At 36.6% G+C, this 144,179-nt stretch overlaps 1 long non-coding RNA gene across 3 annotated transcripts; it reads left to right on the top strand.

Moving 5' to 3' along the window:
- The first annotated feature begins 35,823 nt into the window (after positions 1-35,823).
- Positions 35,824-131,450, top strand: LOC123619261 (uncharacterized). 3 transcript variants are annotated; one of them, XR_006727812.2, is made up of 7 exons: positions 35,824-36,081; positions 49,112-49,237; positions 99,422-99,576; positions 108,152-108,226; positions 114,349-114,521; positions 119,882-120,108; positions 126,842-131,450. It is a non-coding gene; the product is annotated as an uncharacterized LOC123619261 (long non-coding RNA). The 3 variants fall into 3 exon arrangements; XR_012511163.1 differs by lacking the exon at positions 49,112-49,237; XR_006727813.2 differs by lacking the exon at positions 99,422-99,576.
- Positions 131,451-144,179: the final 12,729 nt, after the last annotated feature.

The following is a 144,179-nucleotide window of genomic DNA, read 5'->3' as shown; positions in this document are numbered from 1 at the left end:
TCGTTCTCCAGCTATACCAACCTGCTGCATGCACGAGCAAAGCTGCCTTTCATTGTACCAGGGGAAAAAACATAGTCACAGAGAAACCGATGCTAGCAGGCAGTGCCCTGAAAAGGTTAAGTCCGATGAATATGGCAAAGGACTTACGGCATCTGATACACTGCGGTGCATGCTGTGCTCAAGAGCTGGGACTTTGTCCTATAGGTTGTAGGGAATGAGCGTTTGTTTTGGTTAAAGAAATTGATCACGGGTGTCTTTTATAAACTAATTTTGACAACAGCATGGAGGTTAAATCGTATTACGTGGAGAATGGAGCATGGTGGTCGAAGTTCAGGTGAAAGATAATGAGGGCTCGAACTATTACAGTAGGAAAGGGGAGCAGGACAGAGTGATGTTAGTGACAACTCTTTAGTTATGCCTGCAGACTTGGGAAGTCATTAGGTATGGGAACCCAGGGACATGGCACGCTCAAAAGGATGAGTAAGACGTGGTTAAATGGTCATCGAGTTTAACCGGTTAAGGAATTTGAGAGGGAAAAAACTGGTTAGAAATGCAGATTTTTAAGTATGGTTTGAGATGCATTGATTGACTTGGAAATTCCTGTGGAATATTCTAATAGACATGTTCAGTAGATAGTTAAGGAGTGGAAACGAGCTCAGAAGACAAGTAGGAGCTCCAGAAAGAAGAGCTATATAAAGTCCTGACGCTGTGTGAGTAAGGGTAGGCCCGCCTCTCCATCCTGACGTACTCGGAATCAGAGCTCTCCATGCTGGTTTCCAACCAATTAAAACTGATGCAGCAGAAAGAAAACAAGACCTGAAGTAGAGATCTGGATTCCAATCTAGGCTTTGTCTAGGAGACTTCAAAATGAAGACACTAGACTTTTTGAAAATGAAGGCCTGTGCTAGTAAGTTTCCTAGGAGAAGAAATATATATGACTGTATTTGTGCCACATTTTGGTAAAACAGGTAATATGGTTACATAAACAAACCAATACACAAAGCATTCCCTTGGCAAAGCTATTTGAGCAGGGAAAACAAAGTCTAAGTGTCAGGTGTGATGGCATGACTTTGCCTAAATTGTTTAAATTTCCAAATATAGACTGTGAAAATTAATGAAATGCCAAAGAACTTTTAACTTCAGCTTCAAAATTGGATGAACGTAGGTGATGTAAAGCGACACTCTGCCTTATGGTGCAGTGTACGTGCATTTTTGAGGGATATGGATTAGGTTTGTACGTTTTACTTCCAAAAGGAAATTTTCCCTAAGAAATGCAGAGATGGTTTGCAGGGATTTGACATAGATGGAGAGTCCTATACCCCGCAAATGAAAGAGTTCAGAGCTTTTAAATTGCACTACGTAAACCAAGGAGCCTGGTTAAGTAACAGATCCATCCTTCTTCTTTCCAAATAAATTGCGTACAAATAAAATGCTGACTTCATAAAACCGTTGAAAAAGCAGGTTTCCTGAAGAAACAGGAAATTTAATTATTATTATGTGAAACTTGCATAGAAAATGTGACTATTACTGTTTTACATGAGTGAGCAGGATGGCAGATTTGAGAGATAGTGTAAGTATTCAGAAATCCAAAAGTTGGCAGCAAGGCTGTGATGGTGACTTTCTGTTGGGACTATTTGTCTACGTCTATTTGACATGTAATATGACAGAAAGAGAAGCAGCACAAACTCATTTACAAGCGGTTGTCTTACAACCACAGACAAAGAATTTACTGCGGAAATGTATGCATTAAAAATGTGAGTTCAAAGATCCCTTTTTACATTAACTAGCATTCATCTCCTCTAAGATCCAATCTGCTCAACAGACTTCAACCACGTTCTTACATGGCAACAATAAAGGACTGCAATTAAAAACATTTTAAATTTGACTTTGCAAACTGTTTAAAGCTTTTCCAGAGGAAATAATGTGTGTCTTTTACAACAGTCCATTCTTCATTCTCTCCCAAATTAGCTGCATAATATGTGAGCAAATTTCCATGCCTAGTTAGAGCTCATTATTCAGTGAAGTCTCAGGGAATTAGGATTTTTTTAATCAATTTTTTTCCTTTGCCCTTTAAGCATCTTTCTAATTTAAACAGTCCCAAAGAACAATGATATCATTGTACCCATTAATTCCTAGTCATTTTTTTATGAAATGGCAAAGGAACATGGATTTTCACCTTGACTGTTTATGTGAGTACATATTTTTACACAGTTTTTCTGTAAAAAGTTTTCTTGTGAGAAAGATACATAGGTTGGCAATTGCAAACTTGCAAATATAATATGTAAAGTTTATGACTCAGAGAGAATTAAATGTAGAATAAATAGCCAAAAAGATAGAAAAGAAAAAAGTCTGGATAAAATGAAGTCTTAAATTGCCAATCTGTTACTTAAATATTTTAAGTTTCTTTCTCTGGGGTGATCATTTTCTAGATTTGATTTAAAGATGTATTCAGCATTGTTTGCAGCTGTTGCTTCGATGCTGTTTGCAAACCTCAATCCGCATCCGTGTCCAATCATAATGTGGTGCTGTCAAATTCATAAAGAGCAGCATTTTCTGTTGTTCATTTTTGTGTCCGGCACATCCAGATGCAACCCTGCCAATTAAGGAATCCATATGGAGCTTATCTGTTTGATCTAAATCTTAGTGTCTGCATATGATTTTGTGTTTCCTACTTGTTTGCAAGATGATTTGTAGCAAGTCAACAGCCAAAATTAATAAATTCTGTTTAAAGAAAAGCAATGGCTCTTTTAACCAGATCCAACTTGATAATGAGATTTTTTTTCCTAACAAGTAAACAATATATATATGTAGAGAGAGAGAAAGAGATCTAAAAAGCTGAAAAAATCTAGCATAGCTAAATAATAAAGAGCTGGTCCTAAAATGGTAAGACCAAATTGTTCTAAATATATATATATAAGAATAATCATTAATAGTAAATGCAGTGAGGAAAAGTTTTTGAGTTTAAGATTATGATTGGCTTAGAATAAAATTTGGGCTTTGGCATTTACCAATTTGTGGGATTTACTCTCTAAACCCTTCAGTTACATATTAGAAAAATGGTAATATTACCTAAGTCCCCAGAATTATGAAGGATTTAAAGTAATTATATATGAAAAGGAAGTGTTACTATATTTAATACCCCTCTCATACCAAGGGCTTCAACTGAGCTTTCAAATTAACTCATCATCTTGTTATATTGATAAATTACAAAAGGAAGTAAACTGAATAAAGCCTTTGAGGGTGCATTATCATATGAACATGTGACATTTGCTAATGTCAGTGTACCAATCTAGATTTTCAAATCCAACCTCTAATATATTTATTGACTTAAAAGAAATAAACTGATCATTGAGGTACACTGTAACCATATGACAATAGATATTTTAATATTATTATCAAAATGCTAGGATCTAGCTTTAAGATTATTATAATGGGTCTCTAATTCTATCACTTTTAAAATCATGAGATAGTAATGATGAGAAATCAAGGCAATGGGATTAAAAAAGGGTCAAAATATGTTCTGGCCAATATGCCTCTACATCTTGCTTCCCACCATCTAATTTCTCCGTCTGCTAACTAATTCAAGAAAGAAACTACCCATGGCCAGTTGTTTTTAACAACTGGGGGTTTGTTCAGGCTGTATTTCTTCTCTGAATTTTGAGAAGCATTGTTCCTCAAATTACCTTTTCTTTTCTGTCACTACGTTATTAGCAAGCAATGGTTGCCTTAGCAACTCTTTAATAGGCTGCAACTCTCCAAACCTGTCTTTTTTAGAGGGAGTCTTCAGACAGGCTTCCTCATGGAACCAATAGCATTTCCTAATAAATATACAAAAACATCATTTTTGATTGGAAAACTAATCATGTAGCTTCAATATTTAAAATTTTATATATTTAAGAGTTAGCTACATGTATTTATCAAAAAAATTAAGATACTGTTTTACAAAATAATAATAATTGATAATAACATCTATTTACTAAGTATTATGCCAATTATTTTTCAATAACCCTAAGAGGTATGCAGCATTACTTTATAAATTTATCAGATAAGAGACTAACATTTCTAGGACTTAGTTCAGTACCATGTTGGTAATAATTAACAACCAACATCCAGCCCTCTAAAACAAGTTTGTGAGTATGTGAGTATGTGTGTGTATGTGTGTGTATATATATTTATAAACACATGTATGTACACACCACTATACTATATATATAATTTTGTTATAATTATTACTAAAATAACTATATGTAGCACATAATTTTAAAATATTAATTACCTTTGTTTTTAATACAAGGTACTTCATTTTAAGTTTGTCATTTAATTTTTAGTAATATCTGTTTTTGGCAATTGACTTGCAAAGTTCTTGAAAATTAAGCAACTGGCTCTTGCAATCTAGTACTAGTCTTCAGCTTACCAGTAAGTTAGTTACTTGCTCAAGGTCAGACTGCTGCTAAGAACTGTAATATTTAGAGGCAACAGAGCTTCTTAAGGAGAAGATTCAAAGAAATATGGATACAGGGCTGCTTCCAAAGTCCAAAGAAAGAATTCCCTATCCAAGTTTTACTCAGACTTTTTTGGCATTTTTCTCTCTGCCGCTTATGTCCCTGGCAATGTACTCAGAACCGGCACTTGTTTGTGCTGTATTCCACTTCTGGCATAAATATATCTTTAACTTGTTCAGGGTCAATTCATGACCTAAACAGAGTTGGCCAGAAAGTTGCCTCTTCAGCTTTGACCTTTTCAACCACCTCTCTTTTGACCGGATTTCTGCTCAGCGTGCTATGTTCCCTGGACTGGTCTGTGCCATTTCTATCTCTGTCCCTTCCCTCACTTGCCAGCCTTCACAGATGCCTCCATCACAGAACGTGGGTGCCCTTTGAGGGCCCGTTGAAAAAAGGAAGTTAGAACACAGAACTCCTCAGACCCGAGGACTGGTGCTGATACGCTGGCAGCCCACTCAAGAAAGGCTCACCGGTCAGGGCTTGCTTCTGCTCAGCTGTCAAGAAAGTGAAGCTTCTCTTTGACACCTTTTTATTCCCTTTTCATGGCTCTTCCTTCATGTATTCTCAGTTGAGCTGTCTTCTCTTTTCCACTTAACTTCCTCAGGCTGGACTACCCTCCCCTATGACTGGCTCACATGAAAATATCCCGTAAAATTTCTCCTCTGTCCACCATCTCAATTAGTATCAATGGAGTATTTTTTTTCCCTTCACAAAATATTGCTTGTGCCTACATTAGAACCAATAGTAATCTGCTTCCAGGGAAGTTATGCAGTGACTCTTAGGTGCTGGGCTTAAAGATATGTGCTAGCAATGCAGAGATAAATATAACTGAAAAATACTCCTTGACTTAAAGGATACTTTTCAGAAATGCAAAGGCTGAGGACAGATTACAGTAATGTAAGTGCTACAATAGGGGAAAATATTTTGAAAGAAGAGTGAGTAAACTTGGTTTTTGTGACATTGATCCTCAAATGTCACAGCATGCATACCCACCTAGTCTGCTTCTACTTAGGAACAATCTGAACAGCCACAAAAATACAGCAGAACCTAATTCTACCACTAAAATACATTTTTTAAACGTGCTTTTTTTAGCCGTTATATTTCTGTCACTGATGTATCAGTGGTATCACTTCCAAGTGCTAAAAGCAGAGATGGGATAAGAGACTATTGGATGGAAAATATCCCAAAGGGAATCACATTTGGATTCAACAAACATTTATGGAGCATTTACTATGTGACAGGTACTAGGACAGGGATTTTAAAAATGGCATTTAATCCTTCCTACAACCTCCCATTTTACGGGTGAGAGAAGAAAGTTATCTTGTATTAATCCCATAGCTTCTAGGAGCCTAACCATGCCAACCAGGAAGCATAGCACCAATACCAGTGTCCTATTTATGAAAGAAGGACAGAATATAATGTTATGAATTCATTGATATCTTAGACAAATAGAGAAAGTCACATGTAGTCACCAATAATAACACAGTGTCCACGTAGAAGGAATCTTCCATGGCTGATTCTTTACACAGACACCGTGTGTTGTGTTGTTGTCATAGCGTTGCGTTCTACAAGAGATGATAAGCATTTTCCTTTCATTGTTGTTTTGTTCCTTTGGGTTTGTTGTTGTTGTTGTTGTTGTTTTTATAGAAAGAGAAGCGCTGTGGGCATGGGTTGATGCAGGTGAAGTCCAAATAATTGCCTTGAAGCTTGCGTGGCAGTCCAATTCAACTTTAAATGCCTGTGAAATTCAAAGCAGAGGCATCTAGCATGAGGCAATACTTAGGCTTTAGCCCTTTCTAGTTTTGTAATTGTTTGCTTTTCTTTGCTCTATGAATTCTTTATGACTCAGAATATCAAAAATGCACCAACAGTTGCAGTACATAAAAGATCCTCCACCACGTGCAGTCCATGGGGAGAACGCCATTGGAGACCAAGGGAGCCGTCTGACCTTTCCCGGCACATTCACTCCATGGAGGAAGGAAGGGTTTCACAGGACTGGATTCAGTCCCATCACAAAGCCCCACATCTCGGAAATAGCTGGCCCTCTCAAAGTAAGATTTATGATGTATTTATCAAGCATCCATCAGTCTAAGATATTTCTTTTTTTACTTTGTGTTAAGCTGTAATTTTTGATACTTATAAAATATGAAAATTAAAATCCAAGTAATTATATATTCTTTGACTTTGGCCCAGTTTATCAGAGGGAAAGAGCAGATCTATAATCTCACCAAGGTTTTATCATCTATATTCCTAAAAAACCTGGACATATAGTTTATACTTAGAGGAGTTTATACTTATATGTAATAAAATAAATCCAGTATTTATGAAATACCTTCATACACTCTTATGGTATACCATGAATATTGTAAAGGGTTTAAAGTAATCTTAACACCAATGAACCTATAAAACAAATTTCTATCATGTAGCTAGAGTGTCAAAACAAAAAAATATATCTAGAATTGCCCCTACCCAGAATAATCTTAAAGAGCTTTAAATTTTTAAAATTATATGTGAAGTCCTACCAGGGAATCATGAATTATAACTTATTTTGGATTTGTAACAAGAAATGAATACATAAATGTACAAACAGAGAAAAGTAAGTTATTTTCCTGGCATCTTAAGTCATCAGAAAGAGACAGGGCAGATTTTTAAAGACTCCTTCATATCTTGTTTTCTTTGATTTGATAGTGTTCTTTTAAAGAGATTGAAAAAGACTAGAATTCATTACAAGTCCTTAATTGCCAGTTTCTCCACAAAATAGATGTTTATGTGCAGGCTTCAGAATAGCTACCATTCATTTGAGGGAGATCTTGTACAGCCGAAGTTTAAATAAACAGCAATGTTTTACTAAGTTTGCAAAAGCATAATTAGTCCTAGAGGCACAATATTTTTAAAGCGTCAAACACTTGTTCTCCAGCTGTACTATTTGGATCTGTAGTTTCAGAAACAGCTTAGAGCCGTCTCAGTGAAGTCCAAGCCTCTCCCTGACTGACAAGTGCTTTCACTGTGTGTGTGCTCGCGGAAACAGAACAATGCTTTGCCACTATTTCTTTGATAAGGGCGTTTGCTAGCTTTTCTTCTTTTTCTTTTTAGTTCAGTAGTGCATATAAACACTTCAAAATGGATTCCACCGGGGCCCAGTAGCATTAATTTGTGTTTGTTCTGCCACGCAATTATATTAGAGAAATGAAAAAAACTGATTGGGAAATTCACAGGTGGGCCGAAATGGTAGTTTAAACGTATCTTTTCTACATTACTGTGCTAGAGTCCACAGGGGATCACAGTATTCATTTCTCTTTTTAAGAAACATACCCTAGTGGAAATCATTTTGAAGTACTCAAAGGTTTTTGTTTTTAAGTAGCAGATGTTTTTTCGTAAATGTCTTTCATGTATGTAATAAAAAACAAAGACAGCACTTACGAAGTATGTTCACTTTAAGAACCTTGTAAGTAGTGCAGCCTTCTGACTGCAGCTGGGTCAGCTGGCCCCTTCATGAGGTTGAGACCCAAGTCACTGGCCATGGCACGATGTGTTGGCCATGGCACATCTAAGCCAATGGATCATGTTCTGTACTTTGGAAAGTGTATGTACTTATAACTACATTCGCCGGAAGCCATACAAATTGTCATTACTCCCATAAAGAATTAAAATTTATACCAGATCACTTGGTTCAAATTCATCACTGCTACTTAAGGGAAAAAAAAAGAAAGCGGTTGTAGCTGGATGATAGACAAGTGACAGATGACGGAATCTCTGTATGTGGCTATCCCTTTCTTTGTTCTGGCGCTGGTGCTGCTTCCGCTTGGAATGCACTTCCTATTTCCACCACTGACATCTTATATGTATATTTAAGGATAAGCCAAATGCTACCTCCTTTCTTAAACCTTCCCCTTTTCACCTAAAACAAAGTAAATTTCTTCATCTCTTGACATTGAAATTTTGAGAATAAGGACCATGCATTTTTACCTTTAAGTTTCTTGTCACATGGTAGATGCTCAAACACTATGGGTACGAGAAATGATCTCATCTGCATCCTGCGCCAACAAAAACAAGACAGATGTTATAATGTCACGTGATCTTGAGTCATAAGTTCCTTATCATAGCTCTATTAAAACACTTTTCAAAATATGTTATAGGCTTCCGACTCTCAAGAACAGAATGATCTCCCTGGTTCATAATAATTTTTACAGTGATGTAAAGGAATATTGAAAATATGAATCCACAACAACAAAAAGAATGGCAAAGAAGACAAAAGTCGACAGAAATCCAGTGGAAGCTCAGTGACTGGTTAGGCAAAGTCAGAAAAGCTACAGCTGGAATACTGAAGCCTGACTGTGTGCAGTGGGAACTAGGGCCAAGGAGATGGTCATACTGTAAGAGTATAAATCTGTATGCCCAGAACAATGACAAGCTATGGAAAATTTTATGTTGGGAGGACTGACATAACCAGATCTACATTTTGTAAAGACAAATGAGACCTGGGGGAATATCTGGAATATATGTTAAAGACACAGATTTAACAAACCCACTATATTAAAAGTTCTTATAAATTTATTTAAAAAAATGAAAACACCAATTGAAAAATGAGCAAAAGATAGATAAACAGCCAATCCACATAAAGTAATTACAAATGTTCAGTAAACATAAAAATCAAATTTTGAGTGTCAATGAAACATTATTTTTTTATCTGTAAAATTTCATAATTAAAATTTGTTAATGGCCATGCACCGTACTCTGCAGCTTAGAAATTATATGGCTTAAGTATATATATTGACATAGAAAGATGTTAATGATTCATAATTAATAGAAAACATAGGTTTCAATTACAATGAGTTGCATAATTTTGTATTTTGTGATAGCTACGCATGCATTCACACACATGTGTATGTGTGCGCACACAGAATAAAAGGCAGGGGGAAATGACAGCATCACGTTATCTCTAGATGAGAAAATGACTTTTGAAATCAGAAAATTATAAAACTATTCTCATTTTTTTAAAAAAGTATGTATTATCATTTAAATGTTGGATATACTGAGCTCCATTTTCTGTACTTAGCACTGCACCAAATGGTGTGGGGTAAGCAGGGTTTGAAATGAGGTTTTTTTTTTTTTTTTTTTTTTTTGTCTTTTAAGAGCAGCCACTCTAGTTAAGAGACAAGAATAAATGTATCTGAAACTCCTAAACCAATGCAAACCATTCCTAATTAGAAGACAAGAAGTGCAAGTTATATATGCTACCTGGGTACATAGGAGAGATGACTGCTGACTTTCAGTTAACAATTCTCAGCCTTCACTTAACTCATTCCACTGAAAAATGCTGTTTTCAATTTCTGTCAGTTGTTGGTAAGTCCTAGAGTTGTGAAATGTAAAATAGATTTCCTGACCTCAAGGGTCTCAAAAGGAAGACAGATGGCTCTACAAAGAAGGACAGTACATCAAAATACACACAGTGATAGAAGTAAGCTGCAAAGTAGTGTATCTGACTGGGTGGACTGTGTAATGAGAATACTCAGCACAGCACTTCTCTTTAACTTCTTGGGAGCAAGACTGTTTGCAGCCTCACCACCAGACACCCCCCCCACACACACACACACAAAACACATCCCGCTACCACCACCACACTGAGAGGCAGTGACTGGTGCAATTCACTAGTTTCTCACAGTAGCCTATGTACCCTAATTTATATCAGTGATAAGAGTGATACTTTGTCCTATGTCAGTCTCATGCTTTGTCTTAATTCTCAGTTGGTTCAAATTTCTGGAAGGGAAAATGGAGATTATGGTGCCCATTCAAACAACAGCCCAACATTATTGAGAAAGAGATAAAACAATCTCAAAATGAGGGTAACATAAAGAACTGAGTACAGAGTATTTGGCCAAAGGAAACTGACTATTACCTGGAAGTCAATGGTATAGTTTTACAATAATAAATAATAGTGACTTGGCTACACTAGGAAATGAGCTAGGATCTTTCCTTGTATTGTTTAATATAATCTTCGAAACATCTGAAGTGAGTACTCCCTGACTTTACAGATGAGTAAACGAGCTCAGAGAGTTGAAATAAACCAACCAATACACAATAAGCATTCAGATTAAGGTTCAAACCCAGTTCTGTCTAGCATCAAAATGTATACTGTTTCTACTAAGCCACATTAAGTTTTCTAAAAGCTATTTTCACAAAATATCTTCTTTAACAAAATAAATATTTAGAAGTACTTAATAATACAATAAATTTAACTAGGTATTGTGAAGAGAGAGATAACTAAGTCAAAATCTTTAATAATCTCACTTTTGAACTAATTGCTTTCAATATACTCTGTTTTTTCTGTTTCTTAATGGTAAGATAATATAACCAAATAAATAAACAGGAACTATTTGTACAGAAGTGACTGAATAGATGTGGGCATTCTGAGTTCACCCAACAAAAGCACTCCATGAATTTAAGACGATGCAGTTATTATGAACTGATGCAAAAAGTTCCATGACTCATTTTGACATGTACTTTGACTTTACTTTTCAAATGTAATCTTCCATACTCCTATTTTGCTCACTTTTAAAATTTGTTCATTTTTTAAAGAGGAACTTAATACACAGATTGTCAGTTCACTTGTATTAAATTAGCATGAGATCACGCTTAAAGGGTGGTGAAACCTAGATCCAACTTCAAAAGGGCTTGCACATGGAGACAGAGCGGTTCAGTGCAGAGCTACCCAGTTGCAATTCTAGACATATTTTCGTTTTAGCAGGGGGTATACTCCCTCTTAAAAACACCGTGCTGAGGAGCAAGGAATCCATGTGAAGCAATTGTGATTTATTATATTACAATTTAATCTAAAATTTTTTTGCACTCTGGAAAAGTTTGTGAAAACCCCAGGTGGTAACAATGCACTTAAAGACAAAAACAAAGGCAAGCTGCTTTTTCTAAAATAATGTTTGTGTTTGCGCTTTATTAGCTCTTATCTGGAGAGAGAAAAGTATAGTCATTTTTCTTTTTATACACGAGAAATTTCCAAGCCTTTGTAAATTCCCCTGGTCTTCTCCATTTCACTGATGTCTGGTCATGTGTTCTAAACTTTCTTTAGATATTTTAATTTATATTTTACATGTATGTATTATGTTGATGTGATAAATTTTCAGTTCAGTTATAGTATAAACTTCGGAAAAATAGGAACTTTTACACTTTGGCCAAGGTCACCGAATTTGGAATTTTAAAATTGGGATCGGGTTAAAACACTAACACTTTTAGTACAGACTGATAAACAGAGGGAAGTGATGAAGAACAAAGCTGTCAGGTCAAATGGTTCCCCCAAAACGAAGGGACTTTAACCAAATGCAGAGAAAAGCAAAGGCAGGTAAAACCATTTGAGACCTAGGGTTAAACAGAAGAAAAGAAATACGAAGAAAGACCTAAAAGAGTATGCAATGGAAGTATCAGCCAAGAAACTCAATGTTCCTGCACTGGGAGAGAAAGCATTATTAGGAGAATAGCAAGATAAAGATGAAAGAAACCCAAATGCAATGAGGATAATAGCAAATAGAAAAGGGCAGAAGTGAATTGGATTTTGATTGAAAAAAAGAGAGATGGAGACAGAACTTGAGATGTTTAAATGGGCCAGATTTTTAAAAATTTGATTTAATCAAGGGTGTGTTGACATGTTGAGATTGACATTAATTTGGGGGTAGTATTCCAGAGAGTCTGGGTATAGTCAACATATTCGAATATTGAAGACTTCAGAGAGTCTTGTACCTTGGAAACTGCTTGAGTTCTGTTTAGCCCAGCATTTTCCCCAAACGTATATATACTCAATTCTTTGCCATTTATAAGTCAAATAGGTAAAACAACACCACTTTATAATAAACGATCTGATAAAATATGGGCACACCCAGGTGAGACATGCCAGGACCTTTGTTAGACTAAAACTCCCCAAAGGAAGTTATCAGGTCCTTTTGGTCACTGATATATGTTAGCATCACATACACACTTGGCATATTAAAAAAATGCCCAGTAAATTCTATTAATAAATGAATAAATGAAGGAATGAACACAGATTATTTTGAAAAAACTACCAATGACACAGGGAACTATATTCAGTATCTTGTAGTAACCTATAGTGAAAAAGAATATGAAAAGGAATATATGTATATATATACATGTGTGACTGAAACATTATTCTGTACACCAGAAATTGATGCAACATTGTAAACTGACTATACTTCAATAAAAATTAAAAAATAAATAAATAAATAGAAAAGAAGGCTGGAAAACTCATGTGGATTCGAGAGGGCATTAGTGTCCTGGTAAAATCCACCAGGAACTACATGTCTGATAATACGGCAGCCTTCCCACAAATCTCAATTTGAGAGTTGGGATCTGATTGTTAATGATGAGTCCAGTTTCAGTTAGAATTTTACTCAGTGGCTGGGAACTTACAGAATAGACAGAATTCAAAAGGAACAGCACTCCCAGCAGCATGGGGCTGTCCTTAAAGGTCCTAGAATTAGAGCCGGCTTTCCTGCCAAATCATCAGAGGAAGCACTAAAACACGTCTCTCCACAGGACCACACAGACCACCTTCCCGCTCAGCACTTTTGCTGTCGACTCTTACTCAGTCTGATGAGACAGTCCCTGGCCATCAACCACCTGGGGGTAACAGAGAAGGCTTACGTCTGTGTTGTCTTTCTATATATGTTTGTTGAAAAATCTGTTCAGCATCCAGGTCTGCTGAGTTATGGAAGAAGAGTATGTTTACCAGCAAAAGTAAAAATTGGCCCTCTGTATCATGAATTCAACTATATTTTTATATTAAAAAATATTTGGAAAAAAATTCCAGAAAGTTCCAAAACACAAAACTTGAATATACTGTGTGCCAAACACTATGAATCCATGTGAGTGATATAATATGTAGACACACCCTGCCTGTAGCCTCCTGCCATTCCGCAGACCCTCCGTCTCTCTCCAGTACTGTTATTTGAGCATTAACTTGGGACTAGTTCATTCGCTACTTGTGTGGTGTGAGCCCTTTGTTTCTGTGAAAAAATGGCTCCTAAAAAGCCATGAAGTGGTCAAAACAATCCCTCAAAGGCTAAGAGGAACCTTAAAGGGCTATGTCTCCCCAAGAAAATAAAAATCTTAGACCTTTTGGAAAGTGGCATGCCACGTAACCAAAGTAGGCTGTGAGGTCCAGGTTGGTAAGAATGCATCGAGCATTTGCACAAAACAGAAGAAGGAGGCTGAAATTCATGAAAGTGTTAGTGCTTCCCCTACAGTGGCAAAAATGGTCTCTCTGGTTCGTGATGAAGTGCTTGCAATGACTGAGAAAGCATTAAATGTGTGGCTAAAGGACATGTCACAGAACCATATCCCTGTTGATAGCAAAACTATGCGTGAAGAAGCACTTAGCTTCTCTGAGCACTACGGTGATGGGGTTGAGGAGAGCCAGAGGAAGGAGTCTAGGGCTGGTAAAGGATGGCTGGCTAGCTGTAAATCACAACAGACTCAAGAATTTAAAGATCACAGGAGAGTGGGCACTGACTGACGCTAAGGCATCAGTGTTCCTAGAAGAGCTCAAGAAACTCACAGAAGAGAAAGGCTACCTTGGAAAGCAAGTCTTCAGCTGTAATGAAACTGGCTTGTTCTGGAAGAAGATGCGTAACTGCACATTCACATGAGTGCCAAGCAGACCCCGGGGTCTAAGGCCCAGAAAGACTGCTTTGCCCTGGTGCTGTGTGTCAACACAGCAGGTCACATGCATCAAGCCAGGCCTCATCTACTGAGCAAGCAATTTCCAGACCCTTAAAGAACAAAGCCCAAAAGAGCCTGCCCATGTTCCAGCAGCATATCAAGAGGGCTTAGGTGATGGCCATCTTGTTCTTAGAAAGATTCTGCCGGTGCTTCGTCCCTAAAGTGAAGCAGTACCTCGAAGAAAAGAGACTTACGTTCAAGATTCTCCTCATAATTGGTAATGTGCTCAGTCATTCCCGATCTCTTGGCTTCAATCAAAGAGGATGTGGAAATGATGTTCCCGCCTCCTAGCATTAGGTCACTGCTGCAGCCACTTGATCCAGTCATCCTCCAGTGCATTAAGGCGACTTACACCGGCCTCGTGTTTGGCAGGATTCGTGCTGCCCTGGACGCTGACCTTGGCTGCAGCATCGTGGATTCACAGGTGCAGGTGCCATTGTGCTTATTGCATTGGCTGTAGATGTCCTAATGCCCAAGACCATCACTGCATGTTGGAAGCCTTACGGAGTGAGACAGTGACTGATTTAAGGAATTTCCCCACTATTGATGAGGAAGTCAGGAATATCTTGAAGGTTGCAAAGGCTGTTGCCGAAGAAGGCTTCTCTGACATGGCCAAGGATGATGTTGAGGAACACAGAAGAGCCCAGAGGAATCCTTACCAATAAGGATCGTGAAGATCTGCTGAAATCCTCTGCAAATGATGATGATGATGCAGGAGATTTAGAGATGGCAGAGCCATCAATTTGGACACTTGAAAAAATTGCAGGAGTTTTTCAGTAAGCACAAGAGTTAAAGGACACGATCCTCTAGTACAATCCTTCTATGGAAACAAGACTGTGTGTCAGCCAAAGGATAATCACCAGCCTCTGGTCACAGCAAAATGTGTTTGATGATGCAAAGAAAAGGAAGACATAGCTTTCTATAACAGTATTTCTAACTAATGAACTTGCGGTTGTGACGCCTTGACTTTCAGCACTTGAGGGTTCTCAGCCCTCACACAGATCCCCACGTTAATCTTGCTGATCAGTGTCTGCAGTCGAAACCCAGTTCTTCCAGCCGAGATGACCCCTCCGACATCCTGCCAGAGGTCCAGGTTAGCCTGGTGTCTCGCGCTTACCTTCAGTGCCATACGCCGCGCCACCTCCCCGTACTGTCACTGTAGGGACCATATAGCGACCATCATCATCATCGTCACCATTCGAGGGCTATCAGGAGAGAAGAACCAGGGTTGGTGAGTGTTAACAAGGACTGTGTGTGTATATGAGAGGGAGAGATAGTGAATTTATATTTTCTCTATTTATATTTTCTGTATGCACTTGTATTTTAAATATTTTGTGTTTTATTCTGTGTATTTCTCTTGCAGATCATTAAAGGAAAGCAGACTATAAATGAAAGAAAAAATGTTACATTTTGCTGACATGTACTATGTAGTTAGGCCTGCAAGGTTGTTGCATCTGAACTAAATACATATTGCCTTTTTTGGTCATTATTCCCCAAACAATGCTATTTACATAGCATTGACATTGTATTAGCTATTATAAGTAAACTAGAGATGATTTAAAGTATAAGGAAGGGTGTGCATAGATTATAGGTAAATGCTACACCATTTTCTATAAGGGACTTGAGTATCTGCAGGGGTCCTGGAACCAATCTCCGGGGGATACCGAGGGAGGATTAGGTGGCCTTTCAATATTGGTTTATTGTACTTATTTGAAAGCAAGCTTCCAATTTTAGTGACATGTTCTCATGGTTCTTAGATGTTATTGTTATGTTAAGGGCCTGCATTTTTGTTTTCCTAACTAGCTGCCTTTGTTTGCCACTCATTTTGGGCCAACATAATTGCTCAGAGATTATTGCTTCCTCTACCACGCTTCTCCAGGGTTAGAAGACAAAGGCATGCTGGGCGTCTCTTCCAGCGCTAGCCCTGCGAGTGCTATTCATCAGCAGTGGAGGAAATGAACATAGCTTCAGAGAATGTATTCACCATTTTTCAACTGTCCTAGCCTTGCTGGTTCTCAGTCCTCCAATTCATTGGAAATATCATGAACTGACTTTTATGGCACTTTTCTACTCTTTCCCACCATATTTTACTGTCCTCTCCATAGAGATGTGTATTTACCCTTGACATTATCTTTTGAAAACATCCTTTAAAAACTCATAGGCCCTGTTTTATGCCATGAAGAAAAATTGTCTTTTACACTTTCTTGTAAACATATTTTGATCAGTTTATGGGATATTTTCAGGGTGACTATTTTTACTTCAATCACATATGACGATGAAATGATAAGCTATTTCTGTTTGGCATAATTCTGTTGCTTTTTTGCTCACCAAATAGCAATGACAGACATGTTGATGTCCACAGACAACAGATACCATTTTTATTTCACAAATAATATGTGGAAATGGCTAGATAGATATGATAAAGCACATGTAAATAAGAAAATGATAAGCATTTATTTTCCAATGCTACATTAAATGATTCATAAACATAATAAATATATTCCTTCCAAACTGCTTTAGTCTAAAATATCTATCCATGACCCTAAAGTAAAAACAAGCAAACAAAAACTAGATCCACTTTGGTGAACATCTTTTACTTTTGCTACTTACATTAAAAATCTGATTTTGAATTACATGTTGCTCTCGTGATATCATAAACAAGTGACTCTAAATATAGATAGCACAATAACTAGAATTTAAAAGGCAAAATGCAGCAGGACAAATCAAATGGAGAGATATACTGCACCTCAGAGAGGTTGGTATGTTTCACTGGAACAGCATTATTTTTTAACAGCACTCTATTAACATTCATTCATAGAAAGATAAGTCAAAGATTGGGAAGAGATATCTGTAATATACAAAACTTGATAAAGTAGTGGTATCAATTATATATAAAGTACTCATAAAAATGATAAGTAATATAGTTAAAATAGAGAAAATGCCTAAATAGGTATTTAATATAAAAGGAAATATTAATAGATGATAAAAATCTTAAAAAGGACTTGACCTTGTGATAAACATGAAAATGAATGTTAAGACTGCAATGAGATACCTTTTACACTTAGCAGATTGACAAACAATTTTGACAAAATCACGTATCTATAAGACTAGAATCAGGGGAACACTGCTGGTAAGAGTATAATTTATTTAAACAACGTTTGAAAACATTTGGCATAATTTCTTACTGTGACATATGCTATAAGCAATAATCCCTTTTCTAACATATACTCTGGAGAAAATTTTGAATTTTGAATTAGTAGACAATCACTAGAATGTTTTTAATAGCGTTATTCAAAATAGCAAAATCCTAGAATCAATCCAAGTATCTCTGAAAAGGAAATTGAGTGAATAACTTGGGATTGATTCATACAATAAAATAGTCCTTGCAGATGAAGAATCAATGAACTCTAGGTTCATGAATCAACATGGATGAATTTTGGAGGGTGATAAGTTGGGTTCATAAAAAGCAACTTACAAAAGGCTTCAAGTATTGTAATATCATTTTGATGAAGTTCAAAAACTGCTAATATTGAAAAACATATTGATTAGTGATAACCTACATATGAGATTAAAATCTACAACCAAGCATATGGTAAATTAAAAATTCAGAAAAGAATTATCTCTGTGAAGGAGGGCAATGCATCAAAGGAGGTGTGTATAGGGAGCTAAAACAATATTGGTTTGACCTATTCCTTAAGTAGAAAGTTAGAACCATGTCTATTTGTTTTCATTATTTTTCTTCATAACTTACATATAAAGTTCATACATATATAAATTTTTACATAATCATTTATTTTATAGCTATATGTATTACATATAAAATTCTTGTACCTAAATGTATATATCAAATATTAAATAATAACTATTTATTGTTTTTAAAAAAGAGTACAGTAGCTTGCTTTAGCAAGTGAATTGTGTGTATACATTCTGAATATGGGAAACATTAATCCAGAATTTAAAATTCAAACAACAAATAATCAGCATTAGATATTAAGAACTAATAGATTTTCACTCATTGAAGACCTTAAAGATAGGAAAAAGAACTATTTTTTCTTGATTACATTTCATGGACAGTCAAGTCATAGAACTTGTCAAGCCCACTAACCCTTTCTACAAAATTCCTTTAAAATGTTCCTGCAGGCTGGTCTGGTGTCATGTGATCTGTCCACCCCAGCATAATGTTGGACCACAGGTTGGGGGGTGGTGGAGGCAAAGAGAAAATGTCAAATTACATTTTTACAAAGGTCTATGAGGTGGTTACTAATAGCAGTATTACCCAAATCAGTCGTACTGTCTCTATAAGCAAGTAAGTAGATAAATCTCAATAATGGCCAGTAGAAATGATTACATTTCAGCTCCTGAGCAGACAAAGCATGTCACCCAACTGCAAGAGTTGTTTTGGACCTGGATCAACATTTCCATAGCTGAACCTCCTTCCAGTCTCTGGAAGTCCCAGCTATATTGCTGTTTCTTTATTTCTGTGGGACTTGGCTGCCCAGCCAAAATCACTGTCTTCTCAATATTCACATCTATATTTAGAAGAATACCTATTATGTGAGATAAAAAGATTCTAAAATGTAATCTTCCAGCAACTGCATCAATATTCACAATAATGCTTCACAATATATACAGATATATAATCCAATTTCTCCAATATATACTTACTGTTGCCACACATGTGATTCTTTGTGTATTTATATATAATTTTAAGTGCAACACACTATTATATTTTCTAAAAATTTAAATTGATATTCCACTTCAAAGTAAACCTGTCCATGGCTAAAACTTAACTGTAAAAGTATAACATAAGAGGAAAAGTAAAAAGTCTTTCTCAACCTCATCTCTGATTCATTCTCCAAATGTAACCACAGAGATTCTTATATATCTTTCCAAAAGTAAATGATACAATGTTCTATGTAATGGTTTATACCTTTTTGCATTTATTTTTTACAAAACCTTGCCATGTCAATTAATTCAGTTCCAGCATTTCATTTGTGTTTACAAACAAGGCTTCCATATGCATACCACATATATTTACCATTTTGCTCACTTGTTCAAATACACATCACACAATATTGTATCCCCGGATGGGGGAGCGTTCTCCCTCTGTTCCAGAAACAACATATTTATATAAATATGTATGTAACACACACATACACATGTAACATACATATACATATATATATTAGAGATGAACCAAGTGTTTCACAGAACTGTTCATTAACATTTGGTCTAAGATTAAATAATGAAACTAGATACATACTCAGTCTAACTTAGAATCATCTCTGAAGGAACGCCAAGGAATTCAGCTAATATCCTTCATTTATTCCATTTTCTATACATATCTTCCTCCAGCATTTCTCTTTGTCCTTTACATTTTCCCTATTGTGATTCTGATAACTTTCTCTCCATCACATGTACTGAATTATTAATTTGAATCACATGAAATTTCTATTTTAGTAGGTAAAAAATGATTGAATATTGGCAATTTCATGTGGTCCAGTCCATATTTCCTTCCTCCTTTAATGCTGGCAGTGGAAATACACCTCAGTGGCCATTACTATATCCTACATCTTGATACACATTTGCAGTTGCATAGTCTAATAAAATTTCCTTCCCTTGGCCCCCATCCTGACCATAACTGTCACTCATCTTTCATTCTTTTGAACTAACCCGTTTTCTTGCACCACTGTTTTTTTTTTTTTCAGGTTTACCTCACTTGAAGCATTGTAGCAAAACTGAAAGTACTATTTATACTCAAGTGTAAATCCTAAGTATAAAACTGAAAACGTCCAACTTTACCCGACCTTTCCATTCCAGTAGGCTCTGCATTTCCTTGTACCCCATACAGATCTATCTTCACTGCTTATTAATGGTAAACATGACTACATGACTCATGCTTTTGATTCTTTGTGTATTTACTGTACTAAGCATTATCTATTCTATGTCTCATCTAATAAGCCAAGGAGAAAATCTCTGTTTTAGAATTTTCTATCATAAGAAAGATTTTAGAGCTAAAATCAAAGCACACTGAAACTAAAATAACTGGAAAATCCCTAAGTTTAGTCCTAACATTAACTCTAAACCTAATTTGAATTTGCTTCATTCTGTTCTGCAACTAGACTTGAAGTGTCTACATTGATATTCTTACTACAACCTATATTATTTTAGTAACCTCATGTCTTTACTAAGGAATCAAGCAAAATAAATTATAAACAAAAATAATACTGAAAACTTATTATAGCATAATTTAGAGTAAAGCCATAGAGTAAAATAAAATATCCATAAAATTAATAAATTTATTTTTCAACTAGCATATGGATCATAACTATGTCTTGATTGGTCCTTTAAAATAATTTAATATTATGAAGTTCAGAGTCAGATAATAGCTGAAATTAAGTTAAAATTTTTTTAATTTTAGAAAATACTGTATGTGATACTATAATGATGAACACATGTCACTATATTTTTTTCTAAACCCATAGAATGTACAACAATAAGAGTGAACCCTAATATAAACTGTGGACTTTGGATAATAATGACCAGTCAATGTAGGTTTATCAGCTGTAACAAATGTGTTACCCTGATGGAGGATGGTGACATCAAAGAAGGCTATGCATGGGTGGGAACAGGGTATATGCGATATTTCTCAATTTCTCAATTTTGCTGAGAATATAAAACTGCTCTAAAAAGTCATCTTTATGAAAATAGATTGAAATTACTATATAAGAATAACTTTTACTTTTATCTACAGAACTTGAATGTTTAACTTGTAATTCCGTGAAAATTCCTAAAGTTTAAGTACAATGTTACCTTTCATAACAAAATATTTCTCCTACCATCATCTTTTTTTTTTAAAACACATTGTTTATTTGCTTGCAAAGGTAAATATCTGCCCAAAATCTGAGTAAATGTTCACAAATTCAAAAGTAAAGGCATTTAACGAAACAATTTAATGCTTTTGATAAAAGCCAAACTAATTCCAATATATCTTCATAAATACACATAATTGAAATGGAGGCAGATGGCTTTGGATCTAAAATATCATCAGAGGTAACAATTATGATATTACAGATATCAATAAGTACACTTAAAAACCTTTCTGTGACATAAGTCTAAGATCAGTCCTGACCTGGATTGTCTGCTTCTCATTTATCAATGAAACTATACATATTTGCCCTTTTTGCTGATGTTTTATGAAGGGAATGACCACCACTGACCCTCTCCATTGTATCCTCATTCTCAGCTTAGTAGATAGTGTGGATCATGATGTGCAATGTAATAACACAAGATGGTACAGTCTGATCAGTAAAAGTGTCAGAGCAGGAGAACATGAAATCTCATTAGGCATACTGGCAAGTAGCCTTGTATTTATGAATCAAAGTTCTCAATTCCCACTAGAAGTAAGTAAAGGCATCTGTTACCACAGTCTGTTCAAGTGAAGGCATGTGTTCTGCATAGAATTCCAAAATCAAGTGTTGTCTGCAACCCCGTGCTTTGAAACTAATTTTTCTCTAAAATTTAAGTATTAAAGTGTCTACATTGCAAGTGATATCATCCATTATTTCGAGTAGAGCCTAAGTTAAGTTATCTAATCATGTTGTATGTTGTTGACCCTCCGCAGACTGAAATGTTCTGGGACTGCACACTTCCGCCGTGTCATTTATTTAGTGGGTAAGTATATTAGCTTTACCAGCAGTGCTGTCATTTGTAAAATGAGAAAAATGACCTACTTCATTGTGTTGTTTTGAGCATATTAACTGCTCCCCGTTCAAGCAGGCAACATGGGTGCTGCTTTATTATCTCAGGGAGGTCTGTGATGTGGAGGATGGGAGAGGCGGGAGTAAGTAGTTCTTTACGATTCTGAAGAACTAGGACTTGGAGAACAGAGAGGAGGAAGGAAAAGAGGGACCTGGAAAACTATAATCAAGAGGAAAACTTTCTCCCAACTAAACAGTAAAACTGTTTCCCAGGGCTGCAAGTGGAGAGCGAGCTGTGAGTCCTGGATGAACTCAGGGGGCGTCAAGATCCTGAGAAAAAGGCTATGTGGCTTTTCTTAGGGAACAAATCCCTATACCTCGTGTGTATACAAACGATTTCCTCTGCCCTAGTCATCGCAGAAAAGTAGTAGGGAGACCCCGGGACTGAAAGGGCCTTGTGATAAGAGACAATGGTTACCCCAGCAGTAACCTGTGAAGCAGATGACTGGGGATCAAAGGTCTGACAGTCTGCAAGCTCCCATAACTTTGACATTATTCTAGAAGGAGAAGGAAGAGACACAAGAATGAGAGTTTCGGAATTCCATGCCGATTCAACTGAATGGAGACTCAGAAGCAACATACTGTTAATTTGTAGGAGCTGAAGACATACCATATTTCTTGCACACTGTGTGATGTGGACAGAGATTTAAACTTGATCTGAGTGTCTAGCATGGCACTCAGTATTTAGTAAGTGCACCCAAAAAATGTGGCTGTTATTTTTGGGGTAGGGGGTCTAAATTTTTAAAAATAAAAATAAAACTTTGCGATGGTATTCTGACAGGAAAACCCAAAGTTCTCAAGCTTCAGATACAGGAGAATAGAAAAGAGTCAAAGTTCAAATAATTAAATGACAATCACTTTATTATTAGGGTTTCAACACGCTATTGTACAAGTAAGCTATTTATAGAGACAAAAAAAGACTAACTGTGATCTACTGATGATACATGATACTAAGCTGACCCTTTCTTCCGCATGTTTCCCAGGCTTGAAGCTAAGATATTCCTGATGAGCCTGTTCTGAGCCTCTTGATTAAACGGAAACTCAAAATTCCAAATTATAAGTCTGAAGCTTAATTCATAGTAGTATACTAATGTTGGGTTCTTGGTGTTGACAAATACAGCCCAGTACTCTAAGCTGAAACTGGGTAGAGGATACACAGACGTTCTCTGCATGATCTTTGCAACTTTCCTGTAAATTAAAAATTATTGTAAAATTTAAAGTTTGTTTTTACAAAATGACAAATCATTTGCTGCCAACACCTGTTTTAACTGAAGAAGTTCAGGACAAGGTACAAGGGGAAGCCTGACATAGATCCCACGAGGCTCATATTGCAGGCACCGTGGTGAGCAAGTCCTCTGTACACTGAGCCGGAGGATGTATTGATGGATGAGATACAGACATTTACCAACAGGGGCTACAATTATGCACATAAAGAATAGTGATTCAGAGAGTTTTGTTGGGAATTCTTACTAGAATGTATAGGTGAGAAAGTACCTTCTCAAATATAGAATCAGGGAAATTTTTAAGGAGAGACTGATTTGAATTGGTCCTTGAGGGAACCCTTGTGTTTGGACATGTATTAACTAGGAAAAGAGTATAAGGGAAGAATATGCTACATGAAGTCAGTAGGGTATACAAAGTTTAGTGAACATAAAACACCACAGGGCCAATGTCTTCAGTACTGTGTATAAGGGGCTTGGAATCACCACTCCACCCTAACAAGCAGAGCGCAGAACAGACTGCAACATCAACAGCCCTTCTTGAATTCATAAGAGTGGGTAGCATTTCAAAGGAAAATGCTGACTCCTGAGATTAGAGAGACAGACAGTTGAACAAAGAGAGTCACAGTGCACTGTGGCAGAGACTCCTGGGCAGAAATCACCATGGGAACCAGTGAAGGGGTAGGAAAACCTGAACTATAATTAACAAATTGCTCAAGACTCTATACAGACAACTCTGAGAGCTAAAATCTCCAGAGGGATACAGTCATAAAGGGGTCCCTCAATAAAGGGACATTTACTTCCAGGTTCCCACAGTAAATATCTTTTAAGAAAAATCCCCTCCAGCTTCAGGCAGAAGAAGGGAAATAGGAACCTTTTTGAAATGCACCAGAGCATTCTGTTCACCAGAGCACTCCATTCTATTTACCAAAGCCTGCCCTCAGGGGAAATGAGTAAACCAGACCCTAAACTGCCCAGGTGTTATCTGATCCTACCTTACTTAGAGAAAATAACTAAATCCAGCCAGCCCTATCCTTCCACATAAGGGAAAGAAAAAGCCCAAATGCAGCCCACTGTAGCTATCTTGTCCCACCTAAACGTGGGGGGAAAAAAAAACACTGAAAAACCTCTTGTGAAGTGTAATTCCAAGGCTCACTAAAAGACTGAGATCTAACCATAGGACTGTAAAATGCACATGCATATTTATAGCAGCTTTATTCACAATTACAAATACTTAGAAGCAACTGATACACCCTTCAGTAGGTGAACGGATGAACTGTGGTATATCCAGAAAATGGAATATCGTTCAGTGCTAGAGAGAAATGAACTATCAAGCTATGAAAAGACATGGAGAAAACGTAAATGCACATTACAAAGTGAAAGAAGCCAAGCTGAAAAGGCTACATACTATATAATTCTAGCTATGTTACATCTGGGAAGCGGAACTGTGGAGATCATAAGATCAGTGGTTGCCAGAGAGCGGGGAAGGAGGCATGCCAGGGCACAGATTTTTCAGGGCTGTGAAAATACAGTTAACAATCCAGAATCAGGCGTATTTCAGATTTCACTTTCCAAAGCCAAGTTATCACTCAGACACTGCACCCTTAGAATAATGCAGGACACAAGGTTTCCAAATCAGAAAACACATTTCTCTTTTTCACAATTTTTCAGGTCTAATATGACAAAACAATCATGCCTAAAGATTCTATCATAGAAAATAAAATATGCTATAGTTTTTCTAGCATGACTGACCATATCAATGGTATTTCCATACCTCATAATCTGATGCACAATCATTCATATGTGAAGGACTTTATAGGTAACATCTGTACTCATACAATTGTACTTTCTGTGTAAAGTTAATGAAGCTCAGATCCATAAAACCCAAAAGGAAAGGAAATTAAGAAATGTTAACTGGCAACAATGTACCAAATAATGTGCTTTCTGGTTTACATAAATTAATTTATGGCCTGAAACAGTAGCAAAATTATGTATACCTTACCTCATGTATGTGAGTGCTGGTATATTTTAATTTACATTATCTATTAAAGATCAAGACAAATAAATAATCTTATTTGCAAGTTGCATTTTTCTAACTTAATATTTTCTAGAACTAAAGCCATGTAAATAAGTGAAAGAGGGACTTTGATGATAAAACTATATTTAAAATGCATATATTATAAGGATATAAAATATACATTAGCTTTACAAGAAGGATGTGATTTAATCGCCTCTTTAAAAATCACCTTTGTCTCCCTATAAATTGAATATTCTCTCCTGACATTTTAATACACTTATATCTCCAGCCTCTTTGAACATTCTGCATCCATTTCTAGGTCAGGTGTTTCCATCTTCAAAGCTTTTACTCTGTCATCATTAAATATGGAATTAAAAGAAGTTTTGGCTACTTATCTTCAATAATATTCAAACTGATCATTTACAGTGAAATACAGGCTAAAATTTATGACTGAGTTAGTAAATTAAAAGGAATGACAAGACAAAGTTGAGATGATTACATTTCTGCTTTAATTTTTTCCAGAAATCAACAAAATTAAAATACTTTGACAAGGACATAAATAACCTGACCCATTTAGATGCAATCTAAAATTGTAGAAATAATATGAATATTATTTTTTCTTAAAAAAGCAGAAAACTAATATATTTCTGAATGGGCTAAGTTAAGGAAAAGTTGGTATTTTTCATTTGCTATAGCAAACAACACTTTACCAGGAGTGTACAGTTTTTCAGCTTGATTTTTGTGGCAACCTCTTAAATGCCCTGTAAATCTGTGAGTCTTTTAACGTTACCTTGTTAGGAAAGTTCTTTCTGAGATGTCGCCAAAGAAAACATCTTTTTCATTTGGAGAAAGTAAATAGATTCTATCATTATAATGTCATTCTAAATTAACTCAATGTACAATTTAAAAATAAAGTATTTGAGGTTAAAAAAGCAATAATATTTTCATTCTTGTTTGATTTACATGCTAAGAGTTATACGTACTTTAAATTATTTCCAATGAAAGTTGTATCAAATGAAAAATAAATACTCGAAGAAACACAGTAATAAATGTGGGCCAAAGACTGTACAAACTGTGAACTAGGAGATTCACACAGAAGTAGGAATAAGCTCTAATAGCTTTAGTTCAGAAAATGAACCGTTCTGCTTTCTTATTTCTCCATCCTGTTACAGTCCAACTTTTTCCCTACCAAAGAAAAACTATAACCATAGAATTTCAAGTTTTAATTTTTTAGAGCTGGTTCTCATCAGTCACGGGGCTTGATGCTGTGATTTCAAATATGAGGATAAGGATAATCTGCCCTGAAGAGGTTACAGATGAACAGAAGAAGCTGAGATGTAGTTAATTACAACTCACTGTCATTTACGGTAAACTATATGAAATTCCCAGTATACCATTTTACCTACAGATATTGTAAATTCATTTGATTCAACCTAGGATTATGCCAAATTTAAAATGCTGCCAAATCACAGAAGAAGTTAAAAAAAAAAATCTATTGGTCCAAAAAAATGACGTGAATTTTTAGCTTAATAAAATTATAGGCTAAGCTATCTCAAAATTTTGAAGGATAAAAAAATTTAAGTATGTTTTAGAGGTTTATTAGAACTTTTTAATTACAAAATTCTAGTAGTTGAAAATATAAATCTTAGGAATTCTGGGGTCTTCCTTAAACACATACACATATAAATACTTGCACGCATGTACATTTGAACTTCGTTTCACTCCAAACACTTTGTTATGCTGCACCCATTTCGAGATGCCAAGTCAGTGTTTCCTAATCAAAGTAAAGACCATAACAAACCAATATGCCTCAGAACTTGCTAATGACTATTGAATACAAATTTAATAATAACACTAAAAAGATAGATTTTAGCTGATTACACAAAATCCTCTTTAAAGTATACTGCTACACTAGAATAAGAAGTGATTACACAGTTAATTAATCTTAACTGAATTATAATAATATTTATTATTTAATTTATTTTTAATACTATAAACATCCCTTCATCTGTAAACTCAAAAAATTTAATTAAAAGTAAGTATGATCCAGGCCAAATTTTTTTTTTTTATATCTGAAGTTTTTAGCTCTCAAACATTTAGGAATTTCCTAAGTATATTTTTGTTATTGATTTCTAGCATAGAACATACTCTGAATGAACTTAATTTTTGGAAATGAGTTGAGATTTGTTTAATGGATCTTCATATGGTCATAAAATATTGTTCCATGTATGCTTTAATAGGCTGTGTATTCCACAGTGTTAGGTGAACATTCTGTAACCATCTATTATCAAATGTGTTAATCCTGTTGTTCAAATTTCCCATATCCTTATTTTTTATCTAGTGGTCAATCAACTACCAAAAGAGATGTTAAAAAAAATCTCATACTATGATTGTGGATTTGTCTGCTTCCCCTTGTGGATCTGTCAATTTTTCCTCTATGCATTTTGAAAATTAGAATAATTACATCTTCCTGATTAATCTAACCCAGCAACATTATGATTTGATCTGACTTTTATTAGATAATGCTATTTGCCTTAAAGCCTTTTTTTAATCCAACAAAATAAGCAGATCTATCTTGATTAGTTTTGCATAGTATGTATTTAATTCTTTCCTCTCAACATTAGGGAATCCTTATATTTTTAATGTCTCCTGTAATATATATATGTATACACACACACACACACATATGTACAATTGATTGTGTTTTTTAAAGATCTGACAATCTTTATCTGAAAGTTTGTCCCCCTACATGGAATGTAATAATATTTTAGTTTAAATAAACATTTGGCCATACATTTACTCTTAATCCCACCTGTTCCATATTTCTTTTCTTTTCTTCTTTCAAAATTATTGAAAATTGTTTCTATAATCTTTTTTCTCTTCTATTAGAAAAGTTTTTGTCATGATTGCCTTAGGAATTACAATATGTATCCTCAACTTATAAAAATTTAGAGTTGCTTGGTAGTTCCTTTTTTTATTTTTTTGCTGCTCCCTGACTATGCAAAAAACATGTATCTCTTTAATTCCACTTGTTTCCTTTCCACCTTATGCTCTTTTTACTGTGTATTTTATTTTTCTACATGCTTTAACCCTAAAAGACACTAGTTTTTGCTGTTCAGTCAACATCCATTCAGGTTAACTCACATGTTTACAATTTTTGAGCCCTCCTTCTTCCCTCTTTCTTTTTCCTTCCTTCTTTCTTTTTTCTTTTCTTTTCTCTTCTATATTTCTTTGTCTTTCCATCTGTGGTCATTTTCCTTCTGACTGAAAAACATATCTTAGAATTTCCTGTTGGAATCTCCAACTGGGGGTCTGCTGGTGATAAACTCTTGCTTTTGTTATTCTAAAATTGTCCTCATTTTTCCTTCATTCTTGATGGATACCTTTGCTGGTTGTTCAATTTTAAGATCATATATTTTTTTTTTTTCAATGTGTGTACTTTTCCACTAGATTCTGGTTTCCTTGTTGGTGTGGAATACTCAGTTGGGTGCTCTTTTTTTTCTAACCACATTTTAGATGCTTTCCGGTCTTTGGTATTCTGAACTTTCACTGCTATATGGATGAATGCAGATTTCAGTCTACTTTCTCTGCTAGGAATTCTTTGTGCTTCCTAATTCTATAATCAATTCTTGGACTTTTTTAGCCCTTATATTTTTTACTATTGCTACTTCATTTTCCTCTCTTCTCAGCTGGAACTCCAATCAAACCTATGACAGATCTTGTTTGTTGTGAGATTTTCTCTTCTGTATTTTCCATCTTTATCTGCACCTGTGATCCACTGTGGATAGTTTTTTTTCCTTCCTCCTCCAGTCCTCTTTTTGGTCAGCTCTGTGCAATGGAACTGGCTGCACTGAGGAAAATGTTCTGTATTTGCATTGTCCAGTACAGTAGCTCTAAACACATATGGCTGCAGAGCACTTGAAATATTGCTAGTGCAACAGAAGAGCTGAATTTTTTATTATATACAATTTTATATACTTTTTATTTTGAAATAAGTCCAGATTTACAGAGGAGTTGCAAATATAGTACAAAGAAAGAGTTTCTAAGTACCTTTCTTCTAGTGTCCCCGAGTGTTAACCGTGACACATTGATCAAAACTAAGATGTTAAGTTGTGGTAAAATACTATTATTAAACTACAGTCTTTCCTTGGATTTCACCAGTTTTTGCACTAATGTCCTTTTTTTTTTTTTTTTTTAATTGAAGTATAGTCAGTTTACAATGTGTCAATTTCTGGTGTACAACATAATGTTTCAGTCATACGTATACGTAGATATATGCATTTTCATATTCTTTTTCATTATAGGTTACTAAAAGATACTTAATATAATTCCCTGTGCTGTACGGAAGAAACTTGTTGTTTATCTAATTTATATATAGTAGTTTGCAGGCACTAATGTCCTTTATCTGTTTCAGGATTCATCCCGGATGGCTTGTTGCATTTAATCACTATGTCTCCTGTCTATGGATTTCTTATATGTCCTTGTCTTTCGTGATCATGGCACTTTTAAAGAGAACTGGTAAGATAGCTTGTGGAATGTTCTTAATATTGATTTGTATGATGTTTTTCATAATTGGATTGTGGGTATGGATTTTGGGGAAAAATACCACAGAGGTGGTACACCCTCCTCAGCTAGTCATGTAAGGGGATGTATGTCATTACTGATCACATAGCTAGGGTGGTGCCTGTCAGGTTTCTCGACTGCAAAGTTACTATATTTACCTTTCTATACTCTGTGTATTAGAATCCAGCCCAGATACAAAGGGAAGGGTATTACATCCTACCTCCTAGGACTAATCAAAGAATTTGTGGACATATGTTAAAACCACCCCAGTAACTAATACATTTGGGGAGGGGGGTGAGACATTCAGAGTGTGCAACTAACCTGTTTCTCCCTCAAGTTTCACCTACTAATTTTAGTATTCATCGGTGGTTCTTTCTGCAGCAGTTATTACTATGATGTACTAATGGTGATTTTAGAATTTCCTTATTCCTTCCACATTGATTAACTGCAGTTCTTCTGTAAGAAAGATTTGTCCCTTCACATCTCTTTCTTTCTTCATTCGTTCATTTATTCATTTATCTATAATAGTATGGATTCGTGGATATTTATTTTATTTATTTTTATCATACATTACTATCTATTTTATTGTTTACATGGTTCTAGCTTTGGTCAGAGGGAGCTTTTTCACGTTAGTCTGTATATCCCTTGACATATCCCTTTTGTGTGTGGGGGGAGGGGGAAAGAGAGAGAGGGCACTTTCTTACTTTCCAGCACCACAGTATGTCCTAGACCAACGACAAACTGCAGTGATAATGGAGTAACACAGTTCGGGTGTACAAAAATGGAGTCAGGTGGCCACTGAGGACCTGGTCGCAGACAGGTCAATGCACCACTGACAACTTGAACTTTCTTTGAACTATACTAGACCCAAGGACACTACCAGCCTATCCATATTCAGAGCAACACCTGCAGCTGCAACCTTATGGCCGCGGCATCTTCCCTTGTAATTATGTACCCCCATTTCAGACCCCAACCAATTCTCACGTAACAAGCATCCTCATTTCTTGCCAGCTCCAACTGTAGTTCATGCAATTAACTGAATCCTTACAGTTTATTGCCTTTGTAAGCATTCCCTGTTTAGTCACCAAGCAGAACACAATTCAAGTGCTTCTTGAATCTGTGTATCCTGGGCTGTTGTCCTAACAAACTACACATAAACATCTCTTATTTCAGTCAGGTATCCATTTCTGAGATTTTAGTTAATAAGGCTCATTTTACTTTATTTTATTTTGTTTTATTTTTTCCTGCCCTAGTCCCAGAAACAATTTCTTTAAGGATCTCTAGTTCCCTTTAATAGAGAATGATATTTAGGAACAGTAGGTTCCTGGGCAGTAGGTATAATTTTATCTAATTGTAATGAACATAATTTTAATTTGAAATAGCCATCTGTTAATGACTACCATATTAGACAATATAGTACTAGATCATTAATTCTTTCCAGTTTTTCTTAGCTAATAACTATTATCATTCCTGAATCTTATCATTACCAGTAATTGCAACCCTCCATATATTAATGTTATACATCATATTCTGACCATCATCTCTTTTTGCCCAGGTCACACTCTTTAGTACCATGACTCCAACTATCCTTTATCCCCTTGAATCTATTAATCCTAACACTTTTCACTGTGTCCATCTCATATTTCATGATCAGTTATCATAATTACCCTGTTGAGTCACTAGTTCCTTTCCCCATCACACTATGAACCTCTACTCAGCTCTCTGCCTTGTTAGCACTCCTTCTCTGAAGCTGGATGTAGAAAGGAAAAAGAGACTGTCACAATAACCAGGCTCATTTTGAACACACTGTCACAAACCACAGTACTTCCAGGAAAAAAAAAAAAAATCCATATATCGCTAGTCCGTTTACTCTATTGTTCTTTAAAATGACTGTTTACAACCTTCTTTTCTCTCCTCCAATAATTCCTCTCCCATGTTCACTCTCAGATAAGGACTTTGGTTCTAATTTCACTGAGAGATTTAAGCAATAAGAGAAGTTCTTCCAGACGCATGCTACCACAACACCTGCCTCCCAGCTTCCTCACCTGTTTACCCTGCCTCCTCACCTGAGACCATACATAGGACCAGACTCCTATAAAAACTGATCCCTCCATTTTTGATGATGATGTCCCATCATCTTCCACCTTTCTTAACGTCTCTCCTACCTGAATGAGAAAGAAGTTAGAAAAAGGGAACTACTTAGTAAGATGGAGACAGAGGTTCCTGATCCTTAAAGAAGAAAAGATTCCCCAAGACTAGAAAACAAAAAGTTGTTGAGGGTTATAACTCCAGTGTAGTTTACTAGCATAATTCCCCAGAGAACTCTGAAGAGGTTGTGTAACTTCAGAGAGAAATTTCTTCATAGTGGCCAAACCAAGTCTCCAAATTGCTCAAGCATATCCATATCCAAGATTGGCATGGACATTTGGAAGTTTTCCCCTTAGAGAAATAGAAAATAAGCATCTAAGAAACAACTATGAGAAACTGAAAATTAATGATTTTCCCCCATTTTGTGATCACCTTGTAAGACTTCTCAGTTCTTATATAACCCTAGGTAGAAGGAAATCAAAGTTTTAAATTCTCACCATTCTAACAGGTGAAATTTCACAGTAAGATTTAATTTGATTTAGAAAAAAATAAACAAAGGTGACATTTCTTGAACTCAGATGGGGTGAATGAAAATTTATACCTAGTACATATATGGGAAAACTTTAACGATTATTGAAAATTTTCAAGTACCACATAATGACATTGCAAATGGAATAAAAAACCCTAGACTTGGAGTTAACTGATTTAAAACAACAGCCGTTACCTGAGGGAGATCTACTCTGTAAACATGAGTTGAGCTCCCAAAAGTCACTGGTGGCTTGGTGAATATAACTAAAAATTAATGAGTCTGAGTTTGCAAAAATATATCAAAGTGCTTAAAAAAAATCCTTGAGAAAATACAAGATGACAACAGGGAAATTTTTCAGAAAGGAAAAGAGTGTGAATGTTTTCTTTTTTAGAGTTTTTTCACAGTATTAATTTCTGTGTAATTTCCTGTAACAAGGAGCTTAAAGTGATCTTTTGCCCTCTTGTTTCAGACTCTGAATCTAAATAATTTGAATTTCTCTTAGCCAAAACAGAGATGTGCACAATACTTAGTCTTGACTCAGTCTAGTGAAAAAAAAAAAAGTCCCTGTTTTCCTAATTCCAGACCTAACTCTTAAGTTTTAGACGGGTGGTAGGGAAAGTTGTTTTGCCTGTTTTAAAAAGTGATAAATTTCCCCCAAATTAGGATGTGTTTTAGGAATGAAATGGATGCCACAGGAGAAGAGTAAACTGAATATTACATAGGCTCTCACCAGGGCTAGGCAATGCTGATAACTGAGTGTCTAATCTTCCCAGACTTTGTGGCCATTCTTGCTCACAGAGCTAACAATACTTCATTGGCTCTAGCTGGACAGCTGAGTATGTTGGAATGGGCTCCTGGAATTAGTAAAATCTACATTAATTATATTTCAGTTTAAATATTTGATTCAATGATGTTGCCCTGGAGGACTTCAGATTCAGGAAGTGTGCACCTCTGGTACATTAAGACCAGTTGGTGGGCAGGGCAAGGGGAGTGGTGTGCGCTGCTACCAGCTCAGTCAGACTGCACTCCATCTTGCTCCCCAATTCTCCCAACTAGTAAAATAGTGGGTGGGAAAAGAAAGAAAGGAGGAGAGAGAAGATGAAAGAAAGAAGTGACTGCCTTCACGATGAGGGTGATCACACACACGACAATTTCCGTGAAATCAACCCAAGCTCTCCCACCTGAAGACTTAGAACAGTTTAAAGCCCTGAATATTTGTCAGGCTTTTGAGAGGCCAGGTGAGAGCACCTTTCTAAATGCCTCTTAAAACTTTGCACTCAAAATGTTGCCCATTGATCAGCAGTATTCGCATCACCGGGCAATTGCTAGAAATGCGGAATCTCTAAGAGTACTCAGATGTATTAAATCAGAATCTGAATCTTAACAAGATCACTAGTTATTTCATATACACATTAAACTTTGAGAAGCAATGCTTTAAAGTTTTCCTTCCAGAGAAGAGAATCTGCATGTCATCCTACATATTAAAGTCTTCTAATCCTCCATGGATTTGATTGCCTGATGCTCAAGTGACTTGGAGAAAGAGAATAAACCACCTAGGAACACTGCCCAAATGTAGAGAAGAAATGTCATTTGTCAGGGAGCATTAGTCTATGTCATGGGAATAAACAAACTCAGAAATCTTAATGGTTTAATATAATAGAAGTTTTGTTTAGAGATCTTTGTTTTTTCTCACACATGTTGCAACTTACTGTAAGCATCGTTATCTTCCTCCCCTTTATAGGGTTGCTATCTGGAGCAAGTGATCGCCAGCATCACGGTGGCAGGAAAAGAGCGAGATGAAGGTGGTTCACCAGCTCTTTATTCCTTTAGCTTAGCAATGAATGACAAATACCAGTCCTGCTTATGATCCACTGGGCAGAACTGGTTAAATAGTGAACTTCATGAATATTTAGTGACTGCTGCTCAATCTCTATGTGCTCTCATAATTATCGTTTAAAAATTTGGTTCACATTTTCATATTTATTCTCTAGCAGCTCGGATTTATTAAAGGCCACCTCTTTTGGATATTCCGCCTAATTTTTCCCCTCACTGACTACTGGATTCCTTTTAGAATATATGCTATTTTTATTTATCTGCTTACTGGGGCCAGTCCAGCTTCTGGGATATCTTAAGTGAGTGATCTCCAGTGCAAATATCTCTACCCTTGTGAACTGACAGGTGTAAGATATCAAGATGTCAGTCTCCAGTTGTCACTGAGTAGAAAGCTCTCAGTTCCACACAGACCCCCGACTCAGAGGAAAATTGAACCCAGCCCATCTTTCCATCTTCTTCTTAGTTCTTCATATACCATAAAGACTAGAAACACAAATACATTAATTTTAACCTCCCATCACCACCCCAGATAATTTGAGATTTCTCTGGACCAGGCTATCTGCAGAATCTTCTATGGACCAATGCTCACTCCCGGGATTTTTGGCTGCAATCCCCCAGGCTCTTCCCCCATGAGGAAACAAACCCCTGAGCCCGATCTTTCCATCAGCAGTAAGACAGACTGTTCTCACTAGCATCACCTGCCCCTTAAGCCTTGCTGCCAGCTGCTCAGGAGCATAAAAGTATCCAGGAACCAGAGGAACTAGGGGGCATCTAAACCATAATTTACCCAGAATTTCTACCCTTCCCATTTTACAGGGAAAAAAAAATCTCACCTTAAGATATTTTATATTCTTTGCACTAAATCAACTAGGGGATAAAATGGGAGTTTGAGTTTTTTAAATACTTATGTATATAAAATAGATGAATAACAAGTTCATACTGTATAGTGCAGGGAACTATATTCAGTATCTTGTAGTAATTTATGGTGAAAAAATATGAAAAATAATGTACGTTCATGTATGACTGAAGCAGTGTGCTGCACACCAGAAACTGACACAAGATTGTAAACTGACTATACTTCAATAAATATATATAAGCCAAAAAAAAAAAACATTAGGCAGGAAAATGCAAAGCAGGTTAGCTGGCTCCAGTTTCCAAGCTCCTTGTATCTTGACAGGTTCTATTTACTCACATCAGCTTCAGTATCAGGATAGGAGGATGGAAGAGGGTCTATGTTGGGCTCACAAAAGCAAGAGGGGCACATCTGTAGATACAGTTGCCAAAGGTCAGAGATGGAGATGGGGGAAGAGTGAAGGGAGATTCTCCTGTTACTGACTCCTATGGGTCAGGCCGCAACAATGGTCTTTCTGTCCGGTACAATTTGAGCCAATAGAATGAAAGTAAGTTCAGTTCAGAAGCAAGGAAAAGCTGTATTCTTAGGAATGGAGAGAGGCAAGCTTGAGCACTAGAGGACACACTGTCCCTAAAAGGCCAAAGGCGGGGCTGCTTCATAGGGTTCTTGTCATCGGGAGGGGGCGGGACTCTGGGCCCTTGGGCACAGCTGGGGCTGGCAGCTTTGCAGGGTGCTAGTTAGCAGGGAGGGGCGGAGTTCTCCAGGATCAGGTGCAGCTGCGCTGCCCACAGCACTCAGTCCGGCTCACAGTGCCGGGCTCAGCGTCTCAGCCACGGCCTGCTGCCACAGCATCCTGAAGTGTCAGGCAGAGCCCTTTTGCAGGAGAAGCTCTTCCTCTGCTGTGTCAGGGCAAGGCCTCTGCACCCTACAAGCAAGTGAAACTAGACTGAGCACAAAGGAACAGAAGAAAAAAAGGTCAGACTTTATTCTATTACACAGATTCTGTTTGTATTTCCCAGTTCTTAATGGGCTTTGCCGGTGACAAATCCCCCCTCTGTCTTTTGGCCATTCTCGAGGGACACTGAGGGGCGTAGGTCCATCTTCTGTTGGTACCTAAATACCTTCATTTTTAGGAAAAAGCTTGTCATGTGTCACCTCTTTTGAAGTGAAGCTTCAGGTTAGAGGTTGCATGGTCAAGGGGTCTGTTCCCCCAGGTTGTCCCTCCAGAGGTTGGGGCCCGGGGGCCCTATTCACTTGAGTGTGACATCCCCACGGAGTCACCCCTGCAAATTCAGAGCAGAGTGGGTGGTTAGGGTGACCAAGTGGGGTCTGTTCCACGTGGGAGTGAGTCGGTCTTGCGGGCTGGTTTTCTAGGTGTTAGGTGCACCCAGTCTCCTGGCTGGAAGGGTGCAGGGGCAAGTCAGTGCATTCAGGCAGCACCTGGCCACCTTATGCTGAGAGAGCTTTCATGGCTTCTCCTACGGGGAGAAGATACTGAGTTGTTCCATTTCAAGGGGGTTAAGTTGTCCCTCCCATCTCTCGGGCTTGGGGAATGGATCTACCACACATGAGTTCAAATGAGCTTAACGTTAACTTATCCCTTGGGGCTAACCACATGCAAACAGTGCAATGGAGGCAACTTAATCCAGTTTTCTTGAGTTTCCTGACATAGCTTGGCTAAGGCCCATTTCAAGTTCTCTTTGGATCTCTCTACTTTCCCCAACAAGCGGGGTCTCCAGGCTGAGTGCAAAGTCCACTTTACACCCAGGGCACTCGTTATTCCCTGCTTCACTTGAAGCACAAAAATGCTGAACTGTTTTCATTTTGTGGGGATCCTGGTGGCCCAAACCTGGGCCTCATTTCCTTTGGTCCTGCCTTAGCCGCTCCAGCTGCCTTTTCAGTGCTAGCAGGGAATGCTTCTATCCACCCAGAAAATGTGTCCCTTAGCACCAAGTAATATCTGAAATTGCCCAGTACTCTTAGCCTGACAGTGAAGTCAATCTGCCAGTCTTTTCCAGGTTCTGTCCCTCTGGTCTGAATTGTTCTTATCTGGGGGCCTCTGGGGAAGGTGGTCTGGTGTTGGGGTTGTTCATTGTGCGGGGGTGGGGGGCAGGTCTCAAGTATCCAACTGATTATACTTTTCCTGCCAGGGGTTAGCATGACCTCAGCTAACCAATTATATAGGGCTTTCCTCCCGTTGGGAGTTCCTCAGTGGGCCTCCCTGATGGCTTGACAAGCCGCAGTTTGGGGAAAGTATTGTCCATGTTCATTAACCAGCCACACATGGCCTATGTCTCTGTTGAAACCCCACTTTCAGGCCTTATCTAAGTCTTCCTTTGTGTAGTTTGGGAAATAATTGGGTGGATCTGGCCCTGGAGGTATGGGGGGTAGCTGCCAAGCTACCAGTTCGAGGGTCGCCCTACTGGCAGTTGCATCTGCCTTGTTGTTCCCCTTTCTTACCTCTGCATGCTCCTGTGTCCCCTGCAATGAATCACTGCCACCTTTTTTTGGAAGCTGTACTGCTGCTAAGAACTTCGATATGCTTAAGCCACGTTTTCCCTGCTTATTCTCCGCTGTAAGCATACCTCTTTCCTTCCAAATAGCCTGATGTGCATTTAGGATGGCATACGGGAATCTGTGTAAACATATAAGCTCTTCTGCGTCCCAGGCTCTAAGGCTCAGGTGAGGGCTCTCAGCTCCACCATTTGGGCTGAAGTCCTGAGGGTAAGCTTCATGCTTGTTACAATGGGGGTCTGGGAGGTCACGGTGTATCACACCAGCCTCCTCCCTCTCTCATAAAACTGCTCCCATTTGTGAACCACTCCTCATCTGCTGTTGTGAGAGGCTCACTTCCTAGGTTGGGGCAACTGGAATAGATTGTGTCTGTGGCTTCTATACAGTTATGCTCCAGGTTCCTCATTTCCGTGGGTAGCCGAGTGACAGGATTTAGTCTTTTATGGTAGCCACTGGGTCGGCTAAAGCCACAGCCTGAACTTGAGTCGACCTCAGGGATGGCCATTCTGTTCCCGGGGGACTTACTAAAGCCTGACTCTGGTGTGCAGTCATATGGTGACGGGTAGCCCAGACACTAACTGTTCAGCCTCCTTTAACTGCTGCTGCCTGAAGGCAAGGAGACCATCCCCTAGAAGTTTGATCTAATTGTTTAGAGGAATAAGCAACCACACCATCCAAGAAGGCTTCTCTCATGAATGTCAAGGTCAAAGGGTTTGGCTGAACCTGGGAGGGCCAGGGCAGCGGCCTGAAGTGATTGCTTTTTTCAGTTCTTGAAAGGCCCCTTCACATTCTGAATCCCATTCACAAGGATGATCATCTCTTCCTTCAGCTGTTCATATAGAGGTCTAGCTTTTAGACCACAGTTAGGGCAGCAAAACCTGGCCTTCCCCGGGAAACGCCTGAGCTGTCTTCTAGTTTTAGGAAGGTTGAGGCTGCAAGTGGCTTCTTCCCTTTCCTGGGATAGCTTTCTCTGACCTTCTGTGAGAATTAAGCCTAAGTTAGGTCACCCTAGTTTGTGATATTTGAGCCTTTTTCTTGGACACCTTATATCCTGTATCATCTACGTGGTTCAGAGTGGTTGCAGTATTTTGGTTAGTGCTGGTGATCAGAATGTCATCTCCATATGGAGGAGGATTCTCTCATCCAGATGAAGATCTTTTAGATCTTCTGCTAAAACCCAAAGATGATGGGGGATTTTTTTTTTTGAACACTTGGGGCAGGATTGTCCAGTAGTACTGTTTTTGTTGAGTGTCTGGGTCTTGCCACTTAGAAGCAAAATTTTCTTGTGACTCTGGGGCTAAATGGAATATAGAAGGCATCTTGCCACTCAAAAGCAAAATTTTCTTGTGACTCTGGGGCTAAATGGAATATAGAAGGCATCTTTTAAATCTAACACAGAACAACAGGTCCTGATGGACAGCAGAGTGGCCGCAGGGTGTAGGGATTAGGCACAACTCAATGTATATCCTCAGTGGATTCATTGACTGCCCTGAGGTCCTGTACCACCCACTATTCCCCATTGGTTTCTTTTTGGAGGGAACTGGGGTATTATAGGCTGATTTGCATAGTCCAATAAGGCCCTGTAAAACCGTAGTAATGCCCAGCAGAGAGGGCATTGTTTTCTGTTGGGCCATGTGTGTCCGAGTTCTAGGTGGATCATCAAGGGACTGGCTCCTGCAGCTTGTCCCACCTGTTCCTGGGCTGAGACCTTGGGATTTAGTCCAGGGAACTCAGCTTGCTCTATCCAGGGAGGTATGTCCTCAGCCATTAACATTATTATCTTTGTGCCCTTTGCCTAAAGGACATCAATCTCCAGTTTGTCTCTCTTTAGGTGGATAGCAGCCTCCAGTTTATGTAAAGTATCTCTTTCTAGCGGGGTATGGGGACAGAGAGGAAGAAATGGGTGAGCATGTGTTTATCCAGTTTACATTCTAATGGCTCTATGAATGCTCATTCTTGGACCTTCCCTGATACTCCTGTAATTTTACAATTCTTGTGACAGAGTTTGCCTGAAAGTGGCATCAGTGTCAACTAAAAGTTCAACAGGCTTTGCCCTTATGTCCAGCGCCAGCTGGGACTTCTTGTGGGTCAGTTGGAGTGCTGGTTTAGGAGTCCTTTGACCCCACCATTCTTCATCTATTCGGACCATCTGCCTTAGAAGGTAGTGGCCAGGATCTGCCATTTCAGTCTCCCTTCAGGGCAACAGCAGCGTTTTCTCTTCCAGTGCCCCTCCTGTTTACACATGGCATGCAGCTTGGGGTCTAGTTTCCTTGGCTTGCTACCGCTCAGTGGGGAAGTCTCCATGAGCAGTCAGTCCAGATTCCCCGGCAGACCAGTTGACACTGAAAGGCAATGGCCAGTAGCAGGCGGGCTTGCCTCGGGCCTTTTGATCCTCTGACTTTCTTCCTGTGTATCTTAGTCATTAAACACCCGGTAGGCAGCTTCCATCAGGTGAGAGGGAAGGGTATCTGATTCTACTTCCAGTTTCTGAAGTTTACACCTAATGTCGAGGGCACTTTAGGAAATGAAATATGACCTCAGGTTTGCATTCCCTTCTATTGGCTCAGTGTCAGTGGTGGTGTAGATTCAGAAGCATTCCCTGAGGGTCTCTAGGAATGCTGGAGTGTTTTTTTTGTTGTTGTTGTTGGCTCCAGAATGATTTCCCTTCTCATATTCCAATTGATAGGTTTCTTTCCTGCTGCCTGGTTTCCTGTGATATTTTTATAATGAGTCAGCCTCCGTCTTCCACCTCCTTCTCCATTGTCTTGGTGGTCCCAGTGGATTTGTTATCTGGGACTGCTTCAGTCCCCGGTCTAAAAATAGCATGACCTGCATTATTTCTGTTCTCTTTGTCTGGTTTGGGAAATCTGGAACTAACACCAAACTATTAATAGATTCCTCAAAAGATCCAAATAGGAGATACCCAAATTGCATGGACTGATGTAACTGGGAGTCTTCTTGAATTTGTAACATTCTGTGCTTGAGATCGTCTTTCCTCAGTCAGAATGTCCCACAGGAGGTTAGGTGGGACTGCCTCTGGGCCAGAGCAGCTTAGCCACGTTAGTTCCTGACCAGCCTGCTCTGCTGGGAGCGGCATAACTGCCTGAAGTGGGGGTCTTCTCTCTTCTCCTGTTATTCAAAAAGGAGGAGTTTTTGAACTTCCCACCTGGTGAGAGCTAAAAGCAGAAGAGGTTCCTGCTGGGTGCTCACTAGGGAGGAGATGTCAGGTGGTGGGTGTTCCTTATTCTTGCCAGCAGCTCACAAAGCTTCCTGGCAATGGGGTTCCTGGTCTTGCAAGTAGCTCACAGGACTCCCAGACCACCTCCGAGAAATTAATCCTGACCAGAAGAGGTCAGGCCACTGGTCCTACCTACCTTCTGGCCCTTTTGCATCGAGTGTCACCAGTGCCTTTTCCTGAATTTGGACTGAGTGTTCTCATTCCATTTTGTCAGGAGGTCCTTGTTACCTGGGCCTTTTCCTGGACTCACGTCTTGGCTCATGGGGCTGGTCACCTTCCTTTACCAAACCAAAGTGACTATGGAGAATGCAGTCTGCAAGGAGAGCAAGAGCCCTGGTGCTGCTGCTACTGCCTTGTACAGGGGTCAAGAGGACAGCATTGCTGATGAGACGGGGGATAAGACTGCATGGCTCCCCTCATCCACAGGTTCCTACCATACCGGGCATTCAGTACCCCAGGAAGGCCAGCCAGAGGCAGCGGGCAGACATGCATGAGTTTTAGTCTCTGATCCTCAACAATGCCGCAGTATGATCCCCTCAAGGGGGCACAGTTCAGATTACTTTGGGGGCTGTGTGCATACCTGGGTATTGGGTTGCTGGGCAGAGCTGCTCTGAATTTGGCCCAAAGTGGCTGCCCTTCTATCCCATCAGAGTGAACTCAAAGACCAGAGTCAGCCATCCTCACATGAACCTCCCAAACCCTTCACTGGCTTCCCACTGGAGCTGGGATGAGCCCAGAGCCTAATGGATAGGTGCAGGTAAAAGGCCATGGTCCATCCCTTCTGGTCACCAAAATTTTCCTCCTGCCTCGTGTCATTTAAGCCAGTTATAGGAGACCAAGTTTGGCTCAGAAGCAAAGAAAAGTTTTATTCTTTGATCAAAGAATGGAGAGGTGTGAGCTCACATTCTAGAGTATATGCTCTCCCCAACAGACCACTGGGGGAGCTGTGTTACAGGGCTCTTGTCAGCCAGGCACAGAGTGGAGTTCCGGCAGGGCAGGAGCAGCTGTGCAGCTCACAGTGCTTGAAGCGTAGCATCTGTGCCAGGCACAGCATCTCTGCACATGGCCTTTAGCGCCGAAGTGTCAGCCCCAGCCATTTCACATGAGGAACTCTGATCTGAAGTGCCAGGTGCAAGGCTTCTGCATTAGGAACCCTATGAGCAAGTGAAACTACACTAAACACAAAGGAAAACTTTTTAAAATGTTAGACTTTATTTTATTACCTAGATTTCATTTTTATTTCTTGGGAATTATTAATGGACTTTCCAGGACACGACCACACAGATAACCTGAGACACACTGTGGTTCTCCCTTTGACTTGACCTAAGGTGGAGGAGCTAGGGCCCATGCCTACTGCATTGCTAGAGGGGTTAATTGTCTCTGCAGAAGGGTAGACCATGAGCCCAGAAGCCTGGATCCAACATGAAATCTGGCTGGGTTTCTCGTACGTAAAAACTTCTATACAGACCATGGTCATCATAAAGTTTCATTCTGACCAGAACAGCAAGATTTTAGCTGTGTATCAAGAATGTAAGATATAAATTTTATATGGTCAATATTCCAATCAGTCTAGAAAGACTGTCCAGGCTAACCACCTTTACAGATAGACAAGCAAATCCAGTTGTATTCTGGGTCCAGGCACAGATTGGCAACAACACACTGATAATCTCGGACTGCTGAAGCCCCGAAGAGTTGACCATTATGGTTACAATGATGGCCTAGATACTCAGAATGTTCCAGAATCCCGGCCAGCTCAACAAATCTTAATGCACATACATAGTACAGTTTAGAGAACACCCCAGACCTGACCAGCTAAGATCAGTGACCCAAAACAGATTGATAAAATAATTATACCACTCTCTTGGACCTGCTGACCCCTATTCCCTTCCCCAATCCTTTCTCTAGCCCCCAGGAAACCGTCTACCTTCACTGCCTTGGCTGCCTTTGTGAGTGAGTAGAACCCAGAGAAGACTGGGGTTACTCAGAGATTCTAGTCTGGGGCCAAACTGACCCTAAATTTCAGTTTGGTGTGTTTTTTCCATAAATGCACATTTCCCAAACAAACACAAATGCATCTTGTGCAGGGGACTCTAAATCTTGAGAAGGATGTGTGATAAGGAAGTTTTAACTATTTTTGAGGTCTTATACACTATTTCGGATTGTACAGCCCTCTAAGCATGCCACAGAGGCACCTGTTGGACCAAATCTCCTTAGATAGTCTGTAATCTATTTTTATTTATATCAAATGCATGCCGTTTCCTCGAGAATGTCATCATTATATTCATTAATTGTTATACCTGAAAATTTTTAATATAGAAAATAAAAATGAGCTAGGATTTTAGTAATAACAATTAAACATGCTCAATTTGCATATATTATACTCAGTAAAGATCATTCAATCTACAACCTGAAGGATGAGAGAGGAAGAAAGAATAGGAAGAAATCTTAGAAGTAGCTTAAACGAAATAAACAAAAATGCCTTTTCAAGGAATAAATGCCTTTGCAGAAAGTAGTGAGGCCAACAGTTGAGCATTTTATTCATTACTTTATTTATTCACCAGTTTTTTTAACCTATATTAAATGAGTGCTTATGCATTTCTTTTTACTCTCTGCATACTAAATTAAGCCCTAGAAGGCAATGATGAATATCATAGTAAGATGACTTATTTTCAGACGAGATAGGAAATGGGGTGAGTCAGAAAAGATATCGCCGTTCTACAGCGCTCAGAGAATGCTAGGCTGAAGTGTATAATTGCTGTTTTGAGTTCCTAATTGATGTTCAATTGATAAGTTTCATTTAATTATCTAGATGAAACTGGAGAACTAAGGAGGCCATTGATAAGAAAGGATTTAAGGAGAATAAAACAAAAAAGTGAAAAGTGAGTCCATTTTACCAGTGTTTAATTGCAAAGATATTACAAAAATGAAAGAATAAAATCCTAAATATGGAAGAATGTAATGAACTCTTAATAGTGATTTCAGATAAAAATGCACTCCTAAAGTTCTCTCTCTCTAGAACTGTTATAAACAGGCAACTAAATAAATCATCTCCTGTTTAGCAAATAAGTATCCTTCAAAATACAGATTTTATTTTTAACTTGGCAAAGCAGTTTTGCAGCTGTCAATGAATAACTCAGGAAAGTCTCAACAACAAAAGAGCCATTACATGGATAAGAGAAGTTCCAGAAGAATAATGGAAGGCTTACTTAGGGGAAAAATAATAATTTTCACTATATTTAAATACATATTTAGATTTCTCAGCTGCACTTTTTGTCTGCATAAATGAAATGACTAGTTTGAAGTTTCCCATAAAGAGTTTATATAGAATCTGAATAATAAGTAAGTATATTATAAACACTTTGCTGCTATTCTCAATGAGCAAAGGAAGCCAAAAAAGCCAATTGAAAATTTTCCTGATCTTCTAATTTTATGGGAAGTGACATTTTCCAAGACTATGTTCCCATCTGATCATTATAATTTGTTAAATTGCAAAATCTTTGGAAAGGGGTAATTTTTTTTCTTACTCTATGAAAGACTCCACAGCAGAGTTATTAATATTATAAACTCTGCTGCCAGGTTTCCTGGGTTCAAATTCTAGAGCTCACACTTACTAGCTTAATGACCTAGTTCTCTGTGCCTCAGTTTCTCATCTATATAAATCGGGGATGCTAATTATAGTACTCATGTCTTATGGTTTTTGAAAGGAGTAAATTAACACTTAGCATAGTGCCTGGCAGTGCTAGACCTTACTACAAATGACTGATTTGTACATGGCCCCATTCTGGAGAGCGTACTGATGATCATTAACTTAACAGTAATAACTGAAGAAATAGACATTCAAATGGAAAGGAGACAAAGGGGAGGGGAGTAGATGATGGAAAGGGAGAAAGTGTAGAAAAGAGAAGGGAAAAGAAGATAGGCTTTATGCTTAAGTGAGTAGAATAAGGAAAAGAGAAAAAGATACTGTCCTTCTGAGGAAAGAAAAAAGTGATGGCAGCATCATTTACATGTAACATGCATTCCAATCTCCAGTCTTTTTTATTTAAAATTTATTTATATAGGCAGAACTTCAGGTACAAAGTTCTAATTAAGCCAACATTCAGTACAGTTATTGGACTCAATGCATAACACAATTAAATGCATAGCTGATCACTAATTCTGTAGTATTAAGATAAATCATTCCTTTCTCCAGCAGTCACATGGACTGTTTAGTGGTGATTACTAGACGTAAGATTTGCCAACAATCAATATAAAGGAAAGCTATTGTTTCTGAGCTGTGTTACACATTTTGAAAAATTACTCACTTATTTTCTTCTTTCATCCTACTCAAGTAGAAATCAATCCATAGCACAAAAGTCCACAGAGAGAAAAGCCAGATCCGGTCATCAGTGACAGCTGGGGCACCCAAAGAACAATCATAGAGATACGACTGAAAGGTGGAAACAGAAATTAGAAAGAATTGGGTTATTTCAGGGTTTTTTTTTTAACATTTTTTATTGATTTATAATCATTTTACAATGCTATGTCAAATTCCAGTGTAGAGCACAATTTTTCAGTCATACATAAGCATATATATATTCATTGTCACATTTTTTTCTCTGTGAGCTACCACAAGATCTTGTGTATATTTCCCTGTGCTATACAGTATAATCTTGTTTATCTATTCCACAATTTTGAAATTCCGTCTATCCCTTCCCACCCTCCGCCCCCTTGGCAACCACAAGTTTGTATTCTATGTCTATGAGTCTATTTCTGTTTTGTATTTATGCTTTGTTTGTTTTTTGGTTTTTTGGTTTTTTAGATTCCACTTATGAGCGATCTCATATGGTATTTTTCTTTCTCTTTCTGGCTTCCTTCATTTAGAATGACATTCTCCAGGAGCATTCATGTTGCTGCAAATGGTGTTATGTTGTCGGTTTTTATGGCTGAGTAGTATTCCATTGTATAAATATACCATATCTTCTTTATCCAGTCATCTGTTGATGGACATTTAGGCTGTTTCCATGTCTTGGGTATTATAAATAGTGCTGCTATGAACATTGGGGTGCAGGTGTCATTTTGAAGTAGGGTTCCTTTTGGATTTATTAATACTGAGATTTATCAATGATGGCAAAGAATGATTAGAAGCTTCAGCTCATGACTGTTAGATCTTTTTTCAAGCATCAATCAAAAATTCAAGGTAATTCCAAATTAAGTCCTTAGTGCCTTTTCAATGTGCTAAGTGGAGTATTGTCTACTTATTGCTTGAATTTCTAGTTTCTAGTTCCCACAGGAAGGAAAAGCATTGGACAGTTTATCCCTCTGAACATTATTAGCACAAGCGTTATTTTCAGATTAACTTAATCTCCTGGTTCATTGTAAAAATGAAAAACACCTAAATGCAAAATACAAATATATGCAAAATTTCAAATACTGCAAAAAGAATAAAATTTTATAACAATGGTGTAAATGATCTTGGAGCAACTGCTGGAATCACAAAGCCCCTGACTTATGATGATCAAGCTAATTTAAGCCAATAAACACTTGAAGAAGATAAAAATCAACAAAGTCCTTAAAATGATAATGTTTTGAGTTTTAAAGCATAAAAAGTGTCCCTTGGAAAAAATTATGACACTCTAGTATATTTTGTAAAATTGATACTTTTTATGATGTTGCTGCAAGTCAGTTAAATTTAAGATATCACATAATACTATCACACAACCATTTTGTCAAAATATTTTAAAAAATGCTTTAGCAAGTCTACGTTTTAAGAATTATTAATTTTAATTGTAGCCCAGATTTTACTAAATATAGAATAAAATTACTTGTTTTATTAGGTTTAATTTTTCAGAAAGCCTCAATAACACCCTGCTTCCTCCAGGATTATTTTAGGAGATTCACTTTTGTCTATTATTTTATGCTAAGTTTTCTTGTATAACAAGGACCGAGTGTGTGTATGTGTGTGCGCACGTGCATATATGTGTGTGTCTAAGAATTATGGTTATAGTGCTGACTTAACCTTCCTGATAACTTGTTACATTTCATTCTGAATGTAAGAAGATTTTTCTGCAAGACACTAGAGGGGTTTAGAAATTTAGCCAACCAGATATTATCTAGTATTCACCTTTCCAGAGAATACGATAATGATTTAAAATAGGAGAACACAAAGAAAGCCCACACATCTCGTATCAGAACAAAGAGCTCTTCTGTATTAAAGAAATGTGTGTTTCTAAAACATAATTTTCTACCCTAATTCTCCAAGCGTGTGAAGAACACCAGAACCAAATAAAAGTAGTATCATTACCTTTACTACCTCATACGCCAATGATAAGGTGAATTTTGGAGTTAGTGGAGATTATGTGGCAATTCTTGAGATTTAGAATATTAACCAGTAGACTGTTTAAATAATAACTCTCCAAGCATGCTCATAGAAATCATTGCATATACATGGATATTTAAATCCACGTTATCCATGCTCAAGTGTTAGTCTGAGACTGCTGAGGCTTTCTGGTTAATTGACTATGGCTAAAAGCAAAAGGTGTTAATAATGGTCATTTCTATACCTTTTCCACTTATGCTCTAGAATTTTGTTTGCAACTTGAAGCTTTTTTTTTTTTGAACTCTGATATAATAATAAACTAGCATATTTTTATTAAAAGATCTGTTATTTTTCAGATTATTCAGCACATCAACATCTTATTTTTTCTGAGTAGAATCTCCGACTTGCTGTGTATATTTGGACAGGCCGTACAGCAGCCTGCTACAGTTGTAAGCCCATCTTCCCATCTAATATTACTTGTCTAACAAGGATAAAATAGCTCAACGGTGCTAAAAACATACAACAGGTTAAGGTCACACAACCAGCTCTGACACTTCTTTACAGGACTCTCTGTTGTCTTTAGGCTTGGCTTAAATACCTTAATAACTTATCAGAACTCTCAGAGTGACTGAGAGTTGATGAACATGTAATATGGCTTGACAAGACTGCTCAGCACTTTGCAGCCTACACAGCGACAGAAGAGAAACCAACAGACGATCAGCCTGGATGAGTTGTAAAGCAGGATGACTAACAGAAAATAAATTGTATCTAGTCTTTCTGTCCAGTGTAAGAATTAGTTTCAGCATAGACCCAATAACAATTTGATACACTCTTTTTTCCCAAAGTAGAAGTAGGGACTAAAGAAAAACAGAACACAAAGACTGGGACAGATAGACATAAAAATGAAAAGACAATTCTATCAGGTGCACTCGTGGCCTACCCAACTGTAGGTAAAATGTGGATGAACAATTAAATTGTATTCTTATATCAGCTATGATCTTTGGCAGAGAACTGAAACTAGTGCTTGCTGAAGGTATTTAGAGGATGGATATGGGGTAGAACATAGAATTAAAGGAAATATTTTTTAAAAATAGTTTAAATAGTTCAGGAACAGCAGCTACAAGGATCTGGAGTCCAGAATCAGTGAAAGCCTCTGGGCACCACCAGCAGGACCAGTCAGCTCCAACCAAATCTTTTCTATGTGATTCTCATCTTAGGAATTATACTCTAGGAACAGAGGCTCTAGCAGGCTTAACTTGGGTTATGGGCCAATTGTCTGCAAAACAGAAGGTCCTTTTATAAACAGTCTCATTGCATCATATTCAATGGAATAAATCCCCCAAGCAAAATGACTGTACTCTTATCAGTAGTGGGAGGGATATATGTTGAAAATGCAAACCAGCAAATGTCCAAGATAGAATTCTATGCAAATTGAGACAAGTGGAAAAATAAATAAATAAATCCTGGATAATTTAAGAAATGTAGTCTGAACTGGAATCAAAAAACTGTCTTGGACAAAAAAAAAAAAAAGAGAGGGTGGCAAAAATAATTTAATTCCTTAGTGAGAATATGGTCCTGAAACTAATAGAATACCAAGTATTTATCCAGCCAACATGGGTTTAATCATAATCAGCGGAGAATTGCAATTTGGAATCTGCAACCATGTGTAGATCTCAAAAGGCAAGGGAAGGAGAAAGCTTTCATAAAGAGTGAAAGGAAATTAGGTGGGCTGTAGTGAAAAGAGAGTCTGTGGCTTTTCATTGGCTGAGTCTTTGCCAGGAGAGAACTCTTCTAGTTGGGCTCTGCTATCATTGCAGGGTGTGAGAACTCAAACTTCTAGTCTCCCAAATTTAGTTTATGGAGGTTTCTGTTGATTAATTTTTAATTTTTCACTTTTTATCAGAATCTTTCTCTGAAAGCATCGTTAATTGAGAGTCAGGTTTTTCTAGTTTCAGTGGCTTTGTGTCTCTCAATGTCGAGAAAGGATCTTTCCTGGGTGTAATGTCTCACATTGAAGAAAAAGTGCATAGGTTGGAAACCTATGAAGATCACATTCAAGGGTGAGGAGAGAGATCTTTCAGGTATTTTTTAATCTAAAGTCAATATATTATCAAGATCATAGACATTGAAGATTATCTGAAGGGTCTACTGTCATCCAAGTTTTGGCAACAAAATTCCAACCAGCCTGGTCCAGATATCTTAGCAAATCTGTTTCATCAGATGTCATCCTCAGTTTGGGAAATCTTTTTTTTTAATTGAAGTATAGTCAGTTTACAGTGTTATGTCAATTTCCAGTGTACAGCATATTTCAGTTATACATGTACATATATATTCTTTTTAATATTTTTTCATTGTAGGTTACTAAAAGATATTCAATACTTTTCCCTGCACTATATAGTAGGACATTGTTGTTTAACTATTTTATATATAGTAGTTAGTATCTGCAAATCTTAAGCTCCCAATTTATCCGTCCCAACCCCTTTTCCCCTAGAAACCATAAGTTGGTTTTCTATGTCTATGAGTCTCTTTCTCTTTTGTAAATAAGTTCATCTGTGTTCTTTTTTTAGATTCCACATATAAGTAATGTCATATTTCTGACATACTACACTTAGTATGACAATCTCCAGGTCCATCCATGTTACTGCAAATGACATTATTTTATTCTTTTTTATGGCTGAGTAGTATTCTACTGTATAAATATACCACAACTTCTTTATCTAATCATCTGTCAATGGATATTTAGGTTATTTCCATGTCTTGGCTATTGTAAATAGTACTGCAATGAACATTGGGTACATGTATCTTTTTGAATTAGAATTCTCTCCAGATATATGCCCAGGAGTGGGATTGCTGGATCATATGGTAAGTCTATTTTTAGTTTGTTGAGGAATCTCCATAATGGCTGCACCAAAGTACATTACCACCAACCATGAAGGAGGGTTCCCATTTCTCTACACCCTCTCCAGCATTTATTGTTTGTGGACTTTTTAATAATGGCCATTCTAGTGTGAGGCGATACCTCATTGTAGTTTTGATTTGCATTTCTCTGATAATTAGCAATATTGAACATCTTTTCATGTACCTATTGGCCATCTGTATGTCTTCATTAAAGAAATGCTTGTTTAGGTCTTTTGTCCATTTTTTGATTAGGATTTGTTGTTATTGTTGTTATTGTTATTGAGTTGTATGAGTTGTTTGTATATTCTGGAAATTAAGCCCTTATCAGTCACATCATTTGCAAATATTTTCTCCCATTCCACATCTTGTTTTTTGTTTTGTTTATAATTTTCTTTGCTGTGTAAAATCTTATACATTTAATTAGGTCTTGTTTGGTTATTTCTGCTTTTACTTCTGTTGCATTGGTAGACTGCCCTAGGAGAACATTGCTAAGATTTGTGTCAGAGAATGTTTTGCCTATGTTTTCTTCAATGAGTTTTATAGTGTCTTGTCTTATGTTTAAGACTTTAAAGCATTTTGAGTTTATTTTTGTGTATGGTGTGAGGGAGTGTTCTTCATTGACTTACATGTCACTGTCCAGTTTTGCAACACCGCTTGCTAAAAAGACTGTCTTTTCTCCATTGTATATTTTTGCCCCCTTTGTCAAAGATTAATTGTAGGTGTTTGGGTTTATTTCTGCACTCTCTATTCTGTTGCATTAATCCATATGTCTGTTTTTGTGCCAATACCATGCTGTTTTGATTACTGTAGCTCTGTAGTATTATCTGAAGTCTGAGAGGGTTATTCCCCCAGATTCATTCTTCTTTTTTTTTTTTTTTCCAGTATCATTTTGGCAGTTCTGGGTCTTTTGTAATTCCATATAAATTTTAGGATTATTTGTTCTAATTCTGTGAAAAATGTCCTGGCTAATTTGATAGGGATCACATTAAATCTGTAGATTACTTTGGGTAGTATGGTCATTTTAACAATGTTAATTTTTCCAGTCCAAGATCATGAGATATCTTTCCATTTCTTTAAATAATATTAATTTTTTAATCAATGTTTTGTTGTTCTCCATGTATAAGTCTTTTACCTCTTTCATCAGGTTTATTCCTAAATATTTTACTTTTTTAATGTGATTTTAAAAGACATTTTTAAAACTTTCTATTTTGATATTTTGTTGTTAGTATAAAGAAATGCAACACATTTCTGTCTGTTAATCATGTATCCTGCTACCTTGCTGAATTTGTATAGCAGTTCTAGCCGTTTTGTGGGGAGTTTTAGGGTATGTCATCTGCATATAGTGAGAATTTTCTCTCTTCACTTCCAATTTGGATCCCTTTTATTTCTTTTTCTTGCCTGATTGCTATGGCTTGGACTTCCAATATTATGTTGAATAGAAATGGTGGAAGTAGTCATCCTTGTCTTGTTCCAGATTTAAGTGGGAAGGCTTTCAACTTTTCACCACTGAGTATTATTGCTGGTTGTAGGTCTGTCATGTAGAGCTTTTATTATGTCAAGATATGTTCCCACTATACCCACTTTGACAAGAGTTTTTATGATAAATGGGTGTTGAATTTGATCAAATGATTTTTCTACATCTGTTGAGATAATCATGTGATTTTTTTCCTTTCTTTTGTTAGTGTGGTGTAACACATTGATTTACATATGTTGAACCATCCTTGTGTCCCTGGGATGAATCTAACTTGATCGTAGTGTATGATGTTTTTTATGCGTTGTTGGCTTCTGTTTGCTAATATTTGGTTCAGGATTTTTATATCTATGATCATCAACAATATTGGCCTGTAATTTTCTTTTTTGGCAGTATCTTTGGTTTTGGTATCAGGGTGATGGTGAATTCATAGAATGAGTTTGGAAGTGTTTCCTCCTCTTAAATCTTTGGAAGAGTTTGAGAAGGAACAATATAAGTACTTCTTTGTATATTTGGTAGAATTCCCCAGTGAAGCCACCTGGTCCTGAACTTTTGTTTGCAGGAGGTTTTTTTTTTTTTTTTTTATTGCTGATTCTGTTTCACTTCTAGAGATTGGTCAGTTCAAATGATCTATTTCCTCTTGATTTAGTTTGGGTAGATTTTATGTTTCTAGAAACTTGTCCATTTCTTCTAGGTTGTCCCATTTTTACATATAGTTTTTTATAATATTCTTTTTTGTTTGTTTGTTTGTTTTTGTATTTCTGTGGTGTTGGTTGTAATTTCTCCATTTTCCTTTCTTATTTTGTTTATTTGTGTCCTCTCTCTTTTTTTCCTGGTGAGCCTGGCCAGAGGTTTGTAGATTTTGTTTACTCTTTCAAAAAACCAGGTCTTGGTTGGATTGATTTTTCCCCATTTTTTAAAAATCTCTATTTTATTTATTTCCTCCCTGATCTTTATTATTTCTTTCATTTTGCTGACTTTTGGTTTTGTTTGTTCTTCTTTTTCTAATTCTTTTAGGTGGTGGGTTAGGTTGTTTATTTGACATTGTCCTTGTTTTTTTGAGGAATGTCTATTATCACCATGAACTTGGGATTGCTTTTGCTATATCCCATGGATTTTGTGTGGTTGTGTTTTCATTATCATTTGTCTTAAGGTATTCTTAAATTTCTTCTTTGATTTCAACACTGACACTTTTTTTTTTTAGTAGCATGTTGTTTAGTCTCTATGCAGTTGCTTCTTTTTCACTTTTTCTTCCTGTGGTTGATTTCTAGTTTCATGTCATTATGGTCAGAAAAAAAATGCTTGAAATAATTTCTATCCTCTTATAATTTTGAGGTTGGTTTTTTGTCTGAGTATATGGTCTATCCTAGAGAATGTTTCATATGCACTTGAAAAGAATGTATATTCTGTTTTCTGGGGATGTAATGTCCTGAAAATATTGATTAACTGTTTTACTGTGTCATTTAGTAGCTCCACTGCCTTATTGATTTTCTGTCTGCAAGATCTGTCCAATGATGTTAGTTGGGTATTAAAGTCTCCTACTATTATTGTGTTCCCATCAGTTTTTCCCTTAATGTCTGCTAGTATTTGTTTTATCTATTTAGTTGTTCCTATATTGGGTTTATATATGTTAATGTGTGTAATATCTCTTGTATTGCTCATTTTATCATTATATAATGTCCTTCTTTATCTTTCTTTATGGCCTCTATTTTAAAGTCTATTTTGCCTGATACAAGTATTGCTACCCCTGTTTTCTTGTCATTTCCATTTGCATTAAATATCTTTTTTCCATTCTGTCACTTTGTCTATGTGTGTCCTTCACCCTAAAGTGGGTCTCTTGTAGGCATCATATTGTAGGCTCTTGTTTTATTATCTAATTTGCCACTCTATATCTTTTGATTGGAACTTTTAGTCTATTGACATTTATAGTAATTATTGATAGGATATGTATTTATTGCCATTTTAAACTTTGCTTTCTAGTTGATTTAGTATTTCTTTCTTGTTCTTTTCTTTTTCTTTTTGTTTTTCCTTTTGTGGTTTGATTATTTTATTTTGTATTAGCTTGATTTCTTTTCTTTTAGGTTTTTGTGACTCAGTTGCTTTTGATTTGTCATTAACCCTGTTTTACAATTATGTTAATCCACTACTATATCTATTTGCTTTAGACTGGTGATCATATATGCTTAAACATATCCTAAAAATAATGAAAAAAAGAAAAACCCTACATTTTCTTACTCAGCCTCTCCCATATTTTATGGTTTTGATGTCCTCTTTTACACTTTCATTTTTGTTCTTTTGATGTTCATTATAGTTATCACATTTCCAATTGTAGTTTTCTCTTTTCTATTCTATATATTCCTGCTTCTTTTCTATTTAGAGAAGACCTTAGAAGACCTTTCAATATTTCTTTTAAAATGCGTTTAGTATTATTGTATGCTTTTAGTTTTTGCTTGACTAGAAATTCTTTCTCTCTCCTTCTGTTCTAAAGGATAGTCTTGCTGGGTAGGGTGTCTTAGGTTGCAGGTTTTCTTTCAGGGTTTTGAATATATCTTATCACACCCTTCTGGCCGGCAATGTCTTTTAGAGAGCTCAGCTGATAACCTTATGGGGTTTCCCTTATAACTAACTCTTTGTTCCTTTCCTGCTGCCTTTAGAATCTTTTCTTTATCTTTAACTTTGGCCATCTTATTTACAATATGTCTTGGTGTAGGTCTGTTTGGGTTCATCTTATTTGGGACCCTCTGTGCTTCCTGTACTTGGATATCTGTTTCCTTTAGGTTTGGGAAGTTTTCAGTCATGATTTCTTTAAATATATATCAAATATTTTTAGATCCCCCTTTCTCTTTCTTCTCCATCTGGATCCCTATTATGTGTAGATTAACATGCATTGTGTTATCCCATAGACCCCTTATATTACTTTCATTGGTTTTCATTTGCTTTTCTTCTGCTGTTCTGCTTAGGTGATTTCTATTATCCTATCTTCTAAATCACTTATGTGTTCTTCTGTATTATTTAGTCTGATATTGATTGTCTTTAGCTTGGCTTTTATCTTGGCAATTGAGTTTTCTGAATGTAATTCACTTATATTTTTATTTCCTTTTTACAGTATTCTGCAGTTCTATCAGTAGCCTGTCTTATTTCCTTCAGTCCTTTCATCATTTCCTTTTTGAACTCAGGATCTGGTAGACTTTCAAGGGCTATTTCATTATTCAATCTTTCAGAGGATTTCTCTGTAAATGCTGCCAAAATCAGTTGGAGATTTTGTCCATAAGGGAGGGATTCAATGGGAATAAGTGAACAGTGTTTCCAGAATCTGCTCTAGTAATATCAGAGGTGAAACATATAAAAGATTTCAGTCATTTAATTCACCTGGTTGGTTAGTTTGATAACTACTGTCAAATTCTAGAATTATTTCTCCCTTTTTGGAGAAAGAAATTCTGACATGAATCTTCCCTAAGAAGTCTCAGCATAATAAATAGATAGGGATACAAGTATTAAGGGGAGAAATATAGGTAAGTCTCACACAGCCTAAACAAAAGGGAATAGTTTCTGAGAAAAGTTCATTACAGATCTCCACTATTTCAACTGTTTTGGTACTCCAAAACAGAGATTGTTTTGTAGTATTGGTTTCTGTTGCTAGAGTAGTTCTGATATCAGTTAGAATTGGAAGAAATTCATCCCCAATCTGGAGAAATGTTTCTTTAAGCTGATCAAGAGGAAAGACCCCCCTGGATCCTTGAAATTTTGTCCTTGAGAAGTAGGAGGATGTTGGAAAAAATGTGAGAGGGCTGAAGGCACCCAAAATTCTTAAATTTGTAACAATCTCTTTTGCAATTTCATGGCTCTTTCCAATATTGGCAGAAAGTAGGAGGGTGTTGTTTTTGTTTTTGGAGTCTTCATTTGCTGGAGTTGATGATTAAGAATTGGGTCAGTCTTCCTTGTAGGTAACTCATCTAGAGTGCAAGAGAGCTGGTTTGCCAGATTCACTAAACCTGCAGTAGGCATATTTTCCCATTCCATCCTGGTCATTTGCACTAGAAGGGAAAACTCCCTGTTCAACCCATTGACAAACATAGACTTAAAAGCTACCCAGGTAGAATGAACACCGGAAGGATGAGCAGAATTTTCTATAAAAACATTCTGAAGTAGATTGTTAAAATCATGAAGAGTTTCCTCAGGTTTCTGTGTGAAAGCTTGAATTTTGTTCCAATCAACAGTCTTTCAAAAAGCCCTAGGTTTTGCTTGATAAAGTCACCTAGTGATTGCCCAAGCCTAATCATATAATAAGTTAGTGGGTTGGTCTCCAGGTGTAATTCTAGAGGCCTTTCAGTATTTTCCCGATTAGCAGTTTTCATCTAATGCTTGTCCTGGCCATCACATACAAGCATATAAACTAGCAAATAGAAGTCAGGGAAACCAGGTTGATAAATTTAAATAACTATTATTAAATGCCTTAGCAAATCTGTGAGGAATTACCTTAGGGAAATCTTTGACTCTGGCTTGCAATTTAGGGTTAGCCTAGGGAATATAAGAAATTAAGGGTTTAGCTTCTGGATCCTCTGGTGATTAATTTAAGGGACAGATTTTGACAAGTTCAGGGAAAAGAGAGTGGGAAGAGTTTCAGAGGAAAGGGGAAGTTTGGAGGGAGAACTGGTTTGGGGGACTTGGGGGTATAGTGGAGGCTAGGCAGTTTAGAAGGAAAGGAGGGAGATGGAGCCAAATGCAGAGCCTGAGACAAAGCAGCCGAGGAAGAAGAACCTGAGGCTTCAGGAGACACTATCTTTCTTCCTTTGTGTGCCTCGGTTAATCTTAAGATCTACCTTGCAGAGAGGCAGTTTTGGACTCCCAGTAGTGTTGAGAAGCTTCAAAATACCAGTCAAAATAAGCAGTCCATTGAGTTCCAGAAATTTTTGAGCTATTATAACCCAATTCAGTTTTAAGAAAATTAAGTTTGAGGGTTTCAAATGTGCCTCATAATCACTATTGGTATTCCAAATTGCCTTTGTTCACCTGGATCATTTAAGTTAGAAATGCACACGAGGAAGGATAAAGGTTTTTAGGCATAAACCTGACCAGAGTCCCTATTAGGGGGAACCCTCAAAATACTTAGGGTAGCATCCCATTTCCTAGGGACTTTTCCTCTAGAGTAAAGAACAATTTTCAAACAGCTTAAATAGTTAACAACACAAACAGCTCAATTCAAACAGCTTGCAAGCCGATTCCCAGCCAGTCCTAAGAAGACAGCTTAGTTTTGGAGAAGCCAGGACAAAGACTCTTTTTTCAGCCAATTTTCAGAGAACAGCCTTTCCAAAGGGAGAAGCCAGAGGTTGAAAAACTGGCATAGTTTCATTTGGAGCACCCCCTTCCCAAAGGAAACTGGGCTGAAGGCATTTTCAGCCAGCTTTGGTTGAAACAGTCTGAACTCAAAATCAGACCAAAGTGCCAAATGAGTATTCACATACAGAGCAAGACCTTAGCCAGAAAAATAAAACCTTTAAATAGATCCCGAATAAAGCCTGGGGCACTTCAAACAAACAGAACATGAACTTATATCCAGGAGAAAGATGTGCCTTCAAACTCTGGGGTCAGTGAGAAAAGCAGTGAGCAATAATGTTGTGGGTCCTGCACCTGTTTGCTCACCAGCCCGGGAGCCATCAGGGGTCTTCTCTGGCCCCTGTACATACCACCAAAATGTTGATCTGAAATCAGTAGACTTCCAGACGCCTCTCTGACAAAGATGGCTTTATTGAGAATTAGCAGAGCAATTTGGGATCTGCAACCATAGAGAGCCACATGCAAGTCCCCACACAGCAAAGGAAGAAGTCTTTTATGGAGAAGAAAAGGAAGTTGGGAGGGCAATTATAAACAAAGAGTCTATAGCTTTTCATTGCCTGAGTCCTTGCCAGGGAAGAAGAGGAATCTTTCTTCTTGTTTTTAAAAGGCTGTGTTGCAGGGTGTGAAAACTCCCCCTTCTAGCCTCCCAATCCTTGTTTAATTGAGAGATTTCTATTTATTAATTTTTAAAAGAAGAAATTAGACATTCATTTTCTATCAATTCTTATTAACTCTGTAAAACCAGATGGTAAAAGATTGTCTCCAGGTACGTCTGTATTTTTTGAACCACCAGTCATTGCAATCAAAATTCTGATGCCAAATGCAGGCAGGACAGATAAACAAGATCACTTATAGCATCTTTCTGTGCATCAACTTCTTTCCGCCTGGCTGGGCTATCTCTAGTTTGTTCGGCTGTGATCATGGCAGCACTGTGACCTGAAGAAAGACGAATCAGCTCTCCTATTTCTCAAGTACTATGGGCAGAATAGGGCATAAATCCTAATGTTTTCTGTTTCCAAGTCCAATTGTTCCACTGAAAGAAAAAGGCCTCTATTCTACTCAGGTAGAAGGAAGTTCCATGACCATAGAATATAAACTTCAAGGGAGGAATTCCATTGGCAATTTCTACTGGCAAAAAGGGAGAAACAATCAGAGGACATGCTTGACAATTGAAATAGGAAACCCAAAGTGGAGTTCCAGCACAGCTGCTCTCTTGACTGCTATTTGAATCTAGCAACAATGTTCAGTTAACTGCATTTTAATTGTATAATGTGTGATACCATCAAAGAAGATGTTATATTTTAGAGAGTATTGTTAGGAGGATAGGTTGACTATACTGAATTCATTTTCAAGTGTAAGGCTAATTTTAGTTTTCTTACAAAATATGCTACTTTTCTTCTTGTATTTAAATTTCAAGATTTTTTTTTTTGAATACACTAAGCAATACTATAGTTATTACCGCTCCCAGAGACCAACAATTTACTCATAGCAGAGTATTCTTAGTGCTGAATCATATTTCTGTCTTTTCACTGACAAGAGAACACTGGCCAGGGGCAAAAGGGAGCACAAGGAAATAGCACATTGTTCCCAGTTGAAGACGTAGCTTTAAATGGTAGAATTCAAAAGGGTCTTATATACTGTTACAAGAAATATCAAGTTTCTTTTCACTAAAGTGTTTGTTGAGTTTTTTTAATGAAGATCATACTTCAAATTAATATAGACACAGATTTCACTAAAAGTGTTGATTTGAGTCACAAGGGCCCTGCTTATTGACCCATCAGAAAACAGTGTCCCGGAGAGGATAGTCTTTGGGGTCTGATGAATGGGCTTGTATCCCAGCTTGGCCACTCATAGTCACATGATCCTGGTCATGCCATTTAATGTCTCTAAGCCTCAGTTTCCTCATCTATAATGTGAAAACTGATTTTATAGTTAAGAGGCTATGTGTGATAAAGTATTTTATGCTTATAAAATGCTTAGCACAGTGTCTGAAACATATCAAGCATTCACAAAATTATTTTCTAAGTTGCTGAACTTGTCTCAGGGGTAATTATTTAAATCACAAATAATATGTTTTCATTGCTAGAGTGCTACTGGGACCAAATGAGATGATATATACAAAAATTTTTGATAAATATGAAATAGCATGAAAAGTAGTATTTTGTGATTATAATTCTAAAGTCTTAAAAATAAACAAAGATACTGACCCTTAATCTTACCTATATTATGTTTTCTGTAATGAAGACAGAAAATATTACAGTAACAGAAAAAAAAAAAAAAAAAAGGAATACCCACCAAAAAGGTGTAAAGTAGAATTCTTTGTACATGTTACCCACTGAGTCTGAACCCTCACCAGATCAGACTAGTGTGATCCGTAAAATTAACTGTACCCTTTTCAAAATGAAAAGTCAAGAACACATAGAAATAATATGTGTCTATCTTAAGAGTTTGGGAACAAACTCAGGTAAAATCTCCCTCCCTGCAACAATTAAAATCATCAAAAATCAAAATAGCCTTTTTTAGAAAAGCATGAGAAGTTATGAGACCATACATGTGCCAAGTATATTACATTACAGGAAGCAGGAAGACTTTTAGCTTTTCACCGTTGAGTATTACGCTGTCTGTAAGTTTGTCAAAAATATTTTATTATGTAGAGATGTGTTCCCTCTATACCCACTTTGGTGAGATTTTTTTTTTTTTTTACCATGAATGGATGTTTAATTTTATCAAATGGATGTTTAATTGTATCTCACGTGATTTTTGTCTTTTCCTTTGTTGATGTGGTGTATCACATTGATTGCATATGTTAAACCATCCTTGTGACACTGGAATGAATCAAACTTGATCATGGTGTATGATCCTTTTTATGTGTTGTTGGATTTGATTTGCTAAATTTTTTGAAGATTTTTGTATCTATAGTCATCAAAGACATTGGCCTGTAATGTTCTTTTTATTGTCATTATTGTTTTGGTATCAGAGTGATGCTGACTTCACAGACTGACTTTGGGAGTGTTCCCTTCTCATCAGTCTTTTGGAATGTTTGAGGATAGTTATAATTTCTTCCTTATATTTTTGGTAGAATTCCCACTGAAGCCTTCTGATCCTGAACTTTTGTTTGCAGGGAATTTTTTTTTTTTAATTCCAATGTTTATTTCACTTCTGGGAATGGGTCAGTTCAAATTATCTGTTTCTTCTTGACTCAGTTTTGGCAGGCTATATGCTCCTAAAGCTTACCCATTTCTTCTAGATTGTCCAATTTGTTGGCATATAACTGTTTATAGTATTTTCTTATGATTTTTTTTATATATCTGTGGAATCAGTTTTATTTCTCCTTTTTCATTTCTTATTTATTTGGGTCCCCTCTCCTTCTTGGTGAGCATGACAAGAGGTTTGTTGACTTTGTTTTTCTTTTACAAAAACAGCTCTTGGATGAATTGGTCTTTTTTTTAATATCTTTTTTATTTCCTCTCTGATCTTTATTACTTCCTCTCTTCTACTGACATTAGGTTTTGTTTGTCCTTCTTTTTGTAATTCTTTCAGGTGGCAGGTTAGGGTTTTTCTTGAGATTTTTCTTTTTTTCTTGAGAACTTCTCTTCTAGGACTGCTTTTGCTTCATTCCACAGATTTTGTAAGGTTGTGTTTTTATCGTTTGTCTCAAAGAATATTCTGATTTCTTCTTTGATTCCACTGTTGACCTTTTTTTTTTTTTTTTTTACTAGCATGTTGTTTAGTCTCCATGTGTTAACTTTTAATCCATTTTTCTTTCTTTGGTTGATTTCTAGTTTCATACCATTGTGGTCAGAAAAGTTGCTTGAAATAATTTTTATCCTCTTAAATTTATTGAAGTTTATTTTTATAAACTAGTATGTGGCCTGTCCTAGAGAATGTTCCATGCATGCTTGAAAAGAATATGTATTTTTTTGATATAACATTCTATAGATATCAATTAAGTCCAACTGGTATATTGTGTTATTTAGGACCTCTGTTGCCTTACTGATTTTCTGTTGGGAAGCTCTCGTCATTGAAGTCAGTAGGGTGTTAAATCCTCCTATAATTATTGTATTTCTGTCAATTTTTCCCTTTATGTTTGTTACTATTTGTTTTATATATTTAGATGCTCCTGTATTGGGGTCATATGTTAACAAGTGTAATATCCTCTTCTTGTATTGATCCCTTTATCACTATGTAATGTCTTTCTTTATAGACTTTGTTTAAAGTCTATTTTGTCTGATATGAGTATTGCTGCCCTCGCTTTCTTGTTATTTTTATTTGCAGGAAGTATCTTTTTCCATCCCCTCACTTTCTATCTGCGTGTCTTTTGCCCCAAAGTAGTCTCTTGTAGGCAGCACATTGTAGGTTCTTCTTTTATTAGCCAATCTTCCACCCTATGTCTATGATTGGAGCATTTAGTCCTTGACATTTAAAGCAATTATTGATAAATATGTACTTATTGCCATCTTAAACCTTGTTTTCTGTTTGATTTTGTAGTTCTTTGTTCATTTCTTTTTATTTTTGTATTTCCTGCTGTGGTTTGATGGTTTTCTTTTTTATTATGCTTGGGTTCTTTTCTTTTTGGTTTTTATGAATCTGTTGTAAGTTTTTGATTTGTGGTTACCCTTGTTTTCAAGTATGTTGGCCCATAATTATATTCACTTGCTTTAGACTGGTAGTCTTAATCAGCTTAAACACATTCTTAAAAAAATCTACATTTTTTTTCTCCCCTGCCCCACATTTTGTAATTTTGATATCCTATTTTATATCTTCATGTTTATTATTTTGCTGTTAATTATAGTTATAGTTGCTTTTACAACATTTTTATTGTAATTTACTGACTTATTTAAGTGATCTTCAATTATTTTATATGTTTGCCTTTCCTATTGTGATTTTTCCCTTTCTTATAGATTCTTGCTGCTTTGCTATTTAGAGAAGACCTTTCAATATTTCTTTCAGGGTAGATTTAGTATTGCTGCATTCTTTTAGTTTTTGCTTTTCTGAGAAACTCCTAATCTCCTCTTCTATTCTAAATGATAGTCTTGCTGGGTAGACTATCCTAGGTTACAGATTTTTCCCTTCAGGGTTTTGAATGTATTATACCACTCCCTTCTGCTCTGCAAAGTTTCTGTAGAGAAATTAACTGATAGCCTTATGAAGCTTCCTTTCTAATTTACTCCTTGTTTTTCTCTTGCTTCCTTTAGAGTCCTTTCTTTAACTTTTGCCATTTTAATTATGATATGTCAGTATGTGGTCCTGTTTGGCTTCATCTTGTTTGTTCTTCCTATACCTATGTATCTGTTTCCTTCTTTAAGTTTGGGAAACTTTAAGCCATAATTTCTTTAAATACATTCTTGATCCCCTTCTCTCTCTTTTCCTTCTGGAACATTTATTATTGATAGGTTGGTGTACTTTATATGATCTCATAGATCTCATGTGTTGCTCTCATTATTTTTCATTTGTCCTGTCTGCTGATCTGATTGGATGATTTCCATTATCTGTCTTCCAGATTACTTATTCATTCTTCTGCATTATTTAATCTGCTGTCTATTGCTTCTAGATTGGTTTTTATCTCAGCAATTGAGTTGTCTAATTTTGATTAGTTCTTCTTTGTAGCTTCTAGTTCCTTGTTACAGTAATCTGCATTTCTATGGATAATCTTTCTAATTCCTTTAGCCTTTTTATTACCTCCTTTTTGAACTCAGGATCAAATAGACTGGTGAGGTCCATTTTGTTATTTGTTCTTTCAGGAGATTTCCCTGTTCCTTTTAATTTGCAGTAGTTCCTCTGCTTTTTCATTTTATGTAAATTTTCTCTCCATATGACTCCATATGACTTTAGGAGACAGAGTTTCTACTATGGTCTTGAAGGGCTGCTTTTATGTGGCAGCATCCCTGCGTAGACTATGTGAGTCCATATTTTTGGTGTGAGGGCTGTTTTGGTGTGGATGCCTGACACATCTTTCCACAGAGTGTGCTGGCCATTGGCCTCTTGATTGGGCTGTGATTGATGTTGTGGTATCCAGAGCTTGCAATGAATCTTGGGAGGGAACTCCTCTTTGCTTTGTCACAGCCCTGTTGGGAGTGGGGTCTGTCCCCAGTTGCTGGAGTAGACACCTTGAAGGTCAGTTTTAATAGGGTTCCATTGCCCTTCAGTGCGTGATCTGTTCCAAAGGAGGTGACCACCAAAGCAAGTGAAACATGTGTAGTCACAGCAAACCTAAGTATCACCCATGCAGGCATCAGTGATTCTGCCCAGAAGCAGCCCAAAGTCATTTCCTTTTCTCTATTTTGTTTATCCTAGACCTAGTACTTGTCTACGGCCTGGAGTGGGCTGGTGCTAGGGGCCGGGGCATTGTGGCTGCAGGAATCAAGGTGGCTGTGCTCCTGCCTGGGACCTGGGCTGCATCTGTGGTAGGCCTTTTCCAGGACCTGTCTGCCCCAGATCCAGCTCCAATCTCATTGTGTGGTGGGAGGAGCTGGGGCACTCCTGCTGGAAAATGAACTACTGTGTACTCCTCCCCAGGGGTTGTCCACTGGAGAGGTGTATTTCTGTGGTGCCACCTGATATGAAAGCTGATGAAGTTTGCTGCAGCTGCCTCTGCTGTGCAAGTGCTAACAATGGGCTCTGATGCCAGACTGCCCCCACCACACGTGTGTTAACAAGGGGCTTCGAGTGTCAGTCTGGCTCGCGCCCTATGCTCTCTGGGCTGTCCCCATTTAGCTAGAGCAAGTCGTCTTCCCCAGTTTTAGTGTCCATCGTTGAGCATCCTTGCAGCCCCATCAAGCACATGTTTCAGACTGGAATCTGTAGTGAGGCCTTTAGTGCTGGCCTCTCTCTGTCCTGATTGCTAGCAAGCCAGCAGTGGTGTACTCCCCACAAGCAGAGTCCAGGCCTCTTAAGCCCCTCTGTCTGTCCCAGAGGGCTCCCAGCCAGCAAGGGGGTCCCCAGGGTGAGGGCCTACCCATGTGGACTTTCCTTTCTTCACAGATCACTCCTAGGGCCACCAGTCCTGTCCTGATGCCTTTTTATTTTTTCCATCCTACCCAGTTATGTGGAGATCTTTCTTGCAGCTTTCATTGTATAAGAGATCTTATGCCAGTTTCCAATTAATTTTCTGTGAGAACTGTTCCACATGTAGATGTATTTTTGATGTGTTTGTCAGGGAGGTGAGCTCCATGTCCCCCTACTCTTCCATCTTGATCCCCTTTCTCTGTATATGTTTCTTTGCAGCAGTATCTTAGTTCAACTAACTTCCTCATAAAGAAAATTACATATAAAGATAGTACTAGTAGTAGCAGAGTTAGAAATAAAGCAGCAGTCTCTTAGACTTGTTCTTTTAACTAATACCATTATATAGATTTAAAAAACAGAAAGAAAAAGAACAGGGGAGAGAAAATTCTGGATCTAAGCCCCAAAACTTTGTTCCATGTCTTACTAAAGCAAAGAGTAAACAGCTAAAATTTCCATGATTAGAGCACTCATTATCTTCAATCCATCTTCAAAGTTTATTCCAATGCTCTTAAATAATTTTGTGGTGGAAAACCATTTGTTATTTCAGTATTTTACACAAACAATCATACACAAATGAACCTGAATGACTTATTCTTTGGAAATAAATCATTTAGAACATTGAGATAAAGCTAAGAACACCAACATTGCTCTGAACATTTCTTAATGTCTTGTACAAGCCACAAGGCTTTCAAGAATATTCAAATAAAATAGAAGTAATAAATTGCCTTTAAAATAAAAAAAAAAAACTGAAGGAACCAACTATACTTCAGTTAAAAAAAAAAAAAACCCTGAAGAACAGAAAAGGATGAAAGTGTGGAAAAATATTCTGACATCCACTCTTACAGGCACATGAGGGAGACCGGACAGCCCCAGTAGCCCATGCCTTTAAACAATGCCCTCCGCTTAAGTGTGGACGGGACTGACTCACAACTCATGCCCAGCCAGTAAAATATGACAAATGTGATGAGATACCATTCCCATCACTATGTTATATTTACATATGTGTATATGTATAAAATAATAACATGTATAAAATAAAATTATAAAAATAGTATAAATTATATTAAATTATGTTATAAATTATACATATTTATAACTGGTTACATATGGAAAAAGGGAATTGTGTGGTCAGTAAATATTTTTTTCCCACAAGTAAGAAAAAAATATAATTGCTTAAAGGCTTAGATTTCTTAGGTAAAATCACTCAGCAGATCTCAGCACTAATTATAGTAATTTAGTCTCTCTCTCATATAAGTAGGTTTCTAGGGAACTTTAATCAAAGGAGAGCAGAGCTATACACATACTTTGATTATATTGTTGTATCTTTTTTCAGTTCTTTGTATCTGTTTCCATTTGGCTTAGTTCAAGAAAGTGACTGGGTTTTAACCACAAGAGTGGGCACCGTCATTAGTAAAAGTCAAAAGAGGGTTACTCTACAATAATAAATGTCACAAAGAACAGGCTGTTCCCTGGAGAAAATGTCTCCATGTGGGACTAATAAAATCACAATTCTTTGTCCACTGGAATTACATAGTACAGAGGACAGGGTGGTACAAATACCAAAGCTCTGGGCTGGGGAAAATATCATTTTTTAATAGCCACATAAGAGAGTGAACAGAGGAGTTTGATATACTATAATTTCGGCTATTATTTTACATATATTGGTTGATTTGTTTGGGTTGATAATATGCAATAACACAGCACAGCGTGTTACCAGAGGACATAACCTCCCATTCCTATCTCGTTCGTTTTCTGCTCTAAATACATGCCAAACACTTTCACCAAGGGAAAAAGTCTCTGGGGGCAAAAGATGTTATAAGCTCTATGCACTCATTCCCTTTGTGCACTCTTAGTAATTCTGAAAACTACAGGGCAGCTTGAATAACCAGAAAGAACCAGATATCCATGTTAGAAAGTGAAAATATTATTGGACTACAAAGAACTGTTCATACACAAACACCAAGATAAATATGAACACTGTGAATCTTTCAGGCCTCAGTCCCACTATGAGAGCAATGAAAATATTCTTGGTTGTTCTTCTCACTGAGATTTACAGAGAGTCAAACGCTTTGTATACTTTCAGTGGAAAACTATGCTGCAATTGTTCTAAGTTGATGAGATTAGCGAGGAATTCATGATATATATCAATGGAATCAATGGTATATTTATTTTATTGGATAAACCTGAAGTTCATATTTCTAGCTATATTCCTGTAATTATAAATGTCATAGCCACACAATTTGCTGCACTTCCTACTTAAAACTGTAGAAACTGACTAAACAAAAAATTGTAAGAATAGATTTTATAAGCACAATAAATATCACTACATACATAAAGATCTTTAGAATAAAATCAAGAATATCATTTTTCTTTCATAGCTTAAAAATATTAGAGGTATTAAAATATTAACTACTTTTGATAGATGTTAAATATTTCTGAAATTTTTATAGAAACGTTTACAATAAAGTTTATATTTCATGTTTACGAAAAATAATCCAAAGCCTACTTTGTTCCATCATAGCAAATTCATAAAGACTTCAATAATTGTTAGAAAGCAGTTAACAGTTTCTTAAAGCCATTTATGTTTTTTGTAGCATCTTGGATTTCTCACAACATGCTCCTAAATTATTAACCAAGAGCAGGCTGTAGTGAGAGATTTATAACAGAAAAAGACATTCTGCCACTGAGTTACATCCACGTTCGTGTGAAAACAAGAATTTCTAATGTCTGAGACTCAAAATGCTCGGTGTTTATGATCATTAAGAAAAGAACATTATCACATTCTTCAGTGATACAAAAAACCTAACTTTTATGCTAGCCATATCTCTCCTCTTTCAGAAATGTATACATTAAGCAATAATCTAGTTCTCTGGCACTACTACTATTTACAATCTCATTCCTCTTCCAGAGATAACTGTGGTCCAAACACAAGATCCGATTTCTAAGTTCCTAAAAGTAACTTATTCTTGTCTGCCTCTGGCTTTCATCTCTATAAAGCTTAGAATGTTTTCCAAATACACTCTTTTTTTTTTTTTGCATCCCTGTGTGGCCTTTATATATGCTATTCATTCTTCAAAATATAGCTAAAATGATATTTCTCCCTGAAGTCCTCAGTCATCACAAGCAGGAATTAATCACACCTTCCTTGGGGCTCCCTTGCATTGTGTTTATACTTAACTTTTGACACCTGTCATTTCATGCATTTTGTTATGGTAATTTTGGGACACACTTTTCTTCCCCACTAGATTGTAAAATCATTTAGGTCAAGTATAACAACTTTAGTAAACATTGGATGAATTTAATTTAATTCCCAATGTTCTGCATGAAATGTACATAAAAAAATTAAAATACTTGTTTTGCTCTTATTATTAAAATGTATTCCTCCCCAACTTCACAGTTATTCCCAGCAGTAAATGAATTCAGGGGTACTGTTCATGATCATAGGTACTTAATAAATATTTTCTGATGAACTGTCCTTCTATTTGAGATTGCCTACAAGGGACCCAAAAGCTCTGAAACAAATAATTATTATTTTCCTGGAGTCTAGATATAAAGTCACAGTAGATGGTTTCCTTTACTACTGCTCAATTAAATTGTTAAGTAAATTAAAGTTTTTATAACTCCTGTCTAGACCAGTGGTTATCAATTTTTTGGCAAATAGGGATCTCTTTTCAGTATCAAAAACATCAAGAATCTCTACATACTTGTATTGTGTATGGCTGTATCCCCAGCACTTGGCTCAGTGCCCAGCTCACTGGTGTTCTTGCAGCTCACTCCTCTAGTCCTGCATTCCAACATTTCTTAGACCCCGGTGAAAGCTTCAATTTACTAACACTGCACTCATTCACTATCCACCTGCGCTCTCCGCATGCTCACATTTCCCTCCTCGTATTCTCCCTTGCACACATCCTCAACTCACACCATCTTAGAAAGTGGGCTGAATCTCAACCCTGAATAAACCCAATTCTCATTTTCTACCCCTGCCTCTGAGCAGGTAAAAGTGGCTGCAGAAAAACATTCCTTTGTGCTGAGCGCCTTCATTTTAAATCACTGCTACAACGAACCATTAAAGGAGCCACAGAGTCACCCTGAGCCACCCAGCTCTGTCATTCTCAACAGGTGAGCTGGCTTCATATTTCACTGAGATTTGCCCTTGTTCCTCTCCCCAATTTACCAAATAACCTGTATCTTAGCCTCTGCATGCCCCTCTACACTGGATGAACTGTGTGTACCCCCCACCTAGGGCCTATAATAAGGAAAAAAAAAAAATAAGACTCAGAAAGGCTTAGAAACATGCCCATAAAAAGGGATTAGCATTTGAATTTAGGCATTCTGATGCCCATAAATTCTCAAATAGATGTTTATTTGCTTGGATGGCAGAATGATATATAGCATTAAGAGAAAAATTAGACAAGCTTAGGTTCAAATTATGACAATATCTTTTACTAATTGCCTGATATTTTCATATTATCTAAGTTCTCAAGGCCTGTGTTTTCTCATCTGCAAAACAGGGGTAGTGATACTTGTGTTACAAATAATTGTTTGAATGTCATTGAGCTTTTGGTAGGTACCCAGGAGATGTTAGTGTCTTCCTCTTCCATTGATATAGAGGCTGAGACTTGTCATCATAAAGCTGTATATTTTCCACAGTGAAACATATGGCAGAAATTCTATAACTACATCAGAAAGCAAAACAAAACAAAAACATAAACAGAGAAACATTGGCTAAAACAGGCATATCTGTGTTCATTTCATTGCATTTTGAAATTTTACATTTAATTGGGAATTACTATCTTAACCTCAATCTAAGACATGAGCATGAACTATAAGACAGTTAATTTTATAGGACATGATAGGTCAAGAATAGTGCACCAGGTGCCCCGTTAGGGGGAGCCTGTAATTTCTTCCTATCATTACCTGTCATTTCTCCAAATGCCAACACCAGCTTGCAGCAGAGTGTGTCTGGGGTTTATGTAGTGTTCTTATTTAATTAGATAGTCATATGGTTTGCAGGGCCACCTAATCCTACCTTCCCAGTGAGTGATTACTTTGACTGGCTCCCTCAAATCATAGCAAAGATAAAAGAGAGGCACAAAGACCCCCCAGAGTGACACATGAAAAGTTGGCCACTTAGAAATGTTGTCAATAAGGAGATTTTGAAACCATCTTTCAAACGCCGATGCCTGGTGTTACCATATTGTGACAGGCAACTATAAAAGAGAGAATAAATCTTCCAAGCTACTATTCTTTCTGCAAGTTGCAGATTTATTTCCTTCTCAAATTACAGCCTTCACTCTTGCTTAATTTTCATTGTCCTAATAATTCATCACAGTAGGCTTCATCTCAATGTGACAGCAAAAAATGGAACCTTTGCTGGTGCTCAACTAATTCATATTTGAAAGAAGAATTTATTCAGAATAAGTGTTAATAAAATGCAAGGCCAGATTGCTAGATGATGTTAAGATACAGCTATATATAGATAATCAAAGAAGGCTGCTTCAGATAAAAATCCTGTATTATCTGTGATTAGTATTTAATATTTCAATTCCAGATAATTTACCATTACTAAAATGGATATGATTGAAGCTGACCTCAGTGTCCCTCTTACTTCACTAATAGCACAAATAAATATATAATTGAAAATACCAAATCATTATCATCCTATTGATAGAAGTTGAAAGTTAATGGTAAAATGACGGTGAATAATACTTTTTAAAAAATTTAGCACATCCAGTCTGCACTCTAGTACGTACTGGCAAATGAGGGAGAGACAGCTAAGAACTACAAAAGCAAATTGGCAATACTAACTTGAATTCAGCTTTCATTATTGTATCTTTTTCCCCAGCCCAAATATATAATCTTCATGTACACAGACAAATAAAAATACAGTTGAAATCAAGGAGGAAAAGTACAAGACAAAGAACCCACATTTCACTTTCTTTGGCATCTGACAGACCTTCTAAAGATGTATCTTTGTATACAACTTGTAAGCACAGACATACCCCCATAATAATCTTTGCTAAATCAGGGTAGACAGACCCTAAAAGACATGCACTTATTATTTTAATTTGTGATTATTATAAACATCGCATATAAGCTTTGGTTTCCATCTGTCTTAATGAAGGGCTAGCAAACTCAAGTAACTTCAGGTGCCAGACAGAAAATGTAAATTTAGCATTCAGAACAGTGGACACAATTAGGAATTGAAGAGAGCATGACCTTGGAAAAAGTATTCAAATTTAAAAATATGTTAAAGACTCCAATAGATAAATCTCTTTTAGTCACCAGTTTTTGACCTTGGTCAACATTATTATTGTTCTGTTTGCTACCATGAAAGCACAAAGTAAGTATCACATTCAGGAATAATTATAACTGGCAAAGAGCATGCAAGGCCAATTATAGCTGTTGGGATTGTCCACTGGTCATTTCTTAAGCTTGAATAAACTTATATTGCCTAAGCGAAGGCAGTGTTGCCAGATGGTAATGAAAATACAGATCAGTAAAGGCATAAGGGACTCCTCACCTTAAATAGAATAATGGCATTCTCGTACCAGCCTCTGAATAATAGGTGTGGCAGTCATGTTTTTTTGATTATCACTGAGTTCTAGCAGATTACTTCGGTGGCCTCAAAAGTTTCCGGAGTTCATAGTTTCCTTAAGATAGGTGTTCCAGGAGCTCTTGTAAGTCCTCCAGAACTACTAAGCAAATCCTAGCCTAACTCATTTTGGATAAACACAAATACCACAGATGGACATTCAAATATTAAAACCTGTTAACACAGGACACAGTAGTTCAAGCAGGCCTGCTTTAACATTTATAGAAGCAAGTAAAATTCATGACTCATCATTTTAAAGTGATCTGTCTGCATAATGTCAATTCCTATTATTTCCAAGCTCTTTCCACGTTGCTGAAATCCCACTAACTTGTTCACTGGTTTGTGTAAGCTTCCTTATTGAGCTTGTTCGTAAATTACCAAACAGCTGGGAAGAGGCTGTAGATCTTGGCACAGCAAGTTATGTTCCCATAACTGGTTAGGTAAGATTAAAGAAGTAATTTCTTCTCAAGGATTCCAATATAATGAATTGAATTTGAAAGAAAAATAATTCTTGAGTTCAACTTTCTGTGTTTTCATTCCATACAAACAGGTGCCTGTTTCACCCACGTGAGCTTGTCATGATCAACTGTGATACACAGAGATTTGACTAATTTGGCTCTATGGATGGCACATCCCACCCAAGCCATCCTTGAATCCTTGGGATAAATTCCCCTTGAGTACAGTAGTAAGATTCTTTTAATATATTGTTTGATTTGATTTGATAATTTTTTGAGGATTTTTGCATCTATGTTCATCAAGAATATTGACCTGTAATTTTCTTTTCTTTTCTTTCTTCCTTCTTTTTTTTTTTTTTTTTCTTTTGGTAGTTATTTGTCTGGTTTTGGTATTAGGTTAATGCTGGCCTTATAAAATGAATTTGAAAGCATTCCTCTCTTAACAATTTCTTGAAATAGTTTTCAGGAAAACAGATATTAAATCTTTATATGTTTGGTAGAGTTCACTTGTAAAACTGTCTGTTCCTGGACTTTTGCTGGTTGAAAGTGTTTTGTTTAGTGATTAAATTTCACCGCTGATAATCAGTTTGTTCAGATTTTCTATTTCTTCCTGATTAAGTGTAAGAAGATTGTATAATTCTAAGAATTTATCCATTTCTTCTAGGTTGTCCTAGGTGTTGGTATATAGTGTTCACAGTAGTCTCTTATGATTGTTTGTATTTCTATGGTTGTAACATTTCCTCTTTCATTTCTGATTTTATTTGAGTCCTCCTTTTTTTCTTGATGTGTATAGCTAAAGCTTATCAATTTTATTTTTTTCAAAGACCCAGCTCTTAGTTTCATTGATCTTTTGAACCAGCTCTTTTTCATCTATTTCCACCTAAATCTTTATTATTTCCTTCCTTCTACTAATTTTTGGTTTTATTCTTTTTTCTTTGTCCAGTTCCTTTAGATGAAAGTTAGATTATTTATTTGAGATTTTTCTTATTTCTTGAAGCAGGCTATTTTGCTAGGAACTTTGCTCTGAGAACTGCTTTTGCTGTACTCTGTAGAAATTGGAATGATGTGCTTCCATTTTCATTTGTCTCATGGAATTTTTTAGTTTGCTCTTTGATTTCTTCATTGACCCATTGGTGGTTTAGTAGCATGTTATTTAGTCTCCACATATTTATGTTTTTTTCTAGTTTTCTTCTTGTGATTTCTAGTTTCATGCTGTTGTATTAGAAAAAGATGCTTGATATGATTTAAATCTTATTACATTTATTGAGACATGTTTTGTGATTTAAAATATAATATATCCTGGAGAATGTCCCATGTGCACTTGAACAGAATGCATAGTCTATGGTTTTTAGATAGAATGTTCTGTAAATATGTATTAAGTTCACCTGGGTAAATATGTCATTTAAGGCCAATATTTCCATGTTGGTTTTATGTCTGGATGAGCTCCCCATTGACAGGTAGAGTGTTAAAGTCCCCTACTATTGCTATCAATTTCTCCCTTAATGTCTGTTAATATTTGCTTTATATATTTAGGTGCTTCTGTGTTGAATAAAAAAAAATTTATGAATGTTATATCTTCCTCTTGGATTCACTCATTTATTATTATTCAGTGGCCTTCTTTGTCTTTTGTTACGGTGTTTGTTGTAAAATCTATTTTGTCTGACATGAGTACTGCCACCCCAGCTTTCTTTTTATTTCCATATGCATGGAATATCTTTTTCCATTCCTTTACTTTCAGTCTGTGTGTATTGAATCCCTGTAGTACCATATAGACAAGTCTTGTATTTTTATCCATTCAGCCGTTTTACAGCTTTTGATTGGAGTATTTAGTCCATTTATATATAAAATGATGATTGATAGGTATGTCCTTGCTGCAATTATGTTGATTGTTTTCTGATTGTTTCTGTATTCCCTGTTCCTTTCTTTTTCTCTTAGACTCTTCCTTTATGATGTTGTTGTTGTTATGTTTAGGTTACTCTTTTTTTATATTTTGTGGATCTTTTGTAGGTTTTTGACTTGTGGTTACCCCAAGGTTCATATTTATCAATCTATATATATAGCAGTTTGTTTTAAGCTGACAGTTGCTTAAGTCCTAATGTATTAACATACTACATTTTTCTCTCCTATCCATATTCTATGTTTTTAAAGTTATTTTTTTTATTTTTTATTCATTTTTAATTGAAGAATAGTTGATGTACAATATTATATGTTACAGGTGTACAGTAAATGATACACACTTTTTAAAGATAATATTCCACTTATAGTTATTATAAAATACTGACTATAATCCCTGTGTTGTACAATATATCCTTGTAGCTAATTTTATACATAATAGTTTGTACCTCTTAATCTCATACCCCTAAATTGCCCCTCCCCTCTCCTCTCTGGTAACCACTAGTGATTCTGCTGTTTTTCTTAGGTTCACTAGTTCTATTTTTATATTCCACATATAGGTGATATCATACAGTATTTTACAGTATTTCTCTTTCTCTGGCTGATGTATTTCACTTGGCAAAATATCCTCCAAGGCCATCCATGTTGCTGCAAATGGCAAAATTTCACTTTTTATGGCTGAGTAGTATTCCCTTGAATACATTTACCACATTTTCCCTATCCATTCATCTGTTGATGGACACTTAGGTTGTTTCCATATTTGGCTATTGTAAACAATGCTGCTGTGAACACTGGGGTGCATGCCTCTTTTTGAACTAGGGGTTTTGGTTTTTTCAGATACACACCAAGGAGTGGAATTGCTGGTTCATATGGTACTTCTATTTTTAGTTACTTGATACACCTCCATACTGTTTTCCACAGTGGCTGCACCAATTTGTATTCCTACCAACAGTACGCAAGAGTTCCCTTTTCTCTACATCCTTGCCAGCATTTGTTATTTGTGTTCTTTTTGATGATAGCCATTCTGACAGACATGAAGTGACATGTCATTGTGGTTTTGATTTACATTTCTTTGATGACTAGTGATGTTGAGCATCTTTCCATGTGCCTGCTAGCCATCTGTATTTCCTCTTTGGAAAAAATGTCTATTCAGGTCTTCTGTGCCCTTTTTTATGACAAATTCTTTTTATTACATAATTTTTAGTAGTCATGCTCCATCAACAAGGTCAACAGAAACTTGTACATATTCTGCTACATAACAAACTATACATATGTATTTTTTCAATGCAGTAACATTAAACTAATTCTTGTTTCCTTTATTCATATAATTTTGCAAAAGGGGGAATAAAAACAGATATAAACAAACACACAAGAGTTTCTTAAGCAGGTAAGATTAACAGAGGTTAAAATTATACTTATTGATAAGCCAAAGACTGACCCTGACCCTAGTAACACCAAACTCAAAGTAGCTCTTGGGTAGAAAAGTGTGGTAGAGGGTGCACGAAAGTGACATCTTGTGGTCTCCTTAGTGACCTATTTGAGGTGGTAATTTTTTTCAACTGCTAAACTGCATTATGAACTCCTAATAAAAAGTTAACTAGTTAAAATTTAAAACATTCTGATCAAAATTGGTCTTCTCCCATTTTAATTAGTTAGTTTTTTAAAAATTTTTTTTATTTTGAGTTGTATAAGCTGTTTATATAAGTTGGATATTAACCCCTTATTGGTCGTATGATTTGCAAATATTTTCTCCCATTCCGTAGGTTGTCTTTTCATTTTGCTGACCTTTTCTTTTGCTGTGCAAAAGGTTTTAAGTTTAATTAGGTCTTTTCTAAATATTTGCTTTTATTTCGTTTGCTTTAGGAGATATCTGAAAAAATATTGCTATGATTTATGTCAAAGAGTGTTTTGTTTATGTTTTCCTCTAGGAATTTTATGGTATCCATTATTATACTTAGATCTTTAGTTCGTTTTGATTTTTTTTTAATATGGAGTTAGAGAATGTTCTAAAATTTTTTTACACGCCACTGTCCAGTTTCCCCAGTACCACTTATTGAAGCATCAGCCTTCACTCCATTATATATTTTTGCCTCCCTTTGTGAGAATTATTTGACCATAAGTGCATAGGTTTATTTCTGGGGTCATTATTCTGTTCCATTGATTTATGTGTTTGTTTTTGTTCCAGTACCATACCATTTTGTTTACTGTATCTTTGTAGTATAATCTGAAGTCAGGGAGCATGAGTCCTCCAACTCTGCTTTTCTTTCTCAAGATTGTTTTGGCTATTTGTGGTCTTGTGGTTCCATACAAATTTTCAAATTATTTGTTCTAGTCCTGTGAAAAATGCCATTGGTATTTTGATAGAGATTGCATTGAATCTGTAGGTTGTCTTGAATAGTATGATCATTTTAACAATATTAATTCTTCCAATCCAACAACATGGAATACATTTCCATCTGTGTTATGTTCCATCTGTTTATTTTATCAGCATCTAATAGTTTTCCAAGTACAGTTCTTTTACATCCGTAGGTAGGTTTATGCCTAGGTATTTTATGCTTTTTGATGTGATAGTAAGTGGAATTTTCCCTCAGTTTCTCTTTATGATAGTTTATTGTTAGTGTGTGAAAGTGCAACATATTTCTGTATATTTTTTATCCTGCAATTTTGCTGAATTCATTGATGAGCTTTAGTAGTTTTCTGGTGGCATCTTTAGATTGTCTATGAATAGTATCATGTCATCTGCAAACAGTGACAGTTTTACTTCTTTCTTTCCAATTGGATTCCTTTCATTTGTTTTTCTTCTCTGATTGCTGTGGCTAGGACTTCCAATAGTTTGTTGAATAAAAGGGGCAAGAGTGGGCATCCTTGTCTTGTTTCTGATCTTAGAGGATATTCATTTAGTTTTTCACTGTTGAGTATGATGTTAGCTGTTGGTTTGTCATATATGGCCTTTATTATGTTGAGGTATGTTTCCTCTGTGCCCACTTTCTGGAGAGTTTGTCATAAATTTGTGTTGAATTTTGTTAAATGCTTTTTCTGCACTTTTTGAGATAGTCATATGTTCTTTAATCTTCAGTCAGTTAATGTGCTTTATCACATGGCTTGATTTGCAGATATTGAAAATCGTTGCATCCCAGGAGTAAATTCCACTTGATCATGGTATATGAGTTTTGTAAGTATTGTTGGATATGGTATTCTAATATTTTGTTGAGGACTTTTGCATCTATGTTCATCAGTGATATTGGCCTTTAATTTTTCTTTTATGTGATATTTTTGTCTGGCTTTGGTATTAGGGTGATGGTGGCCTCATAGAATGAGTTTAGAAGTTTTCCTTCCTCTGTAATTATTTTGAATAATTTGAGAAGAATAGTTGTTAACTCTTCTCAGTCTGGTCAGTTTGGTTGGAACTTAGCCCAGTGGGTTGCTAAGCCCTACCTTGTGTGGAATCTGCCAGGTGCTGCTTAGTGGAGCCTGGTCACTAAGCTGCTGACTGCAGAACCCCAGCGGGCCCTGGGGCTAGTGTTGGCTCTTGGATGGGGTCAGGGTCCAGAAGACTCATGTACATGGACTGTTGCCTGCACACTGGTGGGTGAAGCCAGGTCCTGGGGTTAGTTTCAGACTCCTGCCAAGCAGAGCAAGGTTCTGGAGTCTGGCTGCAGGGCTCAGAGCCCAGAGCTGGTGTCATATCACTGGCAGTGGGGAGACTGGTTCCTGAGACCGTTGGGTCTGGGGTCTGGGGTGTCCTGAAGATTGCATTGACCTGCTAGTAGGCAGGGCCAGGGCCCAGCTTGTATGGGGCAAGGTCTTTCTTGCTGTGGGCAAGCTCCAGTCCTTGGGGACTCCCAAAATTAAGCCCCACTGGCCTTCAAAGCCAAATGCTCTGGGGGCTCACTGTCCCCAAGCAGGACCCCCGGGCTGGGGAACCCAAAGTGGGGCTCAGAACTCTCACTCCTATGGGAGAACCTGTGCAATTATTTTCCAGTTTGTGGGTCACCAACCAGAGGTATGGAATTTAATTATATTGTGAGTCCACCCCTCCTTCCTACCTGTCTCATTGTGCTTTCTTCTTTATGCTTTTAGTGGTAGAAGATCTTTTCTGGTAGGTTCTGGTCTTTTTTCACTGATGGTTCTTCTGCAGACAGTTGTGCTTCTAGTGTGCTTGTGAGAGGAGGTGTGCTCATGGCCTTTCTATTCCATTATCTTAGCCTGAGGGCCACATGCTGAATCTTTGATGTCATGTTTCATATCTTTTTATTTTGTGTATTATCCCTTGACTACTTATTTTAGAATTGATTTTCAACTTTTTAATTTTTGGTGGGGGAGGTAATTAAGATTGTTTGTTTATTTACTTACTTAAATAGAAGTACTGGGGCTTGAACCCAGGACCTTGTGCATGCTAAGTATGTACTCTACCAGTGAGCTATACCCTCCCTCCTCTAATTTGTCTTTTAAACTTTTGGCTTTTCAAGTGGCTAATACACTGCCTTTAATATATATTTGCCTTTACCAGTGAGATTTTTTTTCTTTCATATATATTCTTATTTCTAGCTGTGGCCTTTTTTTTTCCTACTTAAAGAAGACCCTTTAGCATTTCTTGGAAGGCCAGTTGTGTGGTGATAAACTCCTTTAGTTTTTCCTTGTCTGGGAAACTCTTTCAATTCTGAATGATAACCTTTCCAGGTAGAGTATTCTTGGCTGTGAGTTTTTTTCCTTCCTGCACTTTAAATGTATCATGCTACTCCTTTCTTGCATGTAAAATCTCTGCTGAAAAATCAGCTCATATCCTTATATGATTCCCTTGTATGTGACTAGTTGTTTTCATTGCTTTTAAAATTCTTTATCTTTAAATTTTGCCATTTCAATTATATGTCTTGCTGCATATCTCGTTGGGTTCATCTTGTTTGGGACTCTGTGCTTTCCGGACCTGGATGTCTGTTTTCTTCACCAGATTAGGAATGTTTTCAGTCATTATTTCTTCCAATAACTTTTCTGCCCTTTCTCTTTCTCTCCTCCTTCTGGGACAATTGTAATGTGAATGTTAGTATGTCCAATGATGTCTCAGAGGTTCCTTAAACTATTCTCATTGGAAATAAATGTTTCTTGATTGCCCAGAGGAAACTAGTTTCACCATGGTTATGATTATGGAGGACATAATATTATAGTGCAGCCAATAAGATATTTAAAATGTTTAAAGCTACTTGTGTGATTTGGTAGCATGTCAGACCTCGCTTATTCCTAGTAGTAGACATTGATGTAAATTCTAAATTGTTCTTATGTCACATACTTAAGAACTAAAATTTAAAAAATTAATTATAACTCCTCTTCTTTCTAAGCTATAATCTTAATTAAGAGAACAGAAACTTTGATATACCACAGTTTATTTTGGATGGGTACATTATATCTTTAAGTTTTCTCTTGGGATTTTCTGGTCATGAACATTGAAATAAAATGACTTTCCATCTATATCCATTCACTTAAGCTGTTATAAACAAAGAAAGTCCTCAAGTACAAAGTGAAAAGAAAAAAATAATGCATTTGAACACCTCTCCTTCTCTCCTCCATTAATTTTCCTAAATTGGATATAGTATTAACAAATTCAGTGACATGATGTGTCTTATAAAAGGAATTTCAGATTTCTACAAATAGAAGTTTTTTTTAGTGAAGTTCTGGTACTTTATAAATGATGCTGCAACTTTATTCTCTCAATTTAAGTTACTGAAGCTTCTTTCCCTGTAATATTTTGCATGTTTTCTATTTCATTTTTAGTTTAGGGCCATACTAGAATATATTCTTGGTCTCTATAATGGTAAATTGGATGTAAGCTGTATGATATATATTGATTTATGTTATCTACTGCTATCTAACAAGTTAGCTTAAAATTTAGGAACTTAAATCAAGGAACATTTATTATCTTGCAGTTACTGTAGGTCAGCAATTCAGTAGCACCTACATAATTCTGGCTTAGAATCTCTCATGAGGCTGTAATGAAGTATTTAACCAGGGCTGCATTCCATCCTAAGGCTTGACTGGGGAAAGATCTACTTCCAAGCTCATTCTCATGGCTATTGGCAGGACTCAGAAGATCCACTTCCAGCCCACTTATGTGGGAGTTTTCACAGTGCTACTTCATAGTAGGGCACCTGGCTTCCCAAAAGTGAGTGATCAAAGAGAATGAGAGTGAAGGTAAGACATAGAAAGCTCAAGACCGAGCTATAATATTTTATAACATAATCTTGGAGGTGACAACTCATCATGTCTCCAATATTCTTTTATTAAAAGCAAGTCAGTAAGTCCAGCTCACAGTCAATAGGAGGACATTCCACAAGGGCATGAATACCAGGAGGCAGGGATCATTGAGGACCATCTTAGAAGCTGCCTACCACAACTGACAACCAGCATCTTTCCCTTTCTTCTGAAAATATTATGAAAGCAATAAGGAGAGCACAAATAAAATAGAATCAAACAAAACATTGCAACTCCCATATTCCGTGAAACTGGGAGACATATAATCCATGTGTTACAAAGTAACCATAAAGGGCTACCAAAACCAGGATGGTTTTCTAAAAGCTACAAGGAAGAAGAGAGGAAAGTTGAGGAACGTGTCTGGGAACACAGAGATTACAGAAAATGAGCAAATTAGGATGACCATATAATTTATCACTCAAAGCAGAACAAATCTGGTATTAATTCACTTGATGTGAGAAATTCATGTAAAAGTGCATGAGGGAGTATTATTCTTTTTCGATATTGGCAAAATTATATAAATTTTATAACTAGTATTTTCATATATCATTGGTGAAAGTTCAAATTGGCACAAGCTCTCTGGAGGGTAATATTTGAATATCCATCAAAATTATAAAGATGTGTACTCTCTGACTAATTCCATGTCTGGAAATTTACCTTATGGATATGGATATCCTATACATATATCATGGTATTTGTTGCAGCCTTACCTGTAAAGCAAAAGTTTGGAAACCATATCAATATCCACCAATAGATAGTTAATTCAATAAAGTAAGATTAATACCAAAAATGAAATTCTATGAAGCTGTTAAATAAGAAAAAATATAGAGAATGAGGATGCTGTTTATTTACTAATAATGGGAAGATCTCCAAGGTGAAAAAAGCAAGGTCCAGATCAGTATTTATAGTACGTTATGTTTGTGCAAGAAAAAGGAATGCAGTAGTTTTCTATTGTTGTTATAACAAATTAACACAAATGTAGCAGTTTAACACAACACATATTTATTATCTTACAGTGTTGTAGGTCAAATCTGACACAGGTATCATTAGGCTAAAATCAAGGTGTCAGCACGCTCTGTTCCTCTCTGGAGGCTCAAGAGGAAAGTCTGTTTTCTTGCTTATTCAGGCTATTGGTAGAACTCAGTTCCTCACATTTACAGGACTGTTTCTCAGTTGGCTGTTCATCTGAGAACCAGTCCCAGATTCTAGAGGTTGTTGGGTTCCTAGGCTTAGACCATCTCCACCATAATCAAAGCCAGCAATGGCAGATCAAGTCCCTGCCATACTTTGAATCTCTGTTGCCCCTTCTTCCCCGGTTGCATCTCTCTGACAGCTCTTTTGTTTTCTTCTGTTTCTAAGGGCCCATGTGATCATACTGGGCCCATCAGAATAATGGGGTACTCTCCCTATTTTTAAAGTTTATAGCCTTAATTCTATCTTCAAAGTCCCTTTGGCATAGCTGCATAAAATAATATACTCATGGGATCCAGGCATTAGGGTGTGGACATCTTTGGGGGCCATAGGAAAAAATATTCAAATTTGTTACATGTACAATAAAAACTATGGAAAGATACTTAAGGAAACCAAGAACAGTGGTAATGTGGGAAGAGCTGCTGGGAACTGGGCAGATGGGATAAAAGTAATGTGATGGGCAAATTTCTATTATATACCTTTTATGCTCAGAACCAAGTAACTATATTAACCATTTAAATATTAAATGAAAAGTAAATGAAGGTCCAATTAAATGGTGAAAACTATGTAAATACATATTTATTAAGGCATGTTCACCCTTTCTTCCTAAGTCTTTATTATCAAATTCTCATTTTAGACTCATGATGTTAAGCATTCTGATTTACAGTTTGCTTTAGAGATACTGGCAAGAATCTCAGTAAGATCTGCATTGTTCCTTCCTGTGATGTCATAAATGGACAGTCTCCTCTCTTTATGTGGTATATCTTATTTTCCTTTAAAATTGATTTTTAAAATTTTATTCAAACAGGTTTTCTTAAAACAAACAAACAAACAAAACTCCACAGATCTCTTTTTCCTTTTTTCTTTTTGGTTATCCAGAAAATATTCTGTCATTAAATTTTGCTAGTGAATTTAATTTACTGACCTCTTAAATTCAGGTAAAATGTGAACAGTCTTGGGGATTAATACTCATTTTACAATTGCCTTTGATCTGAACCTCTTTAAATTCATTTCCTTTTCAGTGTTACATTGTGATTTAGATTCCTCTTGATTGCTACATCCATAACCACCTGGGTTCAAACATTTTGGTTGCTATAAAACTGTTACTGAAACAATCTTTTAAGCCTACTGTACAGGGCAGTATTTTAAAATGCACTTTCTTCTTCAAAAAGCCCAAATTTGTCCTAATTTGATTCTTACCATCTTTCTACTGACCAATTCCATCATCCTTCAGTTTGATCAGTTCCAGCAATGCCTTATATAAAAAAGGAAAAATGCCTTGTGTCTGACCTCCAATTCATTAAGTGAGTTTTCTGGATAGAATTGAGGCTGGGATGGTCTTGAGAGTCACAGAACTGAAGCATCTACATACATCAATCACTTTACAATTTTACTATTCAGGATAAATGGATCATATTTACTGTGAATTTGGAAGTCATTTTATTACACTAGTGAATTAAGTAAGAATGGAATAGTTTCATCTCACTCTTATGCTGATATTTCCAGGATACCACAGTAAATGCTTTGATACATCTTAAGAGTCTGAACACCTAGCACAATATACAATAATTAAAACCAACACACACACACACACACACACACACATACAGCTTCTAATAGAAATTGTGCCTAATAGAACTTGTAACAAAGTTATCAGTTTTGTATTTAAGCCACTGAAGACAAAACACAGACAACAGTTTGCATAAATTGAAAGGCTATTACACAACACACTTGAAAATGTTATATTTACATGGCAACCAGCTTATTATATTTACATGAACATCTGGCACAGGTTCACAAAAATCTTAAAAACAGATGGACATGAAGGAAGAACTAGTAATTAACAAAGCTATATGTTGATTAAATCAGCATGTGGTTAATTTTTAATGATTGCTGATCTTTATTAAGGATGGTGAGACTTTCCAAAACTCGAATTTATTTAGCGGACAATCAGTTGACCAATGAGTCAGGGATAACTACTCTGGTCAGCAACGTGCAATTTCGGTATTGTTACCACAAAATCCTGACTGCACGAGGCATATTCATAGAAATAAAATTCAGAAACTAAGATTGCATTGTTTCTGAAGCCCTCTAGTTACATCTACAGAGGGGAGCCGAGCAGCAACATTATCATTTGGGAATAATTACATACAGAGATGTGTGTTATTTGAATATTGTTTCTGTGTTCCGAATCATTTCAGTCAACTCAGTGCCTCCCGCTGCCCTTCATCCATCCTGAAGTCACGTTGTGTACTTCTCTGAGCTCTCCAAATAGGCACCCTCTGGTTGCCAAGCAACCACAGATTTTCTACAAGTGCTTGTGCCATGTGTACTTAAACTGCAGTTGGCCTTTTTTTTTTTCCTTCAACTTTTCAAAGTTTAGGAAAATAAATATATGACAGACAGGTAGAGCTATGTATGTTTGGAAGGAGGGTACTGGAAAGTCAGAAACCACAAAAAGCAGCAGGGCACCTTTTGAGATGCTGAAAAAATATATATATCCCTTTTTTAAAAAATCATTACAAATATATTATGTTAACAAATTAGTTAATTCATCAAATAAGTGAAAGTAAACTCTCCTTCTAAGATAGTAGACATTTTATATCTAATACCAACTGAGTAGGGCTATTCTCTGGTTTTCTATGAAACATTATAGAGTTTCACTGTGGATCTATAAAATGTCAGTTCTAACAGCCAGCCTACAATCTACGAACTCTAGTTTATGGTCCTTTTCTTCAAATGGAGTTTTTCTTGGTTGAGTGGCCTTGATTTCTGGGGATAGTTGTCGAAAACTTGCTCACTAGTTGCTGTTAATGCCAATTTGCAAAGAGGGGATGAATTCTGAAGAACAGATCAGTTACAGCTGTGTCAGAGAATGAGCCTTGTGGAAGGATTTAAAGAAAATACTGAGGACTTTAACACTCAAGAAACAATACATCTCACTATAAATTTAGTTTTATTTAAAATCAGGTTGATATGCATATTTTCCCCTTTGTAAATTTTTATATTTTCAAGACAAAATAGGCAGTTTTATTTTCATCTTATTGTATGTCCTGATGGGGTTCAGAACATGCAATCCCAAAAGATGGCACTTGGTTTATAAAATATTTTAAGCTGAAGGAGTTTGAGAAAACAGCAGAAGCAGGAAAGCCACTCAGAGTAACCTTCCCCTTGACCTTCTCCCCTGAAACACATCATAAAACCCACACCTGAAAAATGCTCTCCTTACACCCAGAGGAAAGAAGCATCGTTATCTCTGAAGACACAGGGACGTGGAGAGGGATCCAAACAAACAGGCTTCCTACTTTTTCCCTGGTTTATTACGTTTACTTTATATTCCTTGACCTATTGTATTTCTTCACAACTATCTGTTCTTCATCAAATTGAGCATAAAAACACTGTTTTAAGCATTTCTTCCGGTCTTCATTTTTTTGAACTCCCATGTCATGTAAAACAAATGTGTGCATGCTTCTACCCTGCTTTTCTCAGTTTAATTTTCACACCCACCCAGGGATCCTAAGAGAGTAAAAGAAACTTTTCCCAGCCTTGCTTTGCTGAGTTAACTATATTTCCCAAGTGTGAGTAGAGACTGGTGTAACTGATAATTACCACTGAGAGATTTGGAATCCTAAGTAGAATTTGTCTTTTCAGGAAGCTGAACCTAGCTGAGTAACCTGTGAATTTTGGAGAAGAAATATATCTTGATCAGCCATGGTATGAATGGCTCTTATTCTGTAATCTAAGTTGAGGAAAACTCTGGAGCCATGTAGCCTAGGTCAGGGTCTTTTCTTCATCCCACACAAGCTGAGTGACCTTGAAAACTCCTGTCTTTGTTATTCCTCAGTTTCCCCATCTGTGAAATGAAGATAATAGTACCTACTTCATGGATGCTGTAAAGATTAAATGAGATAATGTGTGTAAAGTATCAGTATCTGATACATTTAAGTAACATGCAACTAGGCTCCTTTGACTCTGTCCTTGAAATCACTCAGCAGGTTCAAGTCTCCATTGTTAAGAATTTATGAGTGGAATTCTCTCTTTGATCTGTCTTCTGTTGGGAGCCTTACAAGACACTGCCTCTCCTGGAAGTTCAAAATAAATATTTCTCTAATCAGGGAAGTTGAAGCTTTCTGGTACTCGCACCCAGCATATAACCCATGTATTTTTTCTAATTAAGTTCGGTTTTCTTCTTTTTTTTTTTTTTTGGTGTTATTTGAGAATAGATGAGTTGGTTCATATTTCATTGGGTCACCTAAAAAATGCTGAAAATGTAGAATAATTAGGAATCAGTCAGGGTACAAGGTTGTTGGGAAAGTCCCAAGCTACTCAGCACTGAGTTGTTCACAATGGCACCACTTCAAGTATAAGGGGGTCCTTTGCTGTTTCCAGTCCACTGCTTGTGTCAGGATTGTGACTGAACCCTATGTAAACCACTGCATAAAAAATATTCAGTAAGAAGCAAAAGAATCATTTGTTTAATCTTATTAGAACTACACTCCATGAGTTAACAGATGAGGTTGTGCAAAAGGGAGGGAGACAGAAGGAAGAGATGCAAAATGATGACTTAATCTACCTCTTAGACTATCCTCAGCATGCTTTTCGCTCTTTCCCACATTTGATTAAAACTCATTGACCACAAAATGTATAATTAGAATTCAACACTTTTGATTGCTGGACATGTTTTTTAAAAGTTTGGGTTTTTTTTTTTTAACTTTTCTTTCAAGTTATGTTTGCCTTGGCAACTAAATCCACAAAGATCTCTTGTTGTTTCGTATTAGTGAAATTTCTGTTCTCTGTCACTTACCTACAGATTTTACCCTTCTCTCATAAATATTTTTCTCTTCTTGTATTTATTTCAATGCTTAAAGGTAAACGATGAGACTGAATTATCAATAATAAAAATAGAAAATTCTCAGTTCAAATTTACTGAGTCAATGTCCAGATTTAATTTTTAATTTTCTTTCTTTTTTTTTCTATCAGTAAAAGGGTATGTATCACTAAATAACTTTAGAGAATAATTAATAAATCATTTTTCCACTGAAAGAATTTTGATGTCCTATCAGTTAAATTTGGAGAGTAGTTTCCAGAATTAGTAATTAATGATCTAAAAGTACAATAAATTCCTCCTGATACAGAATGCCTGAGAAATGCCTGAAATACTGCTTTATACACACACAACATATTAAGATTTAAAGTTGAATTAATTTTTAGAAATTGGTTTCATATAGAATACTTTCTCTGACCACATGCAATTACCTTAAAAATTAATAAACAAATAAAATAGAGCCTTGGGAAATGTAGGAGTTAAATTTTAATGACTTCTAAATCACAGAAGAAATAATAATGGAAATCAAAAATACTTAAAATCTAATAGTAATAAAGCATTTAAACTTGGCCACACAATCAGTGTATTCCTTAGAGGGAAGTTTAACATCTAAAATACTTATATAAGAAAAAAAGAAAGGCTGAAAATAATGTAAGATTTTAATTTAAGAAGTTAGGAAATAAAGACAAAATAATTCCAAAGGAGTGAAAGAACAAAAATAATAAGTAATAAGAAAATAATGAAATTGAAAGTGAAACCACATAAAAGAGAATCAACAAAGCCAGAATGTAGTTCCTTAGAGTTCGGTAAAACAGTCAGATCTCTAGGAATATTAGTAGAAGGGGATGAAAGGGGAAAGATAAATAAATATTAACAGATTGAGAAGAGATAAATGGTATTAAAAGATTAATATTGATTTTGGGCAAAGTACAAGTTTTATTCCCAGGTTTGAACACTGATGAGAATGACAACTCTAGCTATATCAAGTTGCCTTTATCTTATTGTCACATTACCAGAGAGCCAAAGGGAGATAAGGACACAAGTAGATGCAGCTCACCTTCGCTAATTCCTCCAGAACATGACCAGTGCACCTGCAGTGAGTAAGAAGCCTACCGGTCTAGCCCAGTCTAGAAACCAGCTGCCTTTTATGGCATTAGGTTGGAGGAACAGCCAGGTCAGTGCGTAAGGACTGACCTACCATGTAATGGGATTGATTGCTGTGCCCCAACTATGTACATCTAAGTTGTACTCTTCATTTCAGCTTTACAATGAGTAAATTTGATAAATATAAATAAATTTAGGAGCGTAAATTTGAAACATTAAGAAAATAGAAATAACCTAGAAGATTATAACTTCCCAAAACTGTCTCAAGAAGAAGTTGAAGAGATTTATTTCCATTTGAGAACTTGAAGTAGTCATTAAAAATTTTCCGTACAGTTTTCCACGCAGTATTGACCAAACGTTTAAGGAATTGACAAGTCTGATATATATACAAATTGTTCCAAAAAATAGAAAAAAAGAAACATATCTTCTTCATTTTTATAAGAGTTATAAGTTAAGATTCGGGGAAGGTATAGCCCAAGTGGTAGAGTGTGTGCTTAGTATGCATGAGGTCCTGGGTTCAATCCCCAGTATCTCCTCAATAAATATATAAGTAAACCTAATTACCTTCCCCTCCAAAAAAATAAAATTTATAAGGTTAACATTATCTCAATACCATATTCAGAATAAGTATAGAAGGGAAAAATTGCAAGCCTTATAAATATAGATGTCAAATCCTAAACAGAATATTACCATATACAACAATAGAACAAATATAAAATACAACCATGTAAAGATATCATTTTTTTAACATTTTTTATTGATTTATAATCATTTTACAATGTTGTGTCAAATTCCAGTGTTCAGCACAATTTTTCAGTTATTCATGGACATATATACACTCATTGTCACATTTTTTTTCTCGGTGAGTTATCATAACATTTTCTGTATATTTCCCTGTGCTATACAGTGTAGTCTATTCTACAATTTTGAAATCCCAGTCTATCCCTTCCCACCCTCCACCCCCCTGGTAACCACAAGTCTGTATTCTTTGTCTGTGAGTCTATTTCTGTCCTTTATTTACGCTTTGTTTTTGTTTGTTTGTTTGTTTTGTTTTTTAGATTCCACATATGAGCGATCTCAAATGGTATTTTTCTTTCTCTTTCTGGCTTACTTCACTTAGAATGACATTCTCCAGGAGCATCCATGTTGCTGCAAATGGCATTATGTTGTCGGTTTTTATGGCTGAGTAGTATTCCATTGTATAAATATACCACTTCTTCTTTATCCAGTCACCTGTTGATGGACATTTAGGCTGTTTCCATGTTTTGGCTATTGTAAATAGTGCTGCTATGAACATTGGGGTGCAGGTGTCATCCTGAAGTAGATTTCCTTCTGGATACAAGCCCAGGAGTGGGATTCCTGGGTCCTATGGTAAGTCTATTCCTAGTCTTTTGAGGAATCTCCACACTGTTTTCCATAGTGGCTGCACCAAACTGCATTCCCACCAGCAGTGTAGGAGGGTTCCCCTTTCTCCACAGCCTCTCCAGCATTTGTCATTTGTGGATTTTTGAATGACGGCCATTCTGACTGGTGTGAGGTGATACCTCATTGTAGTTTTGATTTGCATTTCTCTGATAATTAGTGATACTGAGCATTTTTTCATGTGCTTTTTGATCATTTGTATGTCTTCCTTGGAGAATTGCTTGTTTAGGTCTTCTGCCCGTTTTTGGATTGGATTGTTTATTTTTTTCTTATTGAGTCGTATGAGCTGCTTATATATTCTGGAGATCAAGCCCTTGTCGGTTTCACTTGCAAAAATTTTCTCCCATTCCGTAGGTTTTCTTCTTGTTTTATTTCTGTTTTCCTTTGCTGTGCAGAAGCTTGTAAGTTTCATTAGGTCCCATTTGTTTATTCTTGCTTTTATTTCTTCTAGGAGAAAATTTTTTAAATGTATGTCAGATAATGTTTTGCCTATGTTTTCCTCTAGGAGGTTTATTGTATCTTGTCTTATGTTTAAGTCTTTAATCCATTTTGAGTTGATTTTTGTATATGGTGTAAGGGAGTGTTCTAGCTTCATTGTTTTACATGCTGCTGTCCAGTTTTCCCAACACCATTTGCTGAAGAGACTATCTTTATTCCAATGTATATTCTTGCCTCCTTTGTCAAAGATGAGTTGACCAAAAGTTTGTGGGTTCATTTCTGGGCTCTCTATTCTGTTCCATTGGTCTGTATGTCTGTTTTGATACCAATACCATGCTGTCTTGATGACTGTAGCTCTATAGTATTGTCTGAAGTCTGGAAGAATTATTCCTCCAGCCTCTTTCTTTCTCCTCAGTAATGCTTTGGCAATTCTAGGTCTTTGATGGTTCCATATGAATTTTGTTATGATTTTTTTCTAGTTCTGTGAAATATGTCCTGGGTAATTGGATAGGGATTGCATTAAATCTGTAGATTGCCTTGGGCAGAGTGACCATTTTAACAATATTGATTCTTCCAATCCAAGAGCATGGAATATCTTTCCATTTTTTAAAGTCTTCTTTAATTTCCTTCATCAATGGTTTATAGTTTTCTGTGTATAATCTTTCACCTCCTTGGTTGGATTTATTCCCAGATATTTTATTACTTTGGGTGCTATTTTAAAGGGGATTGTTTCTTTACTTTCTTCTTCTGTTGATTTATCGTTAGTGTAAAGAAATGCAACTGATTTTTGAACGTTAATTTTGTAACTTGCTACCTTGCTGAATTCTTCAATCAGCTCTAGTAGCTTTTGTGTGGACCTTTTAGGGTTTTCTATATATAGTAGCATGTCATCAGCATATAATGACACTTTTACCTCTTCCTTTCCAATTTGGATCCCTTTTATTTCTTTCTCTTGCCTGACTGCTGTGGCTAGGACTTCCAGGACTATGTTGAATAGGAGTGGTGATAGTGGGCATCCTTGTCTTGTCCCAGATTTTAGTGGGAAGCTTTTGAGTTTTTCACCATTGAGTACTATGCTGGCTGTAGGTTTGTCATATATAGCTTTTATTATGTTGAGATATGTTCCCTCTATACCCACTTTGGCAAGAGTTTTTATCATAAATGGGTGTTGAATTTTATCAAATGCTTTTTCTGCATCGATTGAGATGATCATGTGGTTTTTGTCCTTTCTCTTGTTGATGTGATGTATTACACTGATTGACTTGCGTATGTTGAACCAGCCTTGTGTCCCAGGGATGAACCCCACTTGGTCATGATGTATAATCTTTTTTATGTGTTGTTGGATTCTATTTGCTAAAATTTTGGTGAGGATTTTGGCGTCTATGTTCATCAGTGATATTGGCCTATAATTCTCTTTTTTTGTAGTGTCTTTGCCTGGTTTTGGTATCAGGGTGATGGTGGCTTCATAGAATGAGTTTGGGAGTATTCCCTCCTTTTCAATCGTCTGGAAGAGTTTGAGAAGGACTGGTATGAGTTCTTCTTTGTATGTTTGGTAGAATTCCCCGGTGAAGCCGTCCGGTCCTGGACTTTTATTTGTAGGGAGGTTTTTAATTGCTATTTCTATTTCCTTTCTAGTGATCGGATTGTTCAAGTGTTCAGATTCTTCTTGATTCAGTTTTGGTGGACAGTATGTTTCCAGAAACTTGTCCATCTCCTCTAGGTTATCCAGTTTGGTTTCATATAGTTTTTCATAATATTCTCGTATGATATTCTGTATTTCTATTTTGTTTGTTGTAATTTCTCCATTTTCCTTTCTTATTTTGCTAATTTGTGCTCTCTCTTTTTTCTTCTTTGTGAGTTTGGCCAGAGGTTTGTCGATTTTATTTACTTTTTCAAAAAACCAACTTTTGGTTTGGTTGATTTTTTCTATGGTCTTGTTAATCTCTATTGTATTTAATTCCTCTCTGATCTTTATTATTTCCTTCCTTCTGCTGCTTTTTGGGGATTTTTGTTCTTCTTTTTCTAATTCATTCAGGTGGTGGGTTAAATTGTTTATTTGAGATTGTTCTTCTTTTTTGAGGAAGGCCTGTATCGCTATAAACTTCCCTCTTAGCACTGCCTTTGCTGTGTCCCATAGGTTTTGAGTGGTTGTGCTTTCATTATCATTTGTCTCAAGGTATTTTTTAATTTCAACTTTGATTTCCTCATTGATCCATTGTTTTTTCAATAACATATTGTTTAATCTCCATGCTTTCCTTTTTTTCTCCTTTGTTTCTCTGTTGTTGATTTCCAGTTTCATGGCATTGTGGTCAGTAAAGATGCTTGAGATAATTTCTATCTTCTTAAAATTGTTGAGGTTTCTTTTGTGCCCAAGTACATGATCGATCCTGGAAAATGTTCCATGTGCACTTGAAAAGAATGTATATCCTATTTTTGGGGGGTGTAATGCTCTGAAAATATCCACCAAATCTAGTTTTTCTATTGTAGTATTTAATTTCTCTGTTGCCTTGTTTATTTTCTGTCTGGAAGATCTGTCTAGTGATGTTAATGCAGTGTTAAAATCTCCAACTATGATTGTATTCCCATCAATATCCCCCTTTATCTCTGTTAGTAATTCTTGTATGTACTTAGGTGCTCCTATATTGGGTGCATATATGTTAACGATTGTAATATCCTCATCTTGTATCACTCCTTTAATCATTATAAAATGTCCTTCTTTATCTTTCTTTATGGCCTTTGTTTTAAAGTCTATTTTGTCTGAAATCAGTACTGCAACACCTGCTTTTTTGGCTTTTCCATTTGCATGGAATATCCTCTTCCATCCTTTCACTCTCAATCTATATGTGTCCTTCTCCCTAAAGTGGGTCTCTTGTATGCAGCATATTGAAGGTTCTTGCTTTATTATCCAGTCTGCCACTCTGTGTCTTTTGACTGGAGCATTTAGTCCATTAACATTTACAGTAATTAATGATAGATGTGTGTTTATTGCCATTTTGAACTTATCTTTGCAGTTGAATTGGTATATCCTCTTTGTTCCTTTTTTCTTCCTTTTGTGGTTTGGTAATTTTCCTTTGTATTATCATGGATTTTATTTAATTTTTGTGACTCCTTTGTAAATTTTTGGCTTGTGGTTACCCTTTTTTGTAAATCTATCAACCCATTACTATAACTGTTTTTATTAAACTGATAGTAACATGATCTCAAACCCATCCTACTGTTAAAAAACTTTAAAAAAGAAAGAAAAAAATATTCTATATTTCCCTGCTTCCCTCTCCCACTCTCAGTGATTTGTATGTCTTCTTTTATAATTTCATGTTTACTTTATTTGTAATTCATGAGTTATCACCTTTCCAGTTGTGTGTTTCTCATTTCTGTAGCATCCTGCTGCTTTTCTATTTAGAATAGCCCTTTCAATATTTCTTTTAGCATGGGTTTAGTGTTGCTAAACTCCTGCAGCTTTTTTTTGTCTGTGAAACTCTTTATTTCTCCTTCTATCCTCAAGGATAGCCTTGCTGGATAAAGGATCCTAGGCTGCATCTTTTTTTCATTCAGGGCTTTGAATATATCTTGCCTCTCCCTTCTGGCCTGTAGTGTTTGTGTAGAGAAATCAGCTGAGAGCCTTATGGGGGTTCCCTTGTAACTTACTCTTTGCTTTTTTCTTGCTGCCTTTAGAATCATTTCTTTATCCTTGACTCTGGCCATCTTGATTATGATATGTCTTGGTGTGGGTCTATTTGGGTTCTTCCTGTTTGGGACCCTCTGAGCTTCCTCTACTTGGATATCTGATTCCTTCTTTAAGTTTGGGAAGTTTTCAGTCATGATTTCTTCAAAAACCTTTTCAATCCCCTTTGATCTTTCTTCTCCTTCTGGGACCCCTATTATGCGAAGATTGGGACACTTTATATTATCCCATAGGTCCCTTATGCTATTTTCATTATTTTTTATTTGCTTCTCTTGTAGTTCTTCTGAATGGGTGCTTTCTATTGCCCTGTCTTCTAGATCACTAATTCGTTTCTCTGCATTATCTAGTTGGCTTTGTGCAGCTATTAGATCATTCCTCATCTCTGTCAAAGAGTTTACCCATTCTACTTGGCTCTTCTTTATAGCTTCAATTTCATTTTTGACATATTTTATATCTCTAAACACTATCTCTTTTAATTCCTTCAGCAATTCGATCACTCCTTTTTTGAAATCTTGATCTAGTAGGCTATCGATTTTAGTTAGGTAAAATTTTAAGAGAAGATCTAAATAGATGAATAAACATGACATCTTCATTGATGAAAAGACTCAATATTATAGATATCTCAGTTATTCCAAAATAATATAGCAATCAAACTAAGAATAATACTAACTGATACCACAACAGAAGGTTTGAGGAACTTGGTGTATTGATTTAATATTTATATTGAAGAGCAAAAGAGCAAGAATATTCAAGGTACTGCTAAAGAAGGACCATGTGGAGGGTCTTTCTGCACAAGGTATGAAGATTTATTCTAAAGCTATTATAAATTGTGGTGTCAGCACAGTGATAACTAATATACTTATAGATAAAAAGAGCTAACTCAGAAACATACCCACTCATGGATGGAAACTTGACAAATACAGTGGAAAAGAACAAGACTGAAAGATAGTTTGTTGTCAGTTCCCAAAATTCATGTTAATAGTAAAAGAATACATGAAGAAACAAACATATGCTAGTTAACAAACAAGAGAAGTTGATAAAAATTAAATAAATTTAGGCTATGAATTATCTTTTTTGGCTGTCTGAATATCAATTCAGTAAACCAGGTAAACTGAATCTCCACTTGACTTTTTGCTGTATAAACATAGTCTGAAAGACATTTTAAAGAAAAGAGGATGTTGTGAGTAATTGACCTTTTCTCTGGAAAGGAAGTAGTGATATTTTCAAGCACTACAGTAACATCAAGCAGGTCACACAAAAGGAAGGTCACTTTTTTGAAAAGGGAGGAAAAAAAACAAAACACCATGGAGAAATTTATTTTCTTGCCTGGATAATTGGAAGTCTTGTGTAGAAAACAAAAGGCATGAAGCTTGTAAAGGGACCATTATGCTTGTTCCCTGAGTTTCAGTACTAAATCACATCATATTAGCATAGCATTATGTGGAAAAATGCATGTCACCAACAACATTTTGGTCTGTGAGCCTCTCCACCTTAACTACGAGGTCACCTGAACTTCCAAAAGTGACTCCCTTGGATCAAGTTCAGCCACATCCTGTCAGTTTCCAGTATTATGAGTATCATCATCTGTTTTAAAAGGCAAAGCTGTATCCTGCAGCAGTCCATAACAACAAATAATGGTTTTTATGAATCTCTTAAATGTAGTTTTGTCAAGGAGTGAACATGCAAAACTGACCTTATCAGAGAGCTGAAATACAGCTCCAATTAAAACTGAACGGGAGAGGGGATGTTGGGGGCACAATCTCAAACTCAAAATGTTAAGCCTCATAGTTAAGGAATGCTTCCATATGCTACAGCATCTTTATTCTCATTCTGTGATTACAGGGATCAACAAAACATTGCTAGAAATCATTTCAGTTAGCATAGATGCTACTGTTGAGATTAGATTAATTAAACTGATAAATCCCAGGCTTGGATCAAAAACATCTAGTAACAGGAAAGGAGTCAAAATAAGAGACAGGCAAAGCTGCCAAGAAGTTTTTCAAAGCTCCCACTGGCCTGGTGTGATTGGAAAATCTACAATTTTGAAGAAAAGAAAATAGATCAAATGCCAGGTAAATATAAGCCTGTAGGTCTAGCGTTTGCCAGAAACGAGGCATTGGAACCAAAGAGAGCTTATCATGGCCAAAGCAGGATGCACGGTATACCTAGGTGAAATGGGCGGCTTCACTTGGACATCTATTCTAATAACAAATAATATTGGGTCTTATTGGCAAGTGCTCTGTGCCTTCGTCATTGAACGCTGTATGTCAGTAACTGACCATGTACTAGGAGCAATGACCTAAGGATCTGGAGGCAGGAAAAGATTTAAATTATATCTGCATCTAAGAAAGAATCCATGCTCTTTTGTGGTGAAGGGCTAACTTTGAAAACATACTGAATTCTCAAGCTGTACTCTAATATATTAATTTAAAAAAAGAAAAAAAAACAGAATGACAGCTGCTGATTGAAATTAAAGAAAGAGAAGAAGGATGGAAAAGAGGAGGGAGAGAAGAAGGGAAGAGCACTTGAGGAAGGAGGGCAGGAGCAGTTGATTATTCCATAACTGCACTAGCTAGAGGACTGTGCTTCATGTCCCATGAAACAGAGAAACAATTACAAAGAGAGCCTTCTATTTTATGAAAGTCAGAGGAGGTGTATTCTGTCTTGAAATCTCAATATATTTTGGAGGATCCTACTGGACAGATCTACTCTCAGAGTTTTCCTCGGAGAAATGTCCTGGGGTTAGTTGTGCAATTTAAGAGAATCACAGTTTCCCAGAGTCAGAAGAAAGCTTTAAAATCATGTCTTTTGCCCAGCATCACAGATCATAAAAGGGCTGTTCATCTCTGAACCAATATGTTACATATTATTTACGGAGTTCTTTTAAAAGACTAGAGAACTATCACAAGAGTAGCAAAATGGTCTTCATATATGATACAGCCATCTCTGCAGAAATCAGTTTTCTTACTATGTCTATTATTGATTCTAACCTTGGCAAAACCTCCCTATTATCCTCAAGCCCTGCTAAAAACGAGGTACTTGGGGTCAAGGAAAAAAGACCCGCTAGTAATGCTCAGACGTCAAGAATAAATGATCTCCAGGATGCAATTAGCACAATCCTTCACCTGGGAGATGGCGGACCTAAGAGAAAAGAAAAAAGTACCCAGGTTCAAATGATGACTTTTAGAATAATTTTCTTTTCCGGCCACATTTTACCCTAATGACCATGCTAATCTAGTCTTGATTAGCATGTCCATGAAAATAATTATCATTTATATGCAATTTTAAATCTTAAAAACCTTTATTAAAATGTTCTTTCCTACTATAGGACATGCAGTATTGTCTAGAGTAATGAGTTCATTATGACATTTCTGACTTTTTTTCCTAAAGTCTATACATGTGTATCTTAAAACATATCCAAGTGCTAATATTAGCACAGACCCTGTAGTGAATCTCTAATGTGTCTTCCTGATAATTAATATCTTAAAATTTTAATTTATACATAATTTTGCAGTGATACGTGGTGAGACATTTCTGTAATGCATATCAACTTTTTACATAGGAAATTATATTTTTCCTGGTCTTCATTATTTCTTCACTTATATCACTCTTTTGTGTCAAGAAGGCAAAAATAACTTAGACTTAAGTACTCACTGGCTATTTTGTCTTGAAGATAGAAAAAAAAAAATTGTGTTTCTCCTGACCAAATAATTTATACTATAGAGACTTAATTTGATTTTTAAACAAATGGATATATTTATGTCTTTTAATGCCTTAGAATTATACTACCAATAGATACATTTGAAGTATAGAAACTATGAAGAGATTTTAATGTCACAAAATATATGTAGTGGGGAAAAAAAGGGCTGCAATTTAAAGAGAGCAATGTGACATCATTTTTAAAGTGTTATATTCCAAAAGTTCTTGATGAAAATTTAAAAATAAAATTATATAGATCCTGGGGGAAAGGAGCAGGTCAGCTGGAAAGCACCTTCTAGTCTTAATAAAGAAGATTTAAGTAACTTTCACATCTGCAAAGATAACCTTTCTTCTTGACTATAACTATCAAAAATTTATAAGAGAGTCTATAACCATGATGAGAATGTGTCTAAGAAAAGTAGTCATGTTTTTGTCTAAATAATACAAGTTTATGAAATTGTGTGATAATTGAGGTAAGAAATAACTAAGCTTCTAGATGTTCTAAAATATTTTTGTCAATTTATTTTTTTAAGTGGAACAATATATTACTCTTTTATCGCATGCTATACTCCTTTATAGCATACTAGCCTAAGGCACAGAATATTTGAGACACTAAGAATACTCATTATCTGTCCTATTGTGATTTTATGACTCTTAAGGCATATAGATTAAGCTCTGATTCCCAAATTGGGAAAGACTCACTTGAGGACTGTTAGAATATAGTTCCTAGTATTCCAAACAGGGGATTTTGGTTTAATAGCTCTAGGGTGGAGTCTGGCAAACTATTGTTATCAAGCAATCCAGGTACGTTGCTATAGACAATCTACTGACCTGCACATAGGGTAAGACTCATAGGATAGTTGAAAAATGATGAAATCCAAAATAAGTTGGCATGGGAAGTGAGCCTTCATTCTGTTATCTTCTACGCAAGTTTGTATAGGGATGTCACTGTAATCCTACAAGCTTCAAATTCTTTATCTTTAACACGAGCATATTTTGAGAATTGGGGTACCTAACCGAGTGTGAGGCCTGCATGAGGCAGGACAGTGGAGCATTTTGGGGGTTCTAATAATTTAAAAAGGATGAGAAGGAATTACCCACATGAAGGATGTAGTTGGATCAAGAGCGCTGCAAGTCAGGGAAGACACAATGGTCAGAGGCAGCAGGAGAAACTGGTGACTGTGCAGTGCAATAGGAAAGTCATACGACCAATTACAGAAACAAATGGAGATGGATGCAATAAAAAAACTACAGAAGTCAGCAGAAAAAAAAAAAAAAAAAAAAAAAAAGCATGCAAGCTCTTGAGGCCCTGAGAGTAGTGGGAAATAATACTTCAATAATGAAAAGAAGATATAGAAGGAGGTGACATGATCAGGTTAGAATTATAACAAATTAAACATGGAGAACAGATGTGGGAAGCAGCAGTAAAAGAGGAAGATAAAATAAGCCTAAATCAGTATATATCCAAAAGCATACCTACAAAACAAATAAAAATGATCAGAATTTAAAGAGGAGGAGTTACCCTTTGTAAACAAACATTTCCATCTATAAAGGAAATCAGTTATCCAAGCTGCCATCTTAAGAAACTAGAAAAATAACTGTAAACGAAGTCCTAATAAAGTAGAATAAAGGAAATACAAATTTTAAAAATCAGAAATTAATAAAAGATAAATTATAAAATAGAGATCAGTGAAAAGTTGACTAAAGGACAATAAACCACAGATACTCAGAAAGGCTAATAAAGGGAAAAGAGAGAAGAAACAAGTTACCAGATTCATAAGTAAAAATCTATCTACTTACTGGACTCCTACCCTAAAACAGCTCGTGATTCCTTAACGGTAGGTATTTTCTAACATGTATCAAAGTCAGTCACAGCTCCTGGCAGGCAACTTTTGACAACCTCATGGCTTTTTGTCTTTATAAGTCCCTGACTTTTTGCCTCAGGGTTACCTGAATTTATGTCTCCTAAATTGTAATTCTTAAGACCCCAAATGACCGCTTTTCCTGTTTGCAGCCTCCTGCATTATTATTCATTTAATTTTTGGTTGACAATAGATACGAGCTTTTCTGTATGTAAATTGAAAGAGAGAGGAAAGGGGAAAGAAAAGAAGAAAAAAGTACTAAGATCCCTATGACTAAGACAGTTACAGTTACAGGAAGTTAAAGTTGTCATCTTTTTGTCTTTGAGAATGTGTCCAGCAGTAACCCAGACCAAGTGGATCCAATAATAAGAGGACATTGCCACCTTTTAAAGAAAGTCCTTAAGTGCAATTTATTAAGTCAATGGATAGGTTTGCTTCATTGTTGTAACAGCCAGGGTCCACTCAGCAAAATAAATAACTCTAGGTCTTTTAGACAGAGAATCTAATACAAGATATGGATTATACAAGTGATAGAAAAACTGAAAAGCAGATCAAGGACAGCAAAATAACACAGAGATTAGGAACATCAGGAAATAGCTACCAGCCTTAGGGCTTAAAGGGCAATAGAAGGAGAGGATTTTACGGGAGTCTAGAGCATCACTCACACTCAGACTTCTGCCACGGCTTCCCGGGAAATTGGGCTGATAAATATTGGGTCTTCTAGTCTAAAGGAAAGCAGCGGAAGGGTGCAGCACGGACCTGAGAGTAAACAGGGAGCCGACCAGCACAGTAATTTAGACTCCAATGATTATAATCTAAGGCAACACATGCCGCTACATCTGAAAGCCAGCTTGCTGTAAATATGCCTGCCATTGGTAGAAGGGCACAGGAACACCTCCTTAAAACCATTAATAAACTGATTGAGAGATAATAGCACAGGTTTTAGGTTTTCACTCTGGCTCTGCACTATCCAAGCTACAAATTTTCAAGCTTTAAATCTGTCATTGATATAACGTGGATAGTAGTGTTTGCCTTACTGAACAGGTACAAATAATAAGAGTGAGAATGAACAAAAGAGATTAGCACAATGCCTCAACTAATAGCACAACTGTGGCTTGTAATATTATTGGAAATTAGGATAAAAAAACAGTAAAAGTGATAGCTTGAAAAACAGCTTTATAAGAATCTTGCTTTAATCTCTTTTCTATATTTAGCAGTATGATTTTATTACTGTAATTCCTTAAGTCTAGATGCCATCTAATGTAAGATATATCATTATATGTATGTCTGTGAAAGAAAAACACTCACCTATGACACAGGGAATCTCATTATTTTCCTTACTGAACTCCACGTCCCTGTACGTTAAGCAGCTTCTGTTCAAAGTCAGCGGGAAGTGTCTGACAAAGTGACGTAGGACACTGCACCAATACAGGCCGGTACAACGCATGAATGGATCACACCAGCCTCTTGCTGCTTTGAAATTTTTCATCTGCTCCATGGGACTGTTATTTTTCTTCCGCCTTTAATTACTCTGCTTAATATATGGTAGTCAATCTTTTTGCATGTATCTCACTAACAAAATAACACAGCTTCATCTATTTATAAATCAACTAAAACTAAAAAAGTTAACCAAAATGCTTCTGTACAGCAAGGAAAACCATCAACAAAATGAAAGGCAACCTAATAGAGCGAGAGAAAATGTTTGCAAATCTGATAAAGGGTGACTGACTATTCAAAATACATAAATAATTCATATAACTCAACAGATATAAACAAACAATCCAATTAAAAAATAGGCAGCAGATCTGAATAGACATTTCCCCACAGAAGATGTAAGATGGCCAACAGGGACATTAAAATGTGCTCAACATCACTAATCATCAGGGAAATGCAAATCTAGACCACAATGAGATACTGTAACAGAGAAGAACAAACCTGGCTCCTTTAGCTCTGACCTTTGTGCTCTGTTGTCCATGCTAAGTCATGCTGACTCTGCACCTCTGTCTAGTCAATTAGTAAAAGAATGTTGACCACAGCCTAAAATATATATAATAGCCCTTTCTCAAGATTCTGCTTTCCAGACTTGACCTTTCATTCATACAGAGATAAAAAGTTACAAAAGAGAAAATAACGTTTGTCTTGTTGAAGTTTTACAGGGACATCATGACCAGACCTACCTGGACAGATGCAAGAACAAAAGATTATCACAATCCCTCCAGGAACTTGCCAGCACCAAGTATTCTGCAACAACCAGCCATATCCTCTCCCCTTTTAGTATAAAAGAAGCCTGAATTCTAACTTGGGTAAGATGATTCTTTGGGACACTAGTCTGCTATCTTCTCAGTCACCTGGCGTTCTAAATAAAGTCACTATTCCTTTCCCCAACACCCTTTCTCTTGATGTATTGGCTGTCCTTTCATGAGCAGTGTGAGCTTACACTTAGCAGTAGTACCTCACATCTGTCAGAATGGCAGTGTTGACAAAGAAGTAGAGAAAAGAAAACCTTTGTGCACTGTTGATGGGAGTGTAAATTGGTGCAGCCACAGTGGAAACAATGGAAAGCAGCATGGAGAGTCCTCAAAAAATTAAAAAAATAGGAACATCATAAATTCCATTTCTAGGGATTTTTCTGAAGGAAATAAAATCACTCTCTCAAAAAATATCTACATCCCTATAGTCATTGCAGCATTACTTATAATAGCCAAGACATGGGAACAATCTAAGTTTCCATCAATAGATAAATGGATAAAGAAAATTATATATATATGTATTTATATATGTGTGTATATATATGCATACATATATATACTAGAATACTATTCAGCCATAAAAAGGGAAATCGTGCCATTTTCAATAACATGGTTAGACCTTGAGAGCATTATGCTAAGTGGAATAAGTCAGACAGAAAAAGATACTCTGAAATCTCTTATATGTGGAATCTCAAACACACACACACACTCTCACAGACACAGAGAATAGATAGGTGGTTGCCAGAGGGGGTGGTGGGTGGAGTGGATGAAATGGGTGGAGGTGATCAAAGGGTACAAACTTCCAGTTACAAAATAAATAAGTCCTTGGGATGTAACATGTAGCATAACAATTATAGTTAACAATATTATATATTGAAAGTTTTTAAGAGTGAATCTTAAAAAAGTTCTCATCACAAGAGAAAAAATTGAAACTGTGTAATGAACATTAACTAAAATCGTAATCACACTGCAATATATATGTATATCAAACCATTATTTTGCACACCTGAAACTAATACAATGTTACATGTTATTATATCTCAATAAAATAATAAAATAAACAAAGGGGCCATAGGACAAAAAAAAAAGATTCTTCTTTTCTTGGATATTGGAAAGCATTTGTGTGTTGCTTTGTAGGAAAATGTAGAAATGTCATTCCTCTAAAAACTCATTTTTTTTGAATATATCAAATTACTGTCATGCTGCACTCTTCCTGGAACTTTCAGTATACAAAATAACTGAGTCATAGCATAAACTTCTTAAAGTTATTTGAAATGTCAACTAAACTCCAAACAAGTTATTATTTAAAATGTACAAAATGTATGTAATGACAGTATGAACAAATATGATCAAGTTAACACACCATATCATATCTATCATCTGACCAGCAAGAGTTGCAAGGTAACAGAAATTGTAAGATGAATCCCGAATTTAGAGCTGCTTCTCAGAATCTATAAAACATGATCATATTTACTCAGGTCCCATGTCAAGTAATGGGGGAGTGAAAAGGACAGAAATTGAAGAAAAGAAATATCAAGGATGGAATTTGCCATGGGAATAGCCAATTTTTAATACAGTACCTGTTTCAATGTCTATCGAAACCTAGAATACATGTTCAATATTTAACTGTTGGATGTTTATCATTTCTACCTCACCAAAGAAATACAATTTTTTTCTGTATTTAAAAAAATTAGGGAAGTTTTATAGATATTTTCTTCTAAAATCAGCAATTTATTTTTCAAAAGTTTGACTGAAAAACTGCATTTAACAGCATAGCTGGGATGAATAGTCATTAAAATGTTTTCTTTTAAGGGAATCATCCATGTCATTACCCACTAAAGAAAAGGAAACACAACACATGATCACTATTTACTCAGGACTAGTGAACAGGCATGAAGATTCCAAAATTGAACTTAATGTGGGCGTGAAAAAAATATCATTATCAGGGCAAAGACTAAGATGTGTGGAGGTATGAGATGACTCAGAATTAGTAATTTGTTGCTAACAGCACCTCAAATAGCATTGAATTACATTTTCATACCCTTTATAGTCCTGGTTAACCATTCAACACCCCTGAGAGATGAATCAATGCATTCATCTCTAACTCACACAAGAAGAAAAGATTCAGTAATGAGCTGTTTTCAGGGGACCACAGACAGAGCGGTAGAGACAAAATTAACAAAGAAGCTTGTTGCTTCTCTACGAGCCCCGTCCATCCTGACTCCAGGGTGACATGAACCAGAGGTTGTCACAGCTCCACTGCGGCCAGTTGTAGCCACAGTCTGACAGGCAGTAAAGGGAGAAGATATATTAAATCAACCTGAAGCAAAGAATGAACATTCAGGTTATGATTCACAAAGTAAAATCTCAGTGGGGGTTCCAGAGGGAAGAGAGAGCGGAGGCCTTGGCCTTTACGTGGATTGTTGTATCGAAAGCCAGAAGCAAAACTCAGGAAACAGCACAGAATCTGGGAGCATAAGGATCTAATGGGGATGAAGACTTACTTCTTTCTGAATTTCCAGATGTAGTAAGAAGCTATTAACTTTCTAATCACTACAAAGCCGGGATTGAGCAGTAGTAATAAGGAAGCTTTTATAGAATATTGTTCTCACATTGGGACTAATTGGACCAGAGGAAAAATATGCATTTCCCCTCTTTAGAATATATTAAAATATATAGACCTAAATCCCCTACAATTTCCAGAATTCCCCTGTTTGATTCATTCTGTCCACTTTCTCCAGCCATACAGGAAATACATATACACTAGAGCTAGACCTACTAATGGATTAATGCATAAAATATATGTTTATTTAACAGAACTATTTGGATCTCAATTAATTATATGGTGATTGATGTAACAGTCTGTTGTAATAAAATCTTTCTGAGGAACCAGAAGTGAATACACATAAGATATGTATCTCTAGAGGACTATATAGACTAATGGGGATATGGAATCCACAAATGTCTAATCATGATAAAAATAGAACAAAGTGCTAAGTAGAAGTGAAAATACTGTATTGCAGCAATTAAAGATGGAATGATTAATTGTAGTTGGAGATATGATTGTCAGTGACAGATTTTTCTATGGAGATTTTAAGTCCCTTTGGAGGATTTCAATAAATAATGTAAAGAAGATAATTGCAAACTAAGAGACTATATGAATAAAGGTAAAAAAACTGGAAATTACAGATTAGTTTTGGAACACTGAGAGGAGCAAGTTTTCCAAACAGAATGTAGGTTACAAGGAAGAATAATAGATTTCAACTTCCTTGCGCTTCTGATGTGTTGGCTGGTTACTTGTAATTGGCCTTGTATTACATATTCTGCTCACCTGTCTTTAAATGGAAATTGTGGTGAGTTTACTTGTCATTTGCCAAAATCTATTCTGTCTTGTGGCATTTTTTTCTTTTGAATGATGGTCACAATGTATCCCATTCCACGTTCTCTTCAGTGTCTCACGGAGTGATACTGCCATGCTTCAAACAAGTGGTGGAGTTTTACTTCCCTCTCATTGACTCAGGGCTATCCTTAGGACTTGCTTGTAACCAGTAGGGTGTGGTGGAAGCGATGCCACATGGCTTCTAACCCAAGATCAGAAAAGGCCATGCAGCTTCTGCCTGATTCTCTTTGAACAATCACTTGAAATACTGCCTCCTGGAACCTAGCTGATATGCTGTGAGAAGCCCAAGTGATGTGGACAGGCCAGATGGAGGCTCTCCGGGTGACAGCACCGTGTGACCCAGCTGAGTCATCCCAGCCCAGGTGCCAGACAGGTGACTGAAAGTCCATTTCAGAAATAGGATCTCTAGTCTCAGCTGTTTCAGCCTCCCTCTCAAGTCACCCCCGGCCATCTGAGTCTACCCTGCTGAAGTCCCAGACACTGTGGAGCAGAGGATAGCTTTTCCTGCTGTATCCTTTCTGCTCTAATGGCCTACAGTATCCGTGAGCATAATAAGATGATGTTTTATGCCACAAGGTTTGGAGTACTTTATTACTAAGTAGCAATAACTGGAACACTTTTCCTTCCAGAGTAAGGAAGTTACAGCTAGGACATGGTTTTCAGTTAGTCTCTATATTTCACAGCTTCCCTTACAACTTCATGGTGACACGTGCTTATGTTCTAGACAGTGGAACATGAACAGAAATGTTCTATTGGCACTTCTAGGCCAGTCTCATAACATCCTGCGGTGAACTGCTGCATACACGTGGACAGACTCGAACCATCAAATAAAAACAATGCCCTTTAAGACAATAAAGAACTAACCTATGATTTTCAATGGTGCTCTACTTAGAAATAAGTATTAATTATTTGAGGAGTTGTTACAGCAGGTTAATCTTACACTAACTGTGCCGTATGCAGTAAAGGCTTCCTTCATTTTCTCTTCTAAAATAGAGACTGAAAAGCAATGCAAGCCCTAACTTAGAATTATGAGATAATTAGCTTCAGCCAACTTGTTTTGGATACTGTTTCTCAGTTTTATATGGAAAGATGGCAATGGGGGTAAAGGGATTGAAGAGTTTAAATTTATAACTATTCTCTCTCAAAAAAAAAAAAAAAGAAAGAAAGAAAAGAAGAAAGAAAAGCCTTGATCTGACCTAATTGTGAAAATAGATGTGGCAAAAAGATGGAGGGAGGACTTACTATTTCCAGCAGTATTAAGAACTTGCTGCCCATCAATTTCAAGATGATAAAGACAATACTCTTCACTTTCTCCTTCTAAGGGGAAGAAAAACAGAAGCAAAAGTTCTGTTTTAATAAAACAAAGGGACATTCGTAAGTGTGAGAGACTATATATAAAGGTTGAAAAGAGAACTACTAAATAGCTGGCAAAGAGAAGGGAAGCCAAGCCTATGTGCAGCTGGGTTTGCAGCACAGGTGGAATGGAAAGGAGGGTTGGTTGGTTTCAACAAGAAGCAAGACAACTTAGAATCATGAAAGGTTATGGGAATTGGAAGAAACGGTATCACAGAAAGGGAGATGAGATAAGGATTAAGACAGGACAATCTGGAAATCTGTTTTAGAAAAGTGAAACCCTTTCCTCTCCCCCGTGATCTCTAGGAGCTAGGGGCATATCTCACCCTAATGCTTACCAAAGACATTAACTCAGGGACTCTCTGGACCCCAGTCTCTGCAACATCAGCCCTGTTTCCCACCATCTCCCGTGTGCTATCAGCCTTGTCTGTAATCCCCAGGCAGAATATTCCAAAACATCAGAATTTCCAGCTGGCAGGTATATAATTCTCAGGTAGAATATTAGAAAGTTCTTTTTCTCTAGAAAAACTAAATGTCTAAAGATGCACTCACGTGTATGTGTGTGTGTGTATTCCTATTCAAAATCCAAGTAGCTACCTCATATACAGTGACTTTCGTCAAGCCACCAACTTCACCATGTTCAGAGATTCCAAAAAGCATTTTACTGTCTCATTCTTAAATATGAAAGAATGGAACCAAAGGTTACAACATGTTTTGAAAAGGCCATACAGCATAAAAGAAAGAAGCTAAACTCTGACAAAAGGGCTCAAAGGAAATGAGAAAAATAAAATGTTATTAAATTATTAGTTTCATACAGTGAAGATAATGTGTACATAAAAATAGGATGCCATAAAGAAAGCAGAGTTAGAAAAAAATAAAGCTTTTGTAAATTAAAAATATAATAGCTAATTTTTGATGGAAAAAAATAATTAGAAGATAAAACAGCACATGGCAAAAAAAAAAAAAATAGACAAAGAAGAGAAAATAAAAAGATTAAGGATCAGTCCCAGAAATTCAACATCTGACTAATGTGAAATATCACAAAAAACAATGGAGAGGAAATTGCCAAGAAACAGCACAAGAATATTTCAGCTAATGTTAAGGTATGAGACTCTATATGAAAGAGCCCATCAATGCACAAAACAATAAATTTTAGACGACCTGAAAGAAGACACACTATTACAAATTTCATAACGCCAAGGAGAAAACAGAATTTATAACGTTCTAAGAGCAAAAAAAAAAAAAAAATACACATAAAAGATAATCACAGTGACTTCAGAATTCCCAACAGATGTGTTGACAACTAGAAAATGTACTTTCAAAATAGTGTCACATAACTACTCAGAAGAGCAATGAAGGGAGAGTCTAGAATAAAGAAAATTTCAAATAATTAAAGTTTACCAATGTATTTTCCATGGAGCCTTTAGCAGAAGCTACTAGATGATGAGGAAGCAATCCAAGAAAGAAGAGATGGGATGGAGTTGCTAGAGGAAACAATGCCAGAGAGATGAGAAGAGAATTCCTAGCATAGTAGTAGAGGGAAGTCAGGCAACAGTAGGACTGAGGAACAACTTTCATGATGGGAGCAGTGGACCAGAGCCTGTCACCAGAGGGAGAAAAAATGGACTTATAGATTACCTAACTATTTTGGCCATCTATTTGGAGGTAATTTATGGAACTGTGAATGTGTATGGGAAGTGTCTATCAGGTGTTCCAAGAAAACTAAGCAAATAAAAAAATTATTCAATCTTGAAAAATAAAATTTAATGTCAAAACAAATATAATCAGAGCACATACCTAGACTCAGTAGAGAACATGTGCATAATTGTCATGAAAACACTATGTATTTAACAAAAATTGAGAGAGAAATATATTAGGACAATGTGGGAAAAAGCAGACAGGGTTGGAGAGCATAAAAAGTTTAATTTTTTTTAAAATGTTTGTTTTAAGCTTGTTAAAGAACCATTAGAATTTGTACATACTGTTTTACACTTAAATTATCTGCATTTAATTATTTAATTGAAAAAATTAATATAAAAATAGAAAAACTAGAATACCCTGTGAATGAATACATTTTTATCTCCTCCATTCCAACTCAATGAATTTGGGTTTATCACATGCACACACACACATACACATACATTGCATCAGAAGATAACTGGATGGCAGATTGGATCACTGAGATATCTCTGGAAGTTACAATACAGATGAATTCTAGAGTAGACTTCAGATTTGCTTCCACATTTGTAAGCTCCTCTTATCAAGAGTTGGCATCTATTTCTGCACTCTGATTTGAGATTAGGCTTACAACTTGCTCTGGCTAATTAAATGTAGAGCAAATGATGTAGTATGAAGCCTGCACCTCAGCAGGTTTTATGCACTTCTGCTCTGACCCTGGGGACCCTGCCTTTTGGACCAGACTGCTGAAGAAAGAGAGAGGACCTGAGAGAGGTAAGTCTCATTTTTGAGCACCTTAGACCAGCCAGCCCCTAACTGATGAAAGCAGTGGACTCTAGACACGTGAGTAAGCCCAGGCAAGACCAGCCAAGCCTGCTGTAGATCATAAGATCTACTAGCTAGCTGACTATAGTTTAAAATAAATAAGTGATTGTTTTAAACCACCCAATTCTGAGATGACTTGTTATGCATAAAATTGTGAGAAATCCCAACAGAGATGATAAACCCTTGACATCATATAGGTGACACTGCACCAAAAAAATGAGTTCCCCTAGGAAAATGCTAAAATAACCCTGAATTATAGGCAAATGGAACTGAGAGAATGGGATGTAGTTGGTTTGGTGGGAAAAAAAAAATAACTAAAGGACAGTGGAATATGTCTCAGTCAGTTCAGGCTGCTATAACAAAATACCATAGATTGGATGGTTAAACAATAAACATTTATTTCTCACATTTCTGGAGGTTGGTAAGTCAAAGAGCAAGGTGCTGGCAAGGCTGATGTCTGTTGAGAGCCATCTTCTCGGTTTATAGATGACTGCATTCTAACTATACCCCTACATGCAGGGAGTGGGAGAGAGATCTTTGGTTTCTTCCTCTTCCTCTGAGGGTACTAGTCAAATTGTGATGCCTCTGCCCTCTTGATCTCATCTAATCCTAATTTCCTCCCAAAGGAAATCACACTCTCCAAATATAATCACACTGGGGTTTAGAGCTCCAAAACATGAATTTAGGAGAGACACAAACATTCAGCCCATTACTGAGTGATTGTGTCAGTCCCAAGATTTCCGTGTTCCTAAAACCTGTAACTGCCTTCAAAATAGCGCTCAATGAACAGACTACAAAATAACTACCACAGTAGTCACTGTGCTCACATAAGGCAGTGGAATATAAGAAATGTTGCACAGTGATTTTGGAGTCCAATTTTATCTAATAATTCTACCTTTAAAAGGTATCCAGCAAATATACACACACATTCACAAGAATCTCTCTACAAGAATATTCCCAGAATCATTGTTGGCAATAGCAGAGAGAGAGACAGAGAGAGAGAGAAAGGAAAGGAAATGCAAATGTCTGTCAATGAAAAATGTGTTAAGAAAGATATGTACTAATCGAGAGAATGTCCATGATATATTTCTGAGTTTAAAAAAGCAAGCCACCAAATTGATAATATACTGCATAGAATATGTTCTGTAATAATGTAATTCAATTAAAAATAACTCTAAATTTTATGTGCCCATAATTCCTCAGTTTCCTGAAGCCAAGATTTTCACGAAAGATTGTTGATTTAATAACATTTGGGAAGAGGACCAAAAAACAGAAAATACTGTATTAAGAGTACAAAAATGTTTTACTAATTGAAATTGTATCAGCCTAACCATAAACTTAGACATAACTTTCTTTTTCATTTGTCTTGACAAGGTTGCATCTATGAATCTCATCCAGGTTCCACTGATTCCTCTAATCACCTTGGACCATCAGAAATTACACATAGAGGTATGTAAATTTTTTATAACCTCTGCTCAAAAATTAACTGTTTTTTTTCAAATTGAGAATTAATGCTTCAATTTCAAAGTCTATTAAGAAAAATTAGGGCTTACTTAAAATAGCATTTGGCCAATATTATATTGTAGGTTTTTTGAATTGCATTTTATGTGGTGGGAATTTAAGCCTCTTCTCTTAAAATTTGCCACCTGTGTGTATATGAAAACGGTTGGAGGAACACATGCCCAGTTATTATCAGCCGCTAACCTGGAAGAATAGAGTGGAAAAGAGCTAGATTCCACTTTTTTAATGTACTTTTAAAATTTACATTAAAATAAAATTTTAATATATAATATGTTTTGTAGTATTTAAACATACCGTAATAATATTTTACACTTAAAGTAATTTACACATAATTTTCACATGAGCTAATCAAATAAAAATTTATTATTCATATATGGAAGGAAAAAAGAGAATGCAATTTGGAACTCCTAATAAGGGCAGAGACAATGCAAGCATAAACATTTCTAAAAACTTTAAAAGGGAAATAAAAAAATGCCTAAATAATTTGTGACGTGGAAACTCTTAAGACATTTACCAAATCAGCTAATCTCTCTTTTACGCCATTAAAAAACAAACAAAAAAAGGAAACATAATCAGTATCTAGAGATGTATTATAAGAAACTTGAGGAAGAACATAAAGAAATATAATATCGATTTGCCCTCATACAGTCATGTAATAGTGGAGTCAGAATGCTGAACATTTTGTAAATTGCCCATATCCAGAAAGAATGTTTTCACAATTATTTTACTCCCCATCCCCAACCCAACTCTGTTGGCTAAGAAAATTGAAGCAAGGGAATGTTTCTCCTAAAGGCTGCCTCCACTCTCTGGTTTACCCCCTCCACCCCACGCCAGGTCTTCAGAGTTCTCTCCACTTCGTCAGCACAGGAAAAGAGTGAGAGGGATGAACCATGAGCCTTGTCTGGAAATGGCTCACATTTCAGTGGCCATGCCTCAGTTATATGGGCCCACCTGCTACAAGGGGGTGGGAACACATAGTCCACTTACACGTCCAGGAAGAAAACACAACTATCCGTGAGCACAGAGAGGTGCCACCACAATGACCAACAGGATATTACCCAGAGGTTCTCACATAGAGGCCGCCAGGAGAGGCAGAATTTCCTGTTCTGGATTTCTGAGTCCTTATGTGTTGTGACTGGGATGGAAATTAGAGAAAATGTCCAAGTGTATGATGACTTATACTCTTTTCACCTTCAAGAGAATCACCTACCACAGTTTTTTAATGGTTGGGATTAAGAGAGTAAATTATAAGTAACATAGACATGTAGTAGTAAGACTTTTCTGTAAAGAATTTTTTTAATGACAGATATGATTATGCTACAGATCACAGACTACGTTCTGCAAATACAGTGATTTGTAAAGCACTACTCTCATGATAAAGAAAGACAGAGGTTAGATATTCTCATCCTTAGGAACCTTACAAAAGACTTTCACAGTGACTAGACACAGACACTATACTAGGAACACAATTACTAGTATAATTTGCAGGCACTACTGGACTAAAGGACTAGGAATACAATGTCTAGAAAGTATCATTTGATACATTGTTTTGATCATATTTGGCTTAAAACAAGGTTGTAAAATAAAGATAAAAGGAGAATAGTAATAATGAGAAGGCGTATTCTTAATTGAGGATATGATAGGTGGGTATTTTTCTCCTACAAGCTTCTGAATGTTGTTTTTCACAAACGTTGTGGCAAAAGAAAAAAAAAGCTAAAAATCAGTGTGTCCTCTCTTCTCTGGGACGTGGGGGCACCCAAATGGAAGTGGGAGCTCGACTGCCCAGCTCAGAGATGGCACTTTAACACACACCGATCTACGTCCAGCTGTCAAAGCAGGAATCTAAGAGAACTGAGGCTTATCGTGTGAGGCCAAAATAAGATTTAACAATAGGCTTGAAAACTAATCTTTGTTGAAAAAGAAGGGATTTTCTAAATTACTCTGTGTCTTAGTCTGTTCAGGCCGCTGTAACAAAAATACCACAGATTGGGTGGCTTATAAACAACAGAAAATGCATTCCTCACATGGAGGAAGTGGTGAGGGGGCTCTCCAGGGTCGCTTTTACAAGGGCACTTATCCCATTCATGATGTCTCTGCCCTCATGACCTAATCACCTTCCAAAGTTTCCATATCTAAACACCATCACATTAGGGGAATAGGTTTCAATATATGAATTTGGGGGGTGGGGCACAAGTGTTTATTCTGTAGCACTTTGCCACCTGCTGTAGTATGTCAAGGTGCACATCCAATTGGTGACAAAATTTTACACAAGGTGACTGCACCATCCAGATGGAACTGAAGGGCTTGAGGTAGATAAGACAGAAGAGGGGAAACAGATAGTCAGGCCATCGTCTCAGCCTGTGTGTTTGAGAGGTTTTGGAGCAAAATGCTAAGGGAGGATTTTGGCCGTGTTTTCCACTGGGGACTCTAGGAGGACAGTGTCTTGAACCAAGCCTAGAAGAGGGTGTCTAAGGGCAGTGCATCAGTGTTGGGCAGACCAAGGGTTTGAACTCAGTTCTCCTAGTCCTTATGTGGAATAAGCAGAATACAGACTTTCATGCATATTCCCAAAGTTAGACATGAACACTTACAGAATATCTGGTTGGGGAGGTCACAGAATGAGTGACCATGACAGAGGCAGAGGCAAAGGCCACAGCAGACAGTATGCATCAGGAACATACATGAGTTAACTACCAGAATTCTAGGAGGATCCAAACACCAAATGCCACTCAAAGACAAAGGAGGATAATGAGGATTTCTAAGTCTCCCCAGGAGATTCTAGCATGCAGCCAAGGTTGAGAACCACTGCCTTTGGGGAAACTTTCTAGCAGTCATGAAAATCTCCAACTTCAAGAAAGCATTGTGTAATGTACTTCTATATATAATATATTTAATTTTCACAAAATCCCTAAAGTAGAAACTATTAATCTTATTTTACTGATGGTAACCTTGAACCTTAAAGCAAAGGACTTACCCAGATGAGCTGGGCAGTGGAGATGAAATTCAAACTGTCTCCTCATTGAAAATTGAATTTTTTCTCATCTAATGTGGCCTATAATGCATATTGTTTCCTGTGCTCGCTTTCTATCCTTGTATATGCTACATAATTTATGAAACACATCTTTTGGACATTATCTCTGGAAAGGGCATTACACAATGCCTTCTATTCAATCTGGTAACACATCTGCCCTCAGAATCATAAGTGGATATGTAATTGAGGACATGATGTGGGTTCTTAAGACTTCCATTGCCCCAAAAAAGGATCATAACATGTCCTACTTTAATATCACTTAAAGATCTTCCAAGTTAAGGAATTTCCATAAGTTAAAAGGAGATTCTTCCTCTGACAGGTTAGTTTAAGCACTAAAACAATTTTACCACCATTTTTTTTTTTTACCTAAAAGATATTGAGATCTAGAAGGGCAGAGACGTAATTAAGTTAAGCCAAGATTTATAGAGATACTACCTTCCGTGAGGAGCTATTCCTGGCACCAGGAAGTGCACAGCCTCATAGAAGAGCCAAACACCGTGATCATAAATCACTATGTGTCAGGCGCTGTGCCAGACACTTTACATGCAAGGCTCAATTAACCCTCAGGGCAGAGTTACAGGGTCGGGCTCATTCTTTCTCTCTCACAAATAAGGAAACTGAGGAAAGAGAAGTTAAATTACTCGTCCATAATCGCACAGTTAATAAGTTATAAAGCCCGAATACAATGTGATACATGTCAAGATAGTAGCAATAGAGATGGATATGTTTATCTCTTATTTAAAGCAAGGGTAAGGAAAGCTTCAAAAAAAAGGGGGGGGGACCCCTGAACAGGTGTCATTTGAGGTTTAAATAAGAATTTGACAGACAAATCAAAGAGCACACACAAAGTGTGACATAACATGACTCGCATACAGACACATTTTTTCTGTGCATTAATCTTCATGATTCATCCTCAAAAACAATTGTTTAAGCACCATGATGCCAAGGTAAAATCAAATATATACTTGGCACATAACTATAACTTCTTTAAAAAGACACACTTTGCTTTGCGTAAGTGGGGGAAAGGTAGGGTAATTTCTGGTGTAGGCACTACCATAATCTTTAGTAAACTTCATCTGGTAAGAAGCGTTGGATGCCCAGGATGAGTTTGAAAGGCACTGCAACCCCACAGAGGGGCTAGTGCTTAGGTTAGCAGTACAGATCCCAAGCCTCGTTCCCGGCTTAGAAGCAGCATGGAGTCCAACCTAAGGGCTACTTTGATTTTCAAAGCACACTTTTTTCAAGTTCACATTCTCTATCTGTAGCATAGGTGACATTTACCATATAATGTTGCACTTACCCATTTATATAACTACTCTGCCAACTACACCACAAACTTCTACAGACCAAGGGAATTCTGTTCCACAGCACCTACATCACCTACACATAGTTTCTGATACCTAATATGCACCAACCATTTGATGGTTAAACTAAACAGAAATGGTTCCAATTTCTGATAGCAAACATCATGGAAACTAAAATGACAACCTATTAACATTGCTTCAAACAGCAAATCACCCCTTTACTCGAAGATCTATTCACATTTCCATGCTGTTAGAACCAGAATGTGATGGTAGATGTCAAAAAAGCCAGATGTACTTCTCTATCCATTTTCCTTGAGCTTTTTAGGCCATATGGTTCTCACCATTCCTATAATGAGACTTCAGGTTTAAGATTCTGAAGTCCGTCATTTCCAGAATGCACATCCCAGACACGGAGCCCAGGCTGTTTGTAACTCAGGTTGACTTGGCCCTGGATCGTGGTGTGATGAATTTATTATGTACAGCAGCAGGCATCACACTTTTTTTTTTTTTTAAAGCAAAGTGCCAGAAACAGAAGCCCATTGATTTAAAAAAAAAAAAACAAAAAAAAAGAAGTTAAAACTTTGCCAGTTTTCCCCAAATACCATCAGAGTAAACTATGATCAAATACAAGTCGTTTTGCCATAAATAACAGCATGGAGCAAATTTACTGCATTCGCAACTCCTCTAAAAAGACTAAAAATAACCTCAGAAAGCTGATCTAATTATCCTGCATATACACAGCGTCATGTGAACCTCAGAGAATGGCATCGACTAATTGAGGAGCTAAGACTACTGGAGAACTTTAAACAGAAGATGCCAGGAGCACATGAGCTAATAAAGGCGGCTTTAAAAGGATGTACTGATCTTTGCAGTATAGTTTGAAGCCCATAAAGCATTGCAAATGACAGCAACTGCATTTTGATGTGCAGATAAAGGTCTAAGATAGGGCAACTCCGCCTTCAAGCTTTTTATAATAATATACCCTAGACTCAAGGGATCTCCTTCCATGTTTTGTTTGTGTGTGTGTGTGGAAACACAGATTTGCTTAATTTCCTGACACTGAGCTTTTGATTACTACAGAAAAGTCTCTACTCCTATCACAGTCTAGTAAACCTAATTATACTAGTATTTTCCAATTTACACTGGAAGCACTACCATTAAAAGTCTGGTTTCAGTCAGCACTGCCCTGCCCGGAAATATAGGTAAGTAAATACATGCGGTACCATCAAATATGAGTGCTAGATATGAAGCAAAATAGTGTTGTAACGAACTAGTGATTTCCTTTAAAAGGTGCTATTAAATTTAAATGGTAAAGCACTGCATCCCCATACTGAAGTTGGGACACTGGCCAATACTGGTCAGGAAATTAAACATTGAAACCAGAGCACTGATATTTATACAGAGCATTGAGAGTAAACACACAGTCCCTGTCCTTGTATGAAATCCAAACCTCTGACATATCATTAGATTTCTGGCTGTTAGATTTTTCCTTTCTTCAGCAAGCCAAAGACATTTAATTTTTTTTTAAATGAAAAGTATTGTTTACTTTGTGGTAGGGAAAGGAAGCTAAGACATAATGCCAAAAAGACTTCACTACTTCTGACCTGTACATAACTCTTTGTCCAACTTTCCTAAAAATGTCATAACTTAAAAAAATACTTTCCCTAACTGTGTCTCAAATACTGGAATTAAGAGTTGGTATTTAATTCCCTTAGCAAAGAGGTATATTGAAAGTTCATGAAGATATAGGACTGATGTGAAAAAGAAGGCAAATCTGGAAGCAGAGCAAGGCATCCATGGAACAAAGAAAATCTGGACTAGATAAGATTGAGAGAAAACCTACTCCCAAAATCATACCAATGAATTAGCTGTCTGGTAATTGCAGCAGGTAAGGATTTGAAAAGTAAAACTGAATTGGCTAAAATCCAAGATAAACTTTCAGATGAAAAGACATTTCAAAATGTGAGACTGTCTTGAACACAAATATAAACATATTAGAAATATTTGGAGGGATTGACCAGGTTTAGTCAGAAAAAACGGTCATGATCAATTAATAACATAAGGTAGTATGGGTGGCTGGGTACTTGGCATCCTTCATTTACTGCAAGATTTTGTGACTGAGGGATTTTTTTCTAATAATGTCATAGGAAATAATAAAAATGGCAAATAAATGTGGATCCATAAAGATTATTATGCCATTATTCAGTGCAGAGAAAATAGAAACATTCTGTTTAACAAACTGAGACCAAATAAAAATATTTTTAAGGTTATTTAATAATGTGAAAATGTAGAAATAATAGGAAAAGAGAAGAAAACATGATCTTTTAAAAAATCATATAGAGGAAAGATTGTTAATATGTACCTTAAGTTAACAGAAGTTATGATTAAAAAATGAGAATACACAATTTTAATTTTGTTCTTTGAATCTTCCATATTTTCCAAATACTCTAAAATTACTTTTGTAATAAAAGATTTTTTTAAATATTTTAAAGCTTTTAAAATATATCTTTCTAAGTCTAAAAGAACTCCCCTGGAAATTGCTTTCCATCCATATGAGGTACCATTTTATCTCATTTTCTCTAATGTATGTGTATCTATACTATTCCTTAGATGCTCTTCTCTATGGAAAGAATTCCATATTTCCTATGTTTCCCAATTCTTTCTAAAAGAATCAATCCCATTTATTGAGAAACATAAATTTATCTCGTGGGCAGTGGGCGATTAAGGATGTCACCCTGATCTCTAGGGGTGCACTACTAACTCTAAAGAGGTACGTGATGGAAGAAAGGACTGGGAGATTCTTTAAGCATCAGAAGCCAACTTTTTCAAGAAACACATCAACTGCAGAATGAGGACAGAAAGTCAACCAGTTTCAAAATGATTTAAAAAAATAGTAACTGGTTAGTCTTTTTTATGTGACAGACCTGTGCCAGACTCTACTTAAAAGGTACAATGAGAAGGACTCTGATCCTTCAGTTCCAGAGGGACCCAGATATACCTACTGAGCTCCAGTTATGTGCCTGACATGGGCACAAGGCGAGAACATCATTCACTTGCTTGAAGTTATCAGAAATAACTATGTTGCAATTATAATTATGTAAATTCAACTGTGAGAGTTAAAGGCTGAGGGAACAATTCACAAAATTAAACATGAATAAACAATTTTCCAAATCCCTTTAGTCTGACAATGAACAGCCCAATGGAATAGAAATTGTAGGTGTCATCTTGTCCCCAGGGTGGTTTTCTGTCATATCCAAAAGACCCAAAGCCTTACGAATCTGTTTTGGTTCTATCTAATTTTAACTCAGCTAGCCTAGAGCTGTTTCTAAGCCAATTACGTGCGTGACCTGGCTGAAGTGGACAGCGTAATAGATATGTAACTATTTTGACAATGTTATTTCTCTGATAGATTCCAGTTATGCAGTTCCATCTATGATTTAGATGCTGAGTTCTCCATGGTTTAGTAATAATTCACCTGTTTTCATGATGCCAGGGGAATAAAAGTTGTCTTGGGATCCATTCAATGCCCTCCAGCTCTGCTTTAGATACTTTTTATCACTCAGAAATACTATATTCCACTTCATACAAGTCCTGACTAAGAATATTTCATGAAGAATATAGAAAGCTCAATTCAAATAAAACCAGAGGGGAAACCACAGGAGAAAGGTTTTAAAATGTACTGCAAGCCAGCTCTTCTCATAACAGGTACCATGCCACTTTGCGGTACAGGGGAGACTGCTAAGCCCGACATAAACTGCCTTCATGATCTAGCCCTTCTTAAATCTCACAATCACTATGTTGCCGCACTTCACCTCCCAACTTATGCACCCATCACATTAAGCTTCTTGCAGTTCCGCCCATCTCTATGCTCTTAGACATACTATTGCTCCTTCTGCTTTCTCTATCCAGAGATAGTCATGATCTCTGGTACCTCCACATCTCCCCCACCCAACCCCAGACTTTCTCTAAATAATTCCTGCTCACCCACCAACACTCAACTTAGGTTGTAGAATCAATAAATGAATAAATGCCCCCATTCAAATGGAAAATTTGGATAAGACTTGAGTTCTATCAGTCTTGTGCTCTCCTAGACAATTTAGTTGATTAAATGATTTTTTTTTATGTCTGTAATAATGCAGTGATTTGTCATCCAGTGTTGGTCAGAGACAACCACCCTGGCAAAGTAACTGATAGTGCCAGAAGAGACAGGCATCTTGGCACATGCTAAAATTATAGAAGCACATGTACTAAAGAAAAAACATTTAAAAATTTTTAATACTGTTTTGAGGTAATCCTGGATTATAATTGTATATACATTTCACATGTACAACATATTTTGACTTCTGTACATGCTACAGTCTGCTCACCAGCAAGAGTTTAGTATCCCTCCACCACCATAGAGTTGACCCCCTTTATTCATTTTGCCATCCTCAACATCCTTTTCCCTTTGATAACCACTACTCTGTTCTCTGTATCTATGTGTTTGTTTTTGTTTAGTTTGTTCATTTATTTTTTTTATTTCATATATGAGTCAAATCACACAAATGTGTCCTCCATCTGACATTTCACTTAATATAAAACCCTCAAGGTCCATCCATGTTGTCACAAATGGCAAGATTTCATCTTTTTTCTATGGCTGAGTAGTATTCCATTGTAATAGATGTATAACACACCTTTATTCATTTATCCATCAATAGGCACATAAGTTTTTTCCATATACTGGTATTATAAATAATGCATATACCTTTTCTAATTAGTCTTTTGTGTTCTTTGGATAAATACCCAGAAGTCTAAAAGCTGAATCATATGGTAATTCTATTAATTTTTTTGAAAAAACTCTGTACTCTTTTCCATAGTGGATGCACCAATTTACATTCCCATCAACAGTGTAAGAGAATTCCTTTTCCACACATCCTCTCCAATACTTGTTATTTCTTGCCTTTTTGATAATAGCCATTCTAACTGATATGACGTGATATTTCATTGTGGTTTTGATTTGCATTTCCCTAATAATTAGTGACACTAAACATCTTTTCACGTATCTGTTGGCCATCTGTATCTCTTGGGAAAAATGTCTATTCAGACCATTTGTCCATTTTTAAAATGAAGCTTTTTGTCTTTTGTTGTTGTTGAGTTGTATGAGTTCTTTGTATATTTTGGAATATTAATCCCTTATCAGATATATGATTTGCAAATATCCCATCTGGTAAATTGTGTTTTCATCTAGTTGATTTTTTTACTTTACTGTGTAGAAGCTTTTTATTTTAAGGTAGTTGTACTTGTTTATTTTGGCTTTAGTTTATCTTGCCTGAGGAAACATATCCAAAAAGATATTGCTAAGACCACTGTAAAAAAGAGTACTTCCTATATTTTCTTCTAGGAGTATTATGGCTTCAGGTCTTACCTCCATTTCCTTAATCCATGTTGAGCTGATTTTTGTTTGTGGTGTAAGATGGTGGTCTAGTTTCATTATTTTGCATGTGGCTGTCCAGTTTTCCCAGCACCATTTATTGACAAGACTGTTCTTTTCCCATTTTATGTTCTTGACTCCTTTGTCAAAAACTAATTGTCCATATATGTGTGAGTTTATTTCTGGGCTCTCAATTTTCAATTCTCTTTCATTGCTCTTGGTGTCTGTTTTTCTACAAATACCATGCTGTTTTGATTATTATAGCTTTATAGTATAATTTGAAATTTTGTAGTATGATACCTCCAGTTCTATTCGTTTTCCATCAAGATTGCTTTGGCTACTTGGGTCTTTTGTGGTTCCACATACATTTTAGTTTTTTTGGTTCTATTTATGTGAAAAATGTTGTTGGAATTTTCATAGGGATTACACTGAATCTGTAGTTTGCTTTAGATACCATGAAAATTTTAACAATGGTAATTCTTCCAATCCATGATCACAGAATAGCTTTCCATTTCTTTGTGTCTTCAATTTGCTCAACAATATATTAGTTTTGAGTGTACAGGTCTCCCACCTCTTTGGTGAAAATTTTATTCACAGTTTTATTATTCTTTTTGTTGTAGTTGTAAATGGGACTGTTTTCTTAATTTATTTTTCTGCTACTTTGCTGTTAGTGTGTAGAAACACAACAAATTTTTGTATATTGATTTTGAACCCTGCAATTTTACTGGATTTGTTTATTATTTTAACAGGTTTTCAGGTGGATTCTTTAGGGTTTTCTATATAGAAAATCATGTTATCTGCAAAAAGTGATGGTTTTACTTCTTCCTTTCCAATTTGGATGTCTTTTCTTTTTCTTGTATAATTGCTCTGGCCAGGACTTCCAATACTGTATTGAATAAAAGCAGTAAGTGGCCATTCTTGTCTTGTTCTTGACCTTAGAGGGATGGTTTTCAGTTTTACACCATTAAGTATGATATTAGTTGTGGGTTTGTCATATACAGACTTTATTATGTTCAGGCACATTTTTCTATGCCCATTTTACTGAGAGATTTTATCATAAACGGGTGTTGATTTTTTTAAAGTGCTTTTTCTAAATATATTGAAGTGAATATATGAACTTTATCTTTCATTTTGTTAATGTAGCATATCATGTTGGTTGATTGATTTGTGAATGTGAAACCATCCTTGCATTCCTGTAATAAATCCCATTTGATGGTGTATGATCCTTTTAATATACTATATTTAACTTGCTAATATTTTGTTGAGGATTTTTACATATATATTCATCAAAGTTATTAGACTATAGTTTTATTTTTGTGTGTTGTCTTTGTCTCATTTTGGTATTGGGGTTTGTAAAATGAGTTAGGAAGCATTTCTATCCTTGCAATTTTTTTTTTTTTTGAAGACTTTGAGAAACATTGGTATTAAATCTTCTTTGAATGTTTGGTAGAATTCACTAGTGAAGCCGTCTTGTCCTGAACTTTGTTTGTTAGGAGGTTTTTGATTAGTGATTCAATTTCATTACTGGTAATTAATTGGTCTGTTCAAATTTTCTATTTCTTCATGATTTAGTTTTGGAAGGTTGCAGTTTACTTATTTTTTCCAGGTTGTTCAATTTGTTGGTGTATAGTTGTTACAGAATTTTCTTATAATCCTTTGTACTTCTGTGCTATCCATTACAATTTTCCTTTTCTGATTTTATTTGTCTGAGCCTTCTCTCTTTTTTTCTTAGTGAGTCCAGTTAAAAGTTTGTCAATTTTGCTTATCTTTTCAAAGAACAAGACAAGTACATCCAACAGATTTGGAGTTTGCTTTCTCTACCCAATTTCTACTTATAGGGCAGAAGCTGTACTTCATGTGTGACAGAGAATATGGGGGTCATAGTCACTCCTACTCCAGCTTGCTAGAATTCAGTCCCAGGAGAGGCAAGCCAAGAAGACCTGAGGTTATCACCTGCTCCCAGTGTGTTGCTTGTAAAGGAAGACTGTAACTCTGGGAAAAGTAGGGCACTGTCTCATGCCCAGCTCTGGAGTCACTACTCCAGAGATTTTGCCTGGAGAAAAAGGTAGGTCATAACAACCGAGAGCTCTGAAGCTCTTCCCAAAGAACTGACTTTATTTGGAACAGAGTGTGGGAAGTTAAAACCTAAATATGCTCTCAAAAACAATGGAGATTTTTGTGGTAAGCAATTAGGAGGAGGCTGGTAGCCCCTGCTAAACCATAGGCCAGCAAATTTACCAGGGAGAACCAAAGAGATAGCTAAGAAGTCTTCCTAGTATCATAACCAATCTCAGAGACTGGCTTTTAAAAGCTAAAGGAACTTTACTATAACTGGATCAGATTGTGGAGCAATTTATGCCCCAGGGCACTGATGAAATAATACTGCAATCAGACAGCAATTAGTAGAGCCTAAACCTGATTTTGATACCAATAGATGCAGCTGTCTTAATAGAGTGATCAGGGCAAGAGACAGTCAAAGAGAAGCCTGCTAAAGAATCCTCAACCCAGTGTGATTGAGCATAAGTGAGTTTTTCCCCTCTGAGAAGTGATTTCAGAGGCTTCACACTGTGGCGGAAATAGACTTTATGAAAATAGTCAAGCAAAGTCTTTAAACAAATAAACAAGCAAACAATAAGAAGCTCTGGAGGGAAAGGAGAATCCATACAAATGATTATCCAATATTCAATTAACAATTTTGAGCCATGTAAAGAAACAGGAAAATGTCATCTATATACAGGAGGGAAAAGCAGGCAATAGAAATTTCCTATGAAAGGGGCCCAATCTTGTATATACCAAAGACATAAAATCACCCATTAAAAATATATTAAGCATGGGCTTAACAAAATAAATAAAAGTATCATGATAATATTTCACTAGAAGGAGACTATTAATAAATAGATATGATTAATAGAAAATAAATTCTAGACCTAAAGAAAAGGACATTTTGAAATGAAAAGTACAATAACTAAAATAAAAATAAAAATTTTCCTACAGGGACTCAAACAGTAAATTAGGCTGACAGAAAAAAAAATAGAAAACTTACAGATAAATCAATAGAGATTTTTAAAATTAAAAAAGAGAGAAAAAAGAATTAAGAAAAACAAACAGACCTATAGAGAAGTGTGGGACACCGTTAACTCCCAGAATACCAGAAGGAGAGAAAATATTCAAAGAAATGAAAAAAAGCTTCCCAAATGTGATGAAAATCTTTAACCTACACATTGAAGAAGCTAAATGAACTACAAAGAGATAAATACAACTTGATTCACAACCAGACACATCATATTAAAAACACAGAAAGCCAATGACAAGTAAAAAATCCTGAAGTCAGAAAGAGAAAAAGGACTTGTCATATAGAAGGGAACTCCAATTAGAGTAACAGCTAATTTTTCACCAGAAACAATAAAGGCCAGAATACAGTGGGATGGCACATTCAAAATCCTAAAAAAACAACCACCAAACAACAACCAAAATCTCAGCAAAGATATGTTTTAGGATGAAAGCAAAATAAAGACTTTCTGAAGTAAACAAAAACTAAGAAAATCCATCTCTGGTAGATGTATCTTACAATAAATACTAAAGGAAGTTTTTAAGGCTGGAAAAATGTGACTCAGAGTAATTAGAACATATATAATATACATATATACACACAAAGGCATATGTAAAGATGATTATGGAATTCTTCAATATAATATAAACACATATTTCATCACATTTCTCTTAATTTAAAAAGTAATTTTGCAAAACAGTATGAATATAATTGTATTGTTGGGATACAGTATATGGAAATGTATTTAATAATAATAGCACAAAGGAGACACAAAAGAGCACACTTGTACTGAAGTAAGAAAATGACATCAGACAGTAACTTGAAACCAAATGAACAGATAAAGAGAACCCAGAATAGTAAATAAAAAAGTTAATAAAACAAAATTTATAAATACTTGTTTTCCTTTTTCTCTCAACTTTTTTTAAAGAACATAAAAGTATATAAATTATTATAATAATAGATTATTGCTTTTGGAATATGCATAGAAGTAAAATGTACCATGATAGCACAAAAATGGGGAAGAAGGGATGGAACCAAATAGAAGTTTTTCTGTCTTACCTTAATTAATACAACTCAAAAGCAAATTTTAATAAGGAAGCTGCATATGGTTAAGTCTTAAAAAAATCACTTAAGAAAATGACTCAGAAATCCTAGTAAAAACATGTTAAAGAAATTAAAATGTTACACACTAGAAAATACTTCCTCAGTACAAAGGAAGAGTAAAAGAAGAAAGGAAGAACAGGAAAAAGGCATGAGATTTACTGAAGGCAAAAGTAAAATGGCGGGTAAATCCAACTATATCAATAATATTAACTGTGATTTGCTTAAAAATCCAATCAAAAGAAAGAGATTTTTGGAAAAATCCAAAATAAAATAAATACTTGTTTCATTTTTAAGCTACTGATATTCATTTCTTATTGTATGTTGTCCGATAAGGAAACTGTGCAGTCCTGGCACAAGAAGATGATGAGTAATGTAAACTGAAAGCCATAATTTTAAGGGCTTGACCTATGACTTTGATAAGAAGCTGGAACAGTCCACTGAATGGATACAATGAACTATAGTATAAATGTATGATTGCTTTTTAACTGATTATCTTTTTCTTTTGTTAAATCATGTAAATTCTAAAATTCTTTTGCACTGATATGTTGAACCTTATTGTACACTCAATTAAGGCAGACTCTTATAATTTGCCTTTTGCTTGCAATGACCTTGAAATGTTATAGCATGGTATCCTATGCAACTAGTTATATTTTGGAGTGAACACTATTTTTCATTAATTTAATGGTTGAGTACAGATTTCCTCACCCAGCAGGGTTCTCATGTGGTGTGCAATGGTAGACACATGTACTTATGTTTTGTGTAACTGTTGAAATGCAATGATATATTTAGAAAGTGGACTCACCTGTGTTTAAAAATAAAATATTGATAAAAGGTGTTGGAATAGTTTAAAAAAAAAAAATGGAAACAATGCTGGATTTAATTTAGGGCCTGGAAACTCCAGAGAAATCAGCTCCCTGGAGACAGAAACCACAAGAAAGCTAGTGTGGGTACACAAATGTCAGACAAAATAGACTTAAAATGTCACTAGGAATAAAGAGGGATTTGTTTTAATGGTAAAGTGGCCCAATCCATTAGGAAGGTACAATAGGTGTACACATAGAGGCATGTAATAACAGAGCCCCAAAGCACATGAAGAGAAACTTACAGAATTAAAAGGAAAATAGATCATTCAGAACAATAGTTGGAAACTGCCATAGCCAATTTCACTAAAGTACAGAACAACCAGGGGGAGATCAAAAAGGTAATGAAAGACTTGGACAACATTATAAACCATGTAGACCTGGTCAACACCTACAGAACACTCCAACCAGAAACAAGAGAGCGGAAGTATTCTCTAGTGCACATAGGATCTTCTCCAGTAGAAACTATGTGCTGGCCGTAAGAGAAATTTCAGTACATTTAAAAGAGTTAAAATCATACAAAGTATGGTTTCTGACTACAATGGCATGAAATTAGAAATCAATAGCAGAAAGGAAGGAATTTTGGAAATTCACAGACCTGGAAATTAAGCAACACATTTCTAAATGGAAAAGAAATCACAAGAGGAATTATAAAATACTTTGAGAAAAGTGGAAATGAAAACACAACATTCCAAAAATTATGGGATGCAGCCAAAATCATACATAAGTGGGAAAATTACAGCCATAAATGACTGTTAAAAAATATGTCCAATCAAAACGTATCCTTTCACCTTAAAACACCGAGGTAAAAACAAGAGCAGACTAAACTTACAAGAAGTAAGGAAATAATAACATAATAGGAGAGATGAATGAAAAAGACTACAAAAATAATAGAGAAAATAAGCAAATCCAAATGTTACATCTTTAAAAAGACCAACAATTTGAACAAAATTTTATTTAGGCTAAAAAAGAAAAAAAAAGGGATTTTATTTATTCAGATGTCCTTAAACATTTTATCCTGCATTTATAAATTTAGCATGTTGTAATTTTACCTTTCAGTAAATTGATTTTCTAATAGACAAACCTTCCCAAGAACTTATGGAATTATTATAAACATAAAAATTTAAACATAATATAGTCAATCAATTTCTCATTAAAATACCAATACTTTTTACAAATTTAGGAAAATTCTGTTATCCTGTTATAAAAAAAGTCACAATTACTCAGTGACAAATTTTTAATTGGAATGACAAGTTTAATCTGTTAGGAAGTTTAAATTGGCAAATTATACTCATAAAATGCCAAATTCTCTTCAATGTTACAAGTACTTAAAATACCAAACATGCACAGATTATTTCCAAATATAATGTAACACTATAGATACTATAAATTTATCTAATCAAGTTCTTAAATTTTAATGTTAAAGGTTCCCAAGATTAAGTGTGAGAATTTGCAAACAACACAATTTTGCATTTTCAAACAATTATTATCCAATGAAGTTTGGGGTTTCCTGCCCTAACAAGCTTGGGCTTTGCTTCTCAGCTCGCTGAGGCTGCATGTCAACCACAGATTCAGATTGGGTAGATTGGTGCAGCCATGCAGGATTATTTTTCTTACCTCTGTAGCAGACAAGTAGGTCTCTCCTCTGATCTCACTAAACCATTATGCCCTTTAAAAGGGGAATTCTCACAGTCTTCATCCGTGAAACAAAATACACACATTATCGAATACTCAAGCATGATTATGTCCGTAACCCATTAGTTTCCAATCCTTGACTGGAATTCAATTCATCCAGTTGCTGCTTAATCCATGTCTGAATTATCTTCCTAAACTTCTTATCTGAAAAAGCCATAAATCTTTATAGATATTCCTATTTTCAAATAACATACAATATGATTCTGAATGTCTCTCATAGGCCCGTCTGTCTCTAAAGTTACAGCACTAAAATCATATTAACAGTGAGGGCTTCCCGCTCCCTCATCCTCCATCTCTCTGGTGGCACTTAATTCATCCTGACTTGCATTAGGGCTGTTTGTACTCCTGTGGTTTCTCCCTACTTAATCTTATTTCCTTGTGTTTTATTTATTTCTGCAACCTCTAGGAGTTTCCCCATGGTGCCTTGAGTGCTGTATTGCTCAATAAACAGTTTTAAATAAATAAGCTGAATTTTCTCTTTGGAGTGACTTTTTTGACATGTACATCAAATCTATCATCAGTCAACTTGAAAACTAGTTATGGTGAAACCAATTAGTTTCATATACTGTCATTTGACCTCTTAATATAGGTTGGGTCCTATCAACATGTAACTACCAAAATGATGGGAGATGAGGGAAAATGACAGAGAACTAAGCTTACTTGAGTGCCTACTATATGCCAGGCGTATTATTCTGTATTTTACTCTGAATAACCTGTTTTACAGATAGAGATAGATAGATAGATAGATAGATAGATAGATAGATAGATAGATAGATAGATAGATAGATAGATATACACACACATACATATATGTAAGATAAAATAGAGGTTAAGTTACCTGCTCAAAATCACATGGCTATTAAGTATATAAGGCAGCAAATGACAACCAGTTCTATGTGATTCAAAGCACATGTGTTTTAGGTCATTTTTTTTGTTTCCTCCTCTCTCTTCTCCTTCAACATAAGACCTGCCTTCAAAACTGCTGATGTGGATACTTGAACCAATATGAAATAGAGAAAATTATCAGATCATTTAAGAATCACTCCAAAAGATAAAAATTAGTGAACATTGTTGATAATTCTCCACTTCAAGTCTCCGTTTTATTTTAATTAAATGGAACCATCATTTTTAAGTCTATTGTTTTTGACACACCACACTTATGACTGGGAAGTACATGGATGTGGAAAGCAAATGTTTTTCCTGGGGCCATTGTTGGTTTACCCACTGTTAGCCATTGAATATCTCTTCTTTTGTTATCCCAATCAAAATAAATTTTACCAAAGTAAAGAACAGTCAAAGAGGAAGTAATAAAACACTGAATATAACCTAATTTGCCAGCACACACACACAAAAGCCATTAGAAAGTACACTTAGAGCTGTGCTATTCCCTGAAATATAACATGCACACTTATCCCCTTTCCCTCAAAACACCTAAATGGTACAGCACATCTACTGCGACAATAACAGACAAAGAAAAGCACTTAGTCCATTTTCTTTTCTTAAGTGGCAAGATTTCTAGAAACTCCTCTCCATCATTCCTTCAGAAATAGTTACTGCATGACAGAGCATTGTACGCTCATTCGATGATTATAGAATAGTGCTGAAAGCTAAATGTCAGATGAAGAAGTGCAGAGGATATGCACAGAGGAAAAGGCATGTAAAAATGTTAACACCTAGGGAAATGCATTATTTTAGGGCAAATGATGCACAGTTAGAGCTCAAAAAAAAAAAAAAAATCTGATACCAACACTGTCCCTCACCGCACCAAGCGCCAGGATTTAAGAATGCAGCAGTAAGCATCCTTCAGGCACAGCTAGGCACACGGAGATGGAGCTGCTTTCTGAGTTTTACCTGGGGTACCTGTACACCTCTTGATGCAAAAAAAAAAAAGCAGGAGGCTAGCTTAAAAAGTTAAGTGAGAAGTATTTGAGTGTTGAGGCTTTCTGCTCCAAACTTACTCCATAAATCCCTTAGAACGCAATGTGTTTTAAACGCAGTAGAGGCTGAGCAGGCAGCTGCTATATGATACTCAGTTTATGACTCCACTTTCTGTGGTTTCCAGTAAGACATATTCTCTGACTCCTTCACAGGTCCTGAAACAAATGAAAAGGAAGCCCTAGATAATCATCACGTGGAACCAACATGTGAAGCCAGGAAGCTATTAAAGGAACAAGTATGGAGAGTAGAGAAAGCATTGTCAAGATGGTGAAGGAGGCAGAAGAATAATTCTAATACAACAAGAATGTACAATAAGCATGCGGTTTTGTTATGTGTTTGTGTGCTAGGGTGTGCCTACGGGGCTCAGTGTTTTTGCCCGGCCCTTGGCCTGATGCGGCATATAATGGGTACTCAGTAAAGATTTTTTTTTTTTTAATGAATTAGTGACTGTGACACAATTTGGAATTCTGGGCATTTTTTCTGGACTGTTCACAAATTTTTTTGCCTTGAGTTACACAAATACAATATAAGCCTATGTATTTTTAGGTCTTTCAAGTGAAATTTTTAGCATAATCTATTTAAAATCTATGTGATGAGAGAATTATAGCTTGAAAACGTTTCCTTACTTTAAGGACTGATCCAAAAAGGATTGTCCTTCATAGCTCTGTTTCTAAATGGAGGGAAACATAACACTGATGTATTCTATGACACGTAGTTTGTACATATTATTTTATTTAACTATGCAATCTTTCTGTAAAGTAGGTGTTATCATTGTCCATTTCATAGAGGAGGGAACTGAGGCTTACAGAAGTTAAATAATTTGTCCAAGGTAAAAAGCCAGTATATGTAACTACTGAGCTTTTAAACAGTATGTGTGGCTCAAAAACTTACACTCCCTAACCATCACAGCAGAGACTACAGAGACGGCACCTTGTAAGACAAAACAAAGCTGCTTTAAATCAAGAGAAACTGCCCCTTACTTGACAAGTCTTAACCAAAGATTCTTCCTTCGTGATATCTTCTCCAATTTAAAGCAGAAGTGTGTTTATAGGATTTATAAAATGTTACTAAAATCAGTTAGCATGTTAAGAAATTTACATTGCATTCTCTGGCAAACACAAATTAGATCTCATCCAGTTTTCCAGTTCTTTTTCATTTGAGGATATGTGGCAGAATATATTTTGCAAGTGCAGCCAATCAAAGGTAAATAATTACACAGACAGAGGAGAGATGAAAGACATCTGTCGGTGGACAGAGCCGTCCCATCCAGCCTGCTCTTCTGACTGTGTGACATTAACACATCTCCATCAAGAGGTGGGCTCTATTTTTTTTCTCTTAAACGTTAAATATGGGTAGAACTTTGCAACTGCATCTACCAACAGAATGTGGCAGAAATCATGCTATGCACGCTCCCAGAGGAGATATAAGTGGCAATATGATTTCCACCTCACTCTCTCAGGATGCTTGCCCTATAAACTAGCCACTTATTATTAACAGAAAGAAAAAAAAAACGGAGAAGTCCTGTGTGGGTGTGCCGAGCAACATCTTCATCCAGGCCTCCAGCCAACATCAACAATCAGACCTGTGAGAGGACGTCCCTTCAGATGATTCCAGTCCCCAGGTTTTAATTCTCCCAGCTGACACTGTAGATCTCAGAGATCAGAAAGAAGCTAGCCCTATTGTGCTTTGCCTGAATTTCTGACTTACAAAAACCATTAGAAATAATGTGATTGTTGCTGTAAACAACTAAGACTTAGGGGGTAATATGTTATATAATTATATGGAAGAGAAATCAAGTTTCTCATTATGTTTTCCGCAAATAAAATCTGATCATGGAAATATTAGGTGTTCAGATGCTCCTAAAGTATCTCTAGATACATCAACCAAACCTACCTTTGAACCTGGATGCACAAAGGTATTGCACAACAAAATTCTACTGTGGGCGCGGGGATAACATGTTACAGTGGAAAATAGATGATCTTTGGTCAGACTATCTAGATTCATATTCTAGCTCCATCGCTGACTGGTTGTATGAATTTGCTTCACTTCTATGCACATCACTTCCTCATCAATAAAGTGAGAATAACAGTTGTAACTTCAGTTATTACAATAGTTTACCCCCATCCCAGCCATAAATCACTTCCACCTACGAATCCTAATTTTCACAGTGCCACACAGAATTGGAAGGTAAAACAACCTGAGAAAACTTCCTAACTTGGGAATGTTTATGTATATAAGACACGTGTCATATTATATATGACATATTATATATATACAAATGTTCTCCTGTGTATTAGCATATATGTATACATACATACACACAGTGTATATAAAATCCTGTGCTAATACCCATATGTGTGTGGGTGGGAGAGTTGTATACATAACCCACAAGGATAGAGTGAATGGGAGAGGAGGAATATAGTAGCCGTGAAAATGCACCTCTCAGATCTACTGTGGGGAGCATGAATGACCAGCAGCATGCCCTCTCATATCTATCACTGCATTCCCCCTGAGGCCACATTTCCCATAAGCTGCTCCCGACCAAGAAGTGGGCTTTGCAGGAATACTAATGCAGGTCAGGACCTGGGAGACGTGGACTTCTCGGAGGGGTGGACTTCTTGATCAACCCTACCAAATTTACCGGACTCTCTAAGAACTGCACTGCTATCTAAGACTCTTCCACTCAACCTTTCTTCCTTCCCTCTCTCTTTCAAAACCATCAGACCTGCAAAATGATCTGACAGGTCTCCCAGCCTCGCCCAGGTCCCTCTCCATTTTCTTCACAGGCATTTCCTATGAAGAATAATATATTCCTGACACATCTAAACCAACTTGGTGTCTGCTGTTTGGATGATCTCAAACTAACACAAGCAGTAAGAAAGTGAAAAAAAAAATTTTAGAAAAAGGAAATGAGTACAGTCTTAACATACTTAGTAAAATTAGACTAAGTTCTACAAGCTAAAATCTAAAAGCCTGCATAAGAATGACAAAAAGATAGAAGCCAGTTCAAGGCACACAACCGTTGAAATGTGCACAAATTAGAGTTACAATGTATCAGAGAAGATAGTGTTTGGGATGTGACCGAAGCAAGACCATTGGTTGAAAAAATCTAAATAAGGAAACTGTACAACCAGGTCCCATCTGCACTATTTGTGACCAGAAGAATGCCCCTCCCTCTCCACAGAAGAGAGCCTGTGTCTGAGGAACTGAGCTGATAATGAAGAGGAGAAGATATTTCAGACATGATCTTTATTTAATCCCCCAAGCTGAATAATAGGGTTTCCCACACAGTTGAAAGACAAAGAGACAAACAGACAGATGAGAGAGTCGGGGTACATATGGAGGGAGAGAGGAAGGGAGGGAGGAAGGAAAGGAAGGAAGGAAGGAAAAAAGAAGGATGGATCACTCTGAGGTAGTAGGTTTGGCAGCTCCAGCAAAGAAAAATGCAGGATGGCCAATAAAATTTTAATTTCAAATAAACAACGGTTTTTCATTATAATATGTTATACGCAATACTGGGGACATACTTCTATGAAGAAAGTATTTGTTATTTATCTGAAATTCAAATTTCACTGGGCGTTCTGTGTTTTATCTGCAACCTTATAAGGTACCCCACTGAAAAATTTCAAAACACCGAAAGTAAAGTGAAGACCTTAAAGTGTTCCTGAAAGAAATCTGTAAGAATTGGGACTAGGAGTGGTGTCTGACTTTCCAAAAGCAACCATAAGAGATAAACAAAAATTGAGCCATGTGTTTGAAATTCAGTGGGGAAAATTATTTTTATCCTAGAATTTTATGCCCTGACAAACTGAGTTAGGATATATATTCTCAGATGTGTGAAGTCTCAAAATACTACCTCTCATAGCCCTATGGTATAAATTGAGCATTGGTCTAAATAAAATTGTAGTATAACCACATTGGAGAGTCCGGGTAAGTAAGAGAAACTGGGGGCAGCAGGAGGCACAGAGGGATAGAGTGCTGCAGACCATAATATTCAGCCTGAGGAACTCTAATTGCTCTGCCTCCTGGCGTTCACTCCCTCGTGTAGCTCCCTCCTACATTGCCCTAATGTTTAATTGTATGACCAATAGAATGTGGCAGAAACTAGAGTAAGCCCTGTCCAAGATAAAGTTATAAAAAGTTACAGTATCTTTTATAACTCAAGAACCCTTGTGCATGCTCTGGGGGTAGCCAGCTGCCAAGCTCTGAGGATACCTGTGGAGTGGCTTATGTGGCAAAGCACTGATACTTCTTTCCAACAGCCCCATGAATGAGGCTTCTTGGAATCAGATTGTCCAGCCCCAGTCAAAGCTTTAAATGACACAGCCCCAGTCAGTGTCTCAACTGCACCTTCTAGAGAGACCCTCAGCCAAAACCCACCAGCTACATGGCTCCCAGATGCCTGATCCTCAGACACTGTGAGATAATGTATGTTCGTTGTTTTAAGCTACTAAATTTTGAGACAGCTTGTTACAAAGTAATAGGTGACTAATATAAAAGGTAACAATGTGAAATCTTAATCCTCCAAAATAGAAAGTCAAAAAGAGTGTTATGTTTATTTTTAAATTTTTTTATTATAAATACCCAAAGAAACATCTAAAAGATTACAGAGTGGTTTTATCTGTAGAGAAGAACACTAGATTTGTGGAAGGAGAAAGGCAGATGGTCATGATTTTTTATTAAAATTCTTTTTTTTTAATCACCCACTATTATAATCTTTTAATATCACTTGATTTTTTTAAATAAATATAATGTATGTGGTACCACAGTAAATGGACAAGTTCATTTACTACAGAAAATGTAGTTGTTCAATAAAATGATTTTGTTTAACATGTTTAAATGAGTAAATTTTGTTAGCTTACTCAAGTAAGAAATGCACATACACAGACATTGAAGAAATGAAGTAGAAGTAATCAGATACTCTTCCTAGCTCTGTACCTGACAAAAATAGGTGTTCAATAGATGCTGAGTATTACTAGCCATTAACATGATTATTTTTGCATTATACAAAGTGATGCTTTACTCCCCATCCAATTGGCTCAAAGAAGAGGGAAACAGTTGGATTCTGAAAGAACTAAGTAGGGTAATTTAAAAATTTTGCCTTAAAACGATTGTCTCTGTATTATCAAGGCAATCCACTTTTTTTCCCCCTAGTTTTCGATCACTTGGTCACTCTTCCCCTCCGTCAGCATGGATAATGAGCTGACTTCATGTCTGGTTGAACCAGCAGCAGGGATCTAACAGAATGAATTATTGTCTTTCTCTCTGGAGCCTCGCCAAAACACTGTGCTGATTCCCCGTCTTCCTATTGAACAGTGCGGCACTGAGGCCAGTTTGGATAACGAAATAAAAGTTCCACATTTCATTCAGAAGTGACACCCTTAATACTGTTTTAGTACAAATAGCAACAACGTGACTTTTAAGCACCCCAGCTAGAACATGACATCCCAGGTCCGTTCATAGGCTGACTTCAGATGTAAACAGAGTAAAGATACCAGTATCTCTGACATTTCAATTGCAAAAGGTACACTGGCCAGGATCTCTGATCAAAGATTCTCAATAAAATGCACATAAGTCTGGAGAACATAATACTTTAAGACAGGCATCCCCAAGACTCAAAATTCTATAATTACTGCTGAAGAAGGAAGGTACTAATGGTGAAAGCACTGATGGGCACATTGGCAGAAGGATATTGAACTAGCTGTAATCACAAATAGACGGGGAACAGGAGAGACTTCCAAAACTACAAATAACTAAGAACAACCCTGTCTTCTATCCTGATTAGGTAAATTTTCAATGCAGGCAAGGTATTTTTTCCCTCTACAAGTTCCTCAGCTGAAATTGTGAAGAAAAGGAGTCATCTCAGTTGGGAGACCAGGATCAACTTTGAAGACCTGGGATATAACACAGACCCACCCTGAAATCACGCCTTTGTTAGGTCTTTCCCAACACCATGCAATCCTGGTTCACTCCCTCTGTCACAGTCACACATCACTTTCACCCAATAAATCCTAATTCTTAAAGGCCACACGGGTCTGAAAGATAAGGCAAATGATCTGAGAAAACGTCTTCATTTGGAACATCGAGGCTTTAGTTACCCCCACAGAGGCTTTCCTCAACTGGAAGTTAACAGGTAGTTGAGACCTGATAGTTCTCCCCAGATGCTGTGGGGGGCCCTTGCATTTCAGTATGGCAGACAGACAATGCTTGTTTATCTCTTCTCCCTCCAAAGGGACAATTAAAATGACCAATCAGGGTCAGAAATGTCCCTCTGTTTTCTCTCTGGGATCTTTCTCCCTCACTCATGAAAAGGGCAACTTCAAAGTCACACTGCAAGGGGCAGGAATAGAGAGACAGAATTGAGGACATTTTTGCAATCAATCCATTATAGTTATTTGATTATTTTTTAAAAGCAAATAAATTCCAGAGAATTCACTATCCAAAAGAACACCTAGTACTTTGGCAACAACTTATGTCTAACAATATGGTTTCCCCATCATAATACTGGTCTTTTCTTTAACCCAAAGTGACCACCATCCTGAGTCCCATGCTCATCTTTACCCAGCATCTATTTTTATGTATTTTTATTTGTATATATAAAATTGATTTTTGTTTTTGATTTTTTAGCTCTGGCATGCAGTATTTAATCTTTCATTACTTTTTTCATTGACTGTTACATTGTGTATGTCCATCCATATAGTTGCAAGCCACTGTATCTCATTCATTTCAAACTGCTGTATGGTATTCTAGTGTGTAACTTCATTTCACTTTCATATTCTGTTTTAAACATGCTGCCCCTAAAATTGTCACTAAGATCTGTAAATCACCCCTAGTAACTTCAAGATTTCAATGTGAAGCACATTCTGGGGTAAGGTCTTTCCATCAAACATTACTTGATTCTCTTAACAATTATGTGGGCAAGACTGACTGACTTACTCCCTATAAAAATACTCCCACAAAAGCTCAGGTAGCAAGAAGGCTGTTCATTGTGTCTCCCTTTCACTGAAAACTACAACAATAAAAAGGAGCAAAATAAATCAATTCTTAAGGAATTCGGTGATTTTTAAGATTAGGTTGTCTTTTGTTAAGGGAAAAAAGTTACAGTTTCTATTTCCTGAAATGGGGCTTCAGGCTTAAATGGCTGCGCCATTTTTTTTTTTTAATGGATCTCATTCGATGAAAGCCGTATAGTCGGTAGGCTTTGCATTTATGGGGATCCGACTATGAGCTGCTGCTTCTGAAATGACAGGCATTAAAAGGCTATGCCAAGCTCCTGCCAGTACAGGACCAGTTCCAGATCTTCCTATGTGCCAGTGGGCAACGTGACTCAGTGGCCTGAATACCCAGGATCAGCCCTTACTACCAGAGAGCTAATCTTCCTAATCTTGAACACAAAACAAGGTCCCACCAGGACTGTTGATAAAATTGATGAGCATTTCTCTCTGCCTTATATTGTTAACTGAGATTTTACAGGCCATCATATGGGCCATTATAATACAAAGCAGGACAGAGCCTTCGCTCTTGGTCTCTGCATTCCCACCAAATCACTGCATTTACCCAAACAGCATGCACGTTAAGGAGGACACTTCCCTCCTCACAGACTTCTTACGGAGCCAAGTGTGCTTCACATTCCTTGAGGCAGTGAGACAGGAAGGGGGCAGGGCACAGCCATTCAAGGAATGCTACAGCAATTAACATCAAAATGGTGAAAGATTCAACCCCCAGGAGGCCTTGAGGCTCAAGATGGTGGGAGATTTGACTTCTAGTAGAACTTGAGCTTCATTATATGCTTATTGTAATATGTTAGGATAATGAATAACATGCCCACAGGTACCATAGCAGTCCCAAGGCTAGCCACAAAAGGTCAAAAAGTGGGAAATGGCCAATTTCCTGGGAATCCCAGCCCCTTTCCCAGGCTAGTTAGACTGGTCCTTCCACTTATTAGCATATGAAGCCACTGAGCCTACAAAAACCAGCAACACAGTACCTCGCGGCCCTTCTCTCTCCCTCTTCAGAGATGGCCCGCACTCTGTCTATGGAGTGTGTACCTACTTTTAATCTGAGCACCCAAACCCCCACACCTTGTGGCCTTTCTCTTGCCTTTCAATGTATCTCTCTGAATAAATTTACCTTCACTCAATGGTGCCTCGCACTTGAATTCTTTCCTGCGCAAAGCCAAGGACCCACACTTGGCTGGGCACGTCCCAGGGACTCAGCCGAAGACTGGGACACGGCCCTCCTCACGCCCTACATCTGTTTTCCTGCATCAGCAGATACCGTTTCTCTATTCATCATTTTACACTAAAGATATTCTGTGTGTAGTGAGGGGGAGGGAAGAAAAGAGGTTTGGAGGAATTCAAGGAGCCGCTCTGAGTAGGTTGCACAGAACAGGGAAGCACAGGCAGCCTAGGAGCTGAACATCCTGGGCTGCGGCCTAGTCGGCAATGTCTAGCTGTGAGTTCCTGGAAAGCATCAGGCTTTGCTTTCTGTAACAGAAAATCTGCAATGAACGGGGCTGGTTTCAGTGGGATGATTTCTTTCTTTCCTTTCTCCTGAGACACTATCTACAGCCTACTTGGCCTCCCTCCATCCCCCTGAACACGGTATGACCCTTCCCAGAGCCTTCAGAGATGCTGCCTTTCTCTAACTGATGTACCCATCAGCTCTTCGCTCCCCCTCCTCCTTTACACAGCCCTTCCTCCATCAGATCCCAGTTCAAAAAGCACCTCCTAAGGACAGATTTCCCTACTCGCCTTAGCTACGTGCTCGCACAGCACCAGCCTTCATCTTTGCTGCCCGTATTACACTGTGGCTAAATGGTCACTTGTTTCCTGGCAACCTCAGCCAGAAATTAAACTGAGGGCAGTGGCCACGTGTGTATTTCTTTCCTGCTTTGCACATAATATTCATGTAATAAATGTTTAAGGAATGATGTAATACATGTACATACACTAAAGAATTTCATATAAAATTTCAGGATGTTTACAGAATTTCTAGTATCTGCATGCTTTTCAGTAAGAATCCCTGGTGATCATTAAATTCCTTATTAGCTGACCAAAAATACCAGGTGTGGCACTAGAAACAAAACAAAATGAAACAAAACACGTTTAAGGAAAGATCAAAGAGGAAAATGTGAAAGGGGAAAAGGAAATATAAAAGCAATTGAAAGGAGGCCCCCGGAGAACTGAAAAGTCGCATGCTTGTGCCAACACAGATTTCAACTGCTTTCAGCAAAGAGAAGATACTAATTAGTAGAATAATCTTTGCTTCCCAGTTTGAAAGATTACTGTGATGGCTTTTCTCCAGTGCCATGCCAGCCCTTAATGGTTTTAAAGATTAATTGACAGCATGTGAAAGCCAACTAGCCAATTAATGGCTGCATGTCACCTCATTGTCCTGAAGAATGAATGTTCACACTGCTCAGGTGGTTAGGTCTGATGCATTCGTTTATATGTGTTTTCTCATTGCCATGTGTGTCTTCAGTATATCTTTTCCTCTTCCATAGGCTGCTAACCACATATCAATAGCACCTCACAGCTAATTTGTAACATGTATTTTCTATGTTTAGCAGTGAAAGTCCTATCCACACCAGTCAAAATCCCTAGCCCTTCAAAAATTATTATATCGTTCATTCTAGACATCAATTCCATGTCTAAATTGTATTTTATGACAAATTTTAAAATGAAGATTGATTATTTGAAACCTGCCTATCCAAAGAGTTGTATGATTTGGGAAAAAATATTTGACCTCATAATGCTTTTCTTCACAGAAAAAAAAAAAATTACAGAACATTCTAGCCACAGGATCAGGAAACGGTGTTTTGAGTTTAGAGTGCCTTGCTTGCTACAGACAGCATGAATCCTCTTCCTGATCATATCATTTCTTTTGTGATTATAAGGAACTGAAAAACATATTTACATTTCACAATTTTATTTAATTTATAATACTTGATAGCCAATATTTTGGGTATTGCCCTATGCCTGCTTTATTTTATTTTGCCAGCTTCAATTTTCTTTATGACCCTAATTACTTAAATATTTTGTTATCTTCTAATGAATCTGTCCCTGGAAACTGCCCAAAATCCTTTGGAGAAAAACTGCAAAATGAAAATAAATGAATGAATAAATTAATTAAACGCAAAAACATTTTCCGCAAGTAAATTCTCTCATTCCATACTAGTAAAAAAGCACTAAAAACACAGGGGCAAACTCGACTATTTCCCAAATTCCACTTCCTCAGGTTTCCAATTTTCCTCAGGAAATACTTGAAGCTCTTAAAAAGGTCCCAGGACAGGAAATAGTCATATGCAAATAACTAGTGAATAACCATTGTAGCTGTTAATTTCAATATGTCAAAACACTAGATTTACATCTCTCTGTGGATATCAGCATTTTAAAAAGAGGAATGACATCCTTGATTTCATTCTATTAAGGCATTTAAAGTAAGTGATCCCACACTCCTCTCTAATCACTCAGCAGTGAAGGTTTAGCTCTGCGGGCACAGACTGAAATCCCCTGTTTCTCTCAATGAATGGCACTGCAAAGAGAAATATTGGGCAGGGCAAGCACTGTCAACCACTGCAAGTCTCTTTGAAAGATTTGCTGTTTCTTCATGCAAGTAAGGGAGCTCTGGACTGAACTCCGTGTGCACGGTGGCTTTACACAGCTACAACCTGTGCTTGCCTTAAATCTTTTTGTTGCATACTGTTTGCACTTGCTACCCATCCCTCTGGAGCTACAGGTCTCGATCGATTGGAATAGCAAAATCCTCTCTCCTGTTTCAAAGAATTAAATTGTCTCTATATTATTATTCCAGTCACTAACCCTGTAGAATGAGTTCTGACACAGGCCCAGGGAACACAACAGGTGAAGAGGGCACCCCCACTGGACTGTTAATGGGTGTTAAGGGCCCTAGCTGGTTCTACTTCTGGCACTAACTGGCCATGAGTTTCAGGCTGTGGTTTAACTTCTTTATGTCTCGGTTTCCTTACCTGTAAAGTAAGAGAAGTTGCTCTATGGTAGAGGTTGGCAAACTTTAATGCACCTCTAATTCCCCTAGCAATGGTATTAAATGCAGTTCCTGATTTAACTGATCTGGGATGGGGCCCGAGATTCTGAATTTCCAACAATCTTCCGGGGCGATGCTGTTGTTGCTGATCCAGGAACTACAACTGAAGAGTTAGAGAGAGAATCAGAAAAATTCTTTGACTTCATTAGACCATCTCATTGAAAGGTAACTTAAATAAATAAGGGAACATCTTCCAATATTTGTATTGAAATTCACTTTTTCATTATTGTGTTTTTATGTGATATTCATTTGAACTTAGTTTTAAACTATTCCTCTCTCTCTAATATGGCTTTGCCCTCAAAAAAAAAAAAAAAATGTGTATTGAGGGCCATGTGCCACGCTTTGACTTCTAGTATATCCTGTGAACAATCAAACTGATAGCAGAGCTGTCATATGACCTAGAGTGACTCAAACCCAAGTCCTCTAACAGGGAGGTCGCTTAGGACCTCTTCCTAAAAGAATAAACCAGGGAACTTCAACAAAGCTGTTTTCATCCAAACTCCAGTTGTGTTGTTGCTATGTTCTGAAGAACCAGAATAACTATCTTATTCAGAAACAAAAGGTTTAAAAACACATCTGGGAGAAAGCACAGGGAAGCAGAAATGCTCTGGTGGGCTGTGGACATTTAGGACTTGGACGAAACGCCCTCTCCAGGAGCAATGCTGGTCTTTAAAGATACAGGTCCGTCCGTCCAGGGCACATTCCAGATTCCTGTGAGCACTAGATATGCATTCTAGAGAGCATTTCAGGGGCAGATTGAGGCCAAGTTTCTGCTGCCAGTACATGTTTAGCTCCGACTCATTTTAAGTGACCACACAACCATTTCTTTTAGGTGCCAACAATTTTTCCATAAATATGATTTGGGGGAAAAAATGGAACTCTCTAATCATAGTTCTCTTGATGAATTAACAGACATCAGCTTAAAAGTCTATATACATACAATGATTCCTAAGTTCTTTTTAGAAAAACACGAGGTACAACTGTGAAAGCATGTAATGGATTAATTACAACAGTCTGTTTCACTAGCAAAGCTGCCATCTTGCCCATAACTCCAACACTATTCCCACACTGTTCCTGGAGTAACTCCTACCTACTTTTCTAGTTCTCATTCTATCCCTGTCGCTATTAGACTGACTCCCGAAACTGACATCTCACAAATCTTCTGAGCCCACAGTGATCTGTGTGTACTTATGTAAAGCAGAGGATGAGAAAACTCCTTTATTCTGTCCTTTCGTTTATCAAACACTTTAACGAGACTTGATTTTATACCAGGCAATGTGCTAGGTACAAGAAAAAAGTATATGTCTTACTTCTCACTGTTCACCAAGTGCTTGGCATAAATATCTCATTTAATTCTCAGATGTCCTGGTGGAATGGATGCTAATAATCTCATCTAGCAGATGAGGTACAGGTTTCTCCAGGAGAGTGACTTTCTCCATGGTGGCAGAATGTGAACCCTTCCCTATATTTTCTAAAGTAGACCTTTGTTCTTAAACTATAACCAGCAGGACCCTGTGGGGCCTCTCTGGGACAGAGCCATCTCCCAAATCCTCTACTTTGGCTCCTCTCTAAAGAGCCTAGGTAACAGTGTCTGATGCACATTTCCAGAGTTGTTTTACAGATGCTAAACCTCCATCACATGGAAGACATGAACTACTTGATGACCATGAGAACACAGACGGAGGGTTTATATGTTAACCCCTGTGACACCGCCCTGTTACCTCACAAAAAACCAATGAAAGAGTAATGCACAAGCTGATCTCATACCCTGAGATCCCACCCCTTCACCTGGCCTTTAAAAATGCTTTCCTGAAACCCATGGGAGGGCAGGGGCAGTTCAGGTGTCTTGAGCACTAGCTGTCTGGAACTCTTTGCTGGCTGTCTGCAATAAACGCTGCACTTTCCTTCACCACAATCGGACGTCGGGAGGTGGGCTTTATCGTGCACAGGTGAGTGGACCCAAGTTTGGTTGGGTAACAAAACCTCATATTCTACTTCATACACTCAATTTCCTGACTTAGGAGAATTATGGCATCCATGACAACTTTTGCAAAAACATTTTTTTCTTTTGCTATTACCTCCAGAGGTACACAGGAAGGTGACTGAGAACCCCAAACATCATGTGTTCCTAGCTATCTGAAGCAGCCCGCTTTTTCTTGGAGTTGTGTAGACAAAGGCAAGTCCAGGGACTTTGTATTCTACCCATTCTGTTTGAAATTTATATGCATACTTTTCAGATAAGACAGCATCTACTCTTTGGAGCATATGAATATCTTCTCTAGTCAATCCTACTCAAGCCTGTGATTCTTTCCTCTCTCCCATGAGTGCTGTTTTAAGCAGTGCAGAGTACCGCAAGCCAGTACAAGTTACCTAGTCCATTTTGAGGCTTTTCTAAAAATATCATGTCAATTTCTGGAGAGATCATTTGCATAGCTTTAAAAAATATGATGCTAGATTTATCCATCAAGTTCTCTTCCTTTTGCAAACCACAGAAAAGCCGAACACAGAACGACCTGTCTACACCCAAACCCAAAGACCCTAATTGTGTGCTTTATGTTGGCACAGTCAACTGCAAAAGGGGTGGAATGTACTTTCTTCAAATGAAGAAGACATTCCTGGGTAAGTATAAATCACCAATTATGCTGATTTAATATCATGGCATGCACACACAGTCAATAACTGAACTTTCTACTCATCAAGACATGACCTTGGCATAATACCTGCTTGCTCTAACTCTCAGCAATTCAAAACTCCAATAAATATTTATTGAATGCCTACTATGTGTCAGGAAATTTGCTAGGCTCACTAAGAACAAAGGAGTCAACAAAACCATAAAAGAAGACACACAAATGACTAAATGAGATAGAGTCATGAAAATTCTTTGTAAATGAGAAAGGTCTGGAAACTTAAGAAGTTATTTTTGCAGAGGTTTTATTTTCTGAAGCCTGAAATGAAATATAATTTTATGTATATTAATATATACCTTATTCAAGGGAAAAAAATGTTTCAAGTCTCATGAGTCATGTTTATTACACTTGTGACCTACCCGGTGTCTATATTGTTTCAATTATTGTCTTGAAGAAAAACTCATCTGGTTTATGCTACAATATTTTACAGAACCTAATCTCTTGCCTACAGAGAGAAATAGTCTGAATGCAACAAGGTAGTCTTCAGAAGCATTCAATAAGACAAAGTAAATGCAAACTGGGTCTAATAGCTAAAGACTTTTTGACTTTTTAAGATGTTCAATTGAACATTTAAAAGGTTTAATCTCATATCAGTTGTAGAAAGCCCCCCTGGGGCAGGCTTAAGTAACTATGCCATTAGGCACTCAGTTGCAAATTGCCTATTAAGTCTGACTGAAACTGTAAAATTGCTTTTCACAATGCAAATTAATGTAAATAAGAACAATTGGTTACACATATCACAGGCGATCAAATCGTCGACAGATGATGCATACCTCCCCCTCCCCCCATCTGAATTAGCATTACTTTAAAGTTATATTTAGTAGGTCTTAACAGGCTTGGGTGTCCCTGTGATAAATTCCACAAATTTATTATAAGCAGGACATGTGTCCTATGTATGTTATCTATTATATGAAATTTAAACCTCTTTTTATCTACGTCTGAGGGCACTTGTGTTCAGGTTCAGTGGATATATCACCGTATAATCCATTTAGCCTTAGCTCTTAGGTTACAGAGCATCATTCAGTTACTAAACATTATTTTTAGAAGTTATCTTTTTTTAACAAATGCATTAAAAGAAAGAAAAAAGTACACGATTAAAAAAATGGCGTAAGTCTTTGAATAGTAATACACACAAAGGAACCTTACTGCTTTCATATTTATGATTATTTTAGAAATTTAAAAGTTATTCAACCTTTTAAACCCATAGTTTCCATATCTGTCAAATGAAAGTAATAACATGCAACTAGTAGAAAAGAGATTTCATACTGTAATTGCAAGACGGACTGAGTGACACTTGTAAGATGTCACCAGAAAAGGCATATTCTTTAACCCTACTTTCATTCAAATACAATCTGTGGCATCTTAGGGGCTTCAACCATCTCCTAATGCAAGTCTGAAAAAATAGTCTTGCACTTCACTAAAGAACGTAAAAATACTTGCCACTATTGTTTTGTCCTCAACCTTTTAAGGTCTCAGCCAAAAAATAAAACAAAAACATTTTAATTTTAGTATCCTATTACAATGTCTATGAACCTGAAAATCAATAACAATAAAACAGTTATTTTAAGAACCTCCTATTATATCACTGTCACTGTGCCCAAGATAAATATGAGACGAAACTCAACTTCGTTTTGAAAGAGAAGGTATGAAAACAAGTAACACGGAAGTATAAGAAAGTGACCTTTTAAACTAAAACAAGCAACATTTCACCAATTACATGGTTAGAGAAGATAATTCTTCTCCATCATATAGTATAAATATCCATGTGAAACAATCTACTGAATCTTATGTTTAAGATCACTCTACTACTATTTTGCAGAAATAATCAAGATGTTATTTTTTTAATGATGCATAGAATTTTTAAATTATGTAATTCTAAGAAAATGGTATAATTCAAGTGGGAAGAAGGTTACACAACTGAAGTTTTGTTTTCATTTCATCCAGACGGAAGTGGCAACTTTTCAGCTGATGTAATCACACAAAGTCGTAAATTCATGAACAAAAAAGAGATGTCATCCTGCGTTTCAGAGGATGTTACATGTGAATTTTTCTGTGATTTCTGTACCTTTGTAACTAACATAATATATGAAGCATAGTTTGCATTTTGATATTTCTTTTAGGTATCTTCAGATCTTTAAGAGTAATGCCAACTAGTAAATAATTTATTTTGGAGCAAAAATAATCACCCAAGCCCAAGTAATCATGCAGACTTCAATTCCATAGAGGCAGCATTCAACACACTGGCCAGAGTGATACTCATACATTAAAAAACAAAAGAAGAGGAACGTGGGAAGACCAAGTCATACTTTTTCCTTTGCATATGATTCAGATAAATTTGGAATATCATAGCCTTGATATTTAAATTATTATTAATGATAATTTTTAAGTGTTTTAGCTTTGAAAATCCACCATCAAATGTTTCTGTAGGTGAATTCAACTTAATTTTATTAACTATCAGTAGTAGTAAACGCTATGGATACGTATCTGTTACAAGCATCCATGAACAGGGCAGGCTGAGAGTGCAGTGGAGTTGAAGTCCCTGGCAGCAGGACTAAGATGGGCATAAACTTCCTCTCCCCACTAAAAGTGACATCAGTAAAGAGTATTCTAAATTGTCTCCCAGAGTTCTCCAGCAGAATGGAGCCTCTGTTGTCCGCAGTATTGACCTGCTCAATAACATACTTAATTGAATTTCTTCCCTTTCCAATCTTAGTTCCATACTCCCCTAACAGTATTTCCTGAATGACCTCACAAATAAACTACATTTACTCAAATCATTTAAAGGAAGCTACAGTGCCAACTGGTGCCTGCTGAGGCCCTGTGACCCTGCCCCCCCCAAACTTTCAGCCCTCAGGCATCCGCCTGCTCCTTGTCAGAAGATAAAGTACATCCTTTTCTGATGTGTGTTTGCCCTCACAGAATTAATAGCCCTGAGAAATGGCTAACCTCACAACAGCTCAGGCTGACTTGTCTCAGCCATGTTTCCTCCTTATCAGAGTTGTAAATTCCACTACCTTACTGTATACCAAAGTCCCTTACCTCACCTATAGCCAATCAAAAATCTGTTCCCCTGTCCCTTGTGTTCACAGCCCCTTCCTCAATAAAAGGCCCTGCCCGTTCACCCTCAGTGCTCACACAGGCACCTCTCCTCTGCGTGGCCTGCTGTTGCCTATAGCAGTGTATCTATTAAACTTCCTTTGTTTCTTAAATGTCCTTTGTCTCCGGTAAATTCTTTTACCACCTGCGACACCAGCCTGCCGTGTCCCCCAACAGAACTCAACCTTTAATAGCACCATTATATACTGCATGCTTTTATATAAGCTATTGGCAAAGGAGAACACAATTGAAATGTTTAAAATTTACCTTCTTCTTTAATTCATCATTCTACATCAAATTGTGCAAGATGTAAGCTCTTGTCATGGGTATGAAAGTAGTTTTATTCTTTGTCACTGAAGGAAGCCCTGAAAGTATCTTATTATTTTAATTGAGGTTATCAAAGACACCATATTTTCTGCGGTAAAAGAGAGTGAAAATTAGGCAGATAGACAGACAGATAGCAGATAGAGAGAGAGATACCTATGTAATAACATAGTCCCTTATCTGGCCTTGCATTTATTTTTCAGATGATTCTGATAAATTGACTTGCACCGAAGAGAGAAATACAGATAAAATTTGGGGTTGGTGATCTTTACTAACCTGAAGAAAGGACATGAGAGCATGGAACTGGGTTGAAAGG

This window comes from Camelus bactrianus, chromosome 13, assembly GCF_048773025.1.
Source record: "Camelus bactrianus isolate YW-2024 breed Bactrian camel chromosome 13, ASM4877302v1, whole genome shotgun sequence".
In the NCBI taxonomy this organism is placed as follows: domain Eukaryota; kingdom Metazoa; phylum Chordata; class Mammalia; order Artiodactyla; family Camelidae; genus Camelus; species Camelus bactrianus.
Note: the sequence above shows the minus strand (reverse complement) of the source record. Positions and strands in the feature narration are given on the sequence as shown.